A 124,220-nucleotide genomic window follows, 5' to 3' on the forward strand; every position below is an offset into this window, starting at 1 on the left:
GGTCGGACACCTCCGCATTCTCAGCATCATGAATGCATCGGTGAGCGACGGGCAGGGGAAGATGTCGCCTCCTCGGGGATGATGCTCGAGCCGCCTGTGGCGCCTCCCTCAACAAATTATTGTTGGTGCTTGCCGCATGCCACATACAAATCGATCGCTTGATGGTCTTGCTGTCGATAGGTTCTAATTAATGTGTGTTGCTCACATAACTTCTAATTTGTGGGATTTTACAATTTTTTTTGTTGGATTTTCTCGTAGACTTTAGTTTTGGATGATTGGATTTTCGGTTGTTCTGGTTGGATGAGGGTTCCATCTGCAACCGCCGTCTACGCCTTTTTGGGTTCTGCTTGCACGACTTTTGTTTGTTGGTTTATAATTTTGCTACTACAATTTCTCGTTAATATTTTATACATAATATATATTTGATATATATAATTATATTTTCTTTACTATACAATAACAGCGGAAAAGGTGTGTGTTGGTTGGTTGTTTTGCTTTTGCTTTAGCTTGACTTGCTTTTTTCGTACGTTTTTATAACAACTTCTCATGTTAATATGTATAAGTTTAATGATTTCTTGATCTCTTCTCATTTCTTATATATATATATATATTCTGTATATATTATGTATATCAATACCGTAATTGTTGTATTACCGTCTCTTATCACAAAAAATCATAATTATATATATATATAATTTATTATTATTAATTTTTAATGTATTATTCTTAGAATTGAACAATAATTAAAAATAAACATAGGACTTAGTTACGTTTTTGTTTGTATTTTGTATGTGTGTGTGTGTGTGTGGTGGCTTTATGTGAGTGCGTGTGTGTGTGTGAATGATTGCATGTAGTTGTAGTTGGTTGCAGTTGACCTTTGTTGTTGAAGTATTGCCAAGTATATTATCGCTGTCCAGCTGCAACAGAACCCCTATTAATTTTTTTGGACCCATGTGATGCACCGCCCAACTGTTGTGAGGTTCCACTCTGCCAGCACAAGGTGCAAGCAGGTGCGCCCAAACAGCCGGAAAGTTAATCGGACGGGCAGAGCGAGTTTTGTTGCATCGGAGCAGCGGAAGCAGATGTTGTTGCTTTCTGCTTGTTTGTTTTGTTTGTTGTTGTCGGGGCCCTTTCGCTAATTTTGTTCATCTGGTGCGGCTGCGTGGCCATGTGCCACATGCCGCAAGCCGCTTGCAAATGTACAAGTTTCTTTTGACAATTGTTGGTTGATTCTTTACAGTTTTTCTTTTGTTTAACGAACTTTACATATACACTAAACATTATTTAATAATAATAATGGAAAAAACAAATAACAAAGAGCACACAAATGTGGAGCGCAAAATAATAAGATAAAAAGAGGAGAATTTCTTGATATAGCAAAACTCATAATTATTATAACTTTACGAACTTAACTGCAGATTGTTTTCCTTGTTAAAGGTTGAATTTGAACGGAAAATAACTAAGCTAAACCAGACGCCAGCAACCCAAAGTGGATCGAACAGGCAGTGTCCTATGGTGCAACACGCGGCGGTACCCTTGCAATCCTCGGGCGACGAACTTTATTCTTCTCCGTTGAATCTTGTTGCTATATACAAAGGGTCGCCGCCAGAACTGCCACCGCACGCGCACTGCTGTCGGACTGATGTTAAGATTGATGTTACCTGATCCTCCCGCGGCTGCTGGTGTTGCCGCGCAGACTGCTGGGGCTGTTTGTCTATTTGCTGTTGTTGTGTGGTTGAATTGATTGATTTATTTCGTGTACAGGTAGATGGCCACGATCAGACCGTAGAGACCCAACACTTCGGCGAAGATGAGAATCAGGATCATGCCGACAAACAATCTGGGCTGTTGTGCTGTGCCACGGACACCGGCATCTCCCACGATGCCGATCGCAAAGCCAGCTGCCAGACCGGAGAAGCCCACCGACAGACCGGCTCCCAAGTGTATGAACCCTCTGTTGGATAGTCACAAGATTAGAATGGTTAGAAATCCGATGAGCAGAAGAATTCCAATGAATATTTACCTGAACAGTGAGTACTTTGAGGGTTCATCCAGCGCGCCGGCAATCAGCACAGCCACGACCAGGCCGTAAATGGCAATGATACCCGCCATGACAACAGGAATGATGGATTTCATGATCAGTTCAGGACGCATCACCGACATGGCAGCAATACCGGTACCAGACTTGGCAGTGCCATAAGCAGCGCCGAGAGCTATAAGAATAAAGAGGAATAATAAAATTAGTTTAAAGTTGATCAGATGCAATTTTCTGCGACTAAGAAAGGTGTGGCAACGCTTCACCTAACTAAACAAAAAGGGGTAACACTGTCTTAACTACCTTATGTAACTTTACTCTTTCGAGCAACATTTTAGGATTTCCCCAAAAGTTAATGGCCATTGCCTCGTTTGAGCAATTCTGATCGCGAACATACCAGTTAGCAGTCACATGATCGTTTATAACTGACGGATTTTCGCTGGAAAAAAACCCCCCACACCCTACGCTCCACACTCTACATAAATTCCGCTCTCCCTTGGGGCTGAGTATGTACACCGTTCGCGCTCTGCTTTTTTTCGCTCTCTAGCTGTCAAATTCCGAGAGTCAGGCAACTTTTGATAAGGCTGGGCGGCGAGAGTGCCGTGCCAATTGATCAGGTAGGTCTCATGGGGGAGCGATTGTATGTATGTATATTGCAAAGCATTAATTGAAGTACAAAACCAGTTTCAAATGGCGGTCAATGGTATTTGCCTTTGTGTGTGTGTGTTTGTCTCTCTGAGCGTGAGAGGTAATAAATCGAATTAAAACACAACACATACAATCGCAATAATGGTGGGCTAAACACTCATACTCGTCTATATGGGTGTGTAGTATTCAGTGCGAAAGCAATCCATATCTGAGCGGGAGAGCACGGCACGAGCCACAGTAGCGGGCCCTACTCATCGTAGTCATGTGATTTCATGTTAATTAACTTATTTTCTGTTCCAAGTTATTTTCCATGTTATTGGTATTGTATCAGAGGGGAAATTGTCATGAAGAAGACATGGAAACAGTTTTTTATCGAAGCATTTACACATTTTCATTTCTAAATTTGTAGCTAGCTACGTCACAGAACAGGAAAACGGTCGAGTATGGTATAAAAAAAAACCAGAATGAACTTGAATAAACCATTTTATTTCGAATATTCATAAGGTCGGGGCGCTTAACACGCACACGCACACACATAAATGAAACTGGTATATTCTATACGAGCATACACACACATCTGAATGTGCGTTGTCTGGCCCCGCATTACGCTCAATTGCAATTAATAAAGACAAAATTTATTGTAGAATAATTTGGTATAGATGGAAATAAAAGTGGACTTCGAGATTTACGATGAACCAATTGATTTAGTTTTCATCTAGCAACAATATTTCGAGTCCCGATTGTAGGCACAGTGCGTGCAAGCAAGCGCAGCCTCAACCGTAATATGGGCCAGTGTGTACACACAATGTGAACAGTACTATCGCGCGCGACTGGCATTGACGCACAGCTGTGTATCGATGCCGCAGTTAAATCAGCAAATAATTTTAAAAAGTTGGAATGGCATTGACTTGTTTTTTTGTTAAAAGCTACTGCTATGAATTTCAATTATTCATACATCCACGAACACACATGTGCATGCATACACATACGTGTGCATATAGCGTTTATCAAGCGACAGACGGTATCGCAGACGGTACTGTGGGCGTCGAGAAATACAAAGAATTGTGAGTAAGAGGGAGGGGAATAGGCACTGGCGACAAAAGAACAAGAATCAACAACAACTGCCAGCACATTCAAAGATAATTATAAAAATGGGGGATATAGAGAGAGGGATAGAGAGAGAGAGAGAGCAAGAAAAACAGCATCAAGTGAAAAACGAATAAAACAAAAACAAATTGAAGGCGTCACAGTTGAGTGAACGAACAGCAAGGCAGCAGAATAAGAGGAGGGAGAGCCAGAACCGAATAGTCGAGAGAAACAAGTGCCATTTTGTTGTAGACAAGTTAAAGTCAAAGGCAGAGCCAGAGGCCAGAGGAATGCACCAACATGCGAGACAACAGCATGTACAAATTACCGTTGCAGGTTTCCGTCTGTCTTTCTGTCTGTCAATGTCTTTCCTAAAGCTTTTTGTTCTCACAATCGTCGGTGCGACAAAATTATTATAGGGTAATAAAGAGATAAGATAAATGTAGAACCAATTCCGTGAAATACTTTAGACAGGGTGTTGCATGGGAAGCGCGGGGGCTGGGGCAGGTTCATTGATTAAAATGCACTAGGAAAGATATGCTCTTATACACGCACACATTGGCATCTTTATTTTTGCCACGTTTTGCTTTCGCTCGCACACACACACACATATAGGGTGCATGAAAAAATATAGTCTCATAAAGACAGGGTTAAAGAATGAAGCTTTTGTGATGCTTCTTTAAAGAAATTAAATACTTAGTAAGTCACGTGTAGCAGCAAATTATGTCGGTATAGCATTTTTTACATAATTTACTTCCCACCCACAAACGGCGCCTGTGCTTACTACTGTTCTCTGTATATCTACTACTATTTCGGGCACTGCGATTGCGCAGGCGGGCGTAGGAGTGTGTGCTGTGTCATTGTGTGAAGGATTTTCGTGTCACTCGGGGTATTTCTGGACCCGAGCCACAGAGGAGGATTTGGAACATCAGCCTCTGTTTCTGATAAACGCAAGCGGAAAGCAACGCCCATTGCTCGGTCGCTTGGAAATCGGCAATGAGTCAGTCAGCTGAAAAAGTTAACTGCAGTTGCTGGAGAGCAGGGGGAGAGAGAGGAGCCACGAAATTCTCGCTCATGTGATCGTGCAGTCAAGCAGAGTTGCCAGACCGTGGAAATTATCGTTGAACAAAAGCTTAAAATTGATTTATGCTATTGACTTAATTACACAAGCACTTTGGATGAGAGTGATATCTGTGTTGCCGGGGCACGTACATATGTATACCTGTACAGCGTATCTACGGACCTACTATGATAATAGGCCGAGCAAACATTCGGGCAACCTTCTTCTTGATTACCAACAGCCACCAGAACGGCAGGGGGAAGGTGCAAATCACAAGACAAGTTTCCGAGGCATGACATAAGAATTGCGTCACAAATGAGTTGATTTGTGGAAAGCCATTGCTATTGTTCGGGAAGACGGGGGGGTGGGGGATTTGGGCCACTTGCCGGCAGAGCGCGTGCTACTTTGCTGCTACTCTTTTCATATGATGCCTTGCGACACACATCCACATCCACCAGCAAGCACATCACATTGCTTGAGCACTTGCTATCTTATCAGCCAAGTCAATTGGTAAATAAGCCACTTATCAGTAAGGTAAATACAGAATGAATGGTATGGTCTCGTCTCTGATAAGCCCGAAAAAACGATCATACCCTAGAGCATGTGATGTCTACAGGGATTCGATTGATCATGCATTCAGCGATTTTGGCATGTGATTACCCACAGGGTGTTGGGGGAGAACAATAGATCCACAAGTTTGTGGACATTACGGGGAATGGGGCCAAACATTTGTCAGCTGAGGGGAAGGAATAAAATGCAATACAATGTCATTGTGATTGTGACACGTGCCCTATTCTTGCCCCCACTTTCGGGGCTCCTTATTTTACATCAATCACACTCATTATGTCCTCGTGCTGCTACTCTAACCAATAAATGTGAAAAAAAAAGTTTCGTGTGGCAACACTGTCGTTCTGGTCTTGTGACTGTTGTGTGAAAAGGAAAGCGAGCTTCATAAACTTCACAAAAAACAGTAACTCTTCTACACACACACACACATTCATCCAATGCCAAATGCGAGAGAGTGCGCAAGCGAGCGAGAGGAGAGAGAATCGTTGCTCTCACATTAACCAAGTGTGAGTGTGAGTGTGTGTGTGGGTCGGTGTGTGAGTAATGTGGAAAGAAAAAGGCAAAATTTCTAATTTGGCCACTGCGAGTAAAACGTAATTACAAGCTGCCAAATTTCTATGAAAAATGAATATGAATAGAACCATCATGGTGTTTCCTTTTTGGTCAAACTAACTTTTCTGGCTAAAACATGGTACATTTTCTGCCAGTCACGCGCATACTGACGCAAAGAACTTCTTCTTTGTGTGCGTACCACTATCTATCTGTATTCAAGGGGCTACTACACACTTGCCGCTTTTTTGCGGTACACACACAGCACACGCATTGGTTTTAGCAGCTACTGGTGCTCCCTGCTCTGCTTCTCCCACTCTTCCTCTTCCACCTTTTACGCCACACGAAATGTTCGATTTTTTTCGGACCAGGAGTATGTTTAATTTTAGTGGTTCACACTTACCCGAAAAGACGATGGCGGAGGCTGCGCCCATAACACCGAAGAAGGGGCCATAGATGGGGTTGTCGCTGGTCACTTCCGAAGACATTTTGCTTTGTTTTTTGTTTGTTTTAGGCTAAAAATGAAAAGCGAGATTTTAATTCGTTTCGCTGCTGATTGCACTTGGTTTTCTTTCGGCGTTTTGCACGGCTAAATGTTATGCGCGTTTTTTATATGTAGGTGGGTATGCGTTGCTTTGAGTCGGAACAAAGTATTTATATTATATATACAATATATGTGGTGTATATGTAGAAAATTTCTTTACGCTGATCTGCGAACCACAATGCTTGCTGCTTCCACGACGAGTGAGCGCGCAAAATGAAACGAGACTAGGAAGACGAGACTCGTCCGATTATTGAATTTTATCGCGAGAGCTGAATGCGTGTGTGTGTGTCGTGTCATGTGCCTGTGTCAGTGAGAGCGTGAGCGCATGACAAGAAGTTCAATTGGCAATGGGCTGGAAAAATACACGCACGCACACACATAACACATACACACACACACACACACACAGGAACAGGCAAATGGAAGTTCCTCAAGCCTGGGTTTTCCTTTAAAAAACTTAACAATTTCGCGTTGTTCATATTGTTTTATATATTGTTTTTTCTCCCTTTTCCTACTTCATTTTTTGCTAACAGCACAAACGCACACACATACACGATCCCATTGCCGTTGGCTGAGTTATGTTTGTGTGTGTATGTGCATGTCGTGGCAGTAAATTGTAGCTTGTACAAACTCGAAAGTTGGCGCATTGTAGATTAGATGAACTTTTCATAGTTTTCGGGCCTCACATGACCCTTTGATCGTTGGTTTAATTGTTCACACTCACGTGATTAGAAATCTAATTAAAAGCAATGTGCTGCTCTGTGGCTGGCCTCTTTCGGGTTGCTGCTGGCTGCTTGGCGACTAACGCTTTGTTGCGGATAACGGCACTGAACTCCAACGAGATATTTTTCTTAGCTTTTATAAACTTTAGTCACGGGGGCGGATGGGTGGTTAATAGTGTGGCAGCGGGCTAATCGATCAAATATCCCCCTGAACCCTTGGAAATATACCAAAAAGAGGATAAAATATACCACTATACCGCTAATACACCTTCAACTCGAACTCGACGTCAAAATATACCGAAATGTACACAATGATAGGGTAGGGTGGTTAAAAACTATTTTCAAATTATATTTATAACCTTAAATCAATTAAACAATATTGCGTAGTGTGTAGATTTACATTTGGGGATTTAGCTGCCTAACTTAGTATTTATCCAGAGCTTTCGTGAGCAACTCATTCATGTTGGTCAGCAGCATGCGAGGATCCTCCGCCAGCCCGGCTCCTACCATGGCATTGGCAAAGAGCTGCTTGGTAATCAACTTGGCTAGCTCGGTGTCACTCTCGCGCAGTTTGTTCAGCTTCTTGATAATGGGATGTCTGAAAAGGTGAAACCTTGGGGTTACGAGCCTGTGGGGCCAACACACAACAGAGAGTCACTCACTTTGGATTGATCTCCAGTTCCGGCTGCAGCAGGGCAAAGCGGTTCGCCTCCGGCACCTGGTGGCTCTGGGTACGGATGAAGTGACGCGCGGCAGCCATCTCTTCCACGGTGACAACGCAGGGATGCGTGTCCAGGCGAGAGGTGGCTTTCACCTTGACCACTTGGCCCTGCAGCTCGTCCTGAATCCACGGTATCAAGCTGTCGAGCTCGGAGCGCAGCAGGCTGCCCTCGCCGTAATCAGTGGTTGCACTCGGATCCTTAGAATCTTCGCGCATCTCCTTTTCAACGGAGACCAGGTTCTTCTGCTTGTACTTTCCAAGCTGCATGAGCACGAGCTCGTCGTAGGGTTCGTAGCAGAAGAGAACAAGTTCGTTTCGCTTTTTCAGGCTCTCGTAGTAGGGGGAGGACTCGGCAAGGACACGGTTCGGCGCCGCCAGGTAGTAAATGTTTTTCTGCTCAGGCCCGACAGAGGTGTAGTAGTCCTCCAGGGACATGCGTCCTTCGGTACCCTCCGCCTTTGAGGAGTCGAATCGGAGGAGCTTGGCTATTTCTTCCTTTTCCGCTGAATCGCTCGAGGTGACGATGCCCTCCTTCAAAAACAGACCATAGTCGCGGTAGAAGTTCTCGAACTCCTCCGGCTGCTTCTTGGCGCGCTCCTGCAGGAAGCGGATGACCCGTGAGGTCAATACGCTGGACAGCTTGCGAATGATGCTGCTGTTCTGGAGGAGTTCGCGACTCAGGTTGAGGGGAATGTCCTCGGAATCGACGACGCCCTTCACGAATCGCAGCCACTTGGGCAGCAAGTGCTCGGTTTTGGACTGGATCAGCACCTTCCGGGTGTACAGAGCCACGCCCGTGTTGCCGTCGCGCGACATCTCGAAAAGTCCAGGCTTGCCCTCGGGGAAGTATAGCAGGGCGTGCACCAGAATGGGGACATCGGCGTTGTAGTGCAATGTGAATCGGGGCACATCGAAGCTATTGCTGATGAAACGGTAGAAGTTGTGGTGCTGCTCCATGCTGATGCTCTGGGGATCTAGCAGCCACAGGGGCTTGATTTCGTTGGCCTGCTTGCCGTTCAGCAGGATGGGAGAGCCCACAAAATTGCTATACTTCTTGATGACAGTGCGGATGCGGTCTTCGTCCGCATACTCACGGCACTCGGTCTTCAGGTGCAGCACAATTTTAGTGCCAAGGTCCACGTCCTGGCTCTCCTCGATCTGGTAGGTGCCACTGCCGTCCGTCGACCAGCGCAGGCCGGGCGCTTTGGGCGTGGCTGCCCGTGTGTAGACCTCCACGCGCTGTGCGACAATGAAGGCCGAGTAGAAGCCGACACCGAATTGACCAATGATGTTGGAAATAGCATCAGAAGCCTGCTTCTCGTTCTTCATCTGTTCCAAGAACTGCTTCGAACCGCTGCGGGCGATGGTGCCCAGGTTGCTGATGAGCTCCTCCTTGGTCATCCCGATGCCCGTGTCCTGTATGGTCAGCTGCATCTGCGGCTTGTCTGTGGTGATGCGTATCTCCAGAGCCCTATCCTTGCCAGACAGTTCCGCCTCGCCAGTGCTCAGGGCCGTGTAGCGGAACTTCTCGAGGGCATCGCTGGCATTCGAGATCAACTCGCGCACAAAAACCTCCTGATCCGAGTAAAGGGAGCGCGCCACAATGTCCAGAAGCTGGCGAGTCTCAGCCTGGAACTCATGCTTGTCGACGGGCGCGTCTGCCTGCTTGGTCTCCGTGGCGAAGCGGCGGTACGAGGGCGACAGATCTGAAAGCATCGCCCAGAGTTATGTAAAATCCGAGTGCCGCCATGCAGTGCAGACCAGACGACTTACCGGCCGGCGATCCCAGAGCCACATTCAAGGCTGCAGCTGCACATCGATTGCTTTGCCTCAGCACTCCACCCAGGCGGCTGAAGTGACGCGCCTGAGCCAGCATTCCAATTGCTCGCAGTGACATTTTGTGGCCCAAATTAAAATGATTATTTCGAACTTTGTTGCTAAAATTTGTGTGTTACGTCCGAACGTGTTTCCAGCGCACATGTGTTACGTGTGCCAGTGTCACCCCACTCGTACAAAGTATGCATCGATAGGGTGGAGCGATAGTTGGAATACGGCGGGAAATTTAAATTTCTGGTAAAGCAAGCGTTTCCATTTGGAGGAATCGGTTTTCCGGGTTTGTTTTTCACATTTAATTGTGTCGTTAGGTCAGGTATGGGTTAATATGTAGAAGCGGGCATTTGAGAGAGAATGGTACAAAAATACAGGTATATATATATATATATGGGTAGGATATAAATGGGAGCCGGCAGCTCCTCCTACTGGCTCAGCTCGTACATGATGTGGGAAAGCACGGCGCTGGCCTCCACGTTGCTCATGGCCACATTGGCCAGGTGGGGCTCGTAGCGCTTCAGACTGCGCTTGGCCGTCGACGTGTTGGTTACCAGGTTGCGCAGAATGAGTGCTGCCGTCAGACGAATACTCTTGGTGACGGGCCCCTCGTTCTCGTCCATCAGCTCCTTGGAGTTGGTGTAGTCCGTTGTGTGCCGATTCATGGCCTGCATCGCCGCACTGCCCACCACGGGGGCCGGCGCTGGAGCCGGTGCACTGCCACCCGCCAGCTTCTGGGCATGACTTTCGTTCCGCACAATGGTGACGGGCGGCTGGGCAGGCGCCACATTGTGTATGCCCGTGGCCAGGCGACGCTGCACGCCGGCGCGTAGATTATCCAAGGCCAGGTGACGATCGATCAGATGGGTCATCAGGGAGTAGCGACGACGAGCTCTGTTGTCGCAGAAGGCGGGACCGCTGCCCCACTGGCAATAGATGTCGGCATCGGCATCCAGGTGGTCCGGGCAGTGGACATTGACCACATGATATTTGAGGTCGTTGAGTGATTTGAACTTGCGCCGCGGGCAGTTGCGCCAGTCACAGATGAACAGCCAATTCACGTCCACGGGCACGGGCGAGGGACTGGCAGCGACAATGGGAGCTCCTGTCACAGACGGAGTGGCGTACAGAGGCGCCGTCTGCACCTGGCTGATCACCACTGAGGTGCTGCTATTTGCCGCCTGAGTGTACTCTACTGGCTTGGATTCGGCCAGGACTGAAAGCGGCTTGCCGGACACTGTCGATGTGGATTCGCCGGTACTCATCACTATCTGTGAGAGCGTTGGCTTCAGAGCGGGCACAAACTGTGGCTGCATTGGCTTCTTGGCTATAGCGCCGCCAGTAACGGGCTTAGTCGCCTCCGGGATCTGAGAGGAGATAAAGATTTGATTAGAAAAGCTTTTCATTCCCCATTGCAGGCTACACTCACAACAGGCATGGTGATCTTCTGCTGAATGATGGATGGATGGTGCTGCTGCTGTTGCTCCAGAACGGTGCGGATGTGTTGCTGCTGCATGCCCCCCATGGCTGTGGCTGTGGGCGGCTGCGTGGTGATGATCGTCTGCGAGTTGAGTTGGCTCTGCTGCAGGGGAGCCGCCGTGGCCGGTGTCTGGGTGATGAGAGTCGTTTCTTTCATGCCACTGAGAAGTAGCTGCCGCTTCTCGCCAGGCGCAGCAGCAGCTGGAGCTCCGGGTGGGCCCGAGATGATGTGCTGCTGGATGATCGACTGGTGCTGCTGCAACTGCGGTATGGGCAATGTGGCTCCCGCCTTGGCGGCTGCCAGACGCTGCTGAGCCGTCACCTGCGGCGAGGCGAGCTGCGGCTGTGGCTGATGCAGCTTGATGGTGGCCGGAATCTGATTCAGCTGCGAGAGCAGGGAGGGGGACATCTGCCCTGCTCCCAGTGATGCCACTGGCCTCTGGGGCGTGATGAAGATCTGCTGCTGTTGGTGTTGGCTGGCGGGGCGTGTCTGCGGCTGCTGGGGGGCCGTGGTGGTGGTGACCAGAACCTGCTGGCCCTGCGCCGTGGTCATGATCATCTTCTGCGTGCCAGGCACACTGGCAGCGGACACTCCGCCCGGCTGCTGCTGCAGTATGATGATGGTCTTCGTCTGCTGCTGAGGCGTCTGTGTGACCAGCAGCGTGGGCGGTGCCGACTGAGAGGTTGGCGGAAGGGCGGGCTGTGTCTGCTGTGCCACCAGGTAGGTCTGACCCTGCTGATTCGTGGCCAGGACGTACTGCGTTGTCTGCTGGGCCGGGGAGGCATCCATCGACGTTTTCGGCTGCAGGATCACCGGCACCGTCTGTAGGCCCTGGTCCGTCTTGATGGTGGCCGTAGTGGCCAGCTTGAGCTGCGGTGGCGGGCCGGGAGAGGAGCTACTGCTGCCGGGGAAGACCAGCTGACGTTGGGTGGACTGCACCTTGGCTGGGATGAGTTGCAGCTGTTGCTGCTGTTGTTGTTGTTGATGCTGCTGCTGAGGCTGCTCCTGACTTGGCTTGGCCAATGGCGGAACGTCATCCAAGTCCTCATCCTCCAGTATGGAGGCAGCCAGGTCCGCATACAGATTGGCGGCATTTTTTGAGGGCGTCACCTGGGGCTCCTCCTTGCCGGAGGAGGAGGCGTTCTCCAGGGCCAGGCGCTTGTTCTGCTCGTCGTCGATGGTCAGCTTTCGTTTGGTGGCTGCCGAGATTATAAGGGTGCGTCCACTGGCGTCCTTGGTCACAACATTCGCCCCACTAAGCGGAGCCAGTGGGGGCGGAGCCGAGTCGGTGATTGGTTTCTTCTCCATTGCCATCTGGGGATGGAGTGGCTTTATGGTGGTCTGTCCCACCTTCACCGGCGTGTGCTGCATCAGCGGATTGTTCACGAAGGCACTGATGGCCGTGGAAGTTACTTTGATGGGCTGGTTGGAGGGGGCACTCGATGCGGAGGCTGTGGTGGGCACCAGGGCCGGGGGCTGGGGCGACTGCGACAGCACCTGTGCCTTTTGCTTCTGCTGACGCTCGGTCACCTTGTTGGCCAGGAGACTCTTGATGAGGGAGGAGCTGGTGGGCGGCGTGGGCGTGGGCGCAGGAGGAGCCGTCTCCTCGGCTGCTTCCGTTGGCGTTGAGTCCGACTGCGGCTTGGGCAGGATGAGAGTTTCCTTCTTGAGAAGAACTGCAGATGGATTGGCCTTCTGCTGCATGACCAATGGTTGGGCGCGCGTCCGGATGCCCACGTAGTAGGTGCCCGGCAGCTCAGTGCCGTCCAAGTGGCGCACGATGACGGGTCCCACGGTCTGGTTGAAGATGAGGCGCACCAGGCGTGGGAACTGCATGTGATTGACCACCGACAGCTTGCCCGCCTTCTGGCAGTGCGACAGGTATATCCTGTACAGCTCCTGCTGCTCCAGGCGGAACTCGTGGCCGGCGCCTGCTCGCTCGTAGGTGGCTCCCAGCCAGGCCAGAGCGTACTGCTCGTCGTCGTGTGTGAAACTCTGCGGCGCGGAGGGTGGGGCTGGCAGAGCCATGGAGACAACGCCCGGCGGCAGTATAACCTGTGGCAGACTGGGCACCGGCAGCGACAGTGGCAGCGGAACCTGCGGCAGACTCGGAACGGGAAGAGTAGGCGGAGCAGGCACCGGAGGAGCCACAACCTGCTGCTCTGTCTGCGATTGCAGGACCTGTGTCTGGGCGGGCGTCGGTATTGGAAGAGCGGCAGGCGGCTTGACGACCACTTGGGCGGATGGAGCAGCAGCCGTGGCAGCCGTGGGATTTGTGGCCAGCGAATTAATCAGATTCCCCGGCACCATCTCCACGACGCGCATCAAAATGCAACCGTCAGCTCCATAGGTCTGCGCCTCGACGGATATCAATGCCACCAGCTGGTCGACCAGGCCACGCACCTGCATCAGCAGAGAGCAGGGACGGGCGCCGAGCGAGCTTAGGGCATAGATTGCCTCCAGAGTGAAGATGAGGAGCATCACATCCGTTAGCGAGAGCAGCAGCATGGCGCGCTGATAGAAATCCAGGCCCAGACAGCGGTTTATGTACTGGGAGTTGCCTTCCCTGCCGCACAGCTTGTATATGATCTCGAGGCAGCTGATAATGACGGCTCGGTCGTTGGAGTCGATGCCCTCGCAGAGTGTGGCCAGCAGATTCCGCGACAGCTCGTCCGTGGTGGGGTCCTGCAGCTCGAACTGGTTCGCCAGATTACCGGCCGTCTCCAGGGCCTGAATGTGGATGTTGCCTGAGGACAAGGATCGTGGTTAATTGCCAGTAAAAACATGTACTTGGTATTTCAGGGCAGTGGCCAGTAAACTTACTCCAGCGTACATTGGCACCCATGACCAGATACCGCCACAGCGTGCGATTGGAGCCCAGCGGTATTTGATTCTCTTGATGGAAACTGAGCGCCCGCACGAGCTGCACTATCTGGAGCACGCGCTGGCCCATGCGCTCGTCGGTGCCATTGCTGCGGCGCAGATTCAAAAAGTCCAGCTCATCGCATGCCGCCAGCAGCTCGTTGCGAGCGCTGGAGTTCTCCTGCTCGTCCTTGTCCTCCTTGCTGATGAGGCCATTGTCCAGCCAGGCCTGTTCGTCGGTATAGAGCTCGAGTACCTGCGGCTTGTCGTAGAGCAGGTCGCGCCAGAAATTGTGCTGCGAGTGGTGGCGCACTTCGGCGTAGCTGTGCTGGAACAGCTTGCGCATGGTGTAGTCCGCATAGACGCCCAGATGGGCCAGCAGCACGTCCAGCAGCTTGGGGCAATCGGACAGTTGGAGGGTGTGCCGCACCTCGTTGGCCATCAGGGTGCACACGTTGATGGCAAAGTCCTGCTCGTTGGGCAGCGGCGAGAGCAGGGACAGCAGCAGCTTCTCGTAGCTGCTGTGCTTGTGCAGCTGTGTGGACATCTTGTACTGCCGTCGCCGGTCCACGTTGATGATGTGCTGGCGTTGATTGTAGGACATGGGCACCGCTGGCAGTGTGGAGTGCGAGGATCCAAAGATGCTGCCAAGGCCGCCGCCTCCCCCGGCCAATGCGCGGGATCGGGCCCGTCCGCTGCCCATCTCAGCATTCTCAATGGCCGCCTCCAGAGCCTCCATTTTGTCCGGATCCTCGCCAAAGAAGTTGAGCCGCTCGTACTTGTCCAGATACCGTCGGTAGATATGCTTGATGCCCGCCGTGCCATTTACACAGCGTTCCCTTAGCGTCTCCATGGCACTGTACACCTCTTCCCACTCGTCCCGCATGTTGACCTTGTTGAAGCCGCCACGCTCTGTGACCTCAGTGTAGAGTTTATACAAGTCCACATGCTTGCCACTGATCTTGGCCGCATGGGTCAATGGAGTGCTGCACAAGATGGGTAAACACAAAATTATGATAGATCAGAGAATGTTCGAACGGAGCAAAATCAATATAAATATCAATATTTTTCCCCCTTACCCGCGTCTCTCGTGGAACTGCTGCAGATCACGCCAGAACTCCTCGGGCGCCGACGCAGGTTTCCCTTCAGTTTTTTCCGGCGTGAAAGGCGCCGGAGTCTGTGGCTGCTGTTGGTATGGATTTCTGGCGCGCAAAGGCGTTGTTGTTGGTAGCAGCATTCCGAGCCCCTTTGCCGGTGACTGCTGCTCGATTTGCTGGGCGTTGTTGTTGCTGCCACCCAAGGCGGCGGCCGCTGCAGGCAGCGACTGCAGCAGCACGCGCACACTATCGATGCTTGAGGTCATGTTCAGCTACTCGCAGTCAAGTAACACTTAATACATTCTTTAAAATAATAAGACACACGCAATTTATTAACTTAAAAAAAATTACAACGCGACGCGGACGCCTGTGACAGTGTGACCGCGGAATTATCAATAAAAAATATCCCTCCTGACCCTCAGATATATACCGAAATATACCTAAATATACCTTGCCATTGTCAAAATATACCGTAAATATACTGACTGACACGATGATATTCCTCGATTTTGATATTCGGTTTAATATTTCTAGCTAGTTAGCCCTCTCAGCCGTAAACAAATATTTTTGTCCGATTCCTCAATATATTTTGTACAAGATTGGCCAGTTTTCAGAACTCCTTTTTACTCGACTGTTTACAGAATAAGGTTCAAACAAAAACGGCCAAAACATAAAACGTAAGTGTGTACCGGAAAGTGACATCAATGTTGCCTTGTCAAACAAGTTCCCGCTATGAGTATGGACTTTTGTATACCTTATTTCCTCTAATTGATGTTTAATTTGCTGTTCCAAGCTCCATTGAAACATTAATAATGATTTTATCCTAGATTGACATGTTTTTTTACCTATTAATGCACATGTTTGTGTTTTATATATACATTTATCCCGGTTCTGATACCTATTATTGGAACCCGTGAGCTGCAAAACTTTGTTAATATCTTTAAAACAGATCCTGAGTAGTTTCTGCATTAATTGGAGCCTGAAATTACAAACAATATCTAAAGTCCATAATATCCATTTTCCCAAGGTATGAAGATTGTTGCTCATTTCGTGCCAAAGTTGCACAACAATGCTGCTAATTCATTTCCCCATGTTGCTGAAATTTTTCCCATACAAATCAAATGTATCTTACGGGAACGCGTATGGAATGAAGATTCATTGTTGCGTCATTCCATACGCGTTCCCGTTAAGAACATGTGGCCCACACCACGAAAATGAGGGGAAAGCCACCACGAAAGCGCTCTCTTCACCTCTAAAAAGAGAGAGAAATTTTTGAAAAACCACCACGATTTGAGAACCGAAAAATGTCAGTATTATTTGTTCGCCAAATAATATACCGTAAATATACTGACTGACACGATGATATTCCTCGATTTTAATATTCGCTTTAATATTACTAGCTAGTTAGCCCTCTCAGCCGTAAACAAATAATTTTATCCAATAGATAAATCAATTTTCTACAAGATTGGCCATTTTTCAGAACTCCTTTTTACTCGATTGTTTACATAATAAGGTTCAAACAAAAACGGCCAAAACATAAAACGTAAATGTTGACTAAATGTGACGTCAGTGTTGCTGGTCAACCAAGTTTCTTCTATGCGTATGGACTTTTGTATACCTTATTTCCATGAATTGATGTTAAATTTGTTGTTCCAAGCTCAATTGAAACATTAATAATATTTGATCCTAGATTGACATGTTTTTTACCTATTAATGCATACGTTTTGTGTGTTTATAAATAAATTTATTACGGTTCTGATACCTATTATTGGTACACGTAAGCTGCAAAATTTCGTTAATATCTTTAAAACAGAGACTGAGTAGTTTCTGCATTAATTGAAGCCTGAAATTACAAACATTAAATCGAAAATTGTTTTTATTGCTCATTGACAATAGCCGACTGATATGAAACGAAAAATTATAATTGCTCGCTGACAAAAGCTGACTGATATGAAACGATGACAAAAGCTGACTGATATGAAACTAAAAAAATTTAATTACTCGCTGACCTGTCAAAATAGGGATATGGATATGTAAATGTGCAATTTCAAATAAATCAAACAATTAATTTTTTTTATTTTTATATATTGTATTTATTTGGTTTAAGAGCATTCACGATTTATTGAGTTATTTAGACATATTTGACTACATATACGCTAAAAGTACGGGATTGAGGGACGCAACAAGCTTAATTGCTAATTTTGCCATTCTTCAAAAAGTTCTCGTCGTCTACGATCGTATAGCGGTTGCTGCGATATGTATCCAGTTCAAAAATGTATTTCTTGCCGCAGTCCTTCATCAATTTGAGAATAACAGGCTTGATATTATCTATGCCCGCCATACGAGCCAGCTCGTTGTAGTAGTCAAACTGAAAATAAAAGTAAATCAACTCAGTGACGCAGGAAGAAGGATAAACCAACCCACCTGTCGCTCGCCCATTTGATGGGCCTTCTTGCGATTGTAGAAGCCACACTCCCACCGCTGGCCAATCTCCTTCTCCAGCTCGGCGATCATCTGCTCCCGCGCCGGCAGCTCCCGCTGGCCCGTGAAGAACTTGAGCGTGAAACGCACTTGCATGTCGAATATGTGCGTGGGTATGACATTAAATGGCAGCCCGATGAAGGCCATCGTCGGATTGTTGATGTTGATGCAGTGCTTCCAAAGGGGCTGCACAAAGTTGTCTATCACCTGGATGCCCACGTCCGTGCTGAGGCAGGGGAATGTGTACTTGTAGCCGGTGCAGAACATCACATGGTCGAAGGACTCGCTGCTGCCGTCCTTGAAGATGGCCCCAGTTTTTGTGAATCGCTCCACATCCGTTTTCTGCGTCACATTCCCCATGAATGCTGTGTTGGGGGCAGTGGCCAAGTGGTGGCTCAAGTAAACATGCTTGGCTTCCATGCGGACCTGATTGGTGATGTCCATGCCACTGGGACCGGCGCCAATGATGAGAACCCTTTCATCTGCAACGATACATGGAAAGAATCAAATTTATGTGGTTGATCTATGTATGTATCAGTCTTGCGGTTAGCCAAAGTGCCTGCTATCAGTCGCTTCCACTAAGGAAACACGTGCATCGGGCTGCTACCCACGCCACTGCCACTGCCACTGCCGAGAAACCCAAAACACTCATTATGTCACGCACTTGACGACGGCGATGGATGGCTATTGTGGCGATTGTGTTGGCAATTTCGTCAACAACAGTACGGGCCGAGCCGAGCATTATCTCCAGTCGAGAGTGCGCCCCGTATTATTTATGGGAATGAAAGACAAAAGTGGAACTACTCCGGCCAGACTAGACCATTTGCGTAGCGCAAACAAAGTTATCTGCGTCTCCGAATTGGCCTCCCATTGAGTGTGTTGCTACATTGTTGGCGATAATCTAACTGGCCAGGCTGCTCTTACCCTTAAACTTGTCCGCCCTGCGGTACAGGTGACTGTGCATCAGCTTGCCCTCGTACAGTTCCGCCCCCTCGACCTCGGGCATATCTGGCTCCGTGTAGTGACCGTTGCAGACATACACAAAGTCGTAGTAGACCGGGTCGCAAGTGTTGGTGCTGTGGTCCCAGACATAGACCTGCGCGTAAACAGGAAAGTCCCCCAAATAGTATCAATAAAGTTGCATTATTGGAAAACAAGTCTGATTGCTATACAAATGAGAACACAAATGAGAATATGCATGTGACGTCGGTACCAACCTCCCAATCATCCAAACGAGGACGCACTCTTATCACTTCGTGCTGGAGCTTGATGTGGGGGCCCAGCTTAAAGTGTTCCGCATACGAGCGAAGAAAGGTCAAAACCTGATGGGATGTTATGAAGGAGTCCTCGATATCGTTGTCGTACGCATAGTCTGGGTACCCCATCACTTCCTTGGGCAGGTTTGTCCTAAAAAGCCACTTGACTTAGCATTCTGTCTGAAAGTCGCAAGTATTATCAACCTACCTCAATCCCTGGTACATGCTGCTGTGAACCTCATCGTACACATTGTTTGGCATTTCCTCGGAGAATATCCAGGTGCCGCCAATCTCTGTGCCCCGCTCGTAGGCCACCGCCTCCAATCCCGACTCCAAAGAGTTCTTCAAGGCGCACAGACCCGCGGTGCCGGCTGCAATTTGATTGAAGATCGAGATTGAAAGCGATTCCGGTCGCCACAGTTGGCTCTGCTCTTACCTCCAATTACACAAACGCGACGTTTTTGATCGCCCACCGGGTTTTTGATCATTTTGACAAGCAGTGTGGTTCTCCCTATAAGGTTGCAACTGCCGGAACGCACGTCTGCCTCTGTGTTTAACCAGAGACTAACTGAGGGGCTCGAGTATAGTATAGAGCTGGAAAGGCGATATGGCTATGCCCTACACACTGTTGCTCGATTTTGTGGGTGCTTTGGCTTGAAACTGATAAGGCAAAACTATTGGAGTACTCTCCCCAACTACAGGGGATTGCGCAAGGCGCCAACAACCCCCATCGCTGTGAAAGTTATCAGTCGCTGTTGTTAATTTAATGACATAACAACGACGTCCACGTCCATCGGATCGTTGTTTCTGTAAGTTACTGGAATCGGCCGTCAGCGAATCGAAATTTATGCGTTTGGCGAACATCTCATCTGGCTGATGAAGCGAGATTAGTCACGATACTGGGCGAACAAACAACGCTTCTGCGTGGAAGACACTGATAAGACAATCGATTGAGAGATTTGGTGAAGATTCCCCGAGCCTACCCTACCTCCAGCTTGCCGCTGACTTTCACAGTCTCGGAGTCACTGTGTCAATTAAGTTTATCAGCCCATTTGTGAGCTTTTAATTATCAGTTATCAGTGGCTCATATGACCAAGATCGATCCATATATTACTATGTATGTATGCATGATGTAAATCTGATTGTGAGAGTTTTGAGTGCAGCCCAAGTCCGGTTGTTTCATCAGAATCGATCGGGAAGTAATTAATTTGATTCAATTACGTATGAACACAATGTTGGGCATTACAATGTAAGCTGGCCGCAGCGAAGCCCATGGAAGTTGATTTGCTTGGGTCGTGCTATTGGCGATGATTTGGTGTGAGGAAGCCAAGTAATTGTTATTTGTAGCTCTGATAATAGATTAGATTGGGGGTCGAAACTCGATTGGGGGTGGTGGAAACTAATGAACTCCCAGCATAGGCATGGCAGGCATTGACAGCTGATTTGTTAGTAATTCAGATTATGCTTTGGTGGTGGTCTACTGTTTTGGAGTGCTTACAATCGGAACTTTGTATGGTCCGAGTTCGATCACGTTTTGAGATAATCACTATGCAAAGCGTTTTCCAGTACAGTTGCACTTGAAACCTGGAAATAAGGGAAGGTAATTACCATACTTGCTGCATTGCTAAGTGTTTTTTCATTTAATTTGGCGCCAAGACAAGATGCCCTAAAACTGGCGCCAAAGTGTGTCAAATTTTTCTGGGAATGGCAAAAGTGATATCGGTAGCCGCGAACATTTGAAAGTTTCGGCGAAATTTCACAATCTGCCGTGTTTACAGTACAGTTTTCATTATTAACACTTAATACGCATTATGTTTATCATGCCAAGCTCTATACTTTCAGTTTTATTGATATTTATTTAGAATAGGGATTGAAGTTCCGTTGAATATATCGCACAAAAACATCGATTAGCTACCATTTGAAATATTGCAATAATATATTCTATATATCGATATATGTAGTCGCGATCGTTTTTCCATTTTCTAAACATTTTCGTTGATTCTCGGTTAAAAGTTCAAATTAATGTGAGACAAGAAGCAAAGAGAAAAGAAAACAAAAGCAGAAAGAAACACGCGCACGCATTGGAGCAACAGCAGAGCAAACAAAGTCAAACCAAAGACAGCTGAAAATCGATGGGGATCGAAATCGAACCCCACCAACAACAAGTTTTTTAGTTGTTTTCCCTCTGCGTGTCTCATTCGTGTTTGCTGCTCTCCGCTTTGGGCTCCACTTTATTGCCGACTTTTATTTTGTTTCGTCGTTTTATCAGAGCTCTCGATCCCGACCACCTCCAAAAAAGTGCAAAACGAGAGCTGAGCTTGGGGGCTGCATGCAAGGCGACTCGACAGACGTCTACTCGTAGAATCTACAATTTCAAAATTACACAACTTACATGAAGGAGAAGCAGCGACAAAAGGAGAGGCATAAACTGGCACTGCAGCAGCAGCAGCAGTAGCAACAGCAGCGGAAGCAGAAGCAGCATCAACTGCAACAATAGCCCGAAGTCTAGTCGCTCCAAGTGTCGCATTGTCGAGAGGCAGCCAAGCATCGCCCGCATGCACTAGATGCCATCGACCATGGCCCCCACGACCAGTCCGAGCTCAGCCGCCCCGAAGCTGGCCAAGTTCAAGTCCTCCTCGCTGGACCATGAGATCTACACGGCGAATCGACGCGGCACCATTGCCACGGCGGCCAGTGACTGGAAGGCTCTTCGCAGCAGCCCCACCAACGGGAGATCTCTACATGCCGGGGCCGGGCACGGTCTCGGCCCCGGACTAGGCCTCTCCTCGATGACCCGGGCCGCCTCCACATCATCACTAGCCAGCAGCACACGCACCATGACCAACTTTCAGGAGTACAAAATGGAAATTATTAATCAGGTGAGCATAAAATGAAGAAAACAAAAAAAACTCAAACTAAGCCGCGCAAAAAGCTGTTCAAACAAATTGCCGTACTTCGTGGATGTCTGTTGGTTGATATTTGGAAATTAATTTACCAACAGTGAAGACAGCAGATCCGCAAACAATGGTTTTGTATTTGCATTGCCAAAATGTTTGCCAAATTAGCTAATTTCGGGGGGTTGCTGTCGAGCGCCCGCCCGCCCCATCCCTATCCCCCCCTCATTGTGGCGGACATGTATTAGAGGGGTCGACGCTGTCTTGGTTTAATTGATAACGCACTCGTAAATAGTTTTATCTCCGACTGATAAAATATGATCTAATGCAACCTCCGTGATGGTGGTGGATATTTCTTTATTTGCCTTTGGTTTGGATGCTGATAATTTGTTGGGGAATATTTGCTGCGGATGTTTGCCTAGAACGCTGGCGCCTCCTCAAGAAATTGCAGTTGATGGATAGCCCTGGGCAGTTCCTAGATCTAGTTACAGGGTTGCGTAGTCGACAGCACAAAGGGGACCCACAAATGCCCGCAGGGCAGGGTATTGTACACATTTTGGGATCTTAATAGCCCAGATGTGATGCTCACACAATGAAAGCATTAAACAAGTATTCCAAAAATAAACACCCGAAAGCCCACAGCAATGGGAATTCATCGAACCCAATTGAAGTCATCCGAAATTTTATGTTATTTAGTGCTTGGGTTTGGCCGGGCGGTGATGGTTAGACGCACAGGTGAAGCGCCCATCAAAAGATCGCGTAAACAAGTTGGATGGATTTATTTGTCGGGTAGGTGAGTGGGTGATTAAACCGTTGGTAGGCTGGCAGGCTGACCCGTTGAGGAGTGCCTTGCCTTGCGCTCTCAATGGACTGGACTTGTCAAGCGCCACAAGGTCAGGCACTCTGAATTTGTGCGATCTCTTTGGCTGGCCATGTCACAAGTCAAGTTGGCGCCAAAGAAATCAATTCATAAGCCGTTGGCGTGACAAATGGTAATTGTGCGACAGAAATTGAACGAGAAACCCGCCGAGCCGAGCCGCCGACAATAGCGATCACCGTGACATTGTGCATTACTAAATTGATCGGAATTTAAGAGCACATGCTTAGGGCACAGCCTCTACCGACTACACATTGCAGGGAGAGTACTATAGTACTATGGGTGAGGGTGCGAGTGGGGGCTCTTAATTACTGAAAATATTTTAGATTGTATCCGTAGCTGTAAGAGATTATACCACCAGCTCGCTCGTAGATTGTTTCCATTTAGCCGGCCTCTGCCTCTGCGGCACGGCACGGCACGGCACTCTCTTCCCACTGCACGTGCTGATCGTTTCTTTTTTTCTCTCTCTTTTGTTTAAAACATTTATCATTGTTTATTATCACCTCTGTACTGCTCTTGTATTCAGCCGCAAATTGGCTGCAGTTGACTGACTCTGGAAGAGGTGTGAATGAAATTGAACAGGTGTCCGTCGGCCAAGGGGCATGGGGCATTGAGAGGCGAAAGCGAGAAGGAACCATCTCTTTTGAGCAAATATTTCGCTGTAAATTGTAGAAATGTGGAAGTAATTGGCGGCGCCGATAGAATTGCTTCAACAAGATGGGGCTGTTAGCCGGAAATTTTACCGCATCCAATTGATCGTATGCCCCGAGGATGGGGCAATGATCAAAGCCAGAGAATTGATTTGATTTTGATTGATCTTTTGGCATTTGTTCTTAAATGTTTCAGGGCAAGTGCCTCTGTGGGCAGTATATCAGAGCGCGGCTACGGCGGGCTGGAGTTCTCAATCGGAAGGTGATACAAAGACTGCGAAACATACTGGAGCCCTCTTCCCATGTGGTCTACGAAGTGTTTCCGGCCCTCAATAGCGTGAGTATTGGCCGGCCCATGCCATGCATTCGTTTTCTCCGCGTAAATCAACTAATTATTAATTTATCTACAGATGGGCGAGGAACTGGAGCGCATGCACCCGCGTGTCTATACAAACATATCCAGGCAGCTGTCGAGAGCTCCGTTTGGCGAGCTGGAGGACGGTGATATGGCGCCTATGCTGCTTAATTTGGTGGCCAAGGATCTCTTCCGGTCGAGCATTACCTGGGGCAAGATCATCTCAATATTTTCGGTCTGTGGCGGCTTTGCCATCGACTGTGTGCGCCAGGGCCACTACGACTACTTGCAATGCCTGGTGGATGGCCTGGCCGAGATCATTGAGGACGATCTGGTGTACTGGCTGATAGACAATGGCGGTTGGCTCGGACTGCAGCAGCACATACGTCCTCGCGTCGGTGAATTTACATTTCTGGGCTGGCTGACACTGTTTGTGACCATTTCGGCTGGAGCCTATATGGTATCGAATGTATGCAAACGCATTGGCTGTCAATTGTATTCGTTGTTGTTTTAGTTTCGGGACGATTCGTTTTAGACATTATCATACTCGTAATCGTAACATTTAGTCATTGAGACTTTCCAATCATTCCTGCTTCTATGGCATACAGAGTCGTATAATAGGTTGTAAGCAATTTTGTTTTATGTATAATATTCATATTAATAATTGTTATATTGTTTTCTTCTTTTTGTACATAGTGCCAGGCGCAATAAAGCGCATTTTAAAGGTGATATTTTTATTTGTTTTATAGTTTTGTGGAATGGAACCGCCAATTTCAAATTTCTGTTTTGTTGTTCGCGGTTGAATGGTTAATTATTGAAAAATAAAGACTGGGGCATGTGCAGAGTGTATGCTGAAAGAGCTTTACTATTAGATAAATTAAAAAATTCTGTAGAAATATGAGTTTTATTGGATTCAGTTATACAAATTTAATGAAGCCTGATACATGGTAACTACATAGCTACATGTAAAATGTAAGAAGTAAGATACTGATTTATGTCCGCTTCGCAACACTTCAGATGTCGTGCTCAAGAGTTCCGATATATCGTAGAGGTGCAGAATCGATGATATCGATGTTTTCGGTATATAATATAGTATATTTAATTTTTTCGGTATATTTTTGAGGGTCAGGTCAAATGATATTTTTTTGATATATCAAATATCAAATGCAGCTTTCAATAGGATTTGGATAGAGGTTTGAAAACTAACCAATCTTGTACAAAATTTATTGATGAATTTCACAAAATTATTTTCTTAGCGCTGAAAGGGCTAACTACCTAGTGATATTAAACCGAATATCAAAATCTAGGAATATCAACGCATTTGGTCGTTTCAGTCAGTACATTTACGGTATTTTTTTTTTATAATGACAAGGTATATTTTGGTATATTTGTGAGGGTCAAGCGGTATATTTTAGCGGTAAATTTAGCGGCCTGTGTTTTCCAAACAAAATATTAAAATTTTGATTTATAACAAGTAAGAAAACTTGTAGTTATGGACGACAGTGTAATAGTGCTTGACGACACGCAGCCCAGCGTGGAAATCATAGAAGACGGTGTGGAAGATGGCGAGTTGGACGATTCGGAACTTCTGCCTATGGACACAAGCAGCACCACCGAACAATTACAGACAAGCGATGACAATCCCTTCCAGGAGCCCACCCAAAGCGAGGGAGATGGTTTGGTGTTCGAAGTAAAGTTCCACAACAAAGTGCACTTTGCCAGTCTTCAGCAAAAAATGTTGGATGTCTTGGGCGCAGCATTTGCGGGCCCGCGTCACCTAGATTTCAGGACAGACGCAACGGAGCTAGTCATAGGCGCATACGACGCAGGCGAAGTGCAGCCGCAATCACCGTTGTCCCCGGACCTGGACACCTCAGACCTTTTTATGATTGACACGGCGCCGGCCCCCAAGCTGCTGGTCTCGCAGGTACCTTCTTACAAGCGCGCCAATACGGATGTACTGGACGAGGAAACTGAAGCACGCAAGAAACTAAAGGCCGCGGCGGTAAACAAGTGCGTCCGGCCCAAGAATCAGTCGTCCTGCTTCAACTGCGGCGAAACAGGCCACGCCCTGCGAGATTGCCCACAGCCGCGGAACAATGTGAGGATTCAACGGGCACGCAAGAGGATCAGCCATCGTATGGAGCGATACCACGTGGACTTTGAGCAGCGGTTTGGACACCTTCGTCCAGGAAAAATCAGCACTAAGACCCGCCATGCAATGGGCTACAGTCGCAACCAGCTGCCTTTCATGTTTTATCGCCTCCGCGTATTGGGATATCCACCCGCTTGGCTTGAGGAGGCCAAGACGCAGAGCTCAGGGATTGCGATATTCAATGCAGATGTGAGTACTTCTTATGCCAGCAAAATATACTCAATATTAATATGCTCTTTTCCTAGGGCACAGAGGTGACGAAATCTGATGACGAGGAAGGCGTGTCGAATACCTTCAAATACGACCTTAACAAAATTGTGGAATTCCCGGGATTCAATGCGGAACCCCATGCTAAATATTTCGATGTAAATATACTCAAGTTAATTTAAATCAAATGTGATTTCTAACCAGCGACTACTCTTAAAGGACTTTAGACATCACAATGTGCCGCCCTTCCAAAAGAGCCAGCTTAAGGACAACTTTATCAGATCCCTGGGGGAGAAAATAAGCAAAGGCTACAAACGCAAAAAGCTCTTGGACCTACCAGCCCCGCATGACGAGAGTCCGACTACGACCGAGCAGACCAACTTCGTTGAGTATGACATGGATGTGGAGGAAGAAGCAGAGGAAACAGGCCATCCTCCACTACCAGCCTCGGAACCAACTAGCAAATGTCTACCTCCTCCACCACCACCACCGCCACCAAAGGAACGGGAAGCACGCTCTCCATCCCCATCGATAGAAGACTTGAAGGAGCAGCAGGAGAAACTTCTGCTGCAACTGGAGGGCAATATCTCGTTGGACACAAGCAGTTTAACAGCTGACGAATCCATATCTCAGGCAACATTGACGCAAACCCAGTCGGCGCCCGCAACGCCCAGTGGGACAAGAAGCTTGCCCTCACGTCCCTTCAAGGCCTCCTTCGAGGGGACGCCTATCATAAAGTTCTCCAAGTTCGATCAGCTGCCAGTCGACAGTAACTTCAGGGCGGGCGTGTGCGATGTCATCAACTTTGAGAATCTGCCCGATTCAACGGGCAAGTACGAGCAAATGAAGGACCTGCTGAAGAACGTGCGGGAGAAGATGGTGAAACTGCAGAACGAAGATTAATGCATGATCCCACCCATGATCCACATATGTACCCATTCGACATACATATTTAAAAGCCCTTAGCAGTTAAGTTTTTAACAATTTAGTTTGCCAATACACGAGTCAGCGTCCAACTTGTAATTTGATTATAGGATTTGTGTATGTATTTCTGTGTGTTTTTCTTTGTGTCTGTGTGCGCGCGTCTGCGGTGTTTCACTTGTACAGAATATGTGTGTGGTGTGTTGTGCTGTTTAATTGATCTAATCTTTGTCTGATCCCATGAACTAGGCTAAATCGAACTGATGTTACGTGTTTGCTTGTATCTCCTTCTCTCGTATATGATGTTTGATACCTGTCCTTGAATCTTGTGTTTTGTGTCCTTTGTCTAACTGCTCGTAATGATAAAACCAAAAAATGCAAATTGTTTTGGCGTTCAGCAGCTTCCCGGCACCTAGTTGATTGCCGGTGGCGGTGGCTGGGGTGGAGGAGGTGCTCCATCCTGGTTGTTGTCGCGACGAGTGTTCTTGGTGTTGCTCCTCAGACCAAGACGGCCCCAGGTACCCGGATTCACAACGTACATGAACATGGCCAGTATCATGAAGACCATAGCAACGAAGAAGCCATTGCCATCATCACTCCCCGATCCAGTCGGCTGCAAGCGTCCGCTAACTGCGATTGAGAACAATGCGAGGGTCAGAAGCCGCTGCTGGAATTACTATGACGCAGCTACTCACCGTCGATGCACTCGGTGTCTGTGCAAGAGTTCTGGTTTTGACGAATCTACCACAAAGGATCATATCAAAATGGGAGCCCGGTGCGGGATTAAATCAACTTACAAAGTTTATGAGACGCTGCATGGCGAATTCGTGCGACCAAACGCACTCGCAGCCATCGAAATCGTCGGACATGGTGAATGGATTGGTACTGGCTTGTTGCGGAAACTACGCGTAGAACTTAAGCTGGAGTTGCACTGAAAAGATCCAGAGAAAGAATGGAAATGGTGCGTGTCAACTGCAGTGTTTGTAGAGTTATTGACCAGGCCGACTGACGTGTCTTTTCAATAGCGCACACAGATGACAATAGCTCGAATACAGAAATACAGAGAATTGTTTAAAACAGAACGTACTCAGCTGCGACTAATTTATTTGCCAGAACGTAATCGAGTGGCTATGGACGACGAACGTAACGTTACTCTTCTCGCGACTGTGATTGCGATTGTGTATGGTTGGGTTCTACAAGAATTTACAAATGTGGGCGTACACACACACACATGTATTTATATTCCGATAAAGTATTCGTATGTTTGCGAATAAAACCAGAGACGATCCTGACATTTTCATAAAATTTCGATTGAGTCAAACTTTCAGCATGCTTCACAGTCTTGAATAGAATTTTAGTGACAGAGAATTCAAATCAGCCCAATGCTGAAATCATATATGATATGTATGGTCCAGGAACAGCTCTATGATTTGATATCAAGTTACCGTATTTAATGTACAAGTGAAATAGAAAATAATTAGGAACATATTAATGCTAAATAAGATAGTGTGGAAAGTTTTAGCCAGATGGGTTTACAAGAATTTAGAAGACGGTTATTATATATGTTAACTCAGGTGGTTTGTATAGTAAAGTCAACTTTCCATGCTAGCAGACTACACCATCCCTTATAGCTGTTCCACTTTTGAAATAATTTATGTCGAAGAGATGCAAGGCCTTGAAGCTCTTTCGAAGGGTATACAAAATTCTCCACTGCTAATATTCGTTTTAATGCACACACACATAAGTACTTTTACTGTATGTATGCGTGCAATGGAATCAAAGCTTTAAAGTAAAATATAATCGCATACGAAGCGTGAACAACTTTTAATTATCGCAAGAACACAACAAGCGCTTATCAGTTATTATTATTTCCCACTTCTCCATTCCGAAGCTAAGGCTAACATTAGGATTTTCAAAAAAGTAAACACAACTTTCCCATTAAATGCAGTTGTGTTGTTGTATTGTATCAGTGGGATACATGCAGCGCCGTAAACAAATGTCAGCGCACCTGTTTGATGATTTTCCATCGATTTCACTTTGTTTTTGAATGTGAAACAAACATAATTAAGTTTATGTAATGCAATGAATGTTTTTACCTGCACCCGGGGACTGGACTGGACTCTATTTACACTTTATTTATTTTCTAAAATGGAATGGGATGGATTGCACATATGGAAGTGTTGGTCAACGTCCGATAGTAGTAGCAAGTGGAAGTAGTGTCACTAACCATACTGTATATACCGTAAAATCAACTTTGTCAAATAATTTACATATATTTTTCAGAAAATTGTTTTTACGATCCATATATTTACATTTATAGATGTATATATATATATATATATTGGTATATATGCATATTTTGATTTTTTACATAAAATCTAAATCTAATGTACCTAAATTTTGAATATAGAATGAATAAACGGATATTATTTGATTTTATTTCACAATCGAATTCATATTAGAATAATTCCATGTATTAAGGGTGCGCAAATTCGACAAGTAATTTGAAATACAAGCAAATTCTAAACCGGATGTATGGCCGTCTTAAGGGCAGAGTGAGCGGTGCAGGCGCCCACAGGGCTTTAATTATTTAATTATATGGCGTTCTGCTGTGAACACGGTTAATTAGTTTGGATTTTTGTTCACATGAGCAGAATTGCTTCAACAGGATATTGTCGAATCATGTGGTTATTTAAAAACTCCTATAAAAGGGATAGACCCCAGTTGAAGTCTCATCAAAATGTTCTCGTTGCTGGTTGTTTTAGTTGTTTTTTCGATTGTTGTTGTCAGTTACCCGAGTCCCACAGCAGAGCTACTTGCACTCAATCGTGCCCTCGGCATGGAACTAAACGTTTTTATTAACTTTGAGGAATACGGGGAATCAGAGACTCTGCAGGCATTACATACGCCACGGATACAACTTGAGATAAAGTCCAATGCATCCGTCTATCGACTGACTGGAGACATTACCGAGAGATCTCTTGTCGTGGTCTATCTGGGGCAGTCTCTACTGGATTCTTCGGTGGCTGAGCTCCTGCCGCAACTACTGGATGAACTTCATCAGCTTCAAATCGCGTTCGTGTGCCGAGAGGACCCCACCTCATGGCAGCAGGACCTCTTCACCTACTGCTATCAGAAAGGCTTTCTCCACGTCATCCTGATTCACCAGAACTCGTTCTACACCTATCAGCCATATCCCTCGATCCAAGCTATTAAACTATCCAATCTCTCAGAATATCTGACAAGGGAGCGGGCGACACCAAATTTTCGCGGCTTTCCTATACGCACAATTAGCACAATGGCACCGCGCGACTTTAAGTATATCGACAACAATAATCAACTAGTGCGGACAGGGTACCTGTTCAACGCACTCAAGGAGTTCACGGTACGTTACAATGCCACTCTTGTTGACGTGCCGCTACCAGATGCGGATGTTATTGGCCAATACAAGGCCGTTTTTGACATGCTGCTTTCAAAGAAGATCGACATCGTGAGCTATCCGAAGGACCTACAATGGCCTGTGCAGTCCACGGTTCCGCTTGCGATTATGAACGAATACTTTGTGGTGCCACATGCCCCACCCATCGCCAAATATCTGTACCTTGCTAAGCCCTTCGGTTGGACCCTCTGGCTGATCCTGGTGGCCACAGTGTTTTATGCTACGATCATGCTCTTCGTCGTCCGTTCGGCACGGGAACGCCCCCAAATTGGAGTCTGCTTTCTGCGCAGCCTGAGTCATTTCCTCTACATCGCAAACGAAGAGACGCCGATCTCTGCGTGGCAGGACTTGCTGATCTATTTAATACTAACGCTATGTGGATTCATTTTGACCAACGTCTACCTGGCGATGCTCTCGAGCATGCTAACTTCCGGACTGTACGAACCCCAGTACAACACACTGGAAAGCCTAGCGAAGGCGCCCTATCCAGCTCTTCACGATGATTTCTACTTAAATACATTTGCGACGAAATCATTTCTGCCCGAGACTGTCCTAAGGAACAGTATTTCCATGAATCTCTCCATGCTGGATAAGTTGCGCAATGGCCTTGATAGCCGCTACATGTATTGTCTCTATGAGGATCGTATGGAGCTGCTCCTACGGCAACAGTACCTACTGAAGACCCCTCGATTTAAGGTTATAAGGCAGAGCATTGGCATTGCCCTAGAATCATATTTGGTGTCGAATAGTTTGCCTTATCTGAGAATGTTCAACGAATACACGAAGAGAATCGTGGAGCATGGCATCCTGCCCAAGATGAAGTCGGACACCTGGAGACATATGATTGAGGCTCGAATTTTCACTCTAATGCGGGACGAGGAGTCCTCGGCCAAGGCCTATGACATGGAGTTTTATTTCATTGCCTTTTTCCAGTGGGCGGGTGGCTTGGCATTCTCAATGCTGGTCCTTGTATTGGAGTTGGTCAAGCAGCGCTATGACAATAGGTCCTAATTGGTATTATGCTTGCAATTAAACAATTGTCATTAGTTTTGGCCTGACATCATTTGCCCTGAATGCCCTGAATCACCACGAATGTGCGAGTATTGTCTTATTTAATTACACACTTCAAACTTTGTTTTTACACGCTTACAAGTAGTTATATGCCATCTAAATATTAATCTTGGGCAGTTCTGGACATCTGGATGTACAATTGTATGTAACGAAACCAAAAGCAAACCGGCGGCGTTTGTGTGTATTGTTCAGTATAAATCTAATAACAACAACGACTAATATCGACTGCGACTCAGGCCAAGGCGGGGAACTTTTTCAAAAGGCTTGCAAATCGGAGATACATCCTCTCCACCGCGGGATTCCTCAAGCCGGTTTATATTCCTGTTAGACAGCGGCGTGCTGGTCGATGCAAACATCGGGGCAAAGCGGGGCTTAACCGGAGTGACATTGTCCTGGACCTGGCATTCACCAGCGGTGCTGACCCGCTTGCGTCGACTGCTAAGCGACAACAGATTCCGGCGAGCAATCACGGACGTCTTTGTGATGGGGTCGAGGGGCGAACGCTCTGCCAGTTGCGACAGAGAGTCGGGCATACCCAGCGATTTGATTGGCGATCCCAATGCACTGTGACACGACGTTGTTTTGGAGAGCTGTCTTCCATGCTGCTCTCTTTGCTGTGGAGACGATGAGAGTTGGCAGTCTGCGTCTTGACGTCGACGCTTGCTTGAGGGGATTCCGTCGGAAGTCTCCCGTCGTTGCTTGGGTGTCCCAGATTTCGAATCGTTCGCGTGAGTCTCCTCTGCTTTCTGTGATAGTCTGGGAAAGACATTGAGATCAAGAAAGTCCAGCGGCTGGAGTTCGTCCGATGGGAAACCCTTGAAATCATCATCGGAACGATAATCTGACATTTCCGACTGGCATTCAGGGTCACAACTTAAAGAAAGAACAGGCCCAATTAATGCACTCACTACCTCCGGGGCATCGCTTGTGGGAAATGTGTTATACCTCTTCAGATTTGGCTGATTTGTTGTTTCCGCTTCGACATCGGCTATTAATTTGGCTCCTCTCTTTTTCATTTCATCAGAAATCTCGATTGGTTTGTTTGAGGCTGTTCGGAAGCCGACAAATTCTGAAACATCCATTTCCTGCTCCTCATTCATGTTCATTTCTTCGTGATCTTGATGACTGCTTGAAGGTTTTGGGTTGCTTACTTCTCCTGATTTCATTCTCATCTCCTCCGAAACTTGGAATTTGTTTGAGGCTGTTCGGAACGGGACAACTTCTGGAATGTCCATGGGTGGCCATTGACTTAAAGTAATCCCTTGAAGGAACTGAGTATCACTTGTTTCGCTCATTTGGTCTGCTGCCTGGACATCGGCCAGAAGCTTGGCTGCCTTCTTTTCGCTATCCTCAGACACCTTAATCGGTTTGTTTGAGGCTGTTCGGAATCCAATAGTTTCTGGAATATCTATTGGATTCAATTCATTGAAGTCTGTAGCCTCAAAATCAGCCAGTAGCTTGGCTCCTTTCTTTTTCATCTCCTCCGAAACCTCGATTGGTTTGTTTGAGGCTGTTCGGAAGCCGACAAATTCTGAAACATCCATTTCCTGTCCCTCATTCATGTTAATTTCTTCGTGATTTTGACGACTGCTTGATGGTTTTGGTTTGCTTACATCTGCTTTTAATCTCATCTCCTCCGAATCTCGGATACATTTCTTTGATGTTGTTCGGAACGGGACATCTTCTTGAACGTCCATGGGTTGCCATTGGCTTAAAGTAATGCCTTGAAGGAACTGAGTATCACTTGTTTCGCTCATTTGGTCTGCAGCCTGGACATCTGCCATAAGCTTGGCTGCCTTCTTTTCGTTATCCTCAGACACCTTAATCGGTTTGTTTGAGGCTGTTCGGAATCCAACAAATTCTCCAATATCCTTTCGGTTCCATTCATCACCTTCGACATCAGCCAACAACTTGGCCGCCTTCATTTGCATCTCCTCCGACACCTCGATCGGTTTGTTTGAGGCCGTACGGAATGTAATAGGCTCACAGTCTGGAATTCCCTTAAGGAACTCCACTTCAATTTTCGCCGTCTCCTCTAATTTGACAGTCGTATTGTCCATTTCTTGAGCCGACGCTTCCGTTTTGCAATTTGATGTATCGGGAATATCCATTTTGGTTTGCCACTCACTGATTGGGATGTCTTCCAATAAAAGGTGACTGCTTGGTTCGGTGGTTTCCAACCGCTTTGTTGGATTTTCATCAGATGTATCCGTTTGTGCAGGTTCATCATCACTCAATGGAATCTTTTCGGTGTTATAATCCACAAGAAACGAATCACCTTTGGACCATTCCTCACATACTTTGGCATCTGTAAGGAAACTCTTTGATCAAATCGCTCGTAAATGGAGAGAGATGTTTATTTACCCAATTCCGAAGCGTCGTTTGCTGGGGATGATCTTCGAAAACTCCCACTCTCGGCAAAAAGAGTGTTTGTTTCGTTTCCTTGAAGTGAAATTGGTGTAAGAGAACTAGTGTTATGATTGTATCCTTACCTTGGTGTTGTTTTGTATCACAGACATCAGAGGCTTCGTAAGTGTAGCCCAGCTTCAGAAGGTCCTCTTCCAGATTTTCAAATTCCACAGATGTGCACTCAACAGGTGAATCCGGATCCATATTGTTTCGCTGTAATGATGCATCCTCTTGTTTGATGGCTAAATCAATGCTCGTATTGGCGGCTATCGCTTTGTGGATGCCAACAGACTCGGTGGCTTTGTTTGGGTTCGGACTGGTATTACTCAGAGAAAAATATTCGCTTAAATTTAGAAGATTTTCACAAATCTTCTGTGAGCTATTGCCATCTAATTCACACAATGCCGTCGGTGCCGGCACTCGGGTAACAACTGTGTGATCCTCCTGTACCGAGAGCCCGGATGAGCAGCTCAATCGATCGTCTTCATCTTCGTCGTCAGCAACTGTCGGCTCTTTCTGGGTTGGTGGCTTTCGGCTGTAGGTGTTTATTCTTTTCTTTCGAAATCGGAACCACGGAGGTGAGTCGCAGATCGGTATATCCTTCTCCTCCTCGTATGTGGGTGATGAACAGAAATCTCGTAGTATAAGCTCGGAAATGTGTACTGGGGCTTCCTCCTTCTCCACCGTGGTGCTGTAATCAGCTTGACTTAGCAGCAGATCGTGCATGGATATGAACTCGCTGCTCGGCCCTACCGATCGATTCTTATGTGGTATTTGAAGAGCCAGTAAGCTGTCCTGGCGATCTGCCCTGTAGATGTTAGCTACTTCTGCGGCTATACTTGTATTTCCTGGGGGAAGATGATCGCTGGCTGTGTTGTTGCCATTGTCCAGCCTACGCTTATCTCTTCTACGTAGGCGCTGGGAGTGCACTGATGAATTGGAATCGCTTGCCGATGGGCTCGCTACTATGTGTTCCAGGTCCATAATATAAACTTAAAATAATAATAAACGAAACCAAAACAAGTTTTAGTGCTATTTTGCCGCTGTGCAATCGATAGTTTATGAGAATTAAGCGCAACGCGATTGTGAGATGCAAAGAGAGATGCAACAACGTTGACGGTGACAGTGAGAAGGTATATTTTGGTATATTTTTGAGGGTCAGACGGGTATATTTTATCGAAAAATCCGCGGTCACACTACCATGCACGCAAGGAGCGACAAGTTTTTGCATAAAAAATACAACAAAAATTAAATAGAGGCCGACGCTAGAATATCCTTTTATATTGCTATTGCTGAAACATAGATTAAGTCGCATCCATTCGTTTGCAGCGTGTGCGTAAGTTAAGTCCAAGCCCACAGCGACAGCCAAAAGTGAAAGCCCAGAAAAAGTACATAAAGAGAGAGAGAGAGAGAACGGTGAAAAAGAGTCTGGGCGAGAGAAAAACGATTTTTTCAGAGAATTTATCGTCGTATTGCAGTGGAACGGGGCAACGTGTGAGCTAAGAACCTGGTGGATTTTCAGGCTGCAATTGATATTTTTGTATTTAATTAAAATCGAAAATAAATTCAAAGCAGAAAACGCAGCCGAGGGCCGAGTGCGAACACAGAGATACGCAAACGAGTACCAATCAGAAAACGAGCAGCAGCACCGAAAACAAACACGGCACAGGCAAGAGGTAGGGGCAAGCGCAAGAACAAGAACAAGAGCAAAGTCAACACAATACCACAGCGCGCTGCCGAAGACCGTCAAAATTCTCAGCCACAGCCACCACACACCACCTTACAGCACCTGCACCTTATTAGCTGCCACCACGCTCCACAAACAGCCAGCCATCATGTTCGTCAACTCGATGACGTTCCGTGGCAACCCGGCAAACTATCACCAGCAGCAGCCGGCGCTGAGCCATCATACGCTGGCCGCTGCACATCACCAGCAGCAGTTGCACCATCACGCTGCTGCCGGTCACCTGGGCCATGTAGGCGGTGGACACGCGGCTAGCAATCATCTGGCCGCTGCCGCCGTTCTCGGCCGGCACGGGCATAGTTCGGTGACCAGCGGGCACACCACCAGCTCGTCGCACTCCGCCGGAGCGTTGGCCAGCGGCAGCACTGGGAGCAGTACCAGCTCACCGGACAGCGGTAAGATCTACATCAAGAATTTGGAGCGGTCGATCGACAACAAGGCGGTGTACGACACCTTTTCCGTGTTCGGTAACATTCTCAACTGCAATGTGGCCAAGGACGAGGATGGCAACTCACGCGGCTACGGCTTTGTGCACTTCGACTCGGAGGAAGCCGCCCGCGCCGCCATCGAGAAGGTCAATGGAATGCTGTGCAATAATCAGAAAGTTCATGTGGTCAAGTTCATTCCTCGGCGGGACCGTGAACAGGAGAAGGCGACCCACTTCAAGAATCTGTACGTGAAGAATCTCAGCGAGGAGTTCACCGAGCAGCACTTGCGCGAGATGTTCGAGCCCTATGGGCGCATCACCAGTCACAAGGTTCGTTATGTCTTGATTGTCTACTTACAACCAACCTTACATTTCCCGTCCGTCCGTCCGGCCAGCCAGCCTGTCCGCATGGCGTGGGTGATGTCCGTGTGGGTGGATTGGCATTTGCCAAGGGGGAGTGCGGCAGCGAGAGCGAACTGCAGATGGGAAAACCATGTGGCACAGTTTCCCACTATCCGCTCTTAAATTCGCTCTTACCCTTTTTCGTGCGCATGCCCACTGCTCGCGGGTCGCGGGAATACGTTGACAGGGGAGGGCCGGGCCGGCCGGACAGCCCCAAGAAAGTTGCGTCTGAATGCATTCGTCTGAATAGGCGCGAGCGGGAGCCCCTATTGAAATCTTGATTTGTTTACTATCGATTTCGAATAGATGATAACAGAATATTTTCCATTGTAATTTTTGTAGCTGATGCTCGACGAGGAGGGACGCTCCCGCCGGTTCGGATTTGTGGCTTTTGAGAACCCACAATCGGCGCTGGCCGCCGTCATTGGACTCCATGGCAAACAGCTGGGGGACAACAAGTTCTTGTACGTGGCCCGAGCCCTCAGCAAGGCCGAGCGGCAGCAGGAGATCAATCGCAAGCTGGAGGAGCGTAAGCGTCAGAAGGCCGGTCAAATATTCTACTATTAGATCCTGAATTTTTGGCAGCACGGCAGCAGATTTTACAGCAGGAGTTTACTTGGAACCCACATACATACAATATACACACACATATATACCAGCATATATAGATATTTACGAGAAATTTAATTGGGCAGCGAAACAGCGTACATTCAGGCAGCAAGCAAGGCAGCAAATGAGTGGAAAGGAAAGGATCCGGCACATTGACATTTAGACGTAGGCAAAAGTTTTGCAACACAGTTGAAATTTATAGAGACACACGATCAGAAACAAAAGCTAACCCAGGAACTCGTGCTCGAACTCTAACTATCATTCAAAGAAGCAGATTTCTAGGCATTGGACTACCCAACAGTTTCTTAACATTCACTAGCGTTTTTTTGGAATTAGATGTTTGTCTTTACTGTTGAACTTAGTGAGCAGAAGAGAAGCTTCTGAGAGTCAGCTTCTAGCCTAAATAATAACACTGCGTACACAACAATTTCTTGAATGTATTTAAATACACCACATCCCATACACCATACACCATACACACCCCACACCCTAAGCCCTTAACCCCAAAACACACGGCCCCCACCCCCGCTCTGGCATAATTAAGTAGAAGAGATTAAAGCGATGGCATCTAGAGCTACGCCCAGAGAAGATCCCGGGCATAATTTGAATATTAACACATACACATAAATATATATTAAAGAAAGAAAAAAAAAAAACAAAAAACTAATAAGAAAATGCAAAAAAAAAAGATATATATATAATTGATGTAACCCCCTATTAACAATTGATGCACTCACTCAACGTATATACATTTAGACATATATATACAAATAATGTAAAACCCATTACACGCTGCAGTTAAAAGGCGTTTATAATACTCACACCCACTCTACTCTAATGCTAATCCTTTGACAAAGAGATCAAGTGCAACCTACACGTAATTTAAATGTTAAATGCAAAAACGAAATGAAAAGAATAGAAAGAATGAAGGAATAGAACAGAACAGAACCGATAATAATAATGTACACGGGAAAATATGCATCGCATCCATCTCTTGTGGAGAGTTCATGAGTATTAAAATTTTAGCAATTACAAGACAGTGTTGTAACTAAGTGTAAATTGTTTCCAGTAGTAAAAAGCAAAAAGAAAAACCCAAGAAAAAAACAAAAACTTATATGAAAACACACAGAACAGGCAGACAAGAAAAGAAACTAAATCGAATTGAATATAACCAATACCAGGGGTGTACACAATGCAATATTTAAACTTTTTTAGAATATTATTATAATGGATACAAGGCACGAAATGAGACACTAATAAGGAAATAGTTTGATCAAAGGCGTGTATACAAATTAACCCGAAAAGAAAGCAAATACATAAATAATTTAAGATTATTGAGCTTAATTTTTAAACAAGTTTCCAAGAACAGAAAACGAAAGAAAAGAAAAGAGAAAAAACTAAAAGAGAAAAACTATTAAAACCAAAACCAAGCAAAACTCACACGAAATTTGTAAAATTAAAATTTTGCGCATAGAAATACACGTACGTACACACACAATGTATAGTTAAAACAGTACCCGAAATGGACAAGCAAATGAAAAGTGAAAAACGTGAAAAAATTACATGAAAATAGTTATAAATGAAGGCAAATATTTAGGATGGAATGGCATATAGTTATTGTAACCCTCATTTAACCATATTTATTTCTCATTTCATTTCTGTTCAATGATAAGTTACATATACAAGCGTACATACGAATGGTATCTTCGATCAATTCCCAAGGGAATGTCACAATCGGAGCGGCAATGAATTTGGCTATAGTTTTCAGGAAAATGGTAGTATTAGGATTTAAACATACACACCCACGCCCACACCTACTCACTCACACAGACACTTGAATGCAATATGAATTTACAAAACAAAACACACCACACACACAAAAAAAGAAAACAAAAGAAAATTATGCAATTGAAAAATATTTATGCAAATGTACAAAACAAAACAAAAACAAAAACAAAAAAGTAAAGATTTATTTTCCTTTGCCAAGCAAATGCGACATTTTTATCATTATTACAAATTATAATTGTAATTGAATCCCCTAATTTTTTGGTAATTGCTTTTGCAGAATTTACCTTAAACGAAAAATAAACAAGAAAAAAAAAAACAAAACAAAACCAAAAGCCCCAAAAAGAGAGAACCCTTTTATAGTTCTACGTTTTTAGACAGTACGACGAAACGGAAAGTTGACTCGAATCTTACCAAATTAATGATTAATAAGAAGCCTCCACACATAATAAAATTAAATGCATTCAAAATTACTCACTTTGCACGTTTTGCTAAATGAGACATTAACTACACCTGCATTCACTTATTTCACATGAATCCAATATTTGTTCATTCTCCTTCCTTCATTTTCTTTGGGGGATCCGACTACCCCGTTTCAATGAATAGCGAAAACCCACAACACAACACGCCACACCAATCCACACCACAAGAAAGCGAGGATAATACAGACATTGGCGGCGCATGATATATGCATTATATATGTAATTCCATTAAAACAAAAATCCTAATTATAACATATTAAAAATAACTACTTATTAACAAAAACATAAAAAACAAAAACAAAAACCCAAAATAAGACAAGAAAAAGAAAAAGGAAAAACATTTAATGATGAAAATCAAGATGCAGTGAGCAGAGATGTGTGAAACTTGAATAAAAATGCTTTTGCAAAAAGTGTTTGAAATTGCGACATGTGGCTGTAGTTTTATTCTTCCGCAGGGAACACAAGACACAACGAAACGTCCTTTGGGGCGGTTATAAGATAAGGAATTATTTGCGATTTGTTTGGTTCAACACAAAGCACATTAGCTCCAGCACAAACGCCAGCAAACTGGTGACAGTTCCACCGATATAGACGTACCATATGTAGATATAGTCATCCCATATGAGATCATGATAGGTCTCGTGATCACTCTCCTCGCTGTAGTTCAGCTTTCCCATTCGAACGAACTCGTTGAAGGACTGCCTGAACCATAGATCGTACAGTCCACTGGCGTGGGTGTTGGCCACATATTGATTGAAGACCTTGCGATAGACGGAATTCTTGCGCATGGGTGCGGTGAGTGGCATAAACTCCAAGAAGAATATCTCCTGGGATCGGCGAAAGATCGGACGCCGCAGGTGGGACTGCTTTATCTGAAGAAACGGCCACAGGGTGCTGGTCACGGGATAGGCATAGGAGCTGTTCAAGGCACTCCGCTTGGCCAAAAACTCGACCGTTGACGGGATTATCTCAAAGGTGTCCGAGTACTCGTGCAGGTTCTTGTTATTGGTTCCGTTCATTAGGGCCACCTCTTGCTCGGCGAGGAGTATCTTGACGCGGTTTGTGCGCAGGTCCTCGTAGCTGCCTATGTGATAGGCTGCTGGGGGGTCGACTAGCAGGGTCGACAGATTGGCGCTGTAGAAGGTGCTGATGATGATGACTGCCACCATAAGCAGGATGTACAGGAGAGTGCGGCTGTAGGAGAGGCGCTTAGGCCATACAAACGACTGGCCTAGAAGGGCCCTCAGCACGTGGTCGCCGAGGATGTGCCCGAAGCTCAATGCGATCGACAGTCCCGAGTCCAGACGATGGGCATTGCCCAGCAGCAGGGCCAGAAGAAGCATCAGGGCCAGAAAGTAGGGCCATCCCTTCAGGCTGAAGTAGAGACTGGAGCGCGGCACATTTGGCTCCACGGGCAGGATGAGAAACCAGTTGGAGACCTCCAGCACACTGCTGGCAAGGAACGGCTCGGGATCGAGGTTGGAAAGGACGAGGGGAAAATCCACTTGACTTTCATTCACTGTGGCAACAATCATATCTTGCTCAGGTGTCTCGTTCAGCGGCATTAGGTGCCACAGATACCGCACAGTGGTGTTCAAGCTCCTGGCGAAGTTTCTGTAGAACTGAATGAGGTACCCAGTTATCTGTCGATCTCCACGTGCATCTCGATAGATCAGAGAGCGCGGCAAGATGCTGAATGGTATGACGCCGATTTGGTGACCCGCGAGATCTCTTACCTGCGGCTCATAGTACCGACGCATGTGCCCCAGACGACGCCTCACCACCTCCAAGTGCGGAAAGGCCCGATAGCTATAGATGTACTCACGATCGGGGCCCCACAAAGCCACGACATTGAGCATGTCGTACGAACGACACTCCGCGAAAAGAGCGCTGAGGTTTGTCTCCAGCGTAACCATAAGAAGGGTCGGAGTGTCCCGAATCTCCTCAAGATTTGCATGCAGAGCGCCCATTGTACCCTCGCCCTCGGAGCCCAGGCAAGCAAGGGCCAGCATATTCTTGTTAAAGCTTTGTTTGAGGTTAAAGCTTTGGTTGGCATTAAAGTTCAAGATGGGAATGCCAATGGGGAGATCCCCTGGGGTCCAGCAGGTGTCAGTATCAGCCTCGTTCTGCAGCAGGAGCACTGACTGAAAGGAGACCTCAGCCCTGAGAGCCTCCAGGATGTTCAGCAACGCCGCTTCCTGTGCATCCGCAACACTCAAGGAAACTATAAAACCGAATATAGTCGCAAGCGACATCTTAATGTTCACGCTTGAAATGTTTGCCCTGGAATGAATTTTCCATATCTGCCAAGAGGCCAGCTGCCGACGCTAATTCGCGTTCCAATCGTTGGGCACTCACCCCCCTAATAGCTGACTGAAATCGCCAAAGGACAGAGCATAATTTACGTCATTTATCGGTCGGCAATAGTTTTCCATGACTTGCAAGTACATGGAATGGAAAAAATGTCTTTGTCTCAAAAGAACTCAACTAAAAAGAAAACTCACGAAGTCGTGATGAAACAACAAATGAGAGTTTATTACATTTGAACAGATAGTCTATGAATAATAATTAATTACATATAATTAGTCGTGACGTCCTCCTTGCCGCCACTTGTTGTACAAAACTTCGCCAAGGAACGTCAGCAGACTGGCAAAAGTGCCGCCAATATATGCAAGCCAGATGAAGTAAAAGTCCTTCCACATAAGGTCCTGATAGGGCTGGGTGCTATTGTCCACATTGTAGTTTATCTTATGCATGCAAATGAGCTCATTGAAGGTCTTCCTGAACCAGTACCTGTAAAGGCCACTTGCTTGGGCATTGAGGACAAAATTGGAAAAGGCCTGAAGATAGATTGAGTTCCTTGGAAGGGGCAGGGCTAAAATCATAACCCGGGCTAAACTCTATTTCCCGAGACCTCCGAAAGATGGGACGCGTCAGCCTGGCCTGCGAAAGCTGAAGAAGTGGCCACAATGTGGTGGTAATCGGATATGCATAAGCGGGGTTCAGCGAGCTGCGCATCAGTTGGAAAATTTTCGAGGAGTTGGTAATCTCAAATATATCCACAATTTTCCCAAATTGTTCTGCACCAAGAGTTTTATTTATGAAGGTAAATTCAGCGGGAATAACAAGAATTTTTAAATTCCCCAATCGCATGTCCTGGAAACTGAGAATTTGACGATCTATGGGTGGATGCACAAGCCCCGACTCCAGATTGACATTGAAAATGTTGGAAATGGTCATGGTGTGCAAAAACAGAAGCCCATAGATTAACATAAGCCTCGGGGAGAGGCCATAGGGCAGCACAAATGGTTGGGCCAAGAATCCGCGCAGGACATAGTCCCAAATGATGCCCAAACTTACGCTAGGAGCCAACCCTGCTTCCAGGCGCTGAACATTACTGAGCACTAGAGCCAGAAGTAATACTATGGGAATCAGCTTGTGGACTTTAATAATGTAGAAGAGATGAGCCCGTGGAATGTTCGCCTCCATGGGGAGTATAAGAAACCAACTGGACATCTCCATCACGACGTTATCGTACCAGCACTCGCCTAAGCTGGTAACGACTAGAGGAATGTCCACACTTCCGTCTTTCGACCGGCCAACCACTGTCTTCATATTGGTGGTCTCTTCCTCAGGCACATAGTCCCAACAGATATGCATCGTGGCATTCAATGTGCCGACAAAGTTCCTTATTAAGTGCGCGAGGTATCCCGTCATCCTACGTCGTCCTTGGGCATCTCGATAGACCACCGATCGAGGCATGATATTGTCAGGTAAAACGTTGATCTGGTATCCTTCCATGTTCTTGACTTGCGGCTCAACGTAGCGACGGATGTGGAGCACTCGACGCTTCACCACCTGCAGACGAGGAAAGGCCCGATAGCTGTAGACAAATTCGCGATCGGAGTCCTTCAAGGCCAACACATTGAGCATCTTGTGGGAGCGACAGTCCTCGAACAGAGCACTCAGGTTGGTGTCCGATTGGGTCATTATGATGGTTGGAGTGTAGCGAATGTCTTGTAGATTTCTATAGAGAGCCTTCATGGTGTCGCCTTCACTGCGGTTCACGCACACCATTGCCAGCATCTCCGAGTTGAATATCTTCTTCAGACAAACACCTTGATTCGCGTTCAAGATCAGGATGGGAATGTCTTGGTCAAAGTCCTCTCGGGTCCAGCAGGAGTCGGCATCCTTTTCATTTCGCAGCAGGAGAATAGAACGAAATGGCAGCTCCTTCCTCAGAGATTTCACGATGTGCCCCAAAGGCACATCCTGCGCCTCAACCAAAATGATTGCGAGTGCGAGTACAAGAAATAACCGACGCCACATTTTAAAGTTTGCTCTTCAACGTTGTGCAATTGAATGAAGTGAGAGCTTGGAAATCCTTTAAATATCCATGGGCTATTGGGGCCCCTTTGCATTCCCTCTTTTGCAATTGCATGGCAGATTGTTATCAATTAACGACTGGCGGACTGTGCCCTAATGACAAACCAACAATGCCAATGGCCGGCAATTAAAAACTTAAATCCTTTTACAGGTTGTGGAGGCATCAACCTCTTGAGCGGGGGTCAGGGTCTCGTCCTGGGATCTCCGCGTGGCAATTAGCTGTATGATGTACAAAGTCGATAGCGTGTGACATCTCTAGATGATTAATTAGTTTTGAGATCATAGTTTTCAGTAATTGGGACTTTTTTAAGATCCCATCCATTACACACATGAACTTCTTCTGAAGTCTGGACATCGAACTTTTGCGAAGAATATGAAGTCATGTATTTTTCCTTGCACTCAGCTACTGGCAACGTATGTATTACTCTGGATTCTGGCTGATGTGACGGCAGTGCTTGAATCCCCGCATGCAACACACCTCACCCTTTAGGATAAAACCCCCCTTACCCCCCTTGAAAACCTGTCTATGAAAAATCATGTATTTTTTCCATTGGAAAGTCTTCCAAGAAATATTTATTATTTATTCATTATGTGATTAATAAATTAAAAACAGGTAGTCTATGGACTACCTCCATGCTTCCATTTAAAGTACAAAACTTCGAAAATGAATACCAGGAGACTGGCAAAAGTGCCGCCAATATACAGAAGCCAGATAAAGAAGAAATCCTCCCACACGAGATCCTGATAGGGCTGCGTGCTGTTGTCCACATGGTAGCTTATCTTACCAAATGCAACGAGCTCATTGAAGGTTCTTCTGAACCAAAATTCGTACAGGCCACTATCGTGGGTAAGCAAAAGGAATTGATTGAAGGCCTGCCAATAGATTGAGTTCTTCGGAAGGGGCATGGCGAAGATACTACCCGGATTAAATACTATCTCTTGGGACCTGCGAAAGATGGGACGCGTCAATCTGGCCTGTGAAAGCTGAAGAAGTGGCCATGTTGTGGTGGTTACCGTATATGCATAGGAGGGGTTCAATGAGTTTCGCATCCTTTGAAAAAAGGTTGAGGAGTTGGTAGTCTCAAAGATATGCCATTTTTGCTGCAGATTCCCTTCACCGAGAAACATCTTTAATAGGGGAAGTTCGGGTTCATAAACAAGAATTTTCAGTTTCTTCATTTGAATGTCCTGGAAACTGAGAACTCGACGATCGACAGGTGGATGCACCAGCCACGATTCTAGACTGACATTAAAAATGCTGCACATGAGCATGCTGCAAAACAACAGAAGCCCATAAATATACATGACCCTCAAGGAGGGACCATGGGGCAGCACGAATGGTTGTGCCAAGGATCCACGTACGACATAGCTGCCAAAGATTCTCAAGCTTACGCTGGGTCCCAAACCCTTTTCCAGTCGCTGAACAAAACTGAGCACTAGGGCCAGAAGTATTATCATGGGCATCAGTTTGTAGACTTCCATCCTGTAGAAGAGACGAGCCCGTGGAGTGTTCGCCTCCATGGGGAGCATAAGAAACCAACTGGCTTGCTCCAGCACAATGCTATTCGTACCGAATTCGTCAAGATTGGTAAAGACTAGAGGAAAGTCCACAGCTCCCCCATTTGACAGGTTTAACATCGTCATTTTATCGATGATCTCTTCCTCAGGCACATAGTCCCAACAGATATGCATCGTGGCATTTAATGTGCCGACAAAGTTCCTTATTAAGTGCGCGAGGTATCCCGTCATCCTACGACGTCCCTGGGCATCTCGATAGACCACCGATCGAGGCATAATATTGTCAGGTAAAACGTTGATCTGGTATCCTTCCATGTTCTTGACTTGCGGCTCAATGTAGCGACGGATGTGGAGCACTCGACGCTTCACCACCTGCAGACGAGGAAAGGCCCGATAGCTGTAGACAAATTCGCGATCGGAGTCCTTCAAGGCCAGCACATTGAGCATCTTGTGGGAGCGACAGTCCTCGAACAGAGCACTCAGGTTGGTGTCCGATCGAGTCATTATGATGGTTGGAGTGTAGCGAATGTCTTGTAGATTTCTATAGAGAGCCTTCATGGTGTCGCCTTCACTGCGGTTCACGCACACCATTGCCAGCATCTCCGAGTTGAATATCTTCTTCAGATAAACACCTTGATTGGCGTTCAAGTTCAGGATGGGAATGTCTTGGTCAAAGTCCTCTCGGGTCCAGCAGGAGTCGGCATCCTTTTCATTTCGCAGCAGGAGAATAGAACGAAATGGCAGCTCCTTCCTCAGAGATTTCATGATGTGCCTCAAAGCCACATAATGTGCCTCAACCAAACTGATTGTGAGTGCGAGCGCGAGTACAAGAAATAACCGACGCCCCATTTTAAAGTTTGCTCTTCAACGTTGTGCAATTGAATGAAGTGAGAGCTTGAAAATCCTTTAAATATCCATGGGCTATTGGGGTCCCTTTGCATTCCCCCTTTTGCAATTGCATGGCAGATTGTTATCAATTAACGACTGGCGGACTGTGCCCTAATGACAAACCAACAATGCCAATGGCCGGCAATTAAAAACTTAAATCCTTTTACAGGTTGTGGAGGCATCAACCTCTTGAGCGGGGGTCAGGGTCTCGTCCTGGGATCTCCGCGTGGCAATTAGCTGTATGATGTACAAAGTCGATAGCGTGTGACATCTCTAGATGATTAATTAGTTTTGAGATCGTAGTTTTCAGTAATTGGGACTTTTTTAAGATCCCATCCATTACACACATGAACTTCTTCTGAAGTCTGGACATCGAACTTTTGCGAAGAATATGAAGTCATGTATTTTTCCTTGCACTCAGCTACTGGCAACGTATGTATTACTCTGGATTCTGGCTGATGTGACGGCAGTGCTTGAATCCCCGCATGCAACACACCTCAATCTTTTGGATAAAACCCCCCTTACCCCCCTTGAAAACCTGTCTATGAAAAATCATGTATTTTTTCCATTGGAAAGTCTTCCAAGAAATATTTATTATTTATTCATTATGTGATTATTAAATTAAAAACAGGTAGTCTATGGACTAACTCCATGCTTCCATTTAAAGTACAAAACTTCGAAAATGAATACCAGGAGACTGGCAAAAGTGCCGCCAATATACAGAAGCCAGATAAAGAAGAAATCCTCCCACACGAGATCCTGATAGGGCTGCGTGCTATTGTCCACATGGTAGCTCATCATACCCAATGCAGCGAGCTCATTGAAGGTTCTTCTGAACCAAAATTCGTACAGGCCACTATCGTGGGTAAGCAAAAGGAATTGATTGAAGGCCTGCCAATAGATTGAGTTCTTCGGAAGGGGCATGGCGAAGATACTACCCGGATGAAATACTATCTCTTGGGACCTGCGAAAGATGGGACGCGTCAGTCTGGCCTGGGAAAGCTGAAGAAGTGGCCATGTTGTGGTGGTTACCGTATATGCATAGGAGGGGTTCAAGGAGTTTCGCATCCTTTGAAAAAAGGTTGAGGAGTTGGTAGTCTCAAAGATATGCCATTTTTGCTCCAGATTCCCTTCACCGAGAAACATTTTTAATAGGGGAAGTTCGGGTTCATAAACAAGAATTTTCAGTTTCTTCATTTGAATGTCCTGGAAACTGAGAACTAGACGATCGACAGGTGGATGCACCAGCCACGATTCTAGACTGACATTAAAAATGCTGCCCATGAGCATGCTGCAAAAAAACAGAAGCCCATAAATATACATGACCCTCAAGGAGGGACCATGGGGCAGCACGAATGGTTGTGCCAAGGATCCACGTACGATATAGCCGCCAAAGATTCTCAAGCTTACGCTGGGTCCCAAACCCTTTTCCAGTCGCTGAACAAAACTGAGCACTAGTGCCAGAAGTATTATCATGGGCATCAGTTTGTAGACTTCCATCCTGTAGAAGAGACGAGCCCGTGGAGTGTTCGCCTCCATGGGGAGCATAAGAAACCAACTGGCTTGCTCCAGCACAATGCTATTCGTACCGAATTCGTCAGGACTGGCACAGACTAAAGGAAAGTCCACAGCTCCACCATTTGACAGGTTTAACATCGTCATTTTATCGATGATCTCCTCCTCAGGCACATAGTCCCAACAGATATGCATCGTGGCATTTAATGTGCCGACAAAGTTCCTTATTAAGTGCGCGAGGTATCCCGTCATCCTACGACGTCCCTGGGCATCTCGATAGACCACCGATCGAGGCATAATATTGTCAGGTAAAACGTTGATCTGGTATCCTTCCATGTTCTTGACTTGCGGCTCAATGTAGCGACGGATGTGGAGCACTCGACGCTTCACCACCTGCAGACGAGGAAAGGCCCGATAGCTGTAGACAAATTCGCGATCGGAGTCCTTCAAGGCCAACACATTGAGCATCTTGTGGGAGCGACAGTCCTCGAACAGAGCACTCAGGTTGGTGTCCGATTGGGTCATTATGATGGTTGGAGTGTAGCGAATGTCTTGTAGATTTCTATAGAGAGCCTTCATGGTGTCGCCTTCACTGCGGTTCACGCACACCATTGCCAGCATCTCCGAGTTGAATATCTTCTTCAGATAAACACCTTGATTGGCGTTCAAGTTCAGGATGGGAATGTCTTGGTCAAAGTCCTCTCGCGACCAGCAGGAGTCGGCATCCTTTTCATTTCGCAGCAGGAGAATAGAACGAAATGGCAGCTCCTTCCTCAGAGATTTCATGATGTGCCTCAAAGCCACATAATGTGCCTCAACCAAACTGATTGTGAGTGCGAGCGCGAGTACAAGAAATAACCGACGCCCCATTTTAAAGTTTGCTCTTCAACGTTGTGCAATTGAATGAAGTGAGAGCTTGGAAATCCTTTAAATATCCATGGGCTATTGGGGCCCCTTTGCATTCCCCCTTTTGCAATTGCATGGCAGATTGTTATCAATTAACGGCTGGCGGACTGTTTCAGCTTTTTCTACGCCTTTTGTACGCCCTAATTACAAATCAAATACGGCATGACCAAAGGCCGGCAATTAAAAATTTCATCGAGCTTAGAGATCCCTTATAGGTTTTTTTGCACTTTGTAAATTTACATCATCGGGATAGTAAAAACTTTTTACGGATAGGGTCATTATTATGCATACAAACCACCACAAAATTTTCCAGCCGCTATACGATTTCAAGTTGGGCGGCAAAATCATGGCCCCGCCAGTGATGGACACTCGACCGATGTGCCAAAAAACTTGGCCACACTTACATTTCTTTACGTACACATTTACGTGATATGCTTTTATTTACTATTGACCGTGGTTGTTTAACCACTATTCACAAGAAATCTAATTTAAGTAAGTTCCACATCAATTGCAAAAAAATACATATTGTGCTGAAGGTTCTAGCTAGCTGCTAATATTAAACCGAATGTCAAAATCGAGGAATATGATTTCCGATTATGGATAGAGAGCAATTAACCCATTGTCGACCAGTGGTTATTTAAATATTATGAAACTTGACGTATTTTAGCGCAGTCAGGGTGAAAGATAGACGGATCTATATTATAGAAACTGTGTTAATTAGCGCCGTTTATTTCAAAGTTTAAATAGAGGTTTTTTAATGGTGGGTTTAGTGGGCTAAAGTGAACTCAGTTTGTTCAGAACGTTCATTTGAACCAATGGAACGACACATGGAAAAACAATTAAAATTATTTATACATGGTAAAATGAATGTCGCTGAAATCGGTGTTTACATTTATCCGCAACTCTGCAAATAATGATGGTTACGTGACCAACCGATTGACACACTCGTATGAAATTTGTGAACCCAAGAATTGAAAAGAAAACGAAATTGTTGCTTTAGTTGTGTAATGTTATTTGAAAAGAAAGAGTGGAAAGGAAATCAGCAAAAACAACAATAAAGTTAGATCGCGCGATATTCCGTCGATGACGTCGACGCTGCTATACATATGTACATCCGTTGGAGTGCGTGTGTCTAAAAATCAACTTGTTAGCACATTTCCTTTTCCATCAAAATAGTGTGAATACGTGTGGTGATAGCTGTACAAATTAGATACATTCTCATCTCAGCCTGAAGAGAGCTCAGCTAACTTAATTTCATTTACTTTTAGACGTAGGAAACGCAATAAGCAACTTTAAGAACTAAATCAACAGAGAACCAGACGACAACAAAGGCAAAGAAACGATCAAGAGTTGTTGAAAATTCAAAATTAAAATTGAAAACATTTTTGGATTTGGATTGGCAGCAAAGCAGCACCGCCCCGCACCACCCAACAGGCTAAAATAAAAGCATAAACATGAATGCACTTTTGCGCCGCGAGGGAAGGACTCTGAAAACGAATTACCAGCTTCAGAATTTTTACAAACGCTGTAAGTTCCGATAATCACGATATGGCTCAAAACCTTTCCATTGATTTTATACGCGAAGGGACCGTCTCTGTGTGTATGCGTGTGTGTGACGTCTGTGTATGTGTTTGTTTTGATTTGCTGTTTCATGACCAGCTGATTCGTGGGCACTGAAATTTCCCTTGTCCATTTATAAATTTCCCTTTAGCGCGGCATCGTCTGGAGTTTGAAAATTTCTCTAAAATTAAATTAAATAAATATGTGTGGTTCGCCTTGAAACACGCCATCTATCAAATAAAGCTTATCTTTAGTTTGAGCGAGATTTCGGTTATCAGCTGACCAATGATTAACCCATTCAATAAATATATCACGAAGAACTCTCTTAATTTTCTAGGTTTGTTAGATTTTGCTGACCTGAAATGGTGATGAGGACCGGTTCAGGGAAAGGAACAGGTACCAGGTACAGGTAGAAGCACAGACAATGCGACGCCGCAAACAATATGTACAGTCCATCAGCATTTTCAAGGTTCATATTCGTAATTGGTCGCCTATTTTCGGTCAGAATACGTTCGGTTTTTGTGTGTATGTTCGCCTAGCACTGCCTTGATCGATTGCCAAATGTAAGAAGAAACAAAGAGAAATGAGAAAAGCAAAAGTGAACCGTAGAAAAGTGCAGTTTTCGCACATTTCTGAATGTTTGCCACATTGTTTATTTATAGCGACAGAGATTTCCCATTTCTCTCTAGAGGGTTTCCGCTCAATTTGTTCTCCGAGAATCTGCTTTACATAAGCTCCAGGTGTTAATTCAAGTGTCGCTTCTCGCTTCGCAGCTCGTATTATCAGCATTACCAACTCGTTCCGTCTGGGCCCAATGCACAAGCCACTACAGAGACCTACCTATCAGCGGCAAACCGTTTGCTATTATTGCTCGACGTGATTAATAATTTATTTTGTTTTTTTCCTTTCCTTCTTTGTTTGCTCGCTCGCTTACACAATTCGCCGGCTGTTCGAGATTATTGAACTGTTTTTTTTCTTTATTTTTGTTTTGTCGAGGGGTGGAGGGGGAGACCTTGGTAAAAAAAAAACGCGATTGCGTTTCTATTATTGGTCATTTGGTCATTGCTCTGGGAGAATCCTTTGTAGCGCCTTTGTTTTAATTATCCATTATCCATTATTTTGCTTATGACAATTTTCGACCTTTGCAGATCTCAAAACGAGCAGTTGTGCCGCTTGCACCGCTGACTACACAAATGGGGCAACGGAAAAGGAATGCGAACACACTCAGAGGAGATCCACATCGGCCATAAGTGGCTCTCAGCACCAATGGGTGCACCAACGAAATCTGTTTCAGAATCAGTCAGTATATAGGTACGGCTATTACTATTCGGGCCATGGGTTTCGACATCTGCACGCCAGCCGATCCCTGCTCGAGTCGTCTACCTCAAAGATCGATGTCACTGTCAAGAAGCTAAAGAACCAGCAGAAGGAGAAGGTGGAGGAGATCATGAAGGAGGTGGCCAATGGCCAGGCAGCGGCGAGGACTGCAGCTACCGCCACTGCCGGGGCGGACATAAACGAGACCGCGAAGTCCGGCGACGCAGCTGGAGCGGCCTCATTGACCCCAGCAGCGGACAAAACGGTGGCCAAACCAAAAAAGTCGCTGGGATTGCGCATCTGGGATGAACTGGTCCACTACTACCATGGCTTTCGGCTGCTCTTCATTGATGTGGCCATCTGCTCGAAGCTTCTCTGGCGCGTCCTCAACGGCAAGAGTCTCACCAGACGTGAGAATAAGCAGCTTCAGAGGACAACATCGGATCTGTTCCGATTGATTCCATTCTCGGTGTTTATTATAGTCCCGTTCATGGAGCTATTGCTGCCGGTTTTCATCAAATTCTTTCCGGGAATGCTGCCGTCCACGTTCCAAACGGCCAAGGATCAGCAGGATAAGCTGAGGCAGTCGCTGGGCGTGCGCCTGGAGGTGGCCAAGTTCCTGCAGAAGACCTTGGACCAAATGCCCGTTCAGCATAAGGAGCACAGCAGCGAGGAGGCTAAGCAGTTTGAGGAATTCTTCAAAAAGATCCGCCATCCCAGTGAGAAAGTGAGCAATGATGATATTATCAAGTTTGCCAAGCGCTTCGATGATGAGATTACCTTGGACTCACTGTCTCGGGAGCAGCTGGCGGCCCTCTGCCGTGTCCTCGAGATGAATACGCTTGGCACCAGTAATCTGCTTCGATTCCAGCTGCGCCTCAAGCTGCGCTATTTGGCCACCGACGATCGGGTGATAGTCCGCGAGGGCGTTGAATCCCTCGACCTTATCGAGCTGCAGCAGGCCTGCAAGGCGCGTGGCATGAGGGCGTACGGTCTCACCGAGGAGCGCCTTCGCTCCCAGCTGAAGGAGTGGATCGATCTGTCGCTGAACGAACAGGTTCCATCCACGCTGCTGCTGTTGTCCCGAGCCATGCTCATCTCCGATGAAGGCAATGCCACGGAGAAGCTGAAGGAGACGATGAGGGGGCTGCCGGATGCGGTGGGTGCCCATACTCGTCATGCCATTGGCGAGAGCGAGGGCAAGGTCGACAACAAGACCAAGATTGAGATCATCAAGGAGGAGGAGCGCAGGATTAGGGAAGAGCGCGAGGAGGAACACGAGGAGGTGATTGCCAAGCGCACAGCAATCAAGGATGAGCAGCCCGCTCCATACGTGTTTGCCGAGCAGCTGACTAGCGCCAAAAATGTATTGGAGCACAAGGAAACCCCCCTGCCCGTCGCTCCCGTTACGGACAAGGGCATCTCGTCCACAGACGTCCAAATGCTCTCCGATGCTTTGAACACACTCTCCTCCGACAAGCAGTTAGTGGTGGAGAAGGAGACCATCAAGGAGCTGAAGGAGGAGCTGCGAGACTACAAAGAGGATGTGGAGGAGCTGCGGGAGGTGCGACAGGTGGTCAAGGAGCCGGTCCGAGAGAGCCGAGCTGCCAAGATGCTCTACAACCGTGTCAACAAGATGATATCCCAGCTGGACGGTGTCCTGAACGATCTGGAGCATCGCCAGCTTCAGATCAAGCAGGCGAATGCCATTGATTGCTCGGAGGCTGAGTCCAGCCCAGAACGGCAGCCCACGGTCCATATTGACGAGCTGGTCGCCACCATCAAACGCATGCGGGAAGCCTCCGACGAGGAGCGGTTCAAGGTGGTGGAGGAGTTACTTGTGAAGCTGGATGCCGACCAGGATGGTGCCATTTCCGTGAATGAAATCACCAAAGCTGTGCAAAGCATCGACAGCCAAGCCACCAATATCGATAAGAAGCAGCTCGAGGAGTTCACCGAGCTGCTCACCACGCAGGCGACCAAGCGACGCAACGAGGAAATCGTTCACATCGACGATCTCATGCAGAACATCAAGAGGCTAAAGGAGACCAGTGACGATGCGCGCCTCCAGCATATCGGGCAAGTTCTGGATAAGTTTGATGCTGACAAGGATGGCGTCATTACCGTCAACGAAATTCGAAAGGCAATTTGAACGGAATAGCGCATTGAAGACCCCAGCATTAACCTATTATATATCTTCTATATCGACAGGTGATGGAGTCCATTGGTCGTGACAACATCAATCTTAGTGAGAAGGCCATCGATGAACTCATTTGCCTGCTGGACAAGGAGCAAATCCTGCATGCGGAGGAGAAGATTGAGAGGGCCATTGCCAGAAGCTTGAAGGATGCCGAGAAGCTCAAGGCTGAGGTGGACAAAAAGGATAAGGAGTTAGCCAATCTGGTGGACGGCCTTCATGACTCCGCCAAGGAGATCAAGGACATTGCCAGCGATTTGGGGGCCATGGACATAGCTAAGAAGTTGAAATCAGAAGTAAGCCAACTTTAATCTGATCCCCATCTCATTGTGAAATGCTTTAATTGTGATCATTCTCACCTGACCCATAGGCCCCATTCCAAGACACGGCTCAGACGTTGAAGGACTGTGCCAAGGAGCTGAGCGATGAGCCGCCTAAACCGCCAGTATCCCCAGATGATAACAAAACGAATCCCAAACGCAGCGCTCCTTCTAAAGATTCGAAAAATCCCGGTCCACCCAAGTCATCGGGCGGGGGCGGTGGAGGTGGCATTTCAGCGAGTGCCGGTAATGTTACTACAGAGGCCGTGATCCGAGAGGCAGCCGAGCGTCAGGTGGAAAAGCTCCTGCCCAAGGACATTACCCTACCGCACACGATACCGACTGCAACACCATCAATCCCTCCTGTAACAAATAAGGCCGCGGCAAGCGCATCGCCTCAACCCCAATCCTCTGTAAATGCCTCAAAAAAAGTGCTCTAAACGACCGTCGAGGCATCGCAAATAGGATCGGTTAAGACGCCTCCCAAGTCGAAGTAATTGGAAAGTGAAGCACGAAAAGTAGGAGGAGAATTTGTTTGCTTATGTGTCCACAATGTTCTTATTAGAATTAGATTGATTGTTGCTATAAAATAACCACAACGAAAACAAACAAAAAAAAAAAAACACTGAGAAAACGATAGAACGCCCAAACCAATACGAAAATCAAACGGTGTATTTAACTTGAATTCTAGACAGAAGTAGGAGCGTCTGCTTAACGCGTGGCTGTAGTACAGTATCCTCTCTCTGAGTAAGGCACAAATATATGAATACCAATCCCCCCACTTGAAATACCTTAACTGTCCTAAACGTCCTATAATAATGCTATAATAACCGATAAAATATGTATGTTACGTATCGGCATTCATCACCGTGAATGATCGGGTGCGCCACTTCACTTGGCCCCAAAAACCATATTAGCGAAGCGATTGTGATCATTAAGCGAAATGTTAATTTACGATTTAGTTCATTTTATTTCTATTCATACGAATGAATCATGCTGAATGGCCAGAGCGGAAAGATATGATTTTGGAATTAAATTGAATTTTGAAACCACGTGATAATTCTAAACAATAATGAGTGTGCTTGAATGAATTAGTTTATGAGAATTTGTAAAAGTGTTTTGCAATAAAATTTAGTATAAAAATGCAAACGTGTACTCCTCTGCATCTGACGTATGTACATGATTCCCTTTTATCGATTCCCTGAATTTTCCATCAATTTGTTGACTCCATTAGTCGTACATACTCGTACAATTAAAACATATTCTGCACAGAAAACGAAGTCAAAACGACTGTTGTTTAATTAATGGATTTTACTCTGAACGGTTGCTGCTAGCAACCACATTCACTGCTTATAACTCAATCATTGCATTGCTTATTACAATCCTTTCAGGAGAATGCTCTTGGGCCAGAGAGCTTGGTCTGGGCTTAAGACCAGCCCGGGGCATACTGAAGCATACCTAGAACTGAGCTCCTAAATGCCAGTGATTCGCATTCGATAACCGCAAGCACCGAAACTTTTGTTGCAACCATCAGGACTTTGCCTTCAACTGGGAACCAGTTACTAGTAGTTTTTCAGCATTCAGCATTTTGTGGGCAATAGGGAGGGTAATAAAAATAAACCACAAAATGTGCAACATTTTCATATTTCTGCCAAGCCACAGTGGCACATAAATTCACTTTACATTTTAGGAAACTAATTGCTGGGCAGATACGGAGATATACAGATGGTTGGAGGAGCACAGATTCCTATCGTACCAATCCAAATTGAGCGAAAAGATCGGTTAGCAGTTTCACTGTGGAAGTTTTCATTGGGTATTGCTTCATCTGGACTCTGGATGATTGACTGCATTAATAAATTTCTAATCAATCGAGGGAATAAATACATATGGTCGACTCCTAGGGTATATTCTGCTCTGGGTCCCGATGTGTTTGTTAAAACTAAATAAATACAGAAAAACTTTCAGCCAACAATCAAATCGAAAATAAATAAGGGCCAAGCGAGGGAAAAGAATACGAATACCCGTACTCATATCCGTGCAGCGAAACTGTATTTAAAGGTAAATAAAACCACGAAAAATGCGAAACAAGCCAAATAATAATAAACTTCAGACCCCTGGGAGGGTGCTGCTGGGGGCCCAAGTGAGAATTGTTGTTTGCAATCAGGCGAAACCCAGCCATCGAGTGGAGCACACTGCAGTGGAGTGGCAGCTCGGAGGAGATGGAGATGAAGATGAAGATGGACAAGAAACTTCTGGCCGAGGGTCCGGGTTCCGGCAAAAACTTTGCTCAGTTCAAAGTGCTTGGAATGCAACAATGAAATTCGAAATCTGCCATGAATTGCAGACAATCATGGGACAGGGGACAGAGCTAAAAGTCCTGCAAATTCAAACTGCATCGCAATGGAGTGAAGTTAATAAGTTTGAGAGAGGCAGCACAGCCCGGGGAAAGCCCTGTGCCAATGAAATAAAGCAGCAACGACTTAAAGACTGGATACTCGGTCAACAAAAAAGTATAAATTATTTGGAGAAATGTTGCTGAACAATTAAAAAGTTGTCGACTTTCATGAGTCAATCAAAAGACCAGACCGAGAACCGCAACGACTTTCTCCAGAGTTCCTCAACTTTGCGGCACTTTAAATGCCAGACAGACAGGCAGCACAACACGCATTCGCATACGATGGCCCCGTGGTGCAGCATATCAAGAGGCAAGACTTCTGCAGAAGTTGCAGCAGGAGGATGTTCCTCAGAGTGAGTGGCTTATGCAATTTGTCGTGGCTGTTTTATAAATTTTTTTTTCTTTGGGGGGCAAACGCAGCCAGTCAGCCGGATCAAGTGGCAACTTTGGGGTAAACTTTAAAAACTACTGAGCCACAAAAAACGCCTCTGCACTGCCTGTCCTGCCTACGAGTACATATTTCTAAACAATTGAGAAAGAAAATTTCAGCAGTCAGGGGCGGCTGTCAAGAAGTCGGGCCTGTCAGTTAAAGCTCCTGGCATGTGCTGCATATACTCGTATATGTATATGTATATTTATATGTGTGTACGGAAACCCCGAAATGAGATGATGCACAACAGCCACAGATGCGGAAACGAATTTGTTGCCTTTGTACCCACATATATTTAATTTATTTTCATTGTCTTTTTTTTGCACTATACATTTTATGATTTACCCAAAATTTTTAAGAATAATACCATTCAAGTACCATTTCTGAAACTGTCTACGATAAAACACAATCTGCGAATTAGTCCCTTCTTGGTCGTCTTTTCTGGCAAGGATCGGACTGACAGTGGAACCAGCCGTATCGCCAGCTGGTAGCCTCCGGATAGTTGTACTTGTCGTCGGGGCTGTGCTCGTAGCGGCGCTCCAGATAGGTGGATCGCTGGCCACTGCGCAGCAGCTCCAGCTCCGCTGCCGGCACAGACTTCATGGGATCGCTGCAGTTGCCGAAGTGTTGCTGCTCCACCGGCGACAGATTGTAGTCGAAGATGGTGGATCTGAAGGGCCGGTAGATGCGGCTGCTCCCTGCATAGGGACTGGGCAGTGTGGCTAAGTCACTCTTCGAACGCATCCTAAACGGTGGCACTGCATTTGATTTTTGGGTTTGAGTGCTTCCGCCACCACCGCTTTGGAGTCTTCTCTGGGAGTCCAGGGGTATGGCAGCTGTGGATTTTGCCTTTTGGGAGTTCATTTTGGAATTTGGAAATCACTTTTTTATTTAGAGCTCTTTTAAAATTGTTTTGAATGAGATAAACTTAATGATAAAGATTAACAAATAATTTCACACAGATTGACAAAGAAAGCTAAGACATGGACCCATTTTGTGCTATAATAAATGCCCCTCCCTTGATCACTCTTCTCTCATTTATGTATGTAATTTGTAAATACCAAATCCGATTTTCAATGAATGGTAATCCCTTCTCTGTTCCTTTTTTTTTGTATGCCGCGTAACCCGAATTTATGTTTATTTTCAATTTGAGTGCAAGTGTGAAAATATAAAGTGGATTATACAGAGATACGGGGTGCTCGCAGACCAGACCCACTTTTTCCCTCTTTTTTTTGCCACTTTCCCGTCCCTAGTGTCCCTTTTTCCGACCAGTCCTGGTCGTGGTCTGGCCTGTCCTGGCCGAACGTTGGCCATAAAAATATCACAGATATGCATGGGAAGGTTGGGTGTCACCAGAAAAGTCCATAAAGTGGAGACGTATCGACAGATATCCATGTTAAAGAGTTGTAGGGAAGTGAGTACGTCGCCGCTGGTGTCTGGGCATCGATATTGCAGTGGTCGGTTGCTCCCAGTATCCATTCTGCTATTTAGTGGCTTCGTTGGATGTAATTTTGGTTGTTTTGCATGTTTCCCTATGCCACTGCACACACACTCACACACCACACCGCCAGTCCGCTCTTCCTTTGGGTAAACTGCATAAATTAGCGACGAGCTTGTGTCTTGATTGTGTTTCTTCTTCTCTCTCTCTCTTCTGGTCTGTGGGAATCGATTTAAGGGAATTCGCAACTTTGCAGATTTCCTGCAATTTGCTACTTTAGTGGATTGAAAGTTACGGAAATAAGCGACAGCTGCAGCACTCAGCCCTCGCTCCTAAGCATGGCTGACCATTAGTGGGAGATTCCTCTCTGTCCGTTGCTCCACTTGGATGCGACTCAATTCGTTTTCATCTTCACTTTTCTATCCATCAATAGTTTCAAGCTCCTCCGCGGAGTTGAGTTGCTTCCTTTCTTGCCATTAATTTGCACAGCATTTGTCGCCATTTGGCTTCAAGTGGGGGGCGTCCACAGCGCCCACAGCGCCCACAGCGCTCACTGTGGACTGCTGACTAATGGAGTTGCAGTTGCATTTGCAGCTGCACTTTACTGCCAGCTGCGTGTGCATCATGGAAATGGAATTTGCAGCAATAGAGCTTCCATTTTTGAATTCAGTTGTTGGCCAAGACAGTCCAGTCCCCAACAGCATAATCCTAATTAAATTCAACATTGGCAGTACTCGTACGAGTAATATCCGCTCACGTAATTACAAGGGTGGGGTTCATGCGGCACGAATCTTTGATAGATTTGCCATCAAAGTTTCCCTTATGAATCGCACACCGGATGGACCTGCTCCTGCCCGTCCGCAATGAATGCTTTGGACAGTTTCCCCGTAATAAGCTGCTTGCCGACTCCCCGGTTGTAGAACGTGCATGTCCACGACCAGCACCACGGTTGATGGCAGCAGCCTCCTCCGTAAGTATAAACGACTTAATAACTGGCAACGACTCTCGTCGGAGCTAATGGGCAACGGGCAAAGTTCGTTGACTCTAAATGGCACTCTTGCAACATCTATATGTAAATGGGAGCACAGGACGGTGGACGGGGGCGGGATGCGAGTAAACAATGTCGTGTGCATTGCTCGGTTTATTAAAAAGAACTCTGGCTGTGTCCTGAGTCTGGTGCGCCATTTGGTACATCAGGTGAGTGTACTACCTCCGCCTCCTCCTAGCCAGCATTTGTCCATGTGTTTACTTAGCCGAGACACCCGGCGAAACCACTCGCAGGTGTACGGTGGTACAGGTGGCTGGAGGTGACTGCGTTCTATGGTCAAAGGTCATTTGCATTTTGCAATCGTCCGCTATATCTGGAGATATGAGAACACAGACTTTGGGAAGCATGTGCATGCGTATGTATATCCAGCAGATTCAAATGCAGAGATTGAATTGATACGAAAACAATGGAGTGGCATTCGGGTGGAAGTGGGGAGTCATCGCATGCACAGTGGAATGTTTAAGTATTAAACATTAAAGGGCTCTTAATTAATTTGTAAACGGCTAAAAAATGTTGAACCTGCAAACGAGAGAGGAGAGTTGTGAACAGCATGTTAACGCATTTCCCCGACTCCCATCTCTTCGAGCACTTCGTGTTAAAATTGTTCATCATTCATTTTCACATATGTATTATACGTATGTATGTGTGCATCGAAGCAGAGACTTTCGAGTGCTGGCAGCAGCAGCAGCAACGTAGGAGGAGGAGGACTGGGAACACAGCAAAAGCACTTGTAGGAATATCCCAGCAAACCCTGTTTATCCATTGTAGCATCCTCCACTTTTATTGGGTCTTTAGTTGCGATGGCGACTGAAAATGGGGAATGGGGAATGGCGAAGTAGAAGTGAGTGCCAGGCGTAGGGATCCGGCAAAACAACAATCAACACCATTTGACGCTACAAATTAAGCTCGAAGCAAACAAATCGTGGAAAGTTCCCCTGGCTTTGGGCCCCAAACCAAAAGTTGTTGCTGTTCTTGGTACATGTTGTTGCCTTGTTTTTGGTGGCTGCCGCTTCGTGTCTTCTTGTGTCTGCTCCCCAGCTCTCACACCAGATCCTGCTCCTACTCCTGCTCCTGCCCCAACTGCCTCAAGGGCAATTTCGTGTTTAGTGCGGAACATTTCTTCTTCGGCAGCCTTCGATGCTCTCTTCTCTCTCTTGCTACGAGTGTTTATTGGGGGTAAAAGTGCTTAATCAAACGCCAAACGGCAAGGGCAAGGGCACGCAACGCAAGCACGGCGTATACTTAATTTTGTGCACATTGCCTAGGGCCGAAGGGTCTGCACACCACTCACTCCATCGGATAGAATGTGCTAATGAAGCACATGCCATGTGATCGATGAAAATATTTATTTAATTTCCAAGTGTGCGAGTCTTGAGTCTTTGTCCAACTTTTGGGCTAGAATGTTGTCTGTGAAACTTTTCCAACAAAAACTATAAAATAATACAAATTCCAATGTTGTGAAAATATACCACAAATTTCAAATGGGGACGGAACAATTACCATGCCCCGTTTTGTTTTCCTGTTGCCTAATGCATTTTTGTTGAACATTTTCATAAATTTCTATATTTATTCATTTAGCGACTGCCTGCAGCAATCGCTTAACCATTTTAGTCATAATAAAACATACATATATCCAGGGCGACAGGTGAGAATGGGGGAGGGTGAGGGGCCTGGGCCTGGGCCCGTAAATGTAAATGGGAAAACTGTCGAATCAGTTGGAATAATTGCATTTAGCGTGATTCTATTTGCTGGTCGTTTTGTTTGCAGTCGCATTTAATTTATTTATTTGCCAGCCGCATTTTGCAAAACATTTGTCGTGGCACCCGTGATACAGCCATTGGGTGGCACGTGTTTAATCCTGGTAAGTATGCGGCACACTTTCTGGATGATGCCGCCGCCCTCCCCCACCCGTTCGTGTCTTTTGTTCTGGTCCTAGTCCTGTCCTACTCCCCTGGTCTGCCACACGGTTGTCATAAAATGTTAAATATAAATTTATGGCAGAGTGCGCGCTTGTGGCATACTAAGCACCGCATCGTGGCACGGTCTCGGCACTGGGGTCCCGGGGGCAGGTTCGTTCTGGGCTCTGGCTAAGCACATTAGGAAAATGAAGCTGTTTCTCGATTACGATTACATTTGCCACAGATTTGCTCTTTTGTTGCATTTTGCCTGACTTTGTTGACAACTTTCTTCTGCCCCAGCAACTCGCTTCAATGTTGGCAGTTTTGAGGGGCAGTTTGAGGCGGGCAGCAGATGGCTGGGTTGGTTTGGGCATTTTTAGTTAATGGCTAAACAGATTTCAAGTGGCAACAGGCACGGGCACAGGCAAGAGGACGACGCATCCAATTTGGTCGTTGTTGCTGTGAATATTAACCCAATTTACGGTAATTGTCTCAATAATTTGTGACATCTTTAACCGGATTAACGTGGCAATGATATTAAATTAGGACATTTGAATTAAAAGCATGGCGCAAGTTGCACAATTAATTGAATTATAAATTCGCATTTATTTATTTATTATTTTGCAGCTTTTTATTTGGTTTTTGTCAACTATCGCAACGCAGCATATGATTTCATATCCATTGTTTCGATATTTTCTTTTATTCGACGAATACGTGAAGTTGGCTGTGCCTGTTTCTAACCTCAAAATTCTTAGAATTTCGTACTCAAAAATATTTATTATTTAGTTGATTTATTATAAGATACACACATTATTTTCAATGTCTGACCGCTACGATCGTGCCGTGACCATATACTCGCCCGATGGCCATCTGCTGCAGGTGGAGTACGCCCAGGAGGCAGTACGCCGAGGATCCACAGCGGTGAGCCGGTAGCTTTGTTTATGTGGATTGTCTGAGCTATGGATTGGTTTCCTTTAGGTGGGACTGCGCACCAACGATTGCATTGTGGTGGGCGTGGAGAAGAGGTCCAGCAACCCCTTGTTTGAGGAGCGTTCCATGCGAAAGATTTCCATGCTCGACGAGCATGTGGTAATGACCTTTGCCGGCCTCACTGCCGATGCCCGCATCCTGATCAGCCGCGCCCAAGCGGAGGCCCAGAGCTATCGTTTGAATTTCGAGAGGCCCGTCACCGTGGAGTACATTACACGGTGAAAGCAATTTGCGCGCTTTTCCTTTGCCAAAAACTCATCGCAGCCGCACTGTGGGGCGGCCTTTTCCCTTCAGCTTTATAGCGCAGATGAAGCAGAACTACACCCAAAGTAATGGACGGCGTCCCTTCGGGCTCTCCTGTCTGATGGGTGGCTTCGATGGCGATGGCAAGCCTCATCTGTTCCAAACCGAACCGTCGGGCATCTACTACGAGTGGTCGGGCAACAGCACGGGCCGGGCCGGCCACACGGCCCGCGAATACATGGAGAAGCATGCGGACGAGCTGCTTGACTCCATGGACGAGCGGACGGCCGTCAAGCATGTGGTGCGCACCCTGTTGAGTGGCACCACGCTGAACGAACACCAACTGGATGTGGCAGTGCTGCGGTTCAATCAGCCACTCCGAATGATTGAGCGCCACGTTCTGGCGAATCATATTGAGGCTATTCGTGGCGAGATCGAGGCGGAGCTCAAGACCAGGCAGCTGGCCAACAAATTGTAAATCTGTAAACTGTTTGTATACTGGTAACTGGTACTGTAATGCCAACGGCGCTATGGCACTATCAAGAATTGATGGCAATTCCTCACCCTATCCCTATCGTTCTTCATTTTCTGGCAATTCAATTTCAGCCTCCACCCACTGCTCAGTGGGCGGGGGAAAAGTAATCAGCAGGAAAATGTGTAAGCGGGCGAATCACTTAATTTGTCTCAAGGGCATTTTTTTGCACTCTCCATCTTGGTTTTTTCTGTCTGCCCTGCCTGGCGGATGGGAGGGGCAACAAGCCAACAACGGAGTAACCAAGTTAAAAACTTTTAAGCGAAAATGGGAATTGAATTTACAGCAACTGCGGAGAATGGAGAAGGGAAAGAATCGCAAACACGCACACACACACACGCACATGCGTTCAGTATTCACTCCCTGCATATGGAGCATTGTTTTTTGGTTTTTGTTTCTACTTCTCCTCCATCCAATCCATTCCATCGCAGCGCACTCTCACCTTTTGTTCCCCAGGCTGTCGTGGGCCTTTCAAACTTTTTGATGCTAACCAATTTCTGGTTTCGAGTGCTTCAATCAACTGCGAATACTCGAATGTACGGGGCAGAGTGCCATTGTCGAAAGTATAATCTTTGCTATGAATCAATATAGTTCGTTACAGCCAAGCAGTGGCGAGCGAGCGAGAGAGTTCTATTATGTAAATATTGACACGCAATGGTTAGACTGCGTAGGATCATCCTATAGGGCAGTGGACTGGTCATTATGCCCTCACAAATGGTCATATTCAGGGTTAAGTTCTCTTGCCGGAGATGCTCCAATTAATTCAATGCAATAATCACAAATATCGTATATCGAAGCATCGTTTCATTTCGTTTATACTCGTACTATTTCCCATCCCTGTTTTGTTTTCATTCGGTTCGCTGTCACTTTTCCCGTAATTATTTGCAATAAATTAGAATGTCTTTCAAGTCGTAAGAATCATTGAATTTCCCTAATAAAAAGCACAATTTTTGTAAGCTATTACGCTATTCGCAGAGGAAGTGTCACCACATCCCCGCCGGTGGGCGACGAAAGCTGGCTCGGGTGGTTTTTAAGCCAGGAGGGCAACGAGTTCCTGTGCCGCGTGCCCTCGGACTACATGATGGATAAGTTCAATCTCTGCGGCCTGGACACTATGGTAACGAATTATACTGCAGCTTTGAATGCCATACTGGATTCGGAATATTGCCTCAACAATTGGGTGGGCGAGGGTACCAACGTTGAATCGGAGTGGCTGTACGGCTTGATTCATGCGCGCTACATTATGACGCCAGGCGGCATCGATGCCATGCGCAAGAAGTTCGATTATGGCGACTTTGGGATCTGTCCCCGGGTGTATTGCCGTGGCCAGCACGTCCTGCCCATTGGGCTCAGCGAAGAGTATAACGATTCGATGGTGAAGATCTACTGCCCACGTTGCCTGGATATCTTTGATCCGCCGCAGGCCAGTGCCATGTTGGCTGGCTGCATGTTTGGGACAAGCTTTCCCCAAATGTTCTTCATGGAGCTGCCCTCGCTGCGCCCACAGCCGCCCACAGAAACATATGTGCCACGGTGAGTGATTTGTCTGAGTGTGACTCATCTTCTCTCACACAGTCTCTCTCCCTTGCAGTCTCTACGGGTTTCAGGTGCACAAGAGCGCTTTGCATCCACCTTCAGAGGATATGGACTCCTAGATTCTAGGCCTTAACTACACCCACACATTATTTGGCATCTAAACGGCATTAACATCATGGCATTAACTGAATCACACACGAACAAGATCCACTATAAAATACACTACAAAATAGTTCGCTGGCAATACCACGCACCTGGCTGGTCTCAATAGCTCCTTAGTTCTTATTATTGTATGCATGAATACCTCTTCCCGTTGACAGGGAAAAGCTTCAGAAGGGTTTGACTCCACTTGCCACCTTCAACTTGTTGCAAGAATGCTGCGAACAGGCTGCCTCCTTTGCTGCTAGATTGCGCAATCAAAATCCACTTGCGAACCCCGACCTGCTAAGCCGATAATGGGCATTACGTGGGTGGTGAGCCCTTCTGCCTGCCGGGAGCTCCACTAAGTCATTCTCTTATTATTATTTACTGGCGCTCTGCCGCTTTCAGCTCTGCCCATTGAAGCGCTTCTCGCTTCTCGAGTGGAGTGACTAAGGGTCAGGCGTCTTTTCTCTCTCTCTCTTTCTCTGTGGAGGCACTCACACTTTTCACACTTAATTTCATTAAGTAATTTTTCATACTGGTACTTTTATTGAGTTTTCAACTTGAAGAAAAATACCGCCTTGTTTTACATTAAAATTGAAAGCGTGCTTGTGCTTTTCAGTGCGCTCATTTTACAATCTGCTTTCCACTTTTCCTTGACTGAGGGTTTCCTCCTTTTTTTGTTGCTGCCACCTGTAGATGTTTCTCCCTTTGTGCTCTAGCGATTATTTAAGCTTTTTGCTAATCAAAAGACAAGACTGAAACACAATGCGCATTCATTCCGGCTAGATGCAGTTTCCTGCCATTGAAAATGCTTTAAGTCGGAGCATATTCTGTTACTTATAGTATCTCAATTGGAAGCTTTAGATATTTGCCTGCCATAGACGTTGTTTATTCGATTAGAAATATTTAGTTTATTTTTTTAGCGAAAATGTGGTTTCGTATGTCCGACAACTCGAATGTATTTCCCCAGAATTTCAGCAAAATTTGATTGAATTGCTGCCAACTCAACAAACTCCACAGCTGCATCTGTGTAGACTTTTCCAGCATGTTGTTTTTCCGTGGCATACGGTGAGCTTTCAGCGGAAATAATATTTTGTGCGAAAGGGAAGGCACAAAACTCGTCGCTGGGCAAAACAATAAACGAAATTGGACAATATGTACACGTACCTCTGCAATCTCAATTTTATTAGGGGATATAACGATACAAAAGTGGATGAGAAACAAAGAAAAGCTGATGGATCACCATGAAGCATTTATTTTGTCATTTTTGAATTTGCTTTTAATTATCTTAAAAACATTGATATTTCGCTGCCCTATAACTTCATAGTTCACCCAGCTCTAAAGCTAGAAAAATAATAATAAAATAACGAATTAGCTTTTACCCTCAGGTGGGTGCCTCTTGGCAGTAGAGTGCCAAACCTCTATGCATGTAACATAGCCTGTCCATAGCCTGTCCACTCATTTCTGAACTGAAGAGATTTGAAAATATCTCGATGGCTGCTGAGCCCTGCCCAATGACTCCCATAATGAACGTTTAATATACTAAATTGGTTAACTTTGCCAGCCGGCAAACTTTTCACCAACTTCACAGAGCGGATGATAAAAAGAAAACTCCAAGTTGCGATAATTTCAAGCTGAGCGCTCGACTGAACCCCAAAGACTACAAAGTCCTAAGCGCTTGCTGATTAAGCCGCCGGGAGTCGCTGCTTCGTGCCGCTTGGTGCCTGCAACTGACACAGAAGAAAAGGAGCACCGCCGTAATTATCCTGATGAGATTGCCCGGAAATTAGCGTAGAAGGTGACCCGCCGCGACGGTGACCCCGGCCCTACTGAGTTTCTCACAGTGTAAGACGAAAGCCTGGTTAGCAGACTTCAAATTAAGTTATGGCCGGCTCTGCGGAACACCGGACATGTCTGCCTGTTAATAAGCTAAATGAAACAAAAAGGGGATGTCACTCTCAGCGGCAGTCACAAATTGATGAAGATGGAAGCGGATGGCGATGGAGATGGCGATGGCGATGGGGCAGACGAAACCTAATAACTTTGGCCACGCATTAATTGGAATTTATGAAGCATTTTGCCAGGGCACTCTAAGGGGACACTGCCCGCTGGCCAGGTCAGGTCAGGCCACTCGTTTGCTTATCCACTGCTAAACAAAGCGCGTAATGTCTGCCAAGTGTCACCGGGAAGGGTTAGGTTTCCCTGCCTTCCCCCCTCCCATCACGGCTTCAATCTCCATCTCCAGTCTCTGCAGGGGCAGCAAAAAAGTGGAGAAAGGCGTACCGAACTCTTGCGCCAAGTTTAAGTGCTTTTAAAAAACCATTAATGTCATTTCCTTTTACCCCTCACTGTCTGTCTTTCCTTTTCGGTCCTGCCTTGTCTGTCTTTCTGTGTGTGTGTGTGTGTGTGTGTGCGCTGATGGCGTCGTCCGCGGAGGAGTCGATCCGGATGGGCTGTGGGGTCGGTTGCAGCCTTTTATTCATTCTTTTACAGCCCTCGCAAAGGGACAAACATCAAAATACAACAAGCACTAGAAACGTTAATTTTGGAAATGTTAAATGGATTCGGAATTCGATTGATTGTTTGATGGATTGATTGATTGATTGTGTGGGTGTGAATGGGATTGTGATTCTCCCTGGTTGGCTCCCTAACTCTAGTGAGCGCCATGTGACTTTTTGTTACCAGATCCTTTCTGGTTCTTTGGGGCCGGTGGCTGGGGCAACGGTCCCGAGCCCCAGGTTCCCGCGGGATTTGGGATATTTGCTGGACGATTTTGTCCGGTGGGAGCCTGAGCCCCGGCTTTGGGCATTCCAAGAGTGGCTCCACGTGGGTCTGTACCCAGAACGGATACACGGCGAGCCGTTGCAGACACTGGTGGACGGGACTGTGGCAAAGATTCTCTCCGGTGTCCTGCTCCTGTGGCAATGGCGGGCCGATTTTGGCCGGTGGGAACTGGCGGAGCAGCGCCTCCAGAGGGCTCTGGACGCGATGGCTTCGCAACAGGAGTCGTCTCGACTTTGGGTGCACTTCCACTTGCTGGTGGGGCACTGGGAGAATCGTTGGTCATCTTGTTCTGACTCGTGGACTTGGCTACAGGTGCAGCCACAGGCGTGGCATCCAGCCGGAGCTCTGGCATGGGTGGGAGTGCGACGAGGGTCGGCAGGCTGGGGGCCGTCGAATAGCGACGAATGCCCTGCATGCGACTGGGACAGGCGCCCAGCGGTGGCGACTCCTCGTAGCAGACATGCGGGCCGTAGTCAAAGGAATCCGTGCTATCCACAGCGGGCATGCCGCGCCGATGGAAACAGTTGATGGGACAGGAACCCACGCACGGCTTGTATGGCTTCTCCAAGGAGGCCATCTTCTTGATCTTGACGGAGTTGCAGTAGATCTGGTTGCGCGCATCCCGCTGGCTCTCGCGGCACATCTCCGCCTGCTCGTACTTGCGGTAGGCGAGATCCGCCTTGGCGTGAAACCCCGGCCAGCAGTTGTCCCGCAGCTGGCTGCGCTTCACGGGACCTCCGTCCGGCAGCACCTCCAGTTTGTTGGCCCGTGCGTAGCGCTCGACAGCGGTGGCAATGGGATAGAGGGGCCGGCCGACCTTGCGGGACTGCTCCATGACTGCGACGGCCTGCTCGTAGAACTTCTTGTCCTCCAGGAGATAGGGATCGTCGTCGCAGGCAGACAAACGCATCAGCTCCTGCTGGCGCTGCTCTATGAACTCGTCCCTCTGGCGGTAGAGGGTGTCGCGCACCTCCGCCGTCACCCTGTCGCGCTTCCGTTGCTCGGAGATCTCAAAGTGCTGGTTGGCCTCAGCGTTCTTCAGTCGGCGGGCCACCTCGAAGCGCTGCAGCTCCCGTTCCCGCTGCAGCTTCTCCTCGGCCTCCCGCTTCTCGACCAGCTGGTAGGCCTTGCGCTGCTTGGCCAGCTCCTCCAGCTCGCACTGGCGTCGCCCCTCGTCCACCTGCGTCTCGAACTCGTAGCGATCTTCCAGGCTCGCCTGGCGCTCCTCCAGCTTCTTCTTGCTCGCCTGCTGCAGTCGACAGACGCGCACGGCCCGCTCCTCGCGATCCCGATGCTGTTTCGCACGGGTCTCCTTCACATGGGCGTTGTAGCGGCCATCCAAGTGCCGCGTAGCCACCTGGTAGACGCAGTTGCGCCGATCATCGATCACGTCGCAAATGCGCTCATCTGTGGAGGGGATTGGGGTTCATTTTCCACTCTCTTCTACGCATACGATGGGGAGTGACTCACGCTCTTCGATCTCTGCCTTCTCCTTCATGGAGTCGCGGTAGGCCTTGCGATTGAACTCAATGCTGCGAGCCTTCTTCTCCTTGAGGGCCTTCTCCTCCTTGTCCTGCAGGCACTTGTATTGCGCCCGCTCCACCGTCTCGTCGAAGAGTCGCTGCTCCTTTTCGGCCTGCATGAGTTTTCGCCTCGTTTCCACGTCCTGAACGATGGCCAGACGAACGGCCTGGCGTTTCTCCTCCTCCTTTGCCGCCAGCTCCTCCTCGGTGATGTTGCTAAAGGGTATGAGCACCTCCGGACAGAGGGCGTCATCCAGCTCCTGCTGCCGACGGGCATCCTCGGCGATCTCCCGGTTAAGCGCCTCATTGAAGCTGCGCTGATGGAGCATCTCGCTCTCGAGCAGAGCCTGATGCAGGGCCCGATGTCCCGGCTTCAATTGGTCCAGCAAATTGTTGGCCCGAATTATCCGCTCCTTGCGCAAACGTTCTTCGAGCTGCTTGGTCACCCGCGGCGCCTCGACGGCTGCCTTCACAACCACCTTGGACTTCTTCTCCTCCGCCTCGTGGGTGACCAAACCCGTGAAGTAGCTGCACAGCAGATCGTTGCCCTCCTTCAGGTACTGCCTATACCGCCGCTCCTCCTCGACGGCGGCCAGTTGGGCGTGCTTCTGGTCCTGGTGGGCCCGCGCCTGGATCGCCTCATAGCGCTTGGCCGACACCACAACGGGATGGACCTGAGAGCGTGGCCGCTGCATGTCCTCAGTGCGGAACAGGTGCGATTAGTGGACACGAACAACAAATTCAAAAATACGAAGAGTAATAATAATTTCGAATATATCTACGATGGCAATTCAGTGTGTATTGTTTTCTGACAATGTGACTTCTCACAAGTGAATTGAAATCAATTGAAATGACAGTCTACGAAATGGCAGAGTTTAAGAGCTTCTTTCGCCAGTCGGACGTGTAACAGAGTGTCCACCCTAATGGTACAGATTACAGATGATTAACAAATTTCCATCGTATCGAATTACCACTCATTCACACTACCCACTGGAATATCTACTTCCATCTATCTACGCCATTGGTTTTAATTTAAAATTTTAATGGGATCTAAAGGCAATTTTGGAATAGGTTAAATGACTTAATATTGGATTTAAATTGCCCAGCAGAACAGATCGTATTTCGCCAATATTTTCGCTCGGGCTCCAAATCGGTAATCGGACATCGAACATCGAACTTCGAAACCATTTCATCAGTAGTCGTAAGCAGCTGCACGGATCGGACACAATGAACTATAAGCTGCTCTTTCTTGGACTATTTTCATTTGCCATCTTTCTCTTTGGCAGTGTAAGATTGAATAGATCTCATAGTAAATAAGTTGTAAACTAATCAGCAAACGTTTCAGGAGGCAACATTTGCCAAAATGACAAATGCAAAATGTCCGTCGTACAACAAGTCTTGGGTGGAAGTTCACTATTGCCGCCTTAAGGCCTACTCCCGGAACAAGACCAGTTTGAATATAAATGTAACTGTCTTAGAGCCGGCAAACAACATCCACCTACGAATTAAATTGATGAAGAGGGCCAATGGCTACAAGCCATTTCTCTGGGACTACACCGTTGATGGCTGCGAGTTCATGAGGAGACGCAATCATCCGGTGGTCAAAATTGCCTGGAACTTGATCAAGGATGTCTCCACAGTGAATCATACCTGTCCTTATGTGGTATGTGTTGAATTTATGTTCTCTAACGTCAGTTTCTGATGAATTTATCAAAAGGGCTTGCAGACTTTAAGCGATTTCCACCGGATTGAAATACCCCTCCCAATGCCAACTGGTGAATATCTTCTATTGTTGGATTGGATGTTCGATCGTAGACCGCAGTTTGCAACAAATGTTTACTTCACCTTTGTGGAGGATTAAATGCTGTTAATAAATTATTTTCTCTTATGTATTTTTGCAAGTGAATTATGTTGTAAAAATAACTTGAAGTTCGCATGGGAAATTCAGCAATTAAGCCAGATCAAAGACGTGTCCAACTTGAACGATGGCTGTCAGTTTTTGGCAAGTGCTGAAGGTTTATTCAAGAGTAATTTCATCATATTTCAGTCCATATGAGTCTCTACAGATTGCAGATGATTAACAAATTCTATCGTATCGGTTTACCACTCATTCACCTTACCCACTGAAATATCTACTTCCATCTATCTACGCCTTTGGTGTTCATTTAAATTTTAAGGGGATATTTCGGCAATTTCGGAATAGGTTAAATGACTAAGTGACTAATGCATTTAAATTGCCCAGCAGAACAGATCGAATATCACCAATATATTTACGCTCAATTTCCTCATTTAAGTTTCGGTATCCAAATCGGTAGCCGGACATCGAACATCGAACTTCGAAACCGTTCCATCGGTAGTCGTAAGCAGCCGCACGGATCGGACACAATGAACTATAAGCTGCTCCTTCTTGGACTATTTTCATTTGCCATCTTTCTCTTTGGCAGTGTAAGATTGAATAGAGCCAATTGTAAATAAGTTCTAAACTAATCAGCAGACGTTTCAGGAGGCAGCATTTGTTAAAATGACAAATGCAAAATGTCAGTCGTACAACAAGTCGTGGGTGGAAGTTCACTATTGCCGCCTGAAGGCCTACTCCCGGAACAAGACAAGTCTGAATGTAAATCTCACTGTCTTAGAACCGGCAAACAACATCCACCTACGATTTAAAATGATGAAGAGGGCCAATGGCTACAAGCCATTTCTCTGGGACTACACCATTGATGCCTGCGAGTTTATGAGGAAACGCAATCATCCGGTGGCCAAAATGTTCTGGAATATGATGAAGGATGTGTCCACAGTGAATCATACCTGTCCTTATGTGGTAAGTGTTGTGAGTTTATTCTTAAACTTCAGTCTCCATTGCAATAATTTAAAGGGCTTGCAGACTTTAAGCGATTTACACCGGGTTGAAATACCCCTACCAATGCCAACTGGTGAATATCTTCTATTGTTGGATTGGATGTTCGATCGTAGACCGCAGTTTGCATCAAATGTTTACTTCACCTTTGTGGAGGATCCGTATATTAAGAGCTGAACTTGAACTGAGGATCGTAATGCCGGATATGAGGCAATTATATAAACTGTTCAGCCATTAAAATGGATAGCCAAATGGATAGGTCAATTACTCTGCAATTACTTTCCGTATAATTCCGCATACGCGTATAATCTTTGTTTATAAACTGTTCCACATGATACGACGCGACAGCTGCTGTGTTATGCTTTGCCGCAATCAGATGAACCCCAATTAGCGTTGATAAAATGAAGCCAAATCTTGTGAGAGAAGGGGGCAGTGAAGTGCAGGCCGGGACACGGGGGCTCCAAATGGTGGAAAGCCCAATTCCCGTCGGGCGTCAAATTATACAGAAAACTCAGGATGGCGACCAAATGGGAATCGGAGAAAGAAAAACAAGAACTGTGTGCGGACCGGACCGAAAGCGTTGGCAAGTTGAATTTCATGCGAAAAGTTTTTTACCCTCACGCAGAATTTCAGGCGGCGGAGATTTCGTTGCTGCTGCTGCTGCTCGCAGGCGGTAGGCGTGGTCAGACGGCAAACACCGGCGATTATTGTTACAAAATGCAGCAGAGCGTGTAATTTTTTCGGGGCACGAGAGCAGAATCCACATTCAAATTTGGATTCCGATTCAGATTCGGATTCAGTTTGAGATTCAAATTGCCAAGGAAGCGTCGAGTCCCCTAGGGCCTAGGGGACTGAGGCAGTGGCAGCAGCGGATGAAGCGGGGGTGGTGCGAATGCGGCTACTGAAAATTGTTTTGTGAAAATTAGTTTTTCAACTTTTCCTGTTCGTTTCTCTTGCACTTCTTTCGCTGCTCCATTTGCTGGTTTTTTTCATCGCCCGCTATTGTGGGTCCAAATGAAAATCTGAACGCAGTTTGCGATATTAATTTGCATTTTGGGCATCACTGGGCCGCCTCGCTGTCATTTGTGGCAAGGGGCATGGTGTGTGGTAGGGAGAATATTTTTTTTGGTGCACAATAAAAATCAAATTTGAATAATTTTTAATTTATTTAGCTTCGTTTCAGTGAAAGTTTTTCATGGGTGTGGTTGTGGGTGCTTGGGATTACTTCTTTTTGTATTACTTTTTGGGATCACTTTTTGGCTTCCTTTTGTTAAATGATTTCAATGTAATTGCTATTAGATTATGAATACCTTTAAGTGGTCAGCAGAGAAGAGATTTATTTAAAGTAGATGAACAAATACTCGAAAAATACTGGCAAGAAGCAAGAAGCTATAGTACTATATTTCATGCAAATACCCAATCTATTGTCGCAAATGAAACCATTTTGTGCCTTTTTGTTGTTTTGTTGATATTTATTTTTGCCTTTAAATCCATTTATATTCGTAGTTATCTTTCGTTTATCCTATGCATATCTATTGTTGTATTATTTTTAAGTTCTAAACTAAAGTTCACTTAGAGAGTAAATTGATTTGATTTAACTAATACGTTATAGCTACAAATTAGAGGATGATTTAACAATAATTTTACACCGACTAACTTAAATTCATGACAATCACAAAAGTTAGGATTTGATTTGATTTGATTTTGATTCCGATTCGTTAGACAGTGAATATACTCGTAGTTTCATTAGTAAGTATTCAGATTTGATTGGAGCTACAGAACTAGGACTATGATTAACCACAACGCTTTAAGATTCATATCCATTCATATACCCGATCCTGAAGAGGGAAACGAATGCTCATAGAGGGGGAATACATACTTGTACATACATACACACAATATCTGAGAGGAAAGTCTGACTTCTCTTGTAGAGTTTACATTTTAGCCTTCTGGACAGCTTTATTCTCTTTTGCTCAAGTCAACCTGGTTGATCAATAGATAGACACATAGTACACAACACATACATTCACATATCTAATATAATATCATACAATACACAGACAAAACAACACTCAACATTTATTTATCTCTCAGCTGCTGCTGCTGCTGCTTCTGCTGCTGCGGGGTATCTTAGGGTATCACAAACACTGAATGAACACTTACTATGGTTAACATTTGATTTTCATGGCCGATTTTGATTTCGATCCGATTCCGATCCGATTCGATGGGCAAGTTCTTAAAGCAAAGGATCTACAGCAGGCCAATATTTACGATATCTTTGTATTGAAATCCTACATAATAGACGACACACATATTACATTTGGATGATCATGCGATCAAACACACACACACATACTCATTCTATGGTTAAACCATTTCCCCTTTAAATGGATTTGTCTTTACGAACGATACTCGTCCATAGAAGAGGCGGCTGAGGCCTCCGGCGGCGGACTGTGGCAGGAGACGCGGATGCGATTCAGCCGCAAACTGCTGGTATGGTGGACGCCATGGTGCAGCCGGGCCTGCTGGTGCAGCGGATGGTGCGAGCACTTGATGGCCTGACGGGCCCTCTGGCTGGCGAGTATGACGTCCTCTGCGTACTAAATGTCCGGAATGCTGCGACCCGCAGACAACTTGCCGGAGGACTCAGCCTCACCGCCGCCGGCTCCGAGGGCCTTGCTCTTGGCGCAGTTGACGTCGTGGAAGAGGTGCTCGCACAGCTTGGGCTCCGAGTTGGAGAACTTGCCCAGATCGGAGGCGGAAGTTGAGTCCTTGCACAGATTCAGCTGCAGATCGCTGGCCTTGCTGAAGGACGTGGTCTGCAGCTGTGACTGCTGCTGCTGCTGTTGCTGTTGCTGCTGGCGATAGTGCTGTTGCGGCTGGTGCAGTTGGTGCATGTGGTGGTGGTAGGGAAAGTGGGGCAAGCTCTTTTGCATGGCGTTGAGGTTGCCCGAGCTTACGGTACGTTCGAGAATTTCGCCCCAGTACTTCTCGGAGAGGCCTTCGATGTCGGGCCGCATTGTGGGGTACGCATCGTTGGCGGATGCCTGGTGCGCGTAGCCGTGTCCGCCTCCCATCGTGCTCCGGATGCACTGCGAGGCACTGCGGCTCAAACTGTTGGCCCTGGAGCGTCCGCAGATGCCGAGCACAGAACCGCCAATGGAGCTGCCAATTCCACCGGCTCCAGTGCCCGTTCCGGCTGTCCCAGAACTAACCGCACCCCCGATCCCGCCATTGTTGCCCGGCGGCCGAGAGGCGGGCGGCTCCGGTGGGACGGGTAGAGTTGTGATTTCGAAATCGTTTGCATTGATGTGACAACAGGCTGATTTGTGCTCGGGCGTTTCCTCGTTGGGGAAGCACTGAAACGGAACGAGAACGAAAACGAAAACGAGTGCGTCATAAATTTCCATCGCTTAGTTTTCCTATGCCAAAAATTAATAAGGATTTCGCAACTTGCAACAAAAATCCAGCAAGGTTGTGCCCCCCAAAAATGATAGCCATAAATTTTCCACAGACTGACCTCCAGTTTCGTTGGAGTTTAGAATTTCGAGCGGAAGTAAATCATGCAACTTGACTGCGTTTTCCTACCCAAAATAGATTCATGGATGGAGAGGACGAAACAGGGTCATGGGGCCATGGGGCAAACGACGTAAATGCTGTTTTGGATTTTCTCTTTCATAATTCAAAATCACTTTACACAGTCCGTTATTGTTGCCGTTGCTGTGGATATTTTGCTGCTGGAGCCAGAGAGAGCTTCCTGGGTCTTACACCTTTTTCAGGAAATTTCTTTTACTGCTGGAAAGTTTATGCAGCTGCCTCAAATCCTCACCGAAAATATGGAAGCGCTGCAGCTTCCAGCCCCGGATGTGCCTTTAGTTAGGTGTTTTGAAAGCAAGGGATAAGCAAATCAATCAATCAGGACTTATGACAGCATTTGCTGGCACACATCGATCTCAGGAGGCCATCCCCAGGCAGACACTTACTTTGTTTGGCATCAATTGACGACTGAGACGGCGGAAGTCGGAGTTGAGGAGCCAATACATGAAGGGATTCCATAAACTGTTGCTCAGTGCTGTCCAAGTGACGACAAAATCAAGAAACGGCGGCAACTGCAGGCAAAGAGAGAGAGTGAAATCAAAGCTTATGCGGCAGACGTGGCGTATGCGCAACATTCAACATTCATTACGTATGCGCCACGTATGTCTGGCAGCGAATCAAAGGAAAGGAAGGACGAGAGAATAGAGAACCACTTGCCTTGGAGCCAGTGCATGCAGTGACTATCTCCTGTATGGTCCATGGTGTGACCATAACAATGAATCCCAACGAAATGGCGGCCATCGAACGTGACGTGGACCCTGTGGAGTTCTTCTCCTGGATGGGAACCATCTGCGAAATATTGGACAATGTAATTAATATCTTCAAAGTACGAGTGTGAGCTGGAGGGGGCTCATATTGATAGCACTTGTGGATGCAGACAAAGTTGATTCTATTTACTCCGAACTTAATCCAAAAACTCGGCCCCTTTACCCTTACCCACCTTTTTGGTAATCTTGTTTGTCATGCTCGGCATCCCGGCCAGTCCCATGCTCATGGCCATGCTTAGGTGGTGCCCCATTACGGGTGCCCCATGATGATGATGCGGATGGTGCGGATGATGCGAGTGGCCATGGTAGATGTGCTGCTGATGCTGCTGATGCTGCTGTTGGTGTTGGTGCTGATGCTGATGTTGATGCTGATGTTGCAGCTGTAGCTGCTGCTGCTGGGCCGGATGAAGATGCGGATGCGGATGGTGGGCGGCCGCCGTGAGGGGCATTGTCGGATCATTCAGGCGGAACCGGCTCATGTGGAAGCTGGACCCATAGCAGTACATCAGCACCATGGTGGTGGGGAAGTACAGGGCGCATGTGGATAAAATTCTATACGACGGCTTGCTATAGAAGGGTTCGCAGGCCATTAGACCTGTATTGTTGAAGTAGTAACCTGTGTGGATGGGATATAGACGTTTAAACGTGTGTGTGTATATACATATTAGATTGCTGGATAGCGGCAGCAAAACTCACCTTTGGGCAGCACAAGAAAGCCGAACACCGTGAGGCTGATGATCCAGGTTAGACTTAATATGGCAACACAACCCTGCAAATTACATGGGGATATACAAACAGATTGTGTGCTTAGCTACATGTATTTCTGGGTCTCCTCCTGTTGCACTTTTGACTTGGGTGCAGACTGTCGGCACGTTTCTGATGCAGATTTTGTATGATTCGGGTATGGAAATGATTTGGCCAATGCAGCAATACGTGCCGCACTAGCACTTTTAATTGTGCTAAATCTTTCGAGAGTGGTTTTGCCTCACAATTCACCTTCACAGGAGATGCAGACGGTGCACAACTCAACCATTCACTCTTCAATCAAATGAAACAGTTTCTAAAAATCCCATAAATAGAATTAAAAACTTTTGATTACATTCAAAATATTGCCCCAAAGAGCACACCGACCATGCAGGAGGCACACAAAAGCCAGAGGAGGTAGCAACTTTTGGTAAAAGGCTGCCACAATCATAGCTGCCTGAATGACTGACTGACTGACTGACTGACTGACTGACTGACTGACTGAGTGACTGAGTGACTGTTTAACTGAGCTAGTGACCATTTGCCAGTCCCTCAAAACAGTAACTCGAAAATATCCCTCCTCCGGGGTCCAGGGAGCGTAACAAAAGGAATGCAACAAAAAACTTTTCGCATTTTCACTTTGCCCTGTTTTATTTAATTTACAACCCTATCGTTTTTACAACTTTCGTGAGGCTCTGAATATCAACATTGAGAAAAACCGAAAAGAACCAAAAATTATGTGCATTTGCAGGGGTACAATGGTATTATATTATAAAGCAAAAAGACTTGGCAACTGTTTGCTGCATACACATCAACTTTAATTGAATGCCAAACCAGATACGCCATGTATCTGGGCGTGGCATACCGTTATTGGCACGCGAAAAAAGCGGTAAAGCGATTTTGTATTTCATCACAGAAAAGGAAAGAGCAAAAATACGCCTTTTAATGTTTATTTAAAGTGTTCCTTCAATTCTGTTTTTTCACCGATAGACCTATCTTTTTTTTTTTTTTTTTTTTTGGCTTTTCAAGCCACACAAAAAAATGTTCGGTGTTTATGGCACTTTTAAAATTATGAAAAATGAAAGTTCAAACTTTTTTTGCAGCCATTACGAGGTTTTGCTTTCATTTTGCTCAACATTCGGGAACCATTTATTAATTTTCGATATGGCAAACTCATTTTATGGCAAAAGGGGCGTGGCAGTGCGCCAATTTTTGGCCGCTTGCCCAATTTTCGCATTGCCAGAGAGCAAACAGCGGAACAACGAACAACAAAATCCGAATGCAAGGCAATTTTATGTAAATATTAGCAAGAAACATTATTTTATGTGCGGGTCCTTAAATTTATTATATTCGGAGCATATAAATTTGAATGCGGAGCAAACAGTTTCCTTAGTTTTAACAGTGGGATGGGAAGGAGTGCCATTGATGGCAGTTTCATTTGTATGTTCAAATAATAATTATGAAAAATATATTTCTTATCATTGTATTTGCGCCACTCGGAATATTTAAAGGCATTTTTCGTTTGAAGGGTAATTAACGCTTGCTGGCAAGAGCATTTTCTCCCTTGCTCTTGTCCAGAAGCGCTCTGCTTTCTCTTTTTCACAGTGGGGTCCCATAAATTATGATGTAAATGTGGAAAAGGGAAAATGGAGAGTTGGATGCTGCTTCGTTTGCTGCTCTTTGGCGCTCTGCCTGCGGTTTCCGTGGGAGGTGCCGCTTCATTTGCCTGCTTTCCTTGGTTCTTGGTCCTTGGGTGCCAGGACTTTGCTGTGGTCCTCGCATTTAGGAAAAAGTCAATATGCGTAAAAAAATCACCCGCCCAACTTTTAGCCACTTTCTTTTTTTTTTTAATCTCTATTTTATACACTTTTCGAATGTCTATTGGGTTCCGGTTTCTGTTTTGCTTGCGCTGCTCTTTCATTCTCTCGTTCGGCCTCGCTTTCTGGCTGTTTGTTTGCTTTTTTAATGACTGGCATGGAGCTTAAAGCCCATTATCCTTATTTATGCCGGCGTAATTGGCCTCTAGAAAAACGTTCTTGTCGCTGTAGCTGCTGCTGATTTTTATTGGCGCGTAATTTCTTTTGTTTCGTTTCGCGGATAAATCGCTATCTCAAGGATAGCCCAGATCCGTGCCTTATCTGAGCGAAACACCCACACCCACCCACACACACTTACCTTCTTGCTGGAGTGCTGGTAGTAGCGACGCGGATGCAACGCACACATATATCGGTCGACGGCCATGCACACGAGTATCACGGCGCTTTGCTGTGAGAGCGCTCCACGCAGCAGGGCCTAAGCAGGAGATGAAGATGAGGAGGAGGAGAATAGTTAGATAGTTTTGAATTTTATATAAATATAATATTTTTGTAATAAATATTGCACGTTTTTCCCTGCCGCTGTCCCCTTGCATCTGCTCGCACGCACGAGTGGAAAATCGAATGAAAATACTTGCAATGGAATTTGTTCATTCCCCGACATAGTCGTATTAAAATACACGTAACCAAGAGTTATGCAGCGAATTCTTTGGTATTTCATGTTATTAACTCCAGGGGCCTTTGAACGCATTATATGCCATATGCCTTGAACACACACACACACACATTGTTATTCCACTCGATCGCATCTCTAATTGTTGCCTGTGTCTGTGTCTGCGTGCTCTAATTGCCTCATCATCATATTGTGCGGCAGAGGCTTAATTGGCAGCATTATGCATTTCCGGCCATTTCCACCTGTTGCTGGTCAACGCACTCACTCACTCACTCATTCACTCACCTGTATCTGACAGAAGATCTCGCCATATGGCCAGCAGTGGAACAATGCCGGCATTAGCCCAAACGGTGTAATTAGCAGGCCAATTGTCAGGTCATTCAGTGCCAGAGAGGTGAGCAAATAGCGTGGCTTAATTGGAATACAAACGGATTACTGGGCTGCACTGCCAGGGACAGATGGATGGACAGCTGGACATGAACCCTCTCACCTGTTGGTGGATGTAGGCGGCATAGCGACGGTTGTTTATGACGAAAATGACCAGACAATTGGCTCCGATGACGCCCAGGGTGAGGACCAGAATGAGAACCGCCTCTATGGTCTCCGCAATGCCGATGTGGGCGATGAAGTTGTGGCCTGAGTAGCGGGGATGCGAGCAGCTGGAGTTCTTCACGGCGGGTGCAACCAGTAGTGTGCCAGTCTTCAGATCCATTGCAGCGCTGAAACGATGAATCAGAATGCCTGAAAAATGGTAGTCTGGAAAACTCTGAAAGGGGTTTTAGTGTTGTCCCGCGCTTAGTTGGTATTTGATTGCCTTTTCGGTTGCCCCAAAAGCCACAAAAGCCAGCCAGAGCAGGCGAACAGTTTCTTTCCGTTTCCCCCATTTTCCGCAGCGAAAAATGCAAAATGGCGACAATTTGTTACGCCATAATCAAGTCAAAGCATGTGAAAGCGATGCCGCGCGCTGACAATTTATCAGCCAGAGGAGAGAATAGGGCATAGGATGCGGCTGTCCTGCGGCCGGTTCTCGCATGACGTCGATGACATCCAGGCGAAACCGCAATGTTGTCACTCCAAAGAGAGACGACAGAGGCACTCTGCAGCAGAAACAATGGCGAACAATGGCGGCACTTCCTGCCCCCCGAAAATAGCACACTGACATAATGAAACTTAACTGGATAATTGGATGAGTTTGAGAGTTCCCTCGGGTTTCGCTCCGCCGTCTTTGTTTTACTACGCATTCGCGATAAATCAAAAGAAAACTCGTATCTGCCTGACTGCCTGCCTGCCTGTCGTTCCATCTGTTTTGCCTGCCTGACGCTGACGTTGATGTCTCTCTCTCTCTCTCTCTTTTCGCGTACATACATATCGCCTTTGCAAATCTATATCTCTATGGTTACGTCTTCGTCTCGGGGCTCTGTCTGTAGAATGACACTGAGAAATGTTTCGGGGAAGAGCTTTAAAGGAACAGCTTTCACTGTGTCGCTCTGTCGCTCTGTCGCTCGGTAGCTATTTGCATCATTTGTTTGTTGTCGCATTCCTTATTAAGTTTCGCCACGCATACGAGTCGCTTAGTCTGCCTGCCATATCCCAGAGCTCCCCGGATACGGCGCGCCCCTTGATTTATAGTGCCTCGTCGGCTGTCTGTGGGTCGCCAGAGAGTCGGCCGCCCTGCAAAAGTCCACACAAATCACCGCATGATATATAACCGAACTGGAAAACATTAAGCTAAACCAACCCCAGCCCCGCCGACTAGTGGATTTAGTACGCTAATGTGGGGGACCGACGGCCGACCATCTCCCTGTCTGACCTGTCTCCTTGCGCTGTCAAAGATTGTCCTATGCGCACGATCAAGTTATCTGCAGCTCATAATTTAACCCCAGCTTTGGCCTCAGCTTCAGGTTTATCCATTATCAAAGCGATTGGAAGAGCTCTGGTGATAAATCTTCAATTCAGTCTGAATCAATTAGGGATTTGGCTTGTGGCTGAGGTAGCAGTTCTCGCCCACCACGAAACATTCTACCATTCGGCCACTGCAGGGGATGCGGGGCTGCAGGGGAGTATGGGAAAACCAATTTCAATTTCCAAAGTAATGAAAATGGGAAATTCGCTTAATTCCTCGCATTGTTAAGTCTGGCGTAATCGAAGAGTTGCAACTGCAAACCGATACAGAAACCGAAACCGAAACAGAAACCGAAGCAGAGTCCCCGCAACACACACAGAAATAGAGGGAACGAAAATAGCAGAGTTCCTCTGCCGCTGATGGGGAGAAAGCGAACCGAATCCAGGACTCAAATGCCAGACCTCGTAATTGTTTTAAAATTCACAGAGAAAATGGCAGCGCTAACGGCGCCATCATCGTAAAAACCCATCGATGGGTCACATGGAAAATGCCATTAAAATAAACGAAATTTCCATACGAAATTTGAGGACAGTGCAGCAACCAGCAGCAGTTGCAGCAGTGGCAGTGGCAGCGGCAGCGACTGTAGTGGTTACAATGTTTCATAGAGGAGAATCGACAAAAGACAAATGCTGAATAAATAATTTAGTTGCCGGATTAGAGAGCCGCAATCCGCTTTTGAATTTACACTCAAGTTACTTCCATTAGTGGCATTGAATGGCAGAACTATTGCATATCATTAGGCGCCATAGCAATAGCAACAGCAACAGCAACAGCACAAGCCCCAGCAGCCGCAATTGCTGATGCAGCAGACACGACACGCCACGCCACGCCGCCCACACAGCAACTGTCGTTGCCTGGCATAATCCGGGCTTTAAGTTATAGCAGCAACTTGGCACAGGCTTTGGCCACGGATGACAACTGGCTTCGCTTTGCCCGCTTTATTGTTCCCTGCCAAATGATAAAGAAATAAAAGTACTACCTCCTGCGCATAGAAGTGGACTACTAGGTATTTGTTCTCGTGCCCGAATTTCGGTTGGGCATAAAAAACAATGGGCACCTGGCGCCACCAGCACAGGAACACGGCACACACAGGACGCAAACTGCACCACGGGGGACGGGACGGCACCGGGACAGGAAGGAAGGACACCGATTCGGAATTTCACCCAACTGAAGGGAGTGCGTGTGTGTCTGTGTTTGGGGCCTCTCTATGCGTGCGTGTTAATGCTCGAAACTGTGGCAGCCCATCCCCCCAGAAAGAGGCAACTCCTGCCTGACGATGCATTTCATTTCGTGCACATTTACACGCAGCACCACATGGCAGAAGGAGCATATAAGGTTGCTGCTCCTGCTTTGTCCTTAAGCCAATGCTGACAGGACACAATATGTGTGCGTGTGCCACAGAGTGTGTCCTGGAGCTGGTAGCTGGTAACTGTGCTTCAGATGCAAATTTGCTGGCAACGAGCTATTTTTTTGCAGCATACAACCAGCCAGCTCTGGCTTATTTATAAGATTTGCCCCCGCCAGCAGCTCACTTCACACATGGGTCAAAGCTGATTCTGTTTGACAAAATGCTCCAGCACAGGCACAGCCCGTTGACTGATTGCCCTGGTTTGTCGGGGCATGGCAAGTGCTTAGAGCGAATTTGTGGTCGAGTGGAATCTGTAGAATCCAGAGAGCGAGAGTCGTGAGCGAAAGCATCCCCATCCGTGCAGCCAAGGAAGGATGAAGTGCACTCAGCCGCAGAAGCAGAGGCAATGGCGTAAATCGACTAGTTATAGCCACAGATTGCCTTGGTAAGGATTTTTGGGGTTAATTAACTTCATTTTGAGGCAGTGACACCAAGCAGCAGATGCGCTAATTAATGTCGTGCCACTGCTGCCACTGCTGCCACTGAAAAGTGGATAATTTATTCCAAGCCAACCTGTCGCACACGAAATACGAAATGAATTTTCCCCAAGAAGTTGTCGTTTCAAGTGTAAACATTGGCTGCCAGAAGTATGTGTATTTAATTACTCAAGACAAGCTGTTGTCAGACGTTGATACTTTTATGATGCATATCCGACAATTTGCCTTTGGGATTTCAATTAAAATTCACTTCATTTGTTCAAGTGTGTTTATTATTACTTAAATATATGGCAAATATTATCTGCACAGTCTACTTGGGCTACTCCAACTACAGCACTTCCTTTGGCCTCCTGCCAGGCTGTCAGGTTGCGAGGTTATTGCACATACGAAAAGTTTTCATTTAATGTTCCCCTCATGCCCCATTCACAGCCAGTAGAACGAGTTGTACGTGAAAACTTTTGATAAGCAGCTCCTTTGTGCTGCAGTCGATGCAAATTAACCAACATTATGTCTATATATTGGCATTACGTGCCCTTAGACCTACCCCCTGCCCACCTTCACCCACCTTGGCGGTGGGTGGCACATAAATCAGGCTTAATATGAATTATTGATTCAGATTTAATATAATCCAAATAATGCAGATTAAAAGAATTTGACTGAGAGTTGATGCTGCCACACCCGCACCACCATACAGAGGCATTCAGAAAGGCCTCCGCCTCCACCTCCACACACACACACACATATACTCGTAAATGCGGAGGGCGGGAGGCGGGGCTTAAAAAGTTGTTTAACCCAAAAACGGTGCAAACGGAATTTAATAAATACGTGCACGGCATTTGTGATTCTGTGTTGCTCGCTGAAAGCTGAAAAAATAAAAATATAAAAAAAGCGAAGAACTTTGCAAAATAATCGCCCGCTTGGCTGCAATTAAAGAGCTCCCCGCCGCAGCCATAAAGCGAATCCCCAATGAGCCTTTTCTGTCTCTCTCCCTAACGCTAACGGTCTCTCTGTGTGTGTGTGTGTGTGTTTTTTGGAAGAACTTTTCCGTTTGCCATATGCGTTCTCACGTACACCTAAAATGGCGTAAATGTTTTCAAAAGTTGCATCAAACTTGTTATGAAGTATTCGGCGCACACACAAAAATCGCATGAAAGCATCAGACAATGGACCCTGGAACCCCGCTCAGCTATCACCTATGCCCCCCCTCCACCAGCACCGTAAGATGCGCAGTGCACGTTGAAAAGTCAAAAGAAATTAGCAGCAACATTCGAAGTTTTTGTTAAGTGTGAGAGCAGAGCGCCAAGGAATGGCAGAAGGAAAAAGGTAATAGGAATAAAAAAAAAACATGGGTCTCTATTGTATCTATCGAATCTATAGCATCCATTTTCATTTCCATTTCTCTAATTAATTCCTGACTTCTACTTAAATCTCCCTTTCACTACATTATTAATCTGGTTTTTTGGTACCGTGCAAGCGGACAGTAGTAGGCGTGGCATGCGGCGCCAGCCACAACGTACACAGGTATCCTTGTTTCTGGGCCGCTGGGTGCGATGGTGGGGCTGCACATGTTACGTTTTCAAGTACGAAATAAGAGGAGCATCCTCTGATGGTCTACTTTTTCCTGCTCCCTCCTGCTGTGGTTTGTCTGCCTTTGGCGGCAGGTGCATGCAGCATGCTGCATGCTGCATGGTGCATGGGAAGGCGGGGCAGGCGGCTCATTTGGATCGTGTTGTCGGCCAAGTTTCCCCTTTGCAGTGGGTGCATGTAATTAAAGTAAGCCTTTGGGCGTTTTTCGAGCCGAGTCGAGACTTTGAAGTTTGTGTTTGACGAGAGACGAAGGCAGATTATGCCAAACGCGGGATGAGCTGGAGGCTAAATAAAAGTTGCAGTTAATTAATGCTCAATCGGAAGGTGTTTTCCATTCAACTTGACTACGGGGTTTGCGGATATTAATGCAAAGAGACTTGTACCCACCCGGACCGAGTTCTCATTAATTAAGTGCATTGACGAGATGCTCCACACCTCCCCCACTACTACGCACACTCATGCGGATCAAACGGATGGGGTCCTAATGATGCCTGATTGGATGATGTGTCCTCTTACGCACACACGTACACACACACACACACACACACAGACACTTGGCTGTAATCACGACAGCGTAGATGCACAGACTTTAAGTCGGAGGCTCAAGGATAGCGTTTAATTGATGTTTAATTGGAAAGTAATTAAAATTAATAATTCATTAAATGTGAGTGGAAAATGGCGGTCGGGCAGCTTTTGTACTGCGGAACAATGGCGGTCCACGCTTTCCTTTGCCAAGAAACAATGAAAATATTTTCATGGATTCAAACCGAACAATGCATCGGCCGCATACGCGACACATTCCCTGCTCTCGATATAAATATTTGTTTTAATTGCTTTTCGCATTGCAAAGGAGTTACAAAAAAAAATTGGTTAATATGGGACGTACTTTCGCGGTGGACACTGTGCCAGGGCCAGGGCCAGGGCCAGGATATTCCTTAGCGCTCATTTGATTCCCAGCTCGAAAGCATGGCAATCAGTGTCGCATTTACTCGTTGCTATATTCGTTGTTATATTCGCACCAGTGACGACCGAACTCTTTCATAAATGACTCACCATTTGTAACTTTTGGCAGCACTTTTAATCACACGCACAGGGCTGTGGAGCTGGAGCGGCCACTCCAGCGCCAATGGAACTAATTAGGGACAACACATGTTGAACGAGCGGCCATGATGATGAATGCCCCGAAATGGAAAAACCCGGAAGACCATTACTCATACGAGTGTGCGGACCAAAGTGGACATCATTCCGTCAAGGGGATTGGATTCCGCCCGAAAGTAGTTTGCAGCTCACTTAACAGATAATTTACGAAACCTGCTGACAATTTACACGCGGGGGACGATAAAGGATTTTCCGTTTTTCAGCTAATTTGAATTGCAACGCTATAATTACAAAGCTCTCTCTCTCTGCCCTTTTTGTATTTGTAACAGAATTACGCATAAATTAGGAGGCATACAAATTAAAGGCCCTGCTCAGTTTGTAATCGGTTTTGCCGCCAATTATAATTCCCAGCTAACGAGCCAACACAAGGGAGTACGAGTATTCGCGGGTATCGAATTTCTTGTTATTCTATGGAATTGGGTTCGCCCCATTTGCCGGGGGCAGCTTTGATAATGCTCAAGTGTCTATCGTCTATGAAAATAGCCGCAGGATGGTGCATAAATATGTGCACTATATGTCTGCGCAATTTCACGTTTCATCTCGCGCCAGACACTGCCGGAAGACAGCTGACGCAGGTCACGTTTCAATTAGGCCTTGGGGGTCGGTCCCCTTGCAGTTGACTTTAAGCGATGCAATTTAAGCCGCTGCGCTGGCATTTACAGTCTGTTGAAGTGGATGCAGTGCAAATTCACGCGTTGTCCATTATTTATAACTCTCGAATATTCATTAAAAGTCAACAATTTGCAGTATTCGTATTCCGTATTCGTATACACCGTTGGCATCGGATTGAAGCGTATCGAATAAATTAAATGACAGCATGTGGCGCTCTCGTTGCCTTTTTGGTCACTTAATCACGTTATTGCCGCTTTAAGAGCTGCCATAATGACCTCCGGACACTCCACTGAATCATAATGGACGTGAATCGTGAATAGTCGCAATAATCCGATCGAATCACCTCATACTATTAGTACTTTTGATACCCTGCACTGGCAGAGTACAAGTGCTTTGGAGTAATCAAATCTGATCCATAAAAATGTTAGAATGTTATTCTAAACCGAATTGATGTTTGGTTATTTGGGGATTTTGTACAGCGCATCCTATTGTTGGGTATTTATTTTGGAAAATAATCCCATATTTGGTCAGCGGATTTGGTGAAGGAAAAGCATAAATATTTGTGCCTCATTAAATATTGCGATGGTCCCAACAAAGACCAACAAGCATATGTAACTGGCAGACATAAATGGCGACAAAATCTATATATGTACAATGTACATACGTACATATGTGTGGATATGAACTCTATTTATAAAGCCGCTAAACAAATGCGAACCACGAAAATATTGAATAAAACGCACAGATCCACCGAAAACAATGGAAGAGTCGAACACACAAATACTTTGTGTGCTTTTGCTATTTCCTGTCTCGCCCCAGGGGTCCCATGTGCCACACATTATTGTTTGCATTTTGTCGCAATAAATGAATAATGGCGACAAGCTGCACGACGTGTGATATTTAATTGCCACTATCGTTTAATTTTTGTTCTGCTCAAATCAGACACTATATTGCTCAAGTCGATGGGACTCTCTAACCGAATATTCCCCGAAATGAACAGCCGCCCGGACGAGCGCTTAATGAAGCAATCTGCCATCAAAGGACATGCATGTGACGGGCTTAATTGTGGGTGCATTGACGGAAACCAAACCAACCAGACCCCACTATCCTGGAGACCTCAAACGCCAAATACGATGTGCACCATGTGCATAATTGACGCCCTGATCCGCATTTGGTGTGGCAAATACTTGATTTGTTTGCTTTTCCCTTGCAGTTTGCATTTAAAATGAGTCTCGACCATGATTCACTTCGCCAGCAATTTAATCTTCATTTTGTGTTTGTATATGTACGTGTACATAGCATGGCCCACACACACACACACACACCAACACACACACTCGCAGTATTTACGCGTATTATCAATTAGTTTTTGGGTGTACTTTTCCTTTTGATGCGTTGTATGACAATCAAAATGAAATCGGTGCCGAGTGTGATGTGCACCTCGCCCCCATTGGAGCGGAGGCGCATGAATGTTATGTCATTGGAGGGATTCAGATCCCTCACCACATTGCGCGCCATTGTCACCAGGGGCTTCAGAGAGGACACATACATGTGGGTGCGCCGCGGACTGACAGTCGAACGCAGGGTATTGCCACTGGCATCCATGATGATGATCTCCCGCGCGCCCCGTCGAGCGAAATGGTTGATGAAGGCATCGCCATCGTAGGATCTGTCGATGCTATAGATACGGCTGTACATTACGGGGCACATTAATTGTGGCATGATCATCGCTACTCACTGCTCGTTTTCTGGGTGTCCTTTTTTTTCGGCAGACATTTTTCTGGTGCGACTTTTTGTATTACGACTATTTTTGTTTAAATGACAGACTCATGGAGTACTTATGGGGTACTATCCACAGGGGTACTATCCCAAGGGGTACTTTGTTTTTTTTATTAAGCAACAATGACAGATAATTTGATGGGAGCTACAGCTGGGCAAGGGGTATGCGAGTGCGGAGGTACGCCATGATGGCCTCCGTTCCAGAGCTCAGAATAGAGTAACGCGGCTGTCGGAGCGGATTGCCCATCAGATTCAGTCGAATGATCTTCCGCTGGTTACCCAGAATGGGCGGCACTTGGCGAATATCATTATTGCTCAGATCCAATACCCGCAGATTCTTTAGGGCCCCCAGTCCGTGCTCACTGGCGTCGAGGTCCTTGATGTGATTATCGTGAGCCAAGAGGGTTTCCAGGCTCTGCAAATCGGCGATACAGCGCGGCAATCGCTCGAACCGATTGAAGGAGATGTCCAGCTCACAGAGCAACTGCAGGCCCCCAAATTCCATGGGCAGATCGCGCAGCAAGTTGCAGGGGACCTTGAGTAAGGCCAGCCGCGAGAACTGCGAGATGTTGGTGGGAATGCAGGAGATCTGATTCTTGCTCAGATCCAGCTGGGTGAGCAGCTCGCTCAGCATGTCCAGATCCTTGGGCACGTCGCTCAGCCAGTTGTCCTCCAGCTGCACGACATTCACCAGCTCCAGGCGCGCCTGCTCGAACAGCTCCATGGGCACCTCAGTGATCTTGCTCTTGCAGATGCTCAGAGCGCGTGTGCCGCGCATGTCGTACTTGTCCGGAAACGGTGATCCATTCTTCTGGTCTCCTCCACTCCTGCGTCCCTGCACCCGAGGGCTGTTCAATCCGTCGGCGGGCATCTCCCACAGAAATCAGTCAACTGGCAGGAAAGCAGACCGTAAGTGGCGGTTCGTTTTTGGGAATGCCCCCAAAGTACTCACACGGAAATTGTGAATTTAAGCTACAGGCTCAAACTTGTATATATTCTGTGTGTAGTTGTACGTCTACACAGCACGAAGTAGGATATAAAACTGAAATATTCATAGATGAAGCTGCTCAAGCTGAACGACTAAGACTGACGCAACTCTCAGGGGCAACTTATATTTAGCATACTTGGGGGAAGAAGAACGTTTATACAACGTATAATTTTCAACTCAAACGATCAATGATTTAGAGCACTCCACAGTCGGTTATCAAGATATGGCCCTGAGCCGTGGCCAGGTGGCCGGTGGCGTCCTGAATGCGCTCCAGTAGATTCAGTCCCTTGCGCACCTTGCCGAAGGCAATCCGCTTGCCGTTCAGAATCGACAGCGGCTGGAAGCTGATGGTGAAGTTGACGGCGGACCGGGGATGGCCGCGCACATAGCGGCTGGGGAACGAGAGGATGCCAGCGTCGACGCCATGATTGAGCACATCGAAGTCGTGCTCAATGTTCCGGAGATCCTGGTCGCGCACGCTGGAAGGGCCCATGGCCAGGCGCGCCTCCAGCCACATGGGTGTGAGAGTGCGCGTGACGGTGAGAGCTTCCGTGTTGCCCGTGGTGCAGGCGCGCATGAATTCGAGGACCACCTGGGGACAGGCCTCGGTGAAGAGTTGAATGGACAGCCGGCCCTGGATGCGGGTGCCACGCACCTCGACGTCCAGGTAGATCTGGGGGCGCAGTAGCTTGCAGAGATCGCCCACATCGCATTGGTCCATGAGGCTCTCGTAGCGGTGCAGGATGTGCATGGGAATCTCGTAGCTGAAGGTGTGGGAGGTTTTCGGCTTGTTGCGCCGCGATCTGCCCGCCTGCGGATCGAAGAGCTGCCCACCCTTGTGGAACTGCTTGTTCTTCTCCAGCAGCTTCTGCTCCTTGTCGCGGGCCAGGCTGACGTGGCGCCAGCGGCCGGCGGCCAGTCGCTCCGGCGAGCGGGTAAACGTCCGCAGCGTGTTGTTGCTCCGCTTGTAGAGGGCCGTCAGCATCTCCATGTAGGGTAGCTCCATGCCGTTGCCACTGACCTTGACCTTGGGCGGCGGCAGGCAGGTGTTCACCTTGCCCTTGATGGTCGTCAGGCGCTCGCGGTGCTGCCGGTACAGTTCGCGCTGCTCGTTCATCACCACATGCGATCGGGTCTGGGGCATCGGAGTCTTCCCGATCGCCACGGGTATCAGTCGCTGGTGGTGCCGGTGGTTGTTCTCCAGCGCCTGGCGATTGATGTTGAACGAGTGCTGGATCTCCACCGACGGCCCGTCGCCTTTCTCCTGGTAGGGATTGTTGCTGTTGAAGACGGGGTTCGTCATGGTGAAGGGACCGCGCTTGGCGGCTGCCACATAAGGTGCCACAGAGGCGACGTCTTGCGGAATGCCGCCTCGGGCTGCGGCTCTTTTCGGATCTCCGCGAAGAAACATTTTGCGAGTCGGTGTCGGTAGTGTTTTCGTTAACAAAAATCTATGTAGAAACTATACTTGAATTTTAAAAAATTATTAAGCAAACGAATTGTGTTGACTTCTAGAACTGAGAACTAGACTGAGAAATTACAGCACCTTTTCTGTGATTCAGAGCATAAAGGTGACTGAGATTGGGACTGTTCAGGGGGAAACTATCACAAAAACAGGAAAGTTCAAGCAGGAAATGCATAGTTTTCCTGTTTTGCACGACACCACGACAGCGGGATGCCGGAACAGGAATGCAGTCTGAAATGAATCCAAAAAGTGCCGGGCAATCATTTCTAATTTACCAAACGACAATATTGCAACTCAATTGCCCGACTGGGGGGCAATCATGTGGCAAGAATCCAATGTTCCATCAATATGCCACAATAATGGATATGGAATGGAAGCATAGACACACACAAAAAAGCATTAGCAAAAACTTTTCAGACACAGAGAGGAGAGCACAGTGGAGACGAGAATGAAGCGCAGTCTGATTGAAGTCATAAATGAATGAAATATTACCCTGGCCGGCAAGAAAGCCAGGAGTCAGGAGTTGCATCAAAATTGGCATCTGAAATTGCATTAGAAAAAGAGTTCCTTCCAGCTCCCAGTATGCTGATGATAGACTGTATTTTTTTAGCACATTCTGCACAATTACTTAAACGTTGGAATAACACATTATCAAGCAATACAAAACAAATATAGCGTATCTAGCGTATCCTGTGATGTGCAAAAACATTTGCATAATTTATGTATTACTCAGATACACATATGTACAAGTATGTTGCGCATATTGCACATATTGCACAATGTACATTGTACATGCATGTGTATGTTTGTATTCCCTTCAGCGAATACCTTCAAAAATAAACTCCGTTTAATTAATTACGGCATGGTATGCATACTTGAGCGGAATTAACATTTGCGGTGATCCAAATAACGCGCCTGTGCATTATTACTAATTTAATTTAAAAATCAGCAAAATATGCATTTAATTTGAATGGAAATTCACATTTTTACAACCTTTCGAAATTTTTTCATTTGGCAAACACATTTGATTTGACGGCTCGTTGCCTCCTAATTAGTTATGCTCGATTATAAACCTGATTTATTGGTATTTAAGAACTTTAGTTCATGTGCTGTTCATTTTGTTAGTCGAGAAAGGGGATTTCATTTGCATTCAACGACCTCGCCGCCTGTTGTCATCGGTGGAATTATCACGGCCATGGAGTGCCGTTTGGTAAGCCCATTGAATGTTGGCCAGCACTATAATGGGCTTCATTTCCACTCCAATGAGCTGGAAAATATGCGACATTCATTTGGCATTAATATTAAAGTTGAAATGGACAGAAAAAACATTCCCATTCTGTTGTTGTTAGAAATTAAATAAAAGAAAAAAAAAAAATGCATTCATTAATTAGTTTACTTTTCATATTAAATTGTGTACATTTATCAATGGCATATGTGGTGCCCGTATAATCAGATGGGAAGAGTTAAAAAAAGAGCTCATCGATTCGCATTAATTGATTGTTAATACGGTAAAGATTTGCGGCCATAATTAAATGATTAATGCGATTTATGTGGATATGTGGATATGGATGCCATGAATTAAACATGAATAAAGCACTATTTATCGGGTAAAAGTGGTTAAATACCAGCACAAATATACATACATACATAAATGTAATCTGATGCGTCAATGTGCTCCACTTGCACGATTATATAGACAGACCCCAAACATCTGAAGGGCATCCCTTCAGGATGCTCAGGGCTCATGGACTCGGGGCAAAGTGTCATTAGGGCAGCACTCTTATCACTCAACAATCAACGCCAACGTCAACGCCAACGCCACTGGAAAGGCTGGGTAAGGTGTGTAGTGGTAAGGAGCTGTCAGACAGTGAACCACTTAAGCGTTTTTTGTTCTCAAGTGTCACACCACCCACCTATACCCACCCTCTCACACACACACGCAAAGGATAGATGCATCAGCATCATCATTCAACAACATTTCTTCTTCTCCTTCTCCTTGCCCTTGGGTCTGTTGTCATCCTCTTGGTTTGCCTGTAGCATTCATCCCGTATGCCCACATTTGATATTCACATTTCAGTGTGCAACTTGAAAATGTGTCGACAATAAGCCCCTCCACTCACCGGCACCCGCACCCTCACCCGCACCCGTTGATGCGGGTGCACTCATACTCATATTCATTGTATTCACATGAGGACAAGTGATTGCAATTCGATCAAATATTGTGCATGCAGTGTGGCCTGAGAGTCTGTTGCACTCAAAGTATTTCATTTATTCAACCCACAGGCCACTGGAATATGTCCTAGTAAATACATCGATGGGAATGCTAGGAATCCTCAACGAGTAGTACGACTATTGCACAAATAGCTGAGTCCCATGGGGAATGCCTCGATAATTCATTCATTAAAGTCTCCGGCAATGTGTGGAATGCCCCATGTGTCTGACCTTGAATGCACCTCCTGCATACTCATACTCTTATGAATATCCACATATTATTCCTGCTTATATTTGTTCATGTTTTTTTTTATTTGCGCAAACAAAAGCCGGGACGGGCCGACAGACGCTGGCTAAGAGCATAATGGATCGTAAATGCTTTCGCAGTAAAAATGTGATTTTATTCTGTCTGCTTCGACGCGTCTTCTGCCTCCATTATCCGAACATCTGGCTTATGGAACCTGTCTTATTGCTGTCCTGTTCGGTCCCCGCGCTGCCACCACGCCTGTCCCCCATCCTGCCACATATGTAGACGTCTTTTTATGACATTCTTTACTCCCCAGAGCGGGAGCGGTACCACTTTGTGTTTGTCATATTTTTATGCTTTTTGTTGGGGAATTTGTGGGTCGGATGGGATGATGGGATGGAACTTTGGCAAAACATCGTCATGTAAATGGAATATGTGAGTATTTAAGCTGAGCTATGAGAAAGCTTTTGGATTGACCAGAAATGCCATGAAATGCAATTGCGAAAAAGCTAAAAAAACGAGACTTAAAAGCGGAAAAACCTAATGAAGAACTCTCTTGTTTGTTGTACATTTCGTTGGTCTAATGAGTTGTAACTGTTAGAAACGGAAGATAAAGAAGTGGAAAGCCACTTACGAGAAATGTTTGCTCTTCGGACACACTTATTTATTTTAAACAGATCATCGTTGCGGTATTCTATTCTCAGAGGATGGATAATACCCATTTAATCAATCAATTTTAATTGAATTAAATTAGGCGTAAAGCCAACCCAAACGAAGTGCTTTAAGTGCTACTTCATTTGCTGCTTGTTCGTTTGAATGCCATCAATTCTGTGCGCCCCTCTTCCTCTTGGCCCGAAGACACTCGCTGAATGTCCCAAATTGTTTAAGCCCCAAAGACATCAGTTAATTAATGCCATTAATGTCTAGGCAGTGGCACTCGAAGCTAGTAATTAACGCAGTTGAGACACACACACACACATATACCTATAGGATTATATCAGTTAGCAAGCAAGATTAATTAACAATAAGCAAAGGTGTTAATAGACTGACGACAGCTTTTGCCGCAAAAGTTGGCCCTCACCAAATATTTAATCCACTTGGAATGGAACTGTAGCACCCAACACCCACCCATCCATGTAGCAGGAGAAGGAGCACCCCTCCATCCATCCATCCATTAAGAAGCAATTTCAAAGGTTTAGGGCCCTGCTCCATTTCGGGGCGTACCTTTTGTGGGCAAGGTGGGGCCCAAAAGGTAAAACGCTGAAAAAGATGTCATGCCAAAGATGAAGATGCTGAGATACAATTTACAGTATCCCATGTAATCCTTAAACAATTTGATTAGCCAAGAAGGGACTCCTTGCCAATTAGGTTAATGGGTCCAAAGCAAACGCCCCCTTCCGCACAGAGCGGAAAATCTCTCTTTGCATAGCGCGAACACGAAATTAAATACCAACGAAACTCAGATTACAACTGCTTTTGCAGGGCACGCAATTGCTTAAACATTTAATCCGCGATGTTTATTAAAATTCCGGGGAAAATGTCGTTGTTTTCATCTACATTTTTCAGCACTGAGCTGCAGGATACTCGCAGAAAGGAGATGCCAGGAAGATTAAGCGTTAATCAAATACATGTAATAAAATACTACAGAACTACAATGTAGAACCTCCGGAACATAGGTAGCTTAAAGAAAAAGTGTGTTCTGTTTGATCAAGCTCTGGAGCGCTCTTTCTGTGAGCTGTTGGCCACATGCAACAACCATTTAAGGAACGAATTGTGGAAAATAGCATGCAACCTTCTATGCAAATGCTACCCAACATTAGGGGGCAGACAGGCAGGGCGAGTGGTTCTGAGACACTCACAAAGGCTCCATGAATGGAGGGGCATGCAACACCATGTGGATGCCCCAGAGTTGGCACTGTAAAGCCATTTATCAAGACATTGCATAACAATGGAGCTATGTACATAGCGTGCGCACTGCACGCCATAGAGGATATTCAAAACGAGTAAAACTTTATGATTTGAACACGTGTTAACAACGTAAAAGCAAGGCAAGCGAGAGTTTGAGTTGCCAAAAGGATGGCAAGCAAGGGAAATGGCTGGAAGGAACGAACCCATGTGGAGATAGGTTCGTCGAGCCACACGAATGTGTGGCATTCAATTTAATTGGAGGCGGAGCTTAGTGAAACGTAAATAATCTAGTTGCTCGCTCAAAGAGTTGCAGCTCCCCCAAAAGGCTCCTGCAGGCAGCAATTTGATTTAGAAGTTGATAAACACTTTTCATATGCGTTGCCAAGTCCCCCCCCACATCGCCCTTTTATACGTGGAACTTTTTCCTGCCAACAGAAAGCCATTTCCAAAGGAAACACTAGACTGATAATTCATATTCCCGTAATAACTTTCGAAAGAGTGGAAAATATCGCCGCTGGGATGGAGTGGAATGGAATGCACAGAATGCCCGCCCGCAAATTGCACGGATCATAAATTAAAGGAGAGTAGAGAGGGAAGGGAAACTCCGCCATTGTAATAAAAGTTTTTCAGAGAATGCGGAAGAAAAACAGCAATGGAGCCGAGTGATTCGAATGGGAGATGCGAGAGAGATACCCCACCGAGAGTTGTTTCGCTGTTTAATAGCTTTGGGGCAGCATCGCAGCCCCTAGAACAAGTTTTTTTTATAAGGTCAAGACAATTTCCTTATGCCTGTTGCATACATCCGGCGGAAAATAATCTATCCTTGCACTTTGCACATGATGAAAAGTCAAGAACATGTGCTGACAAACCTGGGAAAATGTCTGGGAAAGAGAGGAAGTAGAAGGCAAAAGCAGAACACTGCCACAAAAGCAGCTGTAAAATAGTTTTAATATCCGCCGGCAGGTTTCTGTGTTGTGTGTGTTGCTTCCCTTTGATTGCATGCCACCCGATGTTTCCCACTCTCTCTTTTTGCGGTCTCCCCCGAAGCCTTGCTGACAGTTTTGTCACCTGCACTGGTGAATGGGCGGGTGGGAGAATGGGTGTGGCCGTTGTGATTCCTTTCTTTGTTTACGGTGGATGCTGCTCGTGGTGCTGCTGCTGCTGCCAGCTGTATGATTGCGCATTCATAACATTCATCCCATTATCCTTCCACCACTTTGTGTGCCCATCATGCAAGACACCCTTTGAGACGGGGCTCGTTTTTGCGCCTTCGGGCTTGGGCGAAATTTGAACTGCTGCAATCAAAGTGCCCCCCTCCCCCACAAAACAGCAGCCCTCCATGCATGTGGCGCAAGCTACGGCACACAGTTGCTCTGTCACTAAATAAACATTGATTTATTTAAACACACTTTGCACTCGGCCCGAGTTGCCTCCAAAGTCGGCTACGGGGCAAGCGAATGCTGAATGCTGCCTGAATGTCTTGCCCCTCGGGCGAATGTCGTTCCAGTCATGGTAAACATTTTGTGGCAGCCTTCGCCTTCTGGCTGCTGCCTTTGCCATCAACTTTGCACTTTCCAGATTGTTTGCACTCTTTCTCTCCTTATGGAGCCACGTGCATTTCGCACTTCCCATTTCCCATTTTCTACTTTCAATATTCGTCGGCCAGCCGCAATTTGCAGACAAATTATTTTACCAGTCAATTAGGTGAAGTACTTTCATACGTGCCACCCGTAAAGCAGTCATTACTTCTCTCAAAATGTGCCAAAATATGCGAAAATATGCGAAAATGTCGGAATAAGCCAAGCATTATTTCGAAAGGAAGAAAGGAAAACTGAACGGTGGAGAAGCTATCTAAATAAGGAATATTTTAAGTAGTTTTTTAAGTGAAACTACAGCGAACTCTTCTGTTCCTGTTTGAAGCTTTAGAAACTCTTCGACAAAGTATAGTTTTGCTTTAAAAACTTATACGCTATAAGCTAATATTCTTGAAGTTACTCTAGCGAAAAGTTGCCGAAAAAACTTGTTGCCATGACTATCTGCATAGATCCGCGCTAACGATGTGCCTCCACGTTAGATTTCTCGCTGCCTGCCAAACTGCAAGCAAGGGACAAGTTGTTGCCACTGCATGTGCAGTTAACAGAGAGTGAGAGAGACAGGACTCCCACCCATTGAATGCCCCTTCAGATGAATCGATGGACTTGTCAAATGCTTACACGGATGCTTACAGATTGAAAATACAGGAGGGCAGACCACCTGTGGATACACTGAGGCTGCCTTTTGGTTGCCTTGAGGGAAAGCTCAATTAATGAAACCTCAACCAGCAGCATTTGCAATAATTGCAGGATGCTTGCAGCCTCAACTGCAGGTCTGCCTGCACATTAACCTCTCCATCAATCCACAAAATGGATTTGCACTCCCCGCAGAGCGGAAAATTTGATGCGGCAGATTTTCCCCAACAGATGAGCGGATACATGCGGAACTGAATTGGTTTTTGTTATTATGTTATACTTTTTTCATCTTAAATTTTCGCATCTTGTCTGCACGTACACAACTCATGCCTGCTGCTTCGCAGACGAGGCAAATGGAATCACGTAGCAATACTTACCAAAGAGATGAACTGCTCCGTTCGGGTGGTGGTACACATAATGAAATCGATACGATACGTATATATCCCACCCATATCCCACTTGGCCTTGACAATGGCGAAGTTAACGCATTCTTTGAAGCTTGATTTTGCATACAAACTCACGCGTTTTTTTTTTCCATGTTTCCCTTTGATCTGCTGTTTATTTTCCCACAATATAATCCAGCAGTAATGAAGCGATAGGCCCATTGGCGTCTATTGGGGCCATTAAGTGGCCAATTATGTTGGACAATTTGTTGGCATTTGTTTTTCTCATGTAAGATTGTCATTTTAAGCTGCCAACTTTACACTTGGCTTACTCCGCAGATGCAATTTGTTCTGTCATCGATTTTTGTTCTGGGGATTATTGCTTTTCCACTTCCTTAAATACAGCCCACAATTCCCACTTGGCTCGAATCAAATTGTGAGGGAAAACAAGAGAAGCAACGGCGTCCTACACCCTACAAGTACACAGACGCTTCCACAAATCCAATGATGTCTCTGAGTGAGTCGCCTTGCCACAGTGACTGCAGGAAAGTACAATGAAGCCTTTGCAAAAGCTCCGACACGCATGAATCATCAGAGTCAAAACCGAACCTTCATTTTCTTTGGTTTTTGATTGTTTACTTTTCTCCAACTGAAGTTTCGCTTTGGAAGAGATTGGCTGCAATTGATCTGCGCAGACATTCTTACATATGAATTAAATATTCGAATTGCCACATGACATTTAAAAATGTTTTCACGTGCTGCAGATAAACAAAAGGCCCATGCCCGAGGATGAGGTCATGGATACAAATGAAAATACCATGTGCCACATGTGTATGTATCTATATGTAAGTGCGTATATGTCTGAACAATGGTTGGGTGCATACGTACGAGTATCTGCCATTTAAATGCAAACAATTTAAGGAACTTTTTTGCTTACACCGGAAGCTGGTGGGCCCTGGATCGTGTACTCTGCCTGTTTTTCTAGGCGTCGGTTCGGGTCGTAGCTGCTGCTTGTGTTTTTACCGCCACCTGTCGCCTGAGGTCCCGGCTCGCTGATATTTCAGTTCTGGCTTCATCCACAGCCGCATCCGCATCCTCGTTTCGTCCACAGAAATACATCCACGCGCACACGTGTCGTATGAGTAATCCACATGACGTGTTGCTGTTGTTTTTGTACCCCGTTTTTTGTGTTCTGCAACGCAGCTGCTGCCACAAGTTTTGTGCGCCAAGTAAATTAAATTTAAACTGTGAGTTTAGCCTTAAATGGAAACTTTCCGATTCGCGGACCCGCGGGTGGAGCCAAAAGGAAGCCTCCTCTTGAGCAATGGCGATGGCGATGGCACTCGCCTCCTGTCTTACGAGTAGTTTAGTGGGTCTTAATTAAAACGCGAAACTTGCTGCCTGCTCCGTGCTTGTGTGTGTTTTTGTGCGCCTCTTGATGCTTAATTAAAATACTTATACGACATGTTGTACATGTTGCACGGGGCGTATTGCCCTGCCGCTTGCAGAGTGTGTCAACAGCTGCTCCATGGCTGTCAGAATGGCGACATGTCATGAAGTGTCTCTTCGCCCACTGTTTGCTTGCCGTGGCCTGGCGCTGGCGCTGGCAGGGCTCTGTTTTGTGCCGTTCAGGTGGGGGATTCTTGACAAAAAGTGCGCAATCCACGCTAATTTGCAATCCCCTGCAACATGACACCGTTACCACAGTCTCAGTCTCTGCGACGAGACAAGACGAGGCACTTTGCGTCTCTAAAGTGCCTGAGAAATGAGGATTTTGTTTCTTAGCTTGGATCTAGGATAAGGATTTCTCTCTGACTCTCTTTGTGGTTGAATTTCTTCAGAATCCCACGGATTCGAATGACAGTATCGACTTTTGGTCCATCAATTTGACTGCTAGGACACGGATTTCTGCAAGCTAGCTTTCCTCTCGCTTAATTCCTTTGAATATCTTTCATGCACTGCAATCCATTCGAATGTCTTTATTGGCTCTAAGCTTTGCTTTTTAATGGCAGATGGCACAACACATCCTTGCAGCATATGAAAATACCCTTGGAACGTTTAAATAATTTTAATTAAAAGTCGTTTGTCGCCCAGAATGAATTATGTTAACATTTTTACGCCCCACTCCCTGGGGAGAGGCTGTTCCTGCGTTAAATTTGCGCTGCCCAACTCTGCCATAGCCGCATTTGGCTTTCATTTCAACGTTTTTTGCTGTTTTGACTGCGGCTGGCGTTTTATGGCATTTCTTTGTACGGATTTTGTGGCTTGCGGATGCCGCCACAGCATCGACATTGACAGCGCTGATAGGCGGCTGGCAAGTGACGCGGATCCGTGCCACATGTTCTTGGCTAATGAGCGGAAGCTGCCTGATGCCTGCCGCCTGCCGCCTGTCGCTTGCAGATTAAGTTTTGTTGGTTCTGTCGCTGTCCTGTGGCTTAAATGAGACGCAGCATTTATGAGCCTAAGAGCCACATAATCTTTGTATGTGCAATTTTCAGATCAGCTTATGCAACGATGTGGGCCAGTGCGGAGAGGAGGGTTAAGTGCCTGGCCTGGCCCCTGGCTTCGGTCACACTAATCAGGAAAATTCCCTCGGGATTTCTCCTCACCGCCTCTGCTGCGGAGTGACAATGTCTTGTAAGCCAAATTGGATTTAACTTGGTTAACTCTGAATATCAGTCTGTGTGCGTGTGTGGATGCTTCAGATTTTGCGCTGTCAACAAGAGCTTGCCGCAAAAAGTTGAAAAAGGGTTATCAGCACGCAATCAGAACGCGCCCCAGCACCGAATGCTGCCCCAAAAAGCAAGGAGGCATCCGCATCCCCTCTTTTTGTGCTCCCAATTCTGCTCTTGACGTTTATTATATTGCATTATGCTCGCATTTGTATTGGTATTTATGCGCTTGTGGTGGAATTTTTTTGCTGCGACCAGGCTACCCTTGAAGAGCATAAATCTGAGTGTGGGTATGTGGGCGTGTATCTGTGAGTGTGTAAGCTTATTTGTGTGTGTGTTTGTGTGTGTGTGTGGGTGTGAGTGGGCTAATTTGAAATGAGGTCGCCTGTCGACTTTCCTTGCGGCTGGCTGCTGCTTGTGCCGTTGACAGTCTCGATGTTGCGCGATTTCGGGATTTATTTTAATGTGTTTTCATTTTTCCTTCAATATTCCAGCGTATTGGAAAATATGGGTGTGTGTTTTTGTATTTATGAATTATTTATCGATGGAAAGACCAGCAAACTCCCCCATTTAAATCTGACAGCTGCCCCTTTCCAATTGGCAAACGACAAAAAACAGAGCTTGACACTTGGGAAACTCCTCTGCTGGATGGAAAGTAAGTACTTGGTCGAAATTCAATAAGGCCATTAATGATGCCCAAAAGAAGGCAATAAATTGCAAGAATTTACACGGCAATTTACAAAAAAACGAACTCAGGCCCCGGTCCCAGGAAACAAATCTTCCGTTTGCATGCATATATATTTAAATGTGATGCTGAAAAACACATGCACGAACCATATTTATTTGCTCCAGGAAATAAATGACGACATTATGCTTCGCGGTAGATATTAAGCCATGGGAAAACGAGAAATCCGATAAGTCCAGGGCCAAAGGGTAGCGTATCTTGGAGTGAAGATAAACGTAGGCACACAGCGGCGCATAAATAAGAATATATACATAAAATAAAACAAATATAAAACACGAATCCCCAAAAAAGCCAAGTTAAAGGCACTTCAATGGGGGTTAAAATGAAGATGAATGCGAATATTGGCGTTGCCCTGTTGGCAGATGAATGCGAATATTGCGTAGCTCTGTTGGCAGCCGCAAAAGCCCTGCGGGTGGCAATGGTGGCCGTGATGCTTGCCGCTGGCATTTGTGGTGACAAGCCTCTCCGGTGGCGCCACCTCTTCACTTAAATCCGATTTCAATACTTAAATTCTGATGAGCGAACGGAAATGCTGAAGATAAGTGGAAAGCAGTGCAAAGTCGTGCACAACTTTTGCAATTTCATTTTCAAACGAAAGCCAATCGCAATACTTTTCCCAGTGGAGGGAGCGCGAACAAATTAGAATAAATAATGAAATCAGTGGAAATTTTCTTGTGTCAAAGTGGCGACAAACATTGAATCATTCAATCCCAAAGTCCATGAAAAATTTCTTACGAAATTGTATCTGAAAAATGACGACCAGAAAAACTGCAACTGAAAACTTTTTGAAAAACTTGCAGACTAATGGAAATCATGGATATGGAAGAACAAAAAAATAAATAAAGTACGAAACATCTTCAGAAGTGAGGAGAAATTCGGAAAGTGCAAGAGAAAGTGCGGTGAAAAAAATTGAACAATTGCTGTACTTTAGATTATGGCTCACTTAGAGACGCTGGAAACAAAATTCATAAAAATGTTTGCAAATTCTAAAAATATATCAAGGTCCTTTAATTTCATAAATTGGTTCAGGGCGCCCCCGAAAATAATCCGATTTACTTCAACCAGAACAAAAGGTTCAAAACGATAGTAGTACCAAGTTTAAGGCGAAGAAGGATGTAGGCGAGCACATAAATAAGGAAACACACATCCCTCAAGCGGGAAAGAAAGCTGGAAAATCGCTGGGGACAGTGAGGGTGAGAGAGAGAGAGAGAGAGAGAGGGAGACGAAGTGGGGGAGACACACCACAGAAGTGGGAAACGAAAAATGTCGAAAAAACTTGCAGTTTTCTTTTCTTTTCTTTTTTCCTTTTTTCTTTTCACTTGGTCCCCGAAAAAGCCTCTGCGGTGGCTGTGTGGAAGCTCAGCCGGCTTAAAAGGATTTCATATTTGATTTTTATTTAATTTTATGCGCTTTCTCCGCTCAGACAGGATCTCAGACTTGCCCACAGGGTCCACAAGCGGCCAATGAACTCGAATATAATATGAATATTCTCTGGATTCTGTGAACGAAATCGATTCAAACAAATCGTTCATCGATGATTGAATGCATTTAAGACGTATGTATATCTATTGATATTTATGAACATACATATGCATATGCATTTTTATCGCTTAATGAATATTCCGTTGCACTCGCAGATACTTTTTCCAATCAATTTATAACGAAATTTGTTATGGATTAATAATCCGAATAAATATCCACTTCAACATTTTGAACTCAGCTTTAATTGATTGAAAGTTGTATTTGTATTTTTCCTTTAAGCAAAAAAAAATTGTACCCTTGTTTTGTGCTGTTGCTTGTGTTAATAATAGAAGTGTAATGGGAAATTGGAAATGTTCAGAAAAAACAGGAAATTGTTGTGTGCAATACATTATTTTTAAATAAAAATTCAAATTGGCTTTTGTTTTTCCATGTAACTCAATAAATAAATATCTCAATTTATAAATTTATGTGGGCACTAATTAAAGTCCATTCGATTCGATTCCAATCAGTGTAACAAGAGGAAATTTTAATGAAATGTGGCAAATACCTTTAGCCAAGAATATGGGAATAAATCAAGAGACAAAAAACATAAGTTTAAGCATCTTTAAACTCTGGGAACCACTCTGTAACACATTTTTCATTCTATTCTTTTCTGATTTCTTATTTCCTTTTTTTTCGTCTTAGCTTTTCCATGGCATTGCAAAATCCATTTCCCCTCGTCTCCCTGGGGGATTTCTTTCAACGCTAAGACGACTTACGGATATGCACAGCGCAGGCGGAGTTTTATATGGCACTGGGACATGGGATACGATACGCTTGTCCGCCAGAACTACGGTCTACAGGCTCCAGCGCCGGAGAGAAGCGACTCCGCAAATTATGATAAGCACTTAGGGATAATAGGCCATGGAGCAGCAATCAATGCGGGTCCCACTTCCCAGTCCCCAGTCCCCACTGACGATTAAGCAAATGAAAGTCGAAGCGAGTTTGTTTGTACGAATGATTCTTTGCCAAGTGCATGGTCAGCTTTCCTTTTCCTCTCTTTCTCCCTGACCCTGTATATATCTTTCTTTGTCTCTGTGTAAAAATTACAAATAAAATCACTTAGAAGCCTGTCGACGAATTCGCTTGCCAACAAAATTTATGCTGGATAGAAATTTTTGCAAAAATAATAGAAAAACAAAAACTAAACTGAATAACGTGCCAAATGGTTGCTGTCTCTCTCTCTCCCCCTCCTTCTCTATTTAATTCTCTCTCTCTTGCACTATTTCTCTTGTGTACATGGAAATAGTGGAAAACCAAAACAACAACCATTGTAAGCCGGAAAACTGCCTTGAAATGTGTCAGAGGCATACTTTCTAAATAGAACAACTGAAAACTCCAGTCAAGCCAACATAAATTATGGCAAAAAGCAAAGAAATGAGTCCCGACAGGACAGCCAGCCTACACACGACTGCCCCAAAATCCTTTTTCTTGTTTACTTCAAAATATTTGTACAACAATTTGAGCAGAATTTATAAAGCAAAAAACAATACATTTTAATATATAATACCTTTCGAGAGATACGAACTTCAGTGAGAACACTTAGCAGTGGATGTTCAACTTCAAGGGAAACAAGTGAACCGACGATGAGTATGTGACGGAGGATAAACGGCCAGTTGGAGATAATTTAAGGGCAAAAGGCCGAAAGTGGGCGCACCAAAGGGAATACTCGGACAAGTAGTGATCATACATTAATTACCTGGGGGACAACAAACACATCAGCCGCGAGGAAGGATACGTATTAAGTATACGCACCGAAAATACAGGAAGCACAAGTACAGGCACGGCCCATAACGAAGCAATTAAAGAGAAAGTATGTAAATGGCGAGTGAAAAAGTGGCGACCAGTGCCAAACCCAAAGTAAGAGAGAGAAAAAAGTGAATAAATGTGGCGTCAAATTGAATGACAAGCCGCTGCCAAAAGGCAGTGTACAACGGCTATCACGGCGGAGGAAGAAGGTGGAAAACGAATGGAATTAAGGATGGTAATGAAGGTGGTGTAGCATTCAGATGATAAAAATGGAATGGAGCGCGAACGGAGAAATGAGACGACAATTCCTCTCAGAAATGCAAGATGCCGTGATGATGCTGATAAAAATGTGGAGTGGTGTGGAGTGGAGTGGTTTCCCCCCCGGAATTATAAACAGGTGTATAAAAAAAAAACAGAAAGAAAAGGAAAAAGGATGCCAATGCAACAGCCCATCTGTCTGTCCATCCTGCGACATCCTCCTTGTCACGTTTCAGTTTGTCAAATGAAATGAAGAGGTGCCCGACAGGACAGTGCTGCGGGCATAAAATGAAGACGAAATTAAGAGCATTTCGTGTGTATTCCATGACGAAAACTCCAATGAAAGATATTCTCGCTCGTCAAAGGCAACTCAATGCTCGATTTAGGGAGACCGGAGAGTGAGTGTCTCCAGGGGAAATCACCAAACGCAATCATTACGGTTCAGCGAAATTCGTATTTATTTTAAAGAAGTTGCAATAATTAAAACGCTTGAATTTCCCTCGAATTTTGCTTTGTTTCTATTTACGTTCTTCTCTTGGTTCTCCTATGTAAACATTTTCCCTTCCCAGACAGCATAGTAAAGTAAATAAATAAGAGTTTTTCCTTAAATCAGACATTTTCAATCGTTGAGTTATTGCCAGGAAAAGCTACAAAAAGCTACAGAAAAAAAGAGAGACGAACAGAAAACTAGTCGTAAAATAAAATAAATGCTTCGTTAGAAGGGCTTTTGTAGTATGGCCTGTGGACATAATATAATATTTTGTTTGACACTCGGGAACCAAACATTTCTTCTGGCCATAAATGAATGCTTTGTCCTGATTTCATTTATTATAGAGGCGGCATCCAAATGACAAACCGCATGAGGAGCACAGGCAATGGATGCTCAACAGCAAAAGACAGACCAATTTAATGAGAGTCGAATTTCCCTCAGCCCACATTTTCACCACACACTCCCGAGTGTGTGTGGGTGTGCAAATTATTATCCCAGGAGCAGCTTCTGCTCTATACATATGTGTGTATATATGAATGTATATATAGATATAAATTCGAGTGTTGATTTACATTTTTGATTTATTTTATTTATTTAAGCTTTGTGCCTCGTGTGCGTCGGTCTATGCCACACAGTCCATAACTACACAAAAAGCGAGAGCAAAAACCAAAGCTAAAGCTATAGCCAAAGCCTCTGAGCCAGCAAAAATATGGCTGGCAATAATTTTCATGCTTTCATTCGTGCTCGTTGATTTTCTTTATTTGGTGGCTCGTTTGCTGGCTATTTTTCTTTTTTTGTCTCTTGCGAATTTATCACAGATTTGTTCTTTATGTAATCGTTTTGTGTCCCTTCTTTGTTTTGTATCTCGAATGGGGTGCAACTAGACAAAAAGTTATACGTACAACCTACGCGATTGTATCTAATTTCAAATGGAATTAGCTTTGGCAGATCATTGACTTGTGGACAATAAATATACAAACAACGACACATTGACTGTGGATGTGTGTACCTATGTACTGCATATAGCTACGAGTATGTGCATAGATTTAATTTGTTGCAGGGTAATTATCTGCATTATTCAGAGCTCATAAGTTGGCTTAACTCTCATCGTAAAGGCACACTCCATAATTGGCCAATCCACGCTCAATTCAGCCTCAGATGCGGCACATTAACAGGTCATTACGAGTTTATTTCCAGGTCCAGGCTGCAGCCATATCTCTCCTCCATGGCTGTTTATTAGCATTACAATTTTGTGCTAACGGTCAGCGCCTTGTAATTATTTTCTTTGGCCTGCGAGCAATGGGATGCTTGCGGAAAAATGAATGTTGTTTTAAGGGCAGAGCATAGCATGGACTCCCTCTGAGCTCTGTCTGTGTTCCGGGCTTATGCAGATGCGAATGAGCATTAATTGGTGCTCTAGCCCATGCCAAAGAATACAAACAAACAGCAGGGATGCAGAGATGCCGAGATACAGAGGAGGAAACATCATCATATTTTGTTTATGTTAACGAGCATTCACTGTGGCAGTTCCCTGGATCTGAGCTCTAACGTCTGTGTGTATTTTTCATAATTATGTGTGCGTATTACTCATGAGCAGCCACCTCCGCACACACCCCCTGCACAAACAAGGACACTGTAATATGCTGAGAGTGAATTCCGAGTGCCAGACTCAAACTAGGCAAACATTTGCCGTATATTACGGCTAATTTAATTGATTTGGCCAGGAACTGCTCTTGGCCATGTGCCTTTGTGTGTGTTCCCATATGTCCATCTATCTGTCTGTCCATCTGCCTTCCTCTGATTTACACACAAAGGGAAACAATGTCCAGAATAATTCTGAATAGCATACATCCCAATGTCAGAGATGACTTATTACGAGAAATTCACCTGCTAATTGTACGAGAATGAACCTTAAATTGTTTCTTAAATATCTCAATTTACGACTTCACTGCCATACCGTGGAAATGCCACACCCAGATGGCGACCGACCAAGACGTCATTTCCGATTGTTCCTCATGTTTGGTGCCAGCCTTCCAATGGGAGGGCTCTGGCATGCTTTGGATTCACTTAATTATAGATGCGACACGCACGGACCCATTCCCCCACACACATTCTCCACTGACCACAGGGCACTCGCTCTCCGCTTGCTTGTCCACAGTTGTGGGCATATTTATGCGGCTTTAAGGACCGAACATGTGGATGTGGAGTATGTGTCTATGTCTGTGTCTGTGGCTGTGTCTGTATCTGACTGACGCCTGCTTCTGTGGGCAGCCATAAGGCAACAATTACCACAAAAAGAATGCATGCAAATGACTGGCGAAATGTTTTCAAAGAGCATCTCAAGAGTCTGGCAAGTGCGTGTGGCATTGTGTGTCGTGTTGCTCTTCTTGTGCACCTTTGGGCCATGTTCGTTTCCCCCTGAAATTTTGCACCACAGAGTATTTTGTGTATGTGTGAAATTAAATTTGATATAAAAGCTTTCTGTACTTCGCATGCAATTTAAATAGTCGTGTATATGTATATATATATATAAATGCATTTAGCTTGAAACTTTTACTCGGTCATTTTTATTTAAAAAAGTTATGTCCGTACACAGCAAAAAAAAAAAGATTCATCCCATGGATACAAATTGGAAATAAATTAAATTTTCTTTACAAAAATGCAACTTCCATTTGCGCTCATGGCGTACACCATTTTGCCATCAAAAATTCCACACACAACACAAAAAATTACTATGATTTCCCAAATCAAAGAAAATGCAATCAGAGCTTACACCTTTGCTCTTCACTCGCACCGAAAGGAAACAATTTCAGCCATCCAACTTTCTGTAGAGTTTCTAGAGTTCGAGAGAATAAACAATTTTAAAATAAATAAGAAACGTTCGCAGGTCGAGGCGAGCAGTGCCCTAAAATTAATGTCTGATGCATTTGTAGAGCTTCAAATAACTATTAGCCATAGAGTGCGGATCGTTGTATTTTTTTTAGTTCTGGGACCAAACGTCACTCGCATCGCTCTAAGAATATAATTGAACAACTGTGACCTGTCCACAAGTGCGAGGGCATTTCAGTTTTTCATTTCAACTATTTCAAAATCGGTAAACGGATTAAGAGTGGACTCCACCGGCTGCACTTACCATTCACATCACACGTTCCCGCTGTTCGCTTTTGTGGGTGGGGGGGTGGCGCTCGTGTGGCACTCTCTAGTTAACCAAAGCCACACCGACAGGCTGCCAAAAGTTCACCAGAAATTTGCCGCCACTCCACTCCCAGCGCAAAAAAAAGGAGAATATGAAATGGGTGCAGCTTTGCTTAACTAAATTTTGTTGTCAAAACTTCAATTGTTCTGGGCACAACATTTTGACAGCAGGACAAGGAAGGAAGGAAGCAAGGAAGGCAGGCAAGCAGGCAGGCAGGCAGGAAAAGGACGGATGTGAGCCTGGGCAGTGGGTTTCTGGCCGGGAAAACTTTTGCGGAAAAGGCCAACGTGTGAGTAAACTGAATTGGCGAGCACACTTAACTATCACGGCGAACTTTGCGACACTTAACAACACTTGAGCGAAACTTTCGCGTGTATATTCGTTCTGCTTGGGCTTTTTGCTAACTTCCCAACTCGGCCTGGCCCATACGCACGATTCGTTGCACGATTAACAATCCTTTAGGGACATCTGAGCTGATAATCTCATCAAGCAGTCATCAATCTCTCAAGTCTCTTTGGCACAAATCGAATTTCTTCATGAATGCTCCTTCTGAATCTTGGTCTTTCGTTTCGTTTGAGTTCTCCGTTCAAACTGAGCGCCACTGCTGCTGCTGCTGCTGCTGCAACCGCTTCGTTGTAAGAATCACCGCAAACTGTGTGAACGTACCCGAGTCCCCAGACAACCGACTGTCGTCCTGGCGTCCAGCATCCTAGCAGCATCCTACGCCGCCTTTTATGAATGGCGCGATGTTTGGCGGAACGCCTCGGCAGTGGAACACTCTCCGCGCCTGCGCAGTGTCCGTATGCAAGATATATGACAGTTTTCGTGGGGCAGGGAGGGGTAAAAACATCGAACACGTGGTGGGACCGCCAACAAGTGTGATAAGAGTGATACGAGTGATAACGGCGCAAAGCAAATTTCACTATTTGTTCTCTGTTTGGTGTCTGTGGTCAGGGGCTCGCTGTAGCTCTTGTAAGGGGTGTGTTAAGGGGCGGGGCGGTGGTGGAAAGCTTCACATACTCGTAATTAAATCAATTTCTTATCTTATCACTGTTATCAGCGTAGAGAGCGCATACGCTACTGTATTCATGGCAGTTGTAGCTTCCTATTAGCCATTGGCTGTTTATTCAATTAACAACAAATTTTTCCACCTCACTGACACGCTGGCGTCGCGTCGCAGCGCTGGAAATTAATTAGATTGGCGCCACAATAGAAGTAGCCTAAACAACAATACCGGTGCAGCTTCAGGTGAGACGCATCGCCGGCTTAGCCGCATGAGTAGGCAAAGTGACCACTGAATGGAAAAGCCACAGGAGCGAATACCGAAAACCGCCAATCAAATCGATATCAAAATCCCTCCCACTAATGCACGAGGATGCGTTTGCTCATTTTAAAGATTTAAGACGGGGGGGCAATGTCTGCCGACTCCTTATTTGCATGCCAATCAGCAGAAGCATATTGGACGCCAGGACCGTTTGGGCCCATTCCTTGCCCTGTGCTCCTTGCTCATTTTCCAGCACACAAATTCAGAAACACTTTAAACTCTTTTGGTTTCTTTTGGCCAGCCAGAGGGCCAAAAGGAAGGCGGCAGGGGCCCTGTAATGTGATGCAAATATATGCATGCGGACCCCACAACGGATGCGGAAGTTTGGGATGCTGCCACACCATGCAAATGGCGCAACAGGGCGTGGCACACCAAATTATTATAGCAATAAAATGCGGGACCAACAACAAACAACAAAGTGGAAGTCGAGCGGAGTTCATTTAAAGCGAAACTTTTTTCGGGAAATTCCTTAAAATATAATTAAATATTAATGCATGTTGAATTTAGGTGAATTTTATTAAATGTGTAAAATACATGAGGAGGAAAATCTGGCAAGATGAAAATACCACTAACCCTAAATCCACTTATTATTATTATTATAAGTAGATATGCTTATGCCATAAACATAGCAAAAGATACCAAAAGTATTGGGCTTTCAATTTCTCATCTCTAAAGAGAGTCTTCGAACTAATATTTTTAATCTTTCGGCTTAATCATCGACATACTGGGTGGTGGTGGGGGGTACAGTTCCCGGTACAATCATCTAGTTTAAACATCAAGGGCGTCAAACACACGGAAGTCACTCCCCACCCCCCTGCCAATCGCAAACGGAAATTAAAACTTGAGATTAGCGCGGGAGTCCGCAACAGAACTCAGCTGATGGCTCGCTGATTCAAAGAATTAGAATGCCACCCAATCTCTCGGATACGAGCAAATGTTTGGATAAACTTTGGACTGGCTCGATTAGTGATAATGGTATATAAAGACGCTTGATAAAGACACATTTATGTGTGGCACATATGCAGATGTGTACAGGGTGCAGAAACGATGGAATGTTCCCATTGGCTCACCCGCTGTAGTGGTGCAGATATATAAAGACGCTGGTGGGGTGGTGGGCCGTCAGTAGCAAACTTGATTTTGATTCCAGCAATATGACGGCCCGGGCCATCTTTCCGACATCCTACGACAAGGAAACGAAGATCTGGAGCGGCGTGCCCAGGTCCACGCTGTACGACTACAACTGTTCGGTCGGCCAGGTGGTGTACAACTCCCTGAAATGCTGGGCGACCAACGTCCTTCAGGTAAGGGATACAGCGACGATCGAGGGACTCGTGGGAGGACTGGATTTGATGAGATCCCATCCCTATATAAAAGTAGATCACCGCCGACGACGACACAGTCCTCACCAATGGCGATGTGCTCGCCCTGGCCAGCCGCATTGCCCTCTACTTCAGGGCCGAGGGTCTGACCCACGAGGACAGGGTGGGGATCATTGGCAGGGGCAGCACCTACGTTATGCCCGTGGCGACCGCTTGCTTCTTCAACACGACCCCCTTCCATGCCATCAACAGCAGCAGGGAGCCACAGGTTGTCGCCAGACTCTACTCCGTCACCAAGCCCAAGATCATGTTCTGCGACGCCTCAGACTATGAGACCATTAAGGACATCTGCAAGGACTGGGCGCCGAAGATCATCACCCTGACGGGTCGCGTGGAGGGTGTGCCCAGTGTCGAGGATCTGATAAAGCCCCATCCCGCAGAGGCAAGCTACAAGTGAGCTACAAGTGTAGATATGAGAGTTATTCAAAGATTTCCGGATGTATTCCTTTCGCTTCATTGACAGGCCTACGCCTCTGGCTACTGGCGGCGATCAAACAGCGGTGGTGCTGTGCTCCTCGGGCACCGCAGGCCTGCCCAAGGCTGTGATGCTCTCGCATCGTCACCTCTGCAGCACCAATTCGTGAGTTGACCCCCCGCTTACCCTGCCAAATGGCATATGCCCCGCCCTAACCCCGATTCCTGTGCGTCTGCAGCTTCTGCTTCAGCTACGATGTGCTGTACACCAGCGCCTCCATTGATTGGATGACTGGATTCTCGATCATGGTAATGAGTCTCATATACGGACTCACCCGCATCGTTTCCGAACAGCCCTTCAGCGCCGGGAATGCCGCTGCCATCGTGCAAAAGTACAAGGTCACCTGCATCGCGATGGCACCGTGGCAGGCCTACGAGCTGTACACCAGTCCCCTGGCCACCGCGGAGACTCTGCAGAGCCTGAAGATCTCCTTTGTGATCGGCGGCTGGATATCGCTGGCCCTGCTGCGCAAGTGCCAGGCCCTGCTGCCCAAGTGCTACATCATGTTCTCGTATGGCACCACCGAGACGGGCATCGTGACTGTCAACATCGACCAGAGTCTGGAGAACTCCGTGGGCCGCCTGGGGCCTGGCATGCGGATCAAGATCCTCGGCGAGAACCGACAGCCGCTGGGCGTCAACGAAGTGGGCGAGGTGCTCATCGACATCGGGCTCAAGTGGTTGGGCTACCTGGACAACGCGGAGGACACTGCCGCCACCCTGGAGGACGGTTGGATCAATCTTGGGGATCTGGGCTACTTCGACGCGGACAACAACCTGTATCTGGTGGACCGCAAGAAGGACCTGCTGAAGTACAAGTCCAAGCACTACTGGCCCAACGAGATCGAGCAGATCATCGCCGAGCTGCCAGAGATCGAGGATGTGTGCGTGGTGGGCGTGCGGGATGAGCGCTACGGCGACGCGGCCGGCGCTTTGGTCATCCGAAAGGAGGGCCTCGAGATCACCGCCCAGAAGATCATCGATTATGTGGCCCAGCGGGTGGTCGTGGACTACAAACAGCTCAATGCCGGCGTTGTCTTCGTCGACCACATCCCGACGAATGTGAATGGCAAGGTCATGAGGAGTGAGGCCCGAAATATCTTCGATGAGCGCTCCAAGTGATTCGATCTCTTCACTCGTACACCAATAGGGAATATCATATAAATTTTTAGCATACAAATTACCAAAAGAAGAGCATTCTTTGTGTTCGAATAAACAGAACTTAAATCGTTATAAGTCCAGATAGATTTTGAAATTAATTAATTTGATATCTGCTGGCAGTCCATTCATTTGTTTGATTATCTCTCAAATGTTTTGAGTACATTGATATCCGGGGTTCAAGGTGCGCAGTGCCTCAGTCATACCCGTATTCAAAGTACTCAATATCTGTCGCTATCTGAAAGATACCTCGACTATCTAAAACAGATAGCCGCCAGCTTTATTCGGTCGTACAGGGGGGAGCATTTAATTTTGAATTTATATTCATATTAGACGCTCGAGTGTGTTTGTCTCGAGAGGAACTTTCTGAATGCGTTCAACCACCTGGTCGATGACTCCCTGATGCCGAGTGTGTTTGTCTCGAGAGGAACTTGCTGAAGTCGATAAACAGCCCAGCCGACCACCCGGTGCAACATTTCCTTCTCCGAACTTGTGAGCTCCAGGTCCTCCAGGTCCTGTTCCATATCCAACTGCAGAGGCTGCTCCTCTTCGGTGGTAGTTTCGCCGGCAACTTCTAGGGAAACCTTTGCGGGGTGGCGATAATCCAAGGAGTCGCACACAAGGATCATGTGGTTCCGCTCCAGAAGATAGCGCAACGCGAACTTGTCCCCAATGATGGTGTTGTCCTTAGCACTGATCAAATACTGGCCCGTGATGCCAATTTGAGCGGCTGCAAAACGACTGATCGTGAAATTCAATAATTCAATTGGTGTGGCATGCAGCATGCAGCACGTACCTGCATCGAAAATGTTTTCGATCGTGGGGCTAAAGAAGCCTCGCAGAATCGTGCGCCTTCTTTCGGGACAAGATATTTCTGCGTAGTACATGTCATTTGTTAGACTAGACATTTTCCAGGACTTGATTAAACTTTTCGCTTTGCTTCCCCCCCAAATGGAATGAGTTGTGGCTCCTATTGTACACTATTCTGTTGTGATCCGCAGAGCCAACTTACTTCTATTGTATTTCCTATATTTTTATATTGTATTGGGCACGATATTCTGATGCCACTTCTTTGGAGTGGGGGGAAGAAACCGTTTCCCAGTCGCCACCTTTGTCATGGAAAATCCAGCTGAAAATGAAAATATCTGCCATCACAAGTGCAATAATTTAACTTCCGGTTAATAGTGGCATTTTGTGTTTCCGTTTCTGTTCATCGCCATCGCCGGCATTTCCGCCGCATGCCGCATGCCCATTTCTGTTGCAATCTGTTCTCGGGCGAAACGTCTGGCTCCCACTGTTAGTCAAGGAGGATGGGAGAGGGAGGGGCGGGTTATGCAAAGTGTTGGCCACTCGACACAAAATTGCCGAACCGGAACCGGAGTAGTCGTGGCTTTGGCTTTGGCTGTGGATATGGCCGAGAGCCTCGTCTAAGCCAAGCAAATTCAATGTTTCGTGTCCTGTTTTGTTTGCCTTTGCATGGGTGGGAGAGGCGGAGGAGGAATGGGGCGCTGTCCGCTCCCTTTTGCTGTTCTGCATGGCGCGCACATACATGGCGTCGTCTCTCACGCCATTCCCCATATTCCGGGCCACCCTTCATGGCATTCTTAAGCGGCCATCGTCGGCATCGTAAATTATTCAAATTCTGAGTCGTAAATAAACGCGCATAAACATAAGAACAATCGCTGTTGGTGTTCGGCCTGCTTCTGCCACTTGCCACGCCCACAGTGCATCTCTTCAGCTTTCTAAATGGTTTTCGCTCACTCTTCCTTCCTTACCACATCCCCCTGCCCCTGCCCGACTTTGTGGTCTGTGGCAAATTATTGGGAGCGTTGGAAGTTGCTAGTTTGCTTGTGGCATTTTGCTGCATTTTTGGGCGCTTTAAATTGATACGTACAAACATACATACATCCCAAAGGGTTTACAGGATTTCGCTTTTAAATTTTAGATTTAAGAGGCACGCACGTGTGCGGAGCATGGACTGTTGCGATCTGCCACTGACACGCTTCTAATGTGTTCCACGACTTCTGACAAGAAGCGATTGCCAACCTTGATTGATTGATGGACATGCGGCGCACAAAACCCATGTCTTATCTTTGGCCAACAAACGTTGCGTTAGAGCACCGCAAACCTACATCAAAATCGCTTATATGTCGTATAAGCATTTGGAAATGCCCTGCAGAGCGTTTAGCTTTAGCTCCTTTGACACGCTGCTCTTTGGCGCTGTTTTAGGATCATCAAAAATTCAGAACAAATATATCCATTAATAAGTTGGCTAGGCTTTGGTGTTTCCCACTCTGTGTGGTTCCTAATATTGGAACTCGGAAGCGAGAACGACGGGTTTAATCACTCATTCAGTTTCTAATTATGCCATCGCCACAGGCACCCCCTCCCCCTCCGCATCCACCAACACAGCACATCTCACGGCCTGGCTCTACAAACGATGTTTACAGGCAATTACCGTTTTAGTGTTTCGCTGTCAACTCGAACGCTTTTCCCCATTGTTTATTGCACGCTCCCTCTATCCCTCCCTATCCGTATCCCTCTATCCCTCTATCCCAGTGCAGTTCGGCTCTGGCTCTTTCGAACTAAGTGCACACACACAGGGCAGTGGGGCAGAGGGGAAGTGTAGTGTGGTGGTGTGGTGGTGTGGAGGGGACAGCGGTTGTTGGTGGGGATTCTTAATTGCATGGCTGCCAGCAATGTATCATCGCAGGAGCCATTTCTGTTGGAGTGGCAGATGCAGGTAAAAATGCTCGCTAATGTTGCAAATGTTTACTGCTGGCTCATGACCCTGCCCCATGGGTCACAAAAATTAGCCAGTAGCAGTAACAAGAGTTGCAATGTGTCCCGCTGTCCACTGTGTGCTACGCCGGCATAGCAGTTTAGGTTGATTTTTGATTCATGACTTTAAAACCTTTTTAAGCGAAAGTTCTCCACCTTCGATAGTAGCAACAGCGTGGAGGATGGTCTGAGGAAAAAGTCTACTAGTCTACTAGGATTCTGGAATGTGTCCTCATTCAGAATTTGACCCCCGTTTTACTTAATTTATAATAAGTCAATTAAAATTCAAAGATATTAAATTAGTGGAAAGGATTCTCGAATTAATGAACTCCTCAGACAGCATCAGCCGAGGACGGGCGGGGTCTGAGTCCCACTGCCAAGGCAAGTTGAATCCTTTAGAGTGAATGAATTATTCATTACCAGTCCGAGCCTACGCCAGTCGATGATTAAATCAAATCACTTCAACCCGTTGCCAGGACTGCCAGGATCAAGTCAAGGTCGTTGCTACCAGGGCGCTGTGCAAATGATGCCCACGGGCCGAATTACTGCCCGCGCGAACGGGGTGTGGGGTGTGTGGGGTGTCGCATTAGGAGTTGGCATTTATATTTGTTGAAAGTCTTGCCAGGGGCCGGAGGGAACGTCAATTTACGCTCCATATTTGCAGTTCGTTGCGTTGACAGGAAACAAACAAACCTCCAACTGAGTGGAAGAAATCGAAGGGAAAAGGTCCGAAAATCCAAAAAGGTCAAAGGTGGCACAATCGAAAAAAAAAAACAAAGAAATAAACAGGAAGCGAATCACCCAATAGCCAATACCCAATAGCCAATAGCCAATCCCCCAGTGATGTGTGACTATATCTCGTTTCTTGCTGAAATATGTATCTACATAAAGTATCTTTGAAGTGCGTAACTCTGACATTCTGCAGCACAATGGCATCCCTGGGCCTGAAATTGAATTGGCATTTCCATCTCCATCTCCATCTGCAGTGCAAAGAGCAATCAGGGGCATTCTTCTCTGCTCCTTGCTGGCTGCTAGGCATGATTTGAATTTCCATTTCCATGCTGGTGCATTGCCCATTTGCTTTTAATAAAAATCCATTAAAAGTCAACAGAACAGGACCAGAAAACGTGCAGGCAAAGCATGTGCGCCAGAAGTAATAAAAAGGGCCGAGGCAATGGCGAGCGTGCAACCGGAAACGGAAGTCGACGCAGACAAACACCAGATACGAAAGGGCACCAGAAGCCAGCACCCAACACCATGCAACAAAAGTAGCAAGAAAAGCAGCTGGAACTGGAGCTGGAGCAGGAGCCTGGCAAAGGCACAACGGATAAGGGAAAGCGCCAAGGCTCAGAAGCAAGCAAAAGACAGCAACAGAAACAATACGACGCTGCCTTTTGCTTGCTTCTCCTCTTTTTATTTGGGATGATTTTTAAATAAGCAAACATACACTTTTATGACATTCCAATTTAAGAAAAACAAAAGGATACAGGGCCATGAATAGTGTCGGGGAGGGGGTGTGGGCTGCGGGGTGCAAGGGCTAATAGGCACAGCCTTGACAGCACGTCCCGGCGGTTGAGGATGCGGTTGGGGCCCGGGTATGGCATGGGAAGCGGTGCGAAGCGAAGCAGTGGAACAGTGAAACGACAGAAACCATAAACGAAAATGTGTAAAAAGCTTAAGCGGCACTAAAAGCGGTACTCCCCCAGCACCAGCCCCAGCACCACCCCCGCCCAAGGGCCATGGCCATGCCCAGAGCAAGGGCAGCTACACCATCCAACATCCAGCAGCCAACAGCCAGCACCCAGGACATCCACCATAGCCTCCAAATAGGTACATAATGGGCTCCTGACACTGTGGGCAGATGTCAACATGTGCTTTTATTATCAGAGAGTGCACCCGAGTACCGACCTGCCCCCTCCCGCTCCACAGCACGTGGCAGGACTCGAAATGCAACTTAATTAAGAGCCGAAAAAAGAGAGAGAGGGGCACCGGCAAAGGAAACTGCATCTGGCATCTGTGGCGGTTAATGCCGTGCGGCCATAAATCTGTCGAAATGCGCTGCAGCCAGCATCCTCGCAGTGCAGAGAGCACGGACGCGGGACGCAGGCCGAAGACGACGACTGAGGCTATATAAATATACGACTGCCGGGCGATAGCCAAGCGAATGGCGACTTTTATGACCCCCCACCAGGGCCAGCGAAAGGAGTGAATTAAATGCGAGGTAATTACATATTATAAATGTGTTTAGTTCGTTCCCCGTCCCCAGCAAATTATCACAATGTGCCCGTTTATATGGCGGCCATATAAGCCCCCATCGAACGATGACTTTTAGTGCACTTTTCGGCCAGTCGTAAAGTGAAAACTGTTTTTTATTTAGTAGCAAATAGAACAATATATAACCACAGTACGTACGATGGCACTCTGCACTCTAAATACATATAAATACATTATAAATAGAGCACTCTAATTCGATAATGACTTGCCCCCTTTATTAATGCGTACACTGAGCGAAAGATCTATTCATTTTCAACACGAATTTCGAATGTACACATCAGTCGGCATCGCCGGTCAGGATCTCACACAATGCCTGGACAAACTGCGAGCACTTGGCCTTGCCGTCCAGATCCTGAGTGCGTAGCTCGGAGTCCTTGTACAGCGATTGGATGGCGCACTGAATGCTGGTGGCATGATCGTTGAGTTTCAGCTCGCGCAGCATGAGCACAGTGGCGAGCAGCAGGCCGGTGGGATTGACCAGATCCTTGCCGGCCATGCACTCGCACGGCTGGATTTGGCAGTTGTAGAGCAGGCCCTTGGGGCTGACCGCGTAGCCAGGGCACATGCCGATGCCGCCCATCATGCTGCCGCCAATGGTGCTGATGACGTCCCCGTACATGCTGGACGACACAAGGATGTCGTTGATCTCCGGCCTCATCAGCATGTTGAGGCAGACCGTGTCCAGGTAGCGCTCCTCGAAGCGCACCTTCTCCACATGCTTGTCGGCCTCCTCGTGCATGGCCTCGAGGAAGTTGCCGTCGGTCAGCTGCATGATGTTTGCCTTGTGGGCCACCGTGATCTTCTTGCGCTTCTGCTTCAGGGCGTAGTCGAACACGAACTTGGCGAGGCGCGTGGCACCCACTGAGGTGCTCACCTTAATGGTCTGCATCACGCCGGGCACCACCCGGTGCTCGATGCCCGAGTACTCCCCCTCGAACTGGTCCCGCACGATCACACAGTCGAACTTGCCGTACGGCGACTCCTGCCCTTCCAGGTGGTGGCACACGGACACGTACGCGAACTGGTTCAGTTCCTTGCGCAGCTTGTCCGCCCACTGGCGGCTCTTGATGGGTCCGCTTATGCCCATTTTGTTGCGGCACAGGGACTCCAGCAGCTGCGGCGCCACATCCTCGCTGTCGGGTGCTCGATGGTCGTGGAAGATGTCCCAGTCGATGGGCACCTTGGCCGCACAGCAGACCTCCAGCACGGCATTCGTCAGCTCCGGGCCGACGCCGTCGCCATCAATCATGGTTATCTTCTTACGATTGGCGTCGGCTTTTCCCTTGTCGGGTCCTTTGTCTGATTTACCTGAGCCCTTGGATGTTTGCCCTGATTTGCCAGGACTCTTGCCGCATATGCTGCTCGCCTGGAGCTGACCGCAGTCCTTTGACTGATTCTTCGCCTGGTCTTTCGGCGGATTCTTAGACTGGTCCTTCGGCGGATTCTTGGAGTGGTCCTTCGAGGCATAACGCTGCCAAAGCCCGAGGACTGCCCGCTGCTGGCCCGAGCGCAGCTTTCGCACAATGTTCATTATTTTAAATTTTGTCTATAAATATTCATTCTGTATTGTGTACGAACTGACTTCGAAACGACTGTTCATGTGTGTTCGTTCGGTTCATTCCCGAAAACAGTTGACTTCGTAACTCTTGGCCGCAAATCGATTTGGCAGCATTTCGATGGCATTTTCATAAATTCCCGGCAATGGTTTGTGGTTAAAATATGCCTTGGCAGCGGATCCAAGTGGGTCAATGTGGGATTCAAAGGGCAGGCGCCAGCACCAGTACCAGTACCAGCATCCCTTAATCTCGGATACCTGCAGAGGTGGGCCACTGGGTGGCCGTGTAAAAGTGACAAATGGCTTGTCAACGGCTGGCTGTGGGTGTGGTGAAAACAACAACTGCCGCCGACAGACAAATGTTTGCTGCACAACGTGGGCGTGGCAATTATAAGGCGTAGCCCGTGATTTTTCACACAACAGGACCAGCAGACCATTAAGAGCAGACCACAGGGAACCTCCGGGCAAGCAGGCAGGCAGGCCGCAGTGACAGGTGAGCGAATGAGAATCCTGAAATAAATATGCAGTAATTATTCGGCGAAACGCTGATTACAATTTAAGAATTATAAATTAAGCACGAAAGCTGTTCAACGCTTGGTAATCCACCAAAGACAATGCGCGGATGCTTAGTGATTCCAGTTTTACGACTACTTTTACGATTCACCTTTCACTAAGTTCACTTCACTTGCGAGCCAGTGCCAGAGCCTCGGTCTCTCTATCTCTCTGCCTGTAATGTGTTTGTCCCTGGTTCTGGTTTACTATCATATTTTATCGCGTATGGCCTCAATATTGACAGCTTCCTGCCCATAAAAGCCAACAAAGTGCAGTTGGCCAACAAAGTCGCTCCAATGAATGGCCAAAAACTTAGAAAAGTTCGTGTAAACATTTGCCAACAACAAAATGCAACTGGAACTGCAACTGGAACTGCAAGTGCAAGTGCCACACAATGTGTGAACTTTAACTATTATTAACCCCGAGCACCGAGCCCCGAGCCCCGACCCGAGTTCATTCAGCAGTAAATTGAAAGTTAAATCGAGACGAGGACAGAGGTGAAATTTTGGAGACAAAGGCCTCATCGGAGTGTGGGCTTGTGGGTGTGTTGTGTGGGTGTGCATTCAGGGATGTCACTGCCTTGATTGGCACATTCAATTCGAGCATGTGTCAAGCGCCGTCTGAAATGGTTCCTCACTGTCAATTTGTAAATTATGCTGCTATTTTACTCGTTGCTCTTTGCATCAGCCGTGTATCTGTCCACCAAGAGTTCGGCCAATAATAAACTTCAAAGCCTAGAGGAAGCTGGCGCTGTGGATACGCTTGGGATCCACCCACCGTTTCTATGGCAGTTAAAGGTCGTGATTTGGATTCCCTCTTTCCCCTGTGGCACTTGGCAACCGTTTAAAGATGTTGCAAATATTACCCACAGAACAGTTGCAATAATCATGGCTGGAGGAGGGTCTGCTGGCAGGGAAAGCAATATAAGTGCATGGCTTATTTACAAGTTGTGTGCTCTCAAGTGCATACAATGATTGTGTGTGTGTGTGGTGAATGCTTTGGGGAAAGCGCAAAGGGGGAAATTACTTGTAACTCTGAACCCATTGAAACCCATCGAGCCACTCGCACACGTGTAAGCTGATCCACTGCTGACTCTGGCTCTGTCTCGGATATGCATCTATCTGCACGGATAATATTCACATAGGTGAATGTGTGTGTGTGTCCTGTGATTACTCTCCTTTTTCGATGAAAGAGAAACGGAAATTCTATCAGCAGCCCCACCGCTGAGTGCACTCCGATTTAGTAATCCGCGAGTCGCGAACGAACACATTAATGCTATTAAATGAATGACTGGAGCTTTGGCGAGTGTGCACCGTGCATGTACAACTGTACCACTGTACCACTGTACCACTGTAAATGGGCATATTATGATCCCTTGTGTCTGATTGGCTGTGCTTTGGGCTCACTCATGAATAATATATAGGGAACTTTATCATTTCTAGGGGCTGAATGTTGATTTAAGGCTTTCCCGGGGGTCGGCCCGGACCGAGAGGCCTTGCCAAAAAAGTTTATCACACCCAAAATCTCCACCCGAAACGCTCCCCCCCCCAGAACAGGACCGGAAACCCCCACTGTCTTCCTTGTTTATGTAGTCGGGCGACGTGCAACCCTTTTGTCAATGGGTTTTCCCTTCGAAATTTAATGCCGGGTCAAGCAGCAGCAGCAGCAGCGGCAGCAACCGAAGGGAAGGAATGAAAAAACGAGCAAAATACTGTTGCATATTTGATTGTCTCGTTCAATATTTGCATACTCGGACATTTGCTCCTCTGACCCTTGACCTCCGTCTCCTGCGTCTTTTCAGACTCCGCTCCTTCACCGCTCGTTGGCTTATGCTTCGTTTGCTCTGGCTTAGGTCCGGGTATCTCTGTCAGAGTCAAGTTATCGACTCCAAGGTGGCTCTGAAGATGCGCCGTCATCGTCGTCGTCGCCATGCAAACAGAATCCTGGCAGACAGCACAATTTGCATTTCTATTCTTTTTCCTATTTTGTTTTAGGTTTGGGTGCCGCCCACTGCATCTGTATCGAATTGTGGCCCCCCTTCCTCCATCCCCTTGGCTGTTAATTCCCGTCGAGGTCCAGGTAAAAGCCTGGGAAGACAGGCACCTGTTCGAATCGCTATGCAACGAACGCAATCCCGGCACGTACATAGCTGATGCATTGCGACGAAGCAGACAATCCCCTGCAACTGGTCCCTGGATTTGGCCCATCCAATAGTTTATTATTTATAGCTCCACAAAATAATATTCAAATGGCCCAATGGCCAAGTGCTGTCCAGGACTTGTTTTTACCACAACTGAATGATTAATTGAGCGTTATTTGATCGCCGAATGGCTAAATGCTTGCATCCATTTGCTGATCCCCATTGAGCGGCATTTATTTCATATAATATTTATACAAAAAGCGTTGTGCTGCGCTGCATGCTGTTTGAAAATAGGAATATTAAAGTGTGATTTATAGCAGAGTGCAGAGGGCACTCGTTTGATGATTTAGGGCCGCGGAAAATGACACATTTCCGAACATTTAACGTACATAAATGTGCATTGCTTCCAGGTTCTACCTTTATTATTACACACTTAAATCGGACCCCATACAGACATAAAGCCGCAAAATAATTACAAAAGTCATTCCATATAAAATCGATAAAATGATTTGATTTAAATGCATATTTTACTTGGAGAAAACTCTTACCTTGCGCACTCACACGTTACGAAAAGGGTAAACGTTTCAATTTATTCATTAGACCTTTGATTACTCTTTGGGGAAAAATCTCTGGAGTGCAATATAATTGAAGCTTTTGTCGAAGGAAGTAGTTTGTAATAAAGGATTTAATTGTCAACCCGTTGTCACAGCAGAACAATCAATTAAATGGCGATTTAAAGAGCTTATCAAAGTTATTGAATATTGATGCCCCCCACACCATTCGATGGCCATTCGAGTGGACTTACTTTGTGGCAGGCCACAGAAACTCGATTTCATTCACAAAGCAGTGTGGGGGAATGCGAAATGCTCTTGAGATTTAAAGGCTCATGGGGCCTGGATCAAATAAACATTTTTAATCGAGCTGGGAGTCCGGCCTGGGCAGACATGGTAAATATTTGCCTGTTCTGGTGGATTGATTAGCTTTTCAACAGTTTGTCAAAACAGGGCGAGCGATTATACACAAGCAAATAAGTAAATGTGAGTAAATAAACAGATATTTGGTATTAGGTGTTTATTTAAGGGCTAATCCCGGGTTATATGTTCTGTTAGAGAATAGCTAATGGAGCCATCGAATCAGTTGATGAATTGTAATTAAATTGCACATAAATCCAGGGGAATACAGATCGATATAGGAATCGTATATATGTATATATATATTTATATGCACGCGTCACAGTCAGAGGGCGAGTACTGAGTATTGAGGAGTATTGTGCACGCAGTGCGGTTTGTTTATGCGTTCGTCGAAGCGTAAAAAGTCGCGAATTCTGACAGTTAAATATTGTTGGATATTTTTTACGACCAACGCGACCGAGTGAGCCGTGCCTTGCTGCACGGACCACTGCACGTTACACAGAGAGGCGACAGCCACAAAAGGGAGCACAAAAGTTAATTAATTTCAAGTTAAAGAACAAAATGTGCTTCGAATCGTCATTTGTTTGCGCCCTCCGCTGCCAGATCTCGTTCCGTTTTTGCCCGCTCCGTGTGCTGCTCTGCATATCTCAGCGAAGACCCTGACAGAGCTGCAAGGATGTTCGGGGTGGGGGGGATGGAGTGGATGAGGGCTGGTCCTGCAGCTCACATAAATTGATTCCATACAAAACGGATAATTCATTTTCGTTGCGTTTGCACCTCGATTGCCGGTTGCATTGTGCGCCGCCGGACCGGATGCCCGGATGGGGCTTCGACTTAAATCCTGGATTACTGTCACCCGCACACCAGCCGGACAATGAAATAAATCATTGGCCACCATGTTCGCGGCGTTCCTCGCTCCAGATTAAGCCAACCAAAATAGGTGAAGTTATGGCAGTTCGGTTTTAAGTTGCAAACTTGATTAAATATCACATTTTAGCCCCTGGCTTTTGTCAGTCGCTTCTAATTGGTTCAGCAACCATTGACACCCCGCCACAGCAGACGTGTTGTGAGTCGAGGTCGGGTCTGGTCCTGCATCCTGCAACTTTAAATGGGGCTCACGTAAGGAGTTGCTGTCGCGGAAGCGACTCGGGGCCAACGTCTTGGCCAAGTCAATTTATATCAAGTGCGGGCAAAATGGACAGCCACACGTTGTGCGGAAAGTGACAGGTACCTCGGCCGGGAGGCACAGGCACGACAGCAGCACGAGCACCAAGACCACGACAGGACACTTTCCCACAAGAAAACAACGTCAAAAATTTAATTACAGCTACATATTAGTTAGTTC

The 124,220-nt window shown here is 46.3% G+C and overlaps 27 protein-coding genes across 35 annotated transcripts; 10 read left to right on the forward strand and 17 right to left on the reverse strand.

Annotated features, from left to right (window-relative positions):
- Positions 1-800: 800 nt before the first annotated feature.
- On the reverse strand, positions 801-7,350 carry LOC111079070 (V-type proton ATPase 16 kDa proteolipid subunit). 3 transcript variants are annotated; one of them, XM_022374074.2, is made up of 4 exons: positions 7,214-7,350; positions 6,349-6,460; positions 2,024-2,213; positions 801-1,954 (listed from the first exon to the last, which is right to left on the reverse strand). In XM_022374074.2, the coding sequence occupies exons 2-4, from the start codon at positions 6,431-6,433 to the stop codon at positions 1,750-1,752; spliced, it is 480 nt and encodes a 159-aa protein (XP_022229766.1). In that variant the 5' UTR covers positions 6,434-6,460; positions 7,214-7,350; the 3' UTR covers positions 801-1,749. The 3 variants fall into 3 exon arrangements, with proteins under 3 accessions (XP_022229766.1, XP_022229767.1, XP_022229769.1); XM_022374075.2 differs by lacking the exon at positions 7,214-7,350 and adding an exon at positions 6,650-6,748; XM_022374077.2 differs by lacking the exon at positions 7,214-7,350 and adding an exon at positions 6,615-6,631.
- Positions 7,351-7,539: 189 nt separating this feature from the next.
- On the reverse strand, positions 7,540-9,921 carry LOC111079045 (heat shock protein 75 kDa, mitochondrial). Its single transcript, XM_022374042.2, has 3 exons — positions 9,706-9,921; positions 7,874-9,638; positions 7,540-7,809 (listed from the first exon to the last, which is right to left on the reverse strand). The coding sequence occupies exons 1-3, from the start codon at positions 9,827-9,829 to the stop codon at positions 7,635-7,637; spliced, it is 2,064 nt and encodes a 687-aa protein (XP_022229734.2). The 5' UTR covers positions 9,830-9,921; the 3' UTR covers positions 7,540-7,634.
- A 99-nt stretch (positions 9,922-10,020) lies between these two features.
- LOC111079043 (AT-rich interactive domain-containing protein 2) lies at positions 10,021-15,579 on the reverse strand. Its single transcript, XM_022374041.2, has 4 exons — positions 15,181-15,579; positions 14,063-15,087; positions 11,189-13,986; positions 10,021-11,126 (listed from the first exon to the last, which is right to left on the reverse strand). The coding sequence occupies exons 1-4, from the start codon at positions 15,462-15,464 to the stop codon at positions 10,188-10,190; spliced, it is 5,046 nt and encodes a 1,681-aa protein (XP_022229733.2). The 5' UTR covers positions 15,465-15,579; the 3' UTR covers positions 10,021-10,187.
- A 1,704-nt stretch (positions 15,580-17,283) lies between these two features.
- Positions 17,284-19,516, reverse strand: LOC111079046 (senecionine N-oxygenase). The gene is made up of 6 exons (XM_022374043.2): positions 19,372-19,516; positions 19,144-19,306; positions 18,897-19,086; positions 18,604-18,775; positions 17,623-18,161; positions 17,284-17,566 (listed from the first exon to the last, which is right to left on the reverse strand). The coding sequence occupies exons 1-6, from the start codon at positions 19,421-19,423 to the stop codon at positions 17,387-17,389; spliced, it is 1,296 nt and encodes a 431-aa protein (XP_022229735.2). The 5' UTR covers positions 19,424-19,516; the 3' UTR covers positions 17,284-17,386.
- A 1,384-nt stretch (positions 19,517-20,900) lies between these two features.
- On the forward strand, positions 20,901-24,440 carry LOC111079047 (bcl-2-related ovarian killer protein homolog B). Its single transcript, XM_022374044.2, has 3 exons — positions 20,901-21,814; positions 23,553-23,693; positions 23,767-24,440. The coding sequence occupies exons 1-3, from the start codon at positions 21,500-21,502 to the stop codon at positions 24,223-24,225; spliced, it is 915 nt and encodes a 304-aa protein (XP_022229736.1). The 5' UTR covers positions 20,901-21,499; the 3' UTR covers positions 24,226-24,440.
- Positions 24,441-25,088: 648 nt separating this feature from the next.
- Positions 25,089-28,275, forward strand: LOC111079058 (zinc finger CCHC domain-containing protein 8 homolog). Its single transcript, XM_022374060.2, has 3 exons — positions 25,089-26,055; positions 26,112-26,231; positions 26,293-28,275. Exons 1-3 carry the CDS (start codon positions 25,204-25,206, stop codon positions 26,974-26,976), a joined length of 1,656 nt encoding a protein of 551 aa, XP_022229752.2. The 5' UTR covers positions 25,089-25,203; the 3' UTR covers positions 26,977-28,275.
- On the reverse strand, positions 27,043-29,186 carry LOC111079059 (small integral membrane protein 14). 3 transcript variants are annotated; one of them, XM_022374063.2, is made up of 4 exons: positions 29,091-29,186; positions 27,792-27,925; positions 27,690-27,735; positions 27,043-27,624 (listed from the first exon to the last, which is right to left on the reverse strand). In XM_022374063.2, the coding sequence occupies exons 2-4, from the start codon at positions 27,861-27,863 to the stop codon at positions 27,407-27,409; spliced, it is 336 nt and encodes a 111-aa protein (XP_022229755.1). In that variant the 5' UTR covers positions 27,864-27,925; positions 29,091-29,186; the 3' UTR covers positions 27,043-27,406. The 3 variants fall into 3 exon arrangements, with proteins under 3 accessions (XP_022229755.1, XP_022229754.1, XP_022229753.1); XM_022374062.2 differs by lacking the exon at positions 29,091-29,186 and adding an exon at positions 28,082-28,263; XM_022374061.2 differs by lacking the exon at positions 29,091-29,186 and having other exon boundaries at positions 27,792-27,997.
- A 500-nt stretch (positions 29,187-29,686) lies between these two features.
- LOC111079063 lies at positions 29,687-31,724 on the forward strand. The gene has a single exon (XM_022374068.2). It carries the CDS (start codon positions 29,735-29,737, stop codon positions 31,442-31,444), a length of 1,710 nt encoding a protein of 569 aa, XP_022229760.2. The 5' UTR covers positions 29,687-29,734; the 3' UTR covers positions 31,445-31,724.
- LOC111079062 (breast cancer type 2 susceptibility protein homolog) lies at positions 31,503-34,970 on the reverse strand. Of its 3 annotated transcripts, none has more exons than XM_041592039.1 (4): positions 33,997-34,970; positions 33,869-33,946; positions 33,316-33,812; positions 31,503-32,853 (listed from the first exon to the last, which is right to left on the reverse strand). In XM_041592039.1, the coding sequence occupies exons 1-4, from the start codon at positions 34,895-34,897 to the stop codon at positions 31,720-31,722; spliced, it is 2,610 nt and encodes an 869-aa protein (XP_041447973.1). In that variant the 5' UTR covers positions 34,898-34,970; the 3' UTR covers positions 31,503-31,719. The 3 variants fall into 3 exon arrangements, with proteins under 3 accessions (XP_041447973.1, XP_022229759.2, XP_022229758.2); XM_022374067.2 differs by having other exon boundaries at positions 31,505-32,377; positions 32,450-33,812; XM_022374066.2 differs by having other exon boundaries at positions 31,506-33,812.
- Positions 34,971-35,097: 127 nt separating this feature from the next.
- On the forward strand, positions 35,098-38,485 carry LOC111079056 (polyadenylate-binding protein). The gene is made up of 2 exons (XM_022374058.2): positions 35,098-36,414; positions 36,829-38,485. Exons 1-2 carry the CDS (start codon positions 35,749-35,751, stop codon positions 37,051-37,053), a joined length of 891 nt encoding a protein of 296 aa, XP_022229750.1. The 5' UTR covers positions 35,098-35,748; the 3' UTR covers positions 37,054-38,485.
- Positions 38,486-39,868: 1,383 nt separating this feature from the next.
- Positions 39,869-41,617, reverse strand: LOC111079066. Its single transcript, XM_022374070.2, has one exon. It carries the CDS (start codon positions 41,615-41,617, stop codon positions 39,869-39,871), a length of 1,749 nt encoding a protein of 582 aa, XP_022229762.2.
- A 327-nt stretch (positions 41,618-41,944) lies between these two features.
- Positions 41,945-46,031, reverse strand: LOC111079067. Its single transcript, XM_022374071.2, is given in 3 exon segments — positions 41,945-42,250; positions 42,252-43,634; positions 45,141-46,031. Coding segments are annotated over 3 exon segments (2,580 nt in total).
- A 759-nt stretch (positions 46,032-46,790) lies between these two features.
- Positions 46,791-48,455, reverse strand: LOC111079068. The gene is made up of 2 exons (XM_041592127.1): positions 47,535-48,455; positions 46,791-47,156 (listed from the first exon to the last, which is right to left on the reverse strand). The coding sequence occupies exons 1-2, from the start codon at positions 48,453-48,455 to the stop codon at positions 46,791-46,793; spliced, it is 1,287 nt and encodes a 428-aa protein (XP_041448061.1).
- An 892-nt stretch (positions 48,456-49,347) lies between these two features.
- Positions 49,348-55,234, forward strand: LOC111079051 (mitochondrial proton/calcium exchanger protein). Of its 3 annotated transcripts, none has more exons than XM_022374053.2 (5): positions 49,348-49,433; positions 49,844-50,102; positions 51,284-53,595; positions 53,664-53,945; positions 54,020-55,234. In XM_022374053.2, the coding sequence occupies exons 2-5, from the start codon at positions 50,030-50,032 to the stop codon at positions 54,407-54,409; spliced, it is 3,057 nt and encodes a 1,018-aa protein (XP_022229745.2). In that variant the 5' UTR covers positions 49,348-49,433; positions 49,844-50,029; the 3' UTR covers positions 54,410-55,234. The 3 variants fall into 3 exon arrangements, with proteins under 3 accessions (XP_022229745.2, XP_022229744.2, XP_022229743.2); XM_022374052.2 differs by lacking the exon at positions 49,348-49,433 and adding an exon at positions 49,441-49,522; XM_022374051.2 differs by lacking the exon at positions 49,348-49,433 and adding an exon at positions 49,459-49,721.
- Positions 55,235-57,071: 1,837 nt separating this feature from the next.
- On the reverse strand, positions 57,072-57,732 carry LOC111079061. The gene has a single exon (XM_022374065.2). It carries the CDS (start codon positions 57,656-57,658, stop codon positions 57,212-57,214), a length of 447 nt encoding a protein of 148 aa, XP_022229757.2. The 5' UTR covers positions 57,659-57,732; the 3' UTR covers positions 57,072-57,211.
- Positions 57,733-61,887: 4,155 nt separating this feature from the next.
- Positions 61,888-62,979, forward strand: LOC111079053 (proteasome subunit alpha type-7-1B). The gene is made up of 3 exons (XM_022374054.2): positions 61,888-62,099; positions 62,157-62,386; positions 62,463-62,979. Exons 1-3 carry the CDS (start codon positions 61,998-62,000, stop codon positions 62,887-62,889), a joined length of 759 nt encoding a protein of 252 aa, XP_022229746.2. The 5' UTR covers positions 61,888-61,997; the 3' UTR covers positions 62,890-62,979.
- A 765-nt stretch (positions 62,980-63,744) lies between these two features.
- Positions 63,745-64,749, forward strand: LOC111079054 (suppressor-of-stellate-like protein). Its single transcript, XM_022374055.2, has 3 exons — positions 63,745-63,854; positions 63,919-64,476; positions 64,535-64,749. The coding sequence occupies exons 1-3, from the start codon at positions 63,841-63,843 to the stop codon at positions 64,596-64,598; spliced, it is 636 nt and encodes a 211-aa protein (XP_022229747.2). The 5' UTR covers positions 63,745-63,840; the 3' UTR covers positions 64,599-64,749.
- Positions 64,750-67,084: 2,335 nt separating this feature from the next.
- Positions 67,085-69,758, reverse strand: LOC111079049. The gene is made up of 2 exons (XM_022374049.2): positions 68,878-69,758; positions 67,085-68,814 (listed from the first exon to the last, which is right to left on the reverse strand). The coding sequence occupies exons 1-2, from the start codon at positions 69,623-69,625 to the stop codon at positions 67,277-67,279; spliced, it is 2,286 nt and encodes a 761-aa protein (XP_022229741.2). The 5' UTR covers positions 69,626-69,758; the 3' UTR covers positions 67,085-67,276.
- Positions 69,759-70,157: 399 nt separating this feature from the next.
- LOC111079050 lies at positions 70,158-70,791 on the forward strand. The gene is made up of 3 exons (XM_022374050.2): positions 70,158-70,217; positions 70,276-70,593; positions 70,648-70,791. The coding sequence occupies exons 1-3, from the start codon at positions 70,158-70,160 to the stop codon at positions 70,789-70,791; spliced, it is 522 nt and encodes a 173-aa protein (XP_022229742.2).
- A 498-nt stretch (positions 70,792-71,289) lies between these two features.
- Positions 71,290-71,964, forward strand: LOC111079069. The gene is made up of 3 exons (XM_022374073.2): positions 71,290-71,375; positions 71,434-71,751; positions 71,806-71,964. Exons 1-3 carry the CDS (start codon positions 71,316-71,318, stop codon positions 71,962-71,964), a joined length of 537 nt encoding a protein of 178 aa, XP_022229765.2. The 5' UTR covers positions 71,290-71,315.
- A 1,288-nt stretch (positions 71,965-73,252) lies between these two features.
- On the reverse strand, positions 73,253-108,961 carry LOC111079057 (5-hydroxytryptamine receptor 1A). The gene is made up of 9 exons (XM_041592134.1): positions 108,265-108,961; positions 79,873-80,101; positions 79,668-79,793; positions 79,071-79,187; positions 76,848-76,920; positions 76,325-76,767; positions 76,042-76,173; positions 75,771-75,896; positions 73,253-75,146 (listed from the first exon to the last, which is right to left on the reverse strand). Exons 2-9 carry the CDS (start codon positions 80,092-80,094, stop codon positions 74,388-74,390), a joined length of 1,998 nt encoding a protein of 665 aa, XP_041448068.1. The 5' UTR covers positions 80,095-80,101; positions 108,265-108,961; the 3' UTR covers positions 73,253-74,387.
- On the reverse strand, positions 87,740-88,352 carry LOC111080404 (dynein light chain roadblock-type 1). Its single transcript, XM_022376003.2, has 2 exons — positions 88,226-88,352; positions 87,740-88,165 (listed from the first exon to the last, which is right to left on the reverse strand). Exons 1-2 carry the CDS (start codon positions 88,261-88,263, stop codon positions 87,850-87,852), a joined length of 354 nt encoding a protein of 117 aa, XP_022231695.2. The 5' UTR covers positions 88,264-88,352; the 3' UTR covers positions 87,740-87,849.
- LOC111080403 (leucine-rich repeat-containing protein 40) lies at positions 88,318-89,327 on the reverse strand. The gene is made up of 2 exons (XM_022376002.2): positions 89,219-89,327; positions 88,318-89,157 (listed from the first exon to the last, which is right to left on the reverse strand). The coding sequence occupies exon 2, from the start codon at positions 89,135-89,137 to the stop codon at positions 88,412-88,414; it is 726 nt and encodes a 241-aa protein (XP_022231694.2). The 5' UTR covers positions 89,138-89,157; positions 89,219-89,327; the 3' UTR covers positions 88,318-88,411.
- On the reverse strand, positions 89,363-90,787 carry LOC111080389. Its single transcript, XM_022375976.2, has one exon. The coding sequence runs from the start codon at positions 90,663-90,665 to the stop codon at positions 89,448-89,450; it is 1,218 nt and encodes a 405-aa protein (XP_022231668.2). The 5' UTR covers positions 90,666-90,787; the 3' UTR covers positions 89,363-89,447.
- Positions 108,962-110,752: 1,791 nt separating the features above from the next.
- Positions 110,753-112,740, forward strand: LOC111080391 (4-coumarate--CoA ligase 3). The gene is made up of 4 exons (XM_022375978.2): positions 110,753-110,952; positions 111,029-111,423; positions 111,494-111,610; positions 111,684-112,740. The coding sequence occupies exons 1-4, from the start codon at positions 110,803-110,805 to the stop codon at positions 112,624-112,626; spliced, it is 1,605 nt and encodes a 534-aa protein (XP_022231670.2). The 5' UTR covers positions 110,753-110,802; the 3' UTR covers positions 112,627-112,740.
- Positions 112,741-112,901: 161 nt separating this feature from the next.
- Positions 112,902-113,657, reverse strand: LOC111080393. Its single transcript, XM_041592119.1, has 2 exons — positions 113,459-113,657; positions 112,902-113,392 (listed from the first exon to the last, which is right to left on the reverse strand). Exons 1-2 carry the CDS (start codon positions 113,568-113,570, stop codon positions 112,992-112,994), a joined length of 513 nt encoding a protein of 170 aa, XP_041448053.1. The 5' UTR covers positions 113,571-113,657; the 3' UTR covers positions 112,902-112,991.
- Positions 113,658-117,833: 4,176 nt separating this feature from the next.
- Positions 117,834-119,311, reverse strand: LOC111080390 (probable isocitrate dehydrogenase [NAD] subunit alpha, mitochondrial). The gene has a single exon (XM_022375977.2). The coding sequence runs from the start codon at positions 119,246-119,248 to the stop codon at positions 117,995-117,997; it is 1,254 nt and encodes a 417-aa protein (XP_022231669.2). The 5' UTR covers positions 119,249-119,311; the 3' UTR covers positions 117,834-117,994.
- Between the last annotated feature and the right edge of the window lie 4,909 nt (positions 119,312-124,220).

Source organism: Drosophila obscura, unplaced genomic scaffold, assembly GCF_018151105.1.
Source record: "Drosophila obscura isolate BZ-5 IFL unplaced genomic scaffold, ASM1815110v1 contig_17, whole genome shotgun sequence".
NCBI lineage: Eukaryota > Metazoa > Arthropoda > Insecta > Diptera > Drosophilidae > Drosophila > Drosophila obscura.

What these genes read in the sequence shown, in the direction of transcription:
- LOC111079070 (XM_022374074.2), bottom strand. Translation starts at nt 6,433, where the DNA reads ATGTCTTCGGAAGTGACCAGCGACAACCCCATCTATGGCCCCTTCTTC. An exon ending in CTCCGCCATCGTCTTTTCGG is followed by an intron (nt 2,214 to 6,348) that starts GTAAGTGTGAAC and finishes TTATTCTTATAG; the next exon opens with CTCTCGGCGCTGCTTATGGC. An exon ending in TCAAAGTACTCACTGTTCAG is followed by an intron (nt 1,955 to 2,023) that starts GTAAATATTCAT and finishes ACTATCCAACAG; the next exon opens with AGGGTTCATACACTTGGGAG.
- LOC111079045 (XM_022374042.2), bottom strand. Translation starts at nt 9,829, where the DNA reads ATGTCACTGCGAGCAATTGGAATGCTGGCTCAGGCGCGTCACTTCAGC. An exon ending in GGCTCTGGGATCGCCGGCCG is followed by an intron (nt 9,639 to 9,705) that starts GTAAGTCGTCTG and finishes CGATGCTTTCAG; the next exon opens with ATCTGTCGCCCTCGTACCGC. An exon ending in GAACTGGAGATCAATCCAAA is followed by an intron (nt 7,810 to 7,873) that starts GTGAGTGACTCT and finishes TCACCTTTTCAG; the next exon opens with ACATCCCATTATCAAGAAGC.
- LOC111079043 (XM_022374041.2), bottom strand. Translation starts at nt 15,464, where the DNA reads ATGACCTCAAGCATCGATAGTGTGCGCGTGCTGCTGCAGTCGCTGCCT. An exon ending in CAGTTCCACGAGAGACGCGG is followed by an intron (nt 15,088 to 15,180) that starts GTAAGGGGGAAA and finishes CATCTTGTGCAG; the next exon opens with CACTCCATTGACCCATGCGG. An exon ending in AGAAGATCACCATGCCTGTT is followed by an intron (nt 11,127 to 11,188) that starts GTGAGTGTAGCC and finishes ATCTCCTCTCAG; the next exon opens with ATCCCGGAGGCGACTAAGCC.
- LOC111079046 (XM_022374043.2), bottom strand. Translation starts at nt 19,423, where the DNA reads ATGATCAAAAACCCGGTGGGCGATCAAAAACGTCGCGTTTGTGTAATT. An exon ending in TCGCGTTTGTGTAATTGGAG is followed by an intron (nt 19,307 to 19,371) that starts GTAAGAGCAGAG and finishes ATCAAATTGCAG; the next exon opens with CCGGCACCGCGGGTCTGTGC. An exon ending in CTCGTTTGGATGATTGGGAG is followed by an intron (nt 18,776 to 18,896) that starts GTTGGTACCGAC and finishes GTTTACGCGCAG; the next exon opens with GTCTATGTCTGGGACCACAG.
- LOC111079047 (XM_022374044.2), top strand. Translation starts at nt 21,500, where the DNA reads ATGCCATCGACCATGGCCCCCACGACCAGTCCGAGCTCAGCCGCCCCG. An exon ending in AAATGGAAATTATTAATCAG is followed by an intron (nt 21,815 to 23,552) that starts GTGAGCATAAAA and finishes TAAATGTTTCAG; the next exon opens with GGCAAGTGCCTCTGTGGGCA. An exon ending in TGTTTCCGGCCCTCAATAGC is followed by an intron (nt 23,694 to 23,766) that starts GTGAGTATTGGC and finishes ATTTATCTACAG; the next exon opens with ATGGGCGAGGAACTGGAGCG.
- LOC111079058 (XM_022374060.2), top strand. Translation starts at nt 25,204, where the DNA reads ATGGACGACAGTGTAATAGTGCTTGACGACACGCAGCCCAGCGTGGAA. An exon ending in TTGCGATATTCAATGCAGAT is followed by an intron (nt 26,056 to 26,111) that starts GTGAGTACTTCT and finishes CTCTTTTCCTAG; the next exon opens with GGCACAGAGGTGACGAAATC. An exon ending in CCCATGCTAAATATTTCGAT is followed by an intron (nt 26,232 to 26,292) that starts GTAAATATACTC and finishes CTACTCTTAAAG; the next exon opens with GACTTTAGACATCACAATGT.
- LOC111079059 (XM_022374063.2), bottom strand. Translation starts at nt 27,863, where the DNA reads ATGTCCGACGATTTCGATGGCTGCGAGTGCGTTTGGTCGCACGAATTC. An exon ending in TGCAGCGTCTCATAAACTTT is followed by an intron (nt 27,736 to 27,791) that starts GTAAGTTGATTT and finishes CCTTTGTGGTAG; the next exon opens with ATTCGTCAAAACCAGAACTC. An exon ending in AGACACCGAGTGCATCGACG is followed by an intron (nt 27,625 to 27,689) that starts GTGAGTAGCTGC and finishes TCTCAATCGCAG; the next exon opens with TTAGCGGACGCTTGCAGCCG.
- LOC111079063 (XM_022374068.2), top strand. Translation starts at nt 29,735, where the DNA reads ATGTTCTCGTTGCTGGTTGTTTTAGTTGTTTTTTCGATTGTTGTTGTC.
- LOC111079062 (XM_022374066.2), bottom strand. Translation starts at nt 34,897, where the DNA reads ATGGACCTGGAACACATAGTAGCGAGCCCATCGGCAAGCGATTCCAAT. An exon ending in TGATACAAAACAACACCAAG is followed by an intron (nt 33,947 to 33,996) that starts GTAAGGATACAA and finishes TTTCACTTCAAG; the next exon opens with GAAACGAAACAAACACTCTT. An exon ending in AAACGACGCTTCGGAATTGG is followed by an intron (nt 33,813 to 33,868) that starts GTAAATAAACAT and finishes GTTTCCTTACAG; the next exon opens with ATGCCAAAGTATGTGAGGAA.
- LOC111079056 (XM_022374058.2), top strand. Translation starts at nt 35,749, where the DNA reads ATGTTCGTCAACTCGATGACGTTCCGTGGCAACCCGGCAAACTATCAC. An exon ending in GGCGCATCACCAGTCACAAG is followed by an intron (nt 36,415 to 36,828) that starts GTTCGTTATGTC and finishes TAATTTTTGTAG; the next exon opens with CTGATGCTCGACGAGGAGGG.
- LOC111079066 (XM_022374070.2), bottom strand. Translation starts at nt 41,617, where the DNA reads ATGTCGCTTGCGACTATATTCGGTTTTATAGTTTCCTTGAGTGTTGCG.
- LOC111079068 (XM_041592127.1), bottom strand. Translation starts at nt 48,455, where the DNA reads ATGAAATCTCTGAGGAAGGAGCTGCCATTTCGTTCTATTCTCCTGCTG. An exon ending in GAATCTTTGGCGGCTATATC is followed by an intron (nt 47,157 to 47,534) that starts GTACGTGGATCC and finishes CCACTTCTTCAG; the next exon opens with CTTTCCCAGGCCAGACTGAC.
- LOC111079051 (XM_022374053.2), top strand. Translation starts at nt 50,030, where the DNA reads ATGAATGCACTTTTGCGCCGCGAGGGAAGGACTCTGAAAACGAATTAC. An exon ending in CCGTCAACGAAATTCGAAAG is followed by an intron (nt 53,596 to 53,663) that starts GCAATTTGAACG and finishes CTATATCGACAG; the next exon opens with GTGATGGAGTCCATTGGTCG. An exon ending in CTAAGAAGTTGAAATCAGAA is followed by an intron (nt 53,946 to 54,019) that starts GTAAGCCAACTT and finishes CCTGACCCATAG; the next exon opens with GCCCCATTCCAAGACACGGC.
- LOC111079061 (XM_022374065.2), bottom strand. Translation starts at nt 57,658, where the DNA reads ATGAACTCCCAAAAGGCAAAATCCACAGCTGCCATACCCCTGGACTCC.
- LOC111079053 (XM_022374054.2), top strand. Translation starts at nt 61,998, where the DNA reads ATGTCTGACCGCTACGATCGTGCCGTGACCATATACTCGCCCGATGGC. An exon ending in TACGCCGAGGATCCACAGCG is followed by an intron (nt 62,100 to 62,156) that starts GTGAGCCGGTAG and finishes GGTTTCCTTTAG; the next exon opens with GTGGGACTGCGCACCAACGA. An exon ending in ACCGTGGAGTACATTACACG is followed by an intron (nt 62,387 to 62,462) that starts GTGAAAGCAATT and finishes TTTTCCCTTCAG; the next exon opens with CTTTATAGCGCAGATGAAGC.
- LOC111079054 (XM_022374055.2), top strand. An exon ending in ACAGAAACATATGTGCCACG is followed by an intron (nt 64,477 to 64,534) that starts GTGAGTGATTTG and finishes TCTCCCTTGCAG; the next exon opens with TCTCTACGGGTTTCAGGTGC.
- LOC111079049 (XM_022374049.2), bottom strand. Translation starts at nt 69,625, where the DNA reads ATGCAGCGGCCACGCTCTCAGGTCCATCCCGTTGTGGTGTCGGCCAAG. An exon ending in GAAGGCAGAGATCGAAGAGC is followed by an intron (nt 68,815 to 68,877) that starts GTGAGTCACTCC and finishes TCCCCTCCACAG; the next exon opens with ATGAGCGCATTTGCGACGTG.
- LOC111079050 (XM_022374050.2), top strand. Translation starts at nt 70,158, where the DNA reads ATGAACTATAAGCTGCTCTTTCTTGGACTATTTTCATTTGCCATCTTT. An exon ending in CCATCTTTCTCTTTGGCAGT is followed by an intron (nt 70,218 to 70,275) that starts GTAAGATTGAAT and finishes CAAACGTTTCAG; the next exon opens with GAGGCAACATTTGCCAAAAT. An exon ending in ATCATACCTGTCCTTATGTG is followed by an intron (nt 70,594 to 70,647) that starts GTATGTGTTGAA and finishes ATTTATCAAAAG; the next exon opens with GGCTTGCAGACTTTAAGCGA.
- LOC111079069 (XM_022374073.2), top strand. Translation starts at nt 71,316, where the DNA reads ATGAACTATAAGCTGCTCCTTCTTGGACTATTTTCATTTGCCATCTTT. An exon ending in CCATCTTTCTCTTTGGCAGT is followed by an intron (nt 71,376 to 71,433) that starts GTAAGATTGAAT and finishes CAGACGTTTCAG; the next exon opens with GAGGCAGCATTTGTTAAAAT. An exon ending in ATCATACCTGTCCTTATGTG is followed by an intron (nt 71,752 to 71,805) that starts GTAAGTGTTGTG and finishes AATAATTTAAAG; the next exon opens with GGCTTGCAGACTTTAAGCGA.
- LOC111079057 (XM_041592134.1), bottom strand. Translation starts at nt 80,094, where the DNA reads ATGGATCTGAAGACTGGCACACTACTGGTTGCACCCGCCGTGAAGAAC. An exon ending in CCGCCTACATCCACCAACAG is followed by an intron (nt 79,794 to 79,872) that starts GTGAGAGGGTTC and finishes ATTCCAATTAAG; the next exon opens with CCACGCTATTTGCTCACCTC. An exon ending in CTTTCTTGTGCTGCCCAAAG is followed by an intron (nt 76,768 to 76,847) that starts GTGAGTTTTGCT and finishes CCATCCACACAG; the next exon opens with GTTACTACTTCAACAATACA.
- LOC111080404 (XM_022376003.2), bottom strand. Translation starts at nt 88,263, where the DNA reads ATGTCTGCCGAAAAAAAAGGACACCCAGAAAACGAGCA. An exon ending in GGACACCCAGAAAACGAGCA is followed by an intron (nt 88,166 to 88,225) that starts GTGAGTAGCGAT and finishes CCGTATCTATAG; the next exon opens with CATCGACAGATCCTACGATG.
- LOC111080403 (XM_022376002.2), bottom strand. Translation starts at nt 89,137, where the DNA reads ATGCCCGCCGACGGATTGAACAGCCCTCGGGTGCAGGGACGCAGGAGT.
- LOC111080389 (XM_022375976.2), bottom strand. Translation starts at nt 90,665, where the DNA reads ATGTTTCTTCGCGGAGATCCGAAAAGAGCCGCAGCCCGAGGCGGCATT.
- LOC111080391 (XM_022375978.2), top strand. Translation starts at nt 110,803, where the DNA reads ATGACGGCCCGGGCCATCTTTCCGACATCCTACGACAAGGAAACGAAG. An exon ending in GGGCGACCAACGTCCTTCAG is followed by an intron (nt 110,953 to 111,028) that starts GTAAGGGATACA and finishes ATATAAAAGTAG; the next exon opens with ATCACCGCCGACGACGACAC. An exon ending in CACCTCTGCAGCACCAATTC is followed by an intron (nt 111,611 to 111,683) that starts GTGAGTTGACCC and finishes GTGCGTCTGCAG; the next exon opens with CTTCTGCTTCAGCTACGATG.
- LOC111080393 (XM_041592119.1), bottom strand. Translation starts at nt 113,570, where the DNA reads ATGTCTAGTCTAACAAATGACATGTACTACGCAGAAATATCTTGTCCC. An exon ending in CGAAAACATTTTCGATGCAG is followed by an intron (nt 113,393 to 113,458) that starts GTACGTGCTGCA and finishes GTCGTTTTGCAG; the next exon opens with CCGCTCAAATTGGCATCACG.
- LOC111080390 (XM_022375977.2), bottom strand. Translation starts at nt 119,248, where the DNA reads ATGAACATTGTGCGAAAGCTGCGCTCGGGCCAGCAGCGGGCAGTCCTC.